The sequence below is a fragment of the Gopherus evgoodei genome, chromosome 7, assembly GCF_007399415.2.
Source record: "Gopherus evgoodei ecotype Sinaloan lineage chromosome 7, rGopEvg1_v1.p, whole genome shotgun sequence".
NCBI lineage: Eukaryota > Metazoa > Chordata > Testudines > Testudinidae > Gopherus > Gopherus evgoodei.
The window spans coordinates 11,052,521-11,196,699 of record NC_044328.1 but is presented as its reverse complement, the minus strand read 5'-3'; the positions used below and the strand labels follow the sequence as shown (position 1 = coordinate 11,196,699).

At 41.9% G+C, this 144,179-nt stretch overlaps 4 protein-coding genes across 9 annotated transcripts in view; 2 read left to right on the top strand and 2 right to left on the bottom strand.

The window, feature by feature from the left end:
* Window positions 1–28,274, bottom strand: part of VTI1A (vesicle transport through interaction with t-SNAREs 1A) — a 349,350-nt gene extending 321,076 nt beyond the window's left edge. For 3 of the 4 annotated variants that reach the window (XM_030568805.1, XM_030568806.1, XM_030568807.1), the window contains exons 1-3: window positions 28,080–28,273; window positions 15,903–15,961; window positions 5,020–5,130 (exon numbers count right to left, since the gene is read on the bottom strand). In XM_030568805.1, coding sequence (XP_030424665.1) covers window positions 5,020–5,130; window positions 15,903–15,961; window positions 28,080–28,173 — 264 coding nt within the window. In that variant the 5' untranslated portion in view covers window positions 28,174–28,273. Of the gene's footprint in view, window positions 1–5,019; window positions 5,131–15,902; window positions 15,962–28,079 lie in introns of all 4 variants that reach the window. The other variant, XM_030568804.1, reaches the window with a different exon arrangement.
* Window positions 28,275–28,550: 276 nt separating this feature from the next.
* On the top strand, window positions 28,551–46,622 carry ZDHHC6 (zinc finger DHHC-type containing 6). Of its 3 annotated transcripts, none has more exons than XM_030569690.1 (11): window positions 28,551–28,623; window positions 29,527–30,000; window positions 32,430–32,521; window positions 35,210–35,369; window positions 36,333–36,494; window positions 37,987–38,040; window positions 40,669–40,836; window positions 44,101–44,142; window positions 44,633–44,778; window positions 44,868–44,911; window positions 46,010–46,622. In XM_030569690.1, the coding sequence occupies exons 2-11, from the start codon at window positions 29,734–29,736 to the stop codon at window positions 46,111–46,113; spliced, it is 1,239 nt and encodes a 412-aa protein (XP_030425550.1). In that variant the 5' UTR covers window positions 28,551–28,623; window positions 29,527–29,733; the 3' UTR covers window positions 46,114–46,622. The 3 variants fall into 3 exon arrangements, with proteins under 3 accessions (XP_030425550.1, XP_030425553.1, XP_030425551.1); XM_030569691.1 differs by having other exon boundaries at window positions 28,559–28,618; XM_030569693.1 differs by lacking the exon at window positions 36,333–36,494.
* Window positions 46,623–52,402: 5,780 nt separating this feature from the next.
* Window positions 52,403–89,757, bottom strand: ACSL5 (acyl-CoA synthetase long chain family member 5). Its single transcript, XM_030570943.1, is given in 23 exon segments — window positions 52,403–52,993; window positions 53,214–53,285; window positions 53,792–53,893; window positions 55,150–55,293; window positions 56,120–56,236; window positions 56,324–56,412; window positions 58,388–58,460; window positions 59,374–59,469; window positions 60,868–61,002; window positions 61,615–61,749; window positions 65,322–65,399; window positions 66,159–66,232; window positions 67,087–67,138; window positions 68,250–68,278; window positions 70,112–70,294; window positions 71,747–71,846; window positions 72,269–72,282; window positions 72,285–72,356; window positions 72,359–72,367; window positions 72,465–72,527; window positions 74,579–74,687; window positions 75,395–75,582; window positions 89,624–89,757. Coding segments are annotated over 22 exon segments (2,043 nt in total). The 5' UTR covers window positions 75,551–75,582; window positions 89,624–89,757; the 3' UTR covers window positions 52,403–52,852.
* Window positions 89,758–103,696: 13,939 nt separating this feature from the next.
* Window positions 103,697–137,277, top strand: LOC115654504 (guanylate cyclase 2G-like). Its single transcript, XM_030568860.1, has 22 exons — window positions 103,697–103,730; window positions 104,816–105,087; window positions 109,176–109,524; window positions 111,226–111,328; window positions 111,596–111,788; window positions 112,344–112,488; window positions 113,640–113,775; window positions 114,622–114,725; window positions 115,547–115,710; window positions 117,659–117,808; window positions 118,743–118,826; window positions 120,098–120,202; window positions 121,256–121,324; window positions 124,594–124,762; window positions 127,226–127,381; window positions 128,979–129,156; window positions 130,307–130,447; window positions 131,228–131,420; window positions 131,794–131,968; window positions 134,727–134,825; window positions 135,782–135,873; window positions 137,194–137,277. Exons 1-22 carry the CDS (start codon window positions 103,697–103,699, stop codon window positions 137,275–137,277), a joined length of 3,195 nt encoding a protein of 1,064 aa, XP_030424720.1.
* The last annotated feature ends 6,902 nt before the right edge of the window (window positions 137,278–144,179 follow it).

Here is a 144,179-nt window from a genome sequence, read left to right as displayed (position 1 = left end):
CAGGGAAGAAAAAACATTTACAAATGCAACTGTAAAACAGACAGTGGTGGAGGGACTGCGAGGCAGGTATAGTAACTGAAGCCCCTTATAAGTGAGTGGATTTCAAATTGAGTGTTCCTTTAAGAGATGGCCCTAGGGCTTTAGTTAAGAGATTTTCTGCCAAGCAAAAACAAGCAGTATGCAACTCCACATTTAGCCACAAGATAGAGCCCTTACCATGGCATACATAAACTGCAAGCACATTCCGCAACATAAACAAGTAGTGACATTTTATATTACCTTTAGCATTACCAGATTCTGGATTCAACAGCAGTAAAGGCTCACTCCTAGCTGATACTCACTAGGGTGTATTTCATTTTTAAAAAGAGCTATTAAAACTTAAGTTTACCTACATTACTTGTACCCGCATAAAAGGGCTATGTAAGAGTTTACTGATGGTATTTTTAGTACAAAACTTTAATAGAGCTTGACCTTTTATGGGCCAGCTTCTCATGTCCTCGTTCATGATGAATAGTAACCTACTACACAAGTAAGGAACTTACTTGAAATTAAGGGGTTCCTTAGGAATAAGCTGCTGTACAACCCGAGTCATGGTATCGGAATCAGACCCTCAATGGCTGGAATTTCTTACACGGTGAGATGTGACTAATAAAAGACAGTACCATCTGCATCTGCCCTGTATCTAGTCAGAGTCCCATGGAATCTGCTTACTTTAATGACAAAAATAAGTTACTCTTTTTAAATTTCATTAGACCTGCAGAGCCAACGCAGCCAAGAGTGAGTGAGTTAGATGCTATTCCTTCTTGGGCACCATTTATTCCAATTACAGAGCTATCAGTTACACCTGTGCAATCCTACTGAAAACTATGAAGTTGCACAGGGATTGCTAGGGGCATAATCTGAACTTAAAACTGCACAGATGTGTATGGAAGATTAGTTCCAATTGCATGATCTTTACAGCAATGACGTGTGGGAAAGAACAGTCAGATTCTGAAAGCTCAGCTTGAGCTAGCAAGGCTGACACCAAGAAAAAACCCCACCTATATCTGGAAGTTAGCTTACGAGGCTGTAGACGAGAACTTCATCGCTCGCGGTACAAATCAGCCGGAGACCTCTTACTTTGCAAAACCCAGTGTCCTTTTATTTCCCTGTGTTCGTTCCCATCTATATGCAACTCTGTACAATTCAATAGGAGTTAGGTAGCCACCCAGGGGACAGCCAGTTCCTGTTGCTAGCTAGGAGCAGCAGTTCCTCACTCCTTACTCCTCCGTTCCCCCCCTTTCCACTTCCTTCCTGCGAGCTTTATAGGCCTTCTCCCCAGCAGGTTCACGGGGGATTATTCTTCAGCTCCTTTAATGAGCCGCACCTTGCCAGCTCCAATCAGTTCCCCTTGATGGGAGCTGCACTAGCAGGTTCTGGTTCATTGCCTCTTAGGCCAGCACCCTGTTACAGAGGGACAATTAACAAAACCCTGCAAGGCCGTTTTTAGAGTCATCTTTCAGAGTGTGACTGCACTGCAGATTCATATAATTTCAAAATATACTTCAAGACTTAGCAAGTGTAGAACATTTACGAATGTCTACAAGAAGTATCGTCCAATCATCAAGATGCCCAATGACTATATGACAATGTCATACAATGAGGTAAAGGAACCATTCACAGTCCAATGTCAACCCAGTCTCTCGCCACTTTGGCCAGCACAACCTAAATGCAAGTGGACTTCCCATCTGGAACCAGTCTGCCATCACTCAACCTAAACGCCCTCTCCTTTACAAATAAAGGATCTAACCATCTGCAGAATTAATCCATCCTGCTCTTAAGTTTTAAGAATATTGCCGAAACGTTGGTTTCAATAACTGCTTGAGCTGAGGTAAGTCTTCAGGACTCTGTCAGACATACAAAAAACTTGACAGAATAGATTTTTTTTTATTACAATGTGTATAAAATTAAACTTGCAGTCCCAGTTATGTCATTCATTTTAAAGTTTGAGAGAAGTGCTGATCCAGATGCTTTATGCAATTCACTTTGAAGAGACAGTATTAGTCTTAAATCAGCTTTCACATTCTTCTACTTAAATTACATAGGTAAGTGGCCAAGAGAGGGCCATCCACAGTTATAATCATTACGTTTCAAAACATAGAAGAGAACTGATTAAACCAAAGTCCTCTCAGGTAAAAAAAAAAAAAAAAAAAAAAAAAAAAAAAAAAAAAGACAAAATCTTCTAAGCCCCTGCGTTTAGTTCAGGGGTGGGCAAACTTTTTGGCATGAGGGCCACATCAGGGTTGCCAAACTGTATGGAGAGCCAGGTAGGGAAGGCTGTGCCTCGCGAAACAGCCTGGTCCCCACCCCAAATCCGACCTCTCCTACTTCCCACCCTCTGACTGCCCCCCTCAGAACCTCCAACCCATCCAACCTCCCCGCTCCTTGTCCCCTGACTGCCCCCTCCTGAGGCCCCCCCCAACCCTAACCACTCCCCTGGAACCCCACCCCACTATCCAACCCCCCCCACTTCCTGTTCCCTGACTGCCCCAACCTCTAGCCACATCCTCATCCCCTGAGAGGCCCCCTGAGACTTCCACACCTATCCAATCCCTCCTGTTCCCCGTCCCCTGACTGCCCCCCACCAGAACCTCTGCCCCATCCAACTGCCCTCTGCTCCCTTTCCCCTGACTCCCCCCAGAACCCCCTGCCCCTTATCTAACTCCCCAGCTCTTCACCCTCTTACCATGCCACTTAAAGCAGCATGTTTGGCAGCCACGCCACCCAGCCAGTGCCAGACACATTGCCGCGCTGCCCTGTAGGAGCGCGCAGTCCCACCACCCAGAGCGCTGCTGGTGAGCTGAGGCTCTAGGGGAGGAGGGACAGTGGGGGAGGGGCTGGGGCTAGCTGCCTCAATCTGGAGCTCAAGGGTCGGGCAGGATGGTCCCGCAGGCCGTAGTTGCCCACCTCTTGTTTAGTCCCAAAATGAAGTACTAGGCTCAAGCCCCAGTATTCTGCTGATTGATAAATGCTCACTTACAGCTTCACTTTCCTTCACACAGTAAAGAAGAGTAGGAGTAGCCAACGTAAATGGGATCCAGGTTGAGTTTCCAATTCCACTTATAAAGAACGATGTCTAAATCTGCCAGCTCACACGTGCATGCATCTTTTGGAAGAGCAGCAAACCTTGAGAAGTGAGACTAAGAAAATCCTGCTCATAAAATGCAGCATTCCCAATTAGAAACTTACCCTCAACTGCAGTAAAAGTGCATTTGTTTCAGAAGGCACGTACTTACCATCACATTTTCCAGCTGTCATCTAGTGCTCCTATTAGGCTGTAAACTCTTTGCTTACAACCAACAGATCACAACTCAGTCAAGATGATTTTCACAAGAGTATTCAAAAGGCTTTTACATTTCAATGAAAATTTTCAGCTGCTTTCCCCCACTCACTATACTATTAGAGCAGCTCAAAAAGCCAAGAGAGTTTATGCCATATTTTCCTCCCTTGTCTGCTTGAACGCACTGCTAAACCACCGTTACGTCAGCTTTCCCAGAAACTTCACCTTTGGGTAAAGAGCAAGCCTGAAAGAATCTCAGCCTGGTAAGCAAAAACTTGTGAAAATTATCAGTGTCTGAAAACAAGTATTAGAACGCAAACGCTTTTGTCACCTTAGCTACAGTGGCGTCAGTGAACTGAACCATTCGACTCTCATAACATACTACTAATCATAACTATTGCTTTTTTCATTCTCTTTTCCATCCTTTACTCTTTTCCTCCATTTTTCTGGTAAATATCTTGCTTGTTTTTTTCCATCACTTTGATCTATTCCCTCTTTTCTTCTCTCTCTGTGCTTTTTGCATTCCCTCATCCCCATCCAAGGCTCTTCCATCACTTATTTTCTATTGCTCAGTCATAGGCCCCTCTTATTCCTTCTCTTCCCGCAAGCAACCCTGTTTCATCACTATACAGATCCCAGTCTGTTCTCACTGGGCCCTCATCTCCTACCCAATTCCAGTTTCTCCCTGTGAAGGTGACATGGCTAATCTCCCTTCTCTTAGCTGTTTAGAGCATGGCAGGGGGTAAGAAAGGGGCCAGGAGTTTCCATGGAGACATAGGGGGTTCTGAACCTATATAGTAAAGTTCACTCCCCAACTACAGATAGCACTGTTTGTCAGCCTGGTGCCCAACCCTCAGGATGCAATGGAGCATTAAGCTGCTTACCCTATAGTGTCACATGTACTACTTACACCCAGAAAGAAATAGCTGATGGATTTGAAGTATTCAGCCAGCCCTTTTAGAAGCAATTTTGTGTGTACAACAAATCAATTCGCTATTTTAAAGTCAAAAGAAACAGGACCGGTGGCTTGCAGGCTATAATACAAGCACCCAGACAGGAGAACCATGCTAGTTTGCATTTGGTACCTGAAAGATCCACTGAGAATAACTGATTTGCAAAATAGCCAATGAGTAGCCAAACATAAAGGAAAAGAAATCATGGATATTGAGTAATGAAGTGAACTTGGGATTCATTTCATTTGAAAAGTGTAGTTTATAACTGGTAACTTATAAACGTGGTACTTCGTACTAGACTCATAAGTTTATAATACCCTGTAAAATTAAGTGACTTCTCATAGTATAAGTACAATGGTCTGCTACTGAGTTCTTGCCAAGAAACAGGGCTAGAAGAGTGTCGACAGAGAGAGATGGGGGGCGGAAGAAGGGGCGGGGGACACACAATGGTAGGTGCAAGTAGTCTGCAGAGTTTAACTGGGACTGCAGACTAGCAAACGATTAGGGAGGTTTTTCCCCACATAAGAACTCTGCGCAGATATGATTGCATTTGTGGACAGGAAGAGAAGAGCTCTTTCCACCCTTGCATGAATTAAGACTATTCTCTCCCCCAAAGTCTGCCCATGTGGAGTTGATTGGAGAAAGTTGGGGAAATGGAAGCAAGTGATTACTTCATTCTGAAACACAATTACACTAAAGTAAGTTTCTTCTTAAATGCCATTCTTTATCATATGTAAATATACTCACGAAATCTGCTTCAATTTTTCCCATTTCTTGTTTGTAGCTCCTCATTCTACTGCTATACATTCCTCGGCTTTGGGCGGGGATTTCACGAACTTCAAGTTCCATCTGTTCAAGCTAGTGAAAAACAGGAGAGAGACTTAAGTTTATTTTATGTCCATCTACATCCTTGTTTTGTTCACATTTATATATGAAATTTCAGTGAAAGCTTCTAGCTTTCAGTACGGTCTTCTGATTACCTTTTCCTCCCTCGTTAAGTGCGCTGCCACTCAAGGAAACTGTACAAAGTCAGAGTGAATCAGAAGTACACCGTTACCTCAATATACCACCACCCGATATAACATGAATTTGGATATAACGCAGTAAAGCAGTGCTCCGGGGGGGAGGAGGGGGCAGGGCTGCGCACTCCGGTGGATCAAAGCAAGTTCAGTATAACATGGTTTCACCTATAACACTAAGATTTTTTGGCTCCCAAGGACAGTGTTATATCGAGGCAGAAGTGTAATTAGAACCCAGGAATGGTGTAGCTGTTAATTATTTGCTCTACTCATTGGACTGCAGCCTCCTTAGTATGCTGCTGTCTGTTTAGAAATAGTATTTTGCCACAGTGAAGAATCCATTATCTACTTTTTAAAATACTGCTTTCAGTTCACTTTAAAAAAAAACAAAAACAAAAAACAGAAAAAAAAATAGTACCTTTCCACAATAGCGGTAGGCACGCTGGACAATATTTACTCATTTTCCACTGATCTCAGCCATGGCAGTACGGCACAGGAAAAGAAATGTCTTTCATTTAGGTAAAGTCCCAAGCTGATATTTGCAGAATTTTTTAAGAGCTAGATAAGCATTTATACAGAAAACACTATCTCCAGTTTGAAATTTCAGCCTCATGCCACAGGAAAGGCACTGGATTTAATCAATGGATTTACAAAATATTCACTTAAAAGTCATTCAGCCTGATCTATTCAGAATGCATATGTTACTTAATGGGAAATTGTACGGCATAGTTTCTCTAAATGATTTTCTGGTAATAAAGAGAAATAAATATATAAAGAAAGTTTTACTTCTATATTATTATTTGTCTTAGGCTCAACTTTCCAAAACTGAAAGTTAGTGGTTGTAATTTAAATGTCTTGCATAGCACCAGTTTCAGTGGATAGCTAAGAAAAATCTGTCATGTGAAACCTCTCCTTAATTATAGCGATATTGAGATTTAAAAGATCAAAGGGAAAAAGCCTATGAAATGCAGCTGGAAAGAATCTTTGTTCCTTTTAACAAACAAAAAAGAGTTACCAGGCCATCAAGCAAATCCTGTTGGACTATAACCTGTTACTTGGGTGAAACAAAACTGCCCAACCTCAGACCCATTTACTCAAGTTCTATGCACCATCCAGGAGAGTTGACGATCACTATCCTCGGACATTTAGGCCTAATCACAAAACCAGTGCTGCAGTTTTTCATAACAATTTTTCAACCGAGACCCTAGAAAGGGAAGGGGATTGACTAGATGGACCTGACAGGGATTCCACCAAAACATTTATCAAAGCTGTGTATGGAATACGGCTCACCTTAAAAGTAACTCCCAGGATTTGGATTTCAGTAACTATTTATCTCCATTTGATTTAGTGTTCCTCCAAGAAACTGGATTTCTAAATATGAGTCTGATTTACCAGGCTTTAATCTGTATTTGAATTCTGAAGAGGATGTTAAGCATGCAAAGATGGGTAAACCTGCAAATCGTCTTGCCCTGCTCATCTCTAAGTTAAATGTTACAACTAGTTAATAACACCAGGCAATCCCTATTTTCAAGTCTCTAGTATTATTTTCCCAAATAAATGTACTCCATTAGCCCTGAAGATACATATGCCCCTTCAAACTTCCCTTTCTATAGTGTGTCTTTCTGAGCAGGGCTTGAATCTCTCATTGACTTGCTTACGGAAAAGTTTTCATCATCAATCTTTGCTCTTCTGGGAAATTTTTATGACCAACCAAGTCCTGGGGATAAGGAATTGTTTAGTTTCCCGCTACCTCATTTAACAGGGTGTGATCTTCATTTCCCCTGGACATGCTAAGGACAAGGTAAGAAATACTCTAGGTTGTAAATCTTCTGTAATTTTAAATAGATTTTGGTTGGAGACTTTGAATGGTAGAGATGGCAAAGTTCTGGAGGGTCATTTTTTTACTCATCTTCTAGATGGGGCAATGTGTTTGACTATATTGCAGTTTCTATTTTAAGGTGATCTTGTTTCTCTAGCTTTATAGTGGCTTTTACAGACAATGATCATTAATACCTGGAGGTGGATTTCTGCCCTTAAACCACATTTTCCAAAGGGATTTTGATAGATTGTGTTTTACTCCTGATTTTCAAAGTGTAAACTCAAGTATATTAAGTGGAATCTGTTATTTGGTACAGTGATTAGGGCATAAGCCTACGACTTGGGAGACCCAAGTTCAGTTTCCTACTCCACCAAAAGACTTCTTATATCACCATTGGCAAGTCACTTAGGGAATTAATCTATCCGTAAAAATAGGGTTTCTAACATTTGCCAACTTTGCAGAGGTGCTGTGGATAAATATATTAAAGATTGGCAAGCGATTTGAGATCTAATGAAAAGCACTAGATAGTAGTAAAGCCTCAAGTCAGAGAGAAGCTCGTACCCAGTGATTTGTTAAGTTTTGAAGAATAAGCTTTTTGGACCTTAATTTTCGAGCACAAGCACACACAAACTGAGACTGTTAAATTATAGGATGACTCGACCATTTAAAAGATTTTTTGTATCCTTTAGAAGATAAGAGAATCCGTCGTGACTTGGATTGCTTCAGTTTATAAAAAACATTTTCAGATTATTGCAAGAGCTCTGAGAAATAATAGTTCCTCTTATTCTATCAAGATATTAGTTATCCCTAGAAACGACTATAAAAACGCTGAATAAGAAAAAGTTGGATTACCAAAAGGTCCTTTGGAAGAAATTTGAATGCACTGCCACAAACAAAAATCTCCTTTATTTTGGATGATGGTAGCAGTGGTCTACCACAGGGGTAGGCAACCTATGGCACAGGTGTCGAAGGCAGCACGCGAGCTGATTTTCAGTGGCACTCACACTGCCCAGATCCTGGCCACCAGTCTGGGGGGCTCTGCATTTTAAATTTAATTTTAAATGAAGCTTCTTAAACATTCTGAAACCTTATTTACTTACAACAATAGTTTAGTTATATATTATAGACTTATAGAAAGAGACCTTCTAAAAAGGTTTAAAATGTACTATTGGTACATGAAATCTTAAATTAAAGTGAATAAACGAAGACTCGGCACGCTACTTCTGAAAGGTTGCTGACCCCTGGTCTACCACAAGATTAACGTAACAATTGACGCTCTTACCCCAGACACGCTTTGGAGAGACTTTCTTTTGCCTTGTACAATGACAATCCATCTATTAACTCTTTGGTTTGGTCTACCTTAATGGACCTCACCTGCTATCCTTATCCAGGATGGCCTACAGTCTCCACCATGGAAGTCAGAATTTTGATAAAACCAATGTAATAAAGGGGAGGATTTTATCCCAGCAGAAGTCTACAAGGACTATACTGTTTGACTGGGCCCTGTGTTAGCAAAATTATTTACTAATAAAAATATGTAGGGATTGTCTCCCTCCCCCCCGGGTGACAAATGACCCTAGCAATTATTGACCTATTAGCCTTTTAGACATGGTTTTTAATATCCATACCAAGTATTTCCTGTTGGGATTAGAGGACTGGAAAGAGTTATAATTTATTTGTTTAGGAACAAGCTGATTTCAAGAAGGACGGCTCTACCAACAGTTTTTTGCCCTCTCTTCCCCAATTTATAAACTTTGTTCCTCCAAGAAGGGAAGTTTTATACAGCCTTTGTTGATCTGAAATCAGATTTTGATTCCATTAAGAGAGTGAGTCTCTGGGATAAATTTGTTAAGCTATACATAGTTTTTAAGTTACTCTCTCTTTTGAGAGCCCTCCATAGCCAAAAAGTGGCCAGAGTTAAAGATATGATCAGTTAAGGTGAAAAGTTGAGCTATGTCCATTATTATGGGAGTCGGTCTGGGCTGCTTATTGGCTCTCTTTCTTTCTTTAGTTTTCACATTAAATGAGCTTGCAGCAGTTTTAGAAGGGGAACAGTATAACCTGCCCAAAATTTTGGATTAATCTGTATGTGTCCTTCTTTATGCAAATAACATGGTTTTGCTGTCCCAAACAATATATAAGTATAGCAAAAGTTTACAAGCTTTGGTGAAAAAGAATAAAGTTTCTTCCTTGCTGTCATCATGAGGGTAGATCAGCAGATTTTTTTTGTTTTGTTTTTTGCGCTGCCTAGGCTGGTAACTTTTCATGAATATCATGCGAGGTAATGCAGTTTATATACTATAGCAGAAAAAACAGATTTCATTCTGCAACTATTAAATATAATCAAGTTTCATGCTTATTCATAGATTTCAGCATGCATGCTTACAAATATTATATTAGTCTTTCAAATACAATCAAGGTGAGTAGAGCTAGATTTAAAAAAAAATTTCCTGAAAAGCATGAAAAAAAGAAAATTGAAGGTAAACTTAAAAAGTATCTTTTGCCCTCCTATTACCGGTACTTGTTCAATCATAATGCAATGGAAGCTAAAGGAAAAGTATGTAACATGTAATCCTGGGAGATGTATTCTTTCAGTTTTTACAGTGCAATGGTGTGGACAGCTGTTCAGAATCAATCCCACAACAGCAGAATTACTGTCTACTCTTATTTCATAATAAGGAACAGATTATAAATTTAGACAATTGGAAAATATAGCTAGATCTCTTGATTCACATATGTTTCAACTTAACCTACCCACACCCCCATTGGCTAAGAACAAAGCTTAGAAACAGACCACAGCAAGCTTAGAAGACCACACAGCACAACACGCCTGCCCATTTCTGGTACAAATCTTAGCCTATCAAAAGTGATGTGTCCTTTAGTTATTAGTTTTTAGAATATCTTTATAGTCAACTGCAAAAGAACAAAGAATGGGTAAAAAATACTGATGTGTGCTATAGGGCCAGAATACACAGCCTCCTCTCACAAAGCTCTATGAAGACAGATTCTCTCAGAATTTACTATGCATAGATGAGTCCCCGCCCTCCCACCCCAAACAAAGTATCAGATTTACTGGGGAAGGAATTGGATGCCACAGGATGGATGCAATGAGCAAATAAATCTGTGATTCTCAACCCCTGGCCTGTGGGTCACATCACCTCACAGCTGCAGCCCATGTGACATCCTCATGGCCATACAGGTAGTATATATATTGTGTGGATGCAGCCCACATAACACACAGAGAGCTGCATATGAGCCCACAATGATAAATGGGTTGAGAACCCCTGAAACAGATTAAAAATACAACTGGTATCAAAATGTTTTATCTCAATCAGGAGCAAGAGTTACACATTTTACCCAATTTTCCTACTTTTAAAAAAAATAGATTTCTAATACAGTAATTCATGATAATCACATACATGCATATGATAGGTATCCAATAATATGCTCTATTTTGTGTCTGTCCTTGTACTGTGTACCAGCTGCCTTCTCCTGCAGGTAACAGCAGACCTGTTCCCCTCTAGTCAATGCAGCTTCAGAAAGGAAGCACACCAATATTCAAAGAATCATGAATGTTTCGCAGGTTGCTGCTACTAAGTACATGCACTTGATAAATACTGGTGCTACTAAAGCAAATTAAACTACTTGGTAGCATATGCCATGGAAAGTGCCTACTTATCCCTGATGAAAACTCAGTTGACAGACAGCACCCTATGCAAGTACAGATATGGTAGTATTAATACTTAATAAAACCAAGCTGGTGATATAATAACTAGCAGAATTAGTCCATACAAATGGAATATGGCATTTGACCATAATAAAAAAAGCTACAAATAAATACTCCCACAGCACATTCAAAAGGAGCATGTTTTTACATATCTACCTACCTCATTAGATCATGAGCCTTCCTCGTTAGATCATTTAGCTTCACCCACAGATCAAAAATATGCTCGACATTGGAAGTTAATCCAAAGTCTATCCAAAATGAGTGAGCCTTACTCCTAACATCATGTATAAACCATAGTGGTAAGTGACAAAGATGCGTAGATAAAACCAAGGCTTCTCAGTTACTTACTGTTCTTACAAAAAGCATTCCACATGTTGGTTAGTGCTGGAGTAGAGTTACATAAAGAGGATTTGGGATTCCTTACTGAACAGTTCAACAACTGCTTTTAGAATATTTATTGGAATAACAGATTACCAAATATTGTATTAGTGTCCTTCCAATTTTTTCCAGGCAAAGAGTAGGTGATGATTGCAGTTCCCTCAAATAGCCATTTAAAAAAAAATCCACTGTGCTAGTAATGTCAAATACCCAGATTTTTTTTGATGATGATGTCATAAAACATTCCTTTATGACATTTACTGTGCAACAGAAATTCTTATCCAATGTTAACCAATTTGTTCTCAGAGAAGATAACACCTTCTGCATAAAAGGTTAATTTCTTATCTGCGAACAATGATTTCTGAAAACTATCAGAGAGAGAGAGACTTCACAGAGGCCTGCAGTTCCATTAATGGCAGTCTCCCTCTTAGCTGCCAGAATTACGCAAACAAATTGTTTCGGCTTGCTTTTTTTCAGCATTTTATGTTAACTGTAATACTGTTTGGATTCTAAAGACCTGAGGTAAACAAAAAGTGTTTGGAGCAAACCAAAACTAAGCCTATCAGCCACACAAATACTATTTTCTAATAATAATAATGAGAAAATTACTTTAGCACATTCTGAAATGCAACTTTATTAAACATGAAATTTGTGTACTATACAGCCAGGTTATCCTCACAGAAAGAAGATGCATACACATAACTGGAGAGCTAACCTACATGCTATCTCTTGTGCTTCAGAAAGACAACCTCTTAATTCTCAAGCATTGTAGAATCATAGAAATGCAAGGCCGGAAGGGACCCAATAAGTCATCAAATCTAACCCCTTCCTCAGAGGCAGGATCAAGTAAACCTAGACCATCCCTGACAGGTGTTTGTCCAATCTGTTCTTAAACTTTCAGTAATGGAGTTACAGAGTGTGGGGGGAGACAAGGCCCTACACCCCTGGCTTTCTGCGATTCACCATGACTCTCAGCCAGCCAGCAAAACAGGTCTTGCAGGTACAGACAACAGGACCCCCCCTCAATTAGGTTCTATGGGGGGAGGGGGGAAAAAGAGGAGGCCAGAGCCCATTTGGGCTCCCCTCCATTTTCCCAGCCAGCTCCAAACTGAAACTCCCTCCAGTCGTCTCACTCAGCCTTCCCCCGGCCCCTCCCTCAGCCTTTTTCCAGTTTCCCAGGCAGAGATGTCACCTGGCCTCCAACCCCTTCCTGGGGTCTCATGTTACATGCTCAGGTATCCTCCCTCAAGGGAAGTCTCCCATCCCCTAATGCAGACAGTCCCAGCAAAATTCCCCTGCAACCATCCCAGGTCAATACTCCCCACCTAGTATTCAAAGAACACATTAAGAACATTCCCACTTTGTCACAGATGGTGATCCCACAACCTCCCTGGGAAGCCTATTCCAGAGCTTAACTACCATTATGAAGTTTTTCCTAATATCTAACCCTGTGGTCTGCAGTCCCCTGGAGCTCTGCAGATTACCTCTAAGATTTCCCGAAAGGGTCCACACCTGCATTCAAAATTAAAATCAAATAAAAAAGGTTGAAAACCACTGATCTAACCTAAATCTCCCTTGCTCCAGATTAAGTTTGTTACTTCTTGTCCTATTTTCAGGAGATACAGAACAAGTGATAACAATCCTCTTTAAAACAGCCTTTAATATATTTGAAGACTTATCAGGTTCCCCTTCTCAAGGCTCAACACGCCCAATATTTGTAACCTTTCCTCATAATAAAAGTTCTAGAAAACCTGACATTTCTGTTGCACTCCTCTGGACTCTAAGTTGCCCACGTCAGTTCTGAAGCATGGAATCAGAACTGGACTACCATATTTTTTTGAAAGCATAAATATCAAAATAGCATTCCTACAGATAGGAAGTCAAGATTATTACATTTTACTTGAGAGATCATTTATTTTAGATCTCACTCCTGTTAATGGAGTCTAGGAGCTGAAAGAAATTTACATATCCAAAGCCAACTTTGATCAGACAGTACAACTGAGCAAATCTATGTACCAAAACTACAAGTGGTAGCAATTTAGAGCAAAGGTTTGTTTTTCTATTGTAGCCCTTAATTTAAAAGGAAACTTTTTGAATCAATTCTGTAATTAGCAGTTTTTGTTCACATTGATTATTAAATCCAAACCTTGGCATTAACCACGGACATGTTACGTAATTGCTTAAAGCCAATAATTACATTAAGCACCTGTCTAGTAGCATTAGCAATGAGATCTAAAAACAAAACCATGAAAGAAAAATGCAGTAGATTAAATTAAGATCATCATTAGGATAAAAATGTTAAAGGAGAATTTTCTTTTTAATCTTCAGGGGAAAAAAATATCATCCAAATTTGTATGTATTATGACACAAGGAGAAAAATGAGCCATTAAGTCAATTTCTGCTCATTTCAATAAGCAATGATAGAGAATTACTTGGCACAGAAAACCAAATTTGAATGATCTGTCACCGAAACACTTATAGTATAATTGCCTTGTACTGATATTGTGAGGGAGAAGGAAGAGAGAAGATCTGTTATGTACTGGCATTGCTCCAATCGTCATAATATCAGAGCACCTAGCAAACATTTAATTTATCTTTGGAACACACCTGTGAGGTAGGGAAATAGTATTCCTCTTTCTGAACGAGGATACTGAAACAGAGATATTAGGTAACTTCCCCAAGGTTACACAGAAAGTCTGTAGCTGAGTCAGGTATTGACCCCAAATATCCCAAGCCCCTGCCCATGGTTCTATCCACAGGAGGGATCTGACTGTGAAACAAGGGCTCCAGCTGTGTAAGTGAACACCATGCTCAGGACTAAAAAAGCATTTCTACAATATCATAAAATGTATAACAAGAATATGACACGGTCCCAGCGCTGGAGTGCGTACAGTTTAAACGGAACTCATCATCAGTGCTCCTAACAAAGAGTAACAGGGTCACAGACATAATTACTTAGAAAGGCTAGAAATGGAATCACTAAATTCAGCTCCACAGCCTAATTCTCAGGCTATATTTTTGAAACCAGTAGATCAAACTCACAATCCAATTGCAACAGGGAGCCCAAATCCCCCACAAGCAAACTGCTATTCACCACATGGAGAATGCCAACCTCAGGTGCAACTGAATACAATATCTCATTGTCCCCTCAGCCACAACTTAAACTACACCTCAGACATTTAGGCAAAGAGGAACCACAAAGCTTGTTTTCTGACTCAGGACCGGCTCCAGCCACCAGCTTATCAAGCAGGTGCTTGAGGCGGCAACCCCAGAGTGGGGCGGCACTTTCAGGGATTCGGCAGCAATTCGATAGAGGGCCCCTCACTCCCACTCGGAGCGAAGGACCTCCCACTGAATTGCTGCAGATCGTGATCGCGGCTTTTTTTTTTGGCTGCTTGGGGCGGCAAAACCCCTGGAGTCGGCCCTGTCTGGACTTGCAAAAAACAAAATTTATTTCCATTTACTGGTGAAGAAGCTCCATCCTGAGTAATTACTAGGATTTGACAGGGAGCTTTATTAGTTATACTGGGGAAGATGAGGAAGGAGGAAAAAAGGTTCCGACAATTAGGAGCTTCCATGACTTTGCCTGGCTTGAGAATTCATGAGAATAAGGGACCATTTCAGCCACCAGAAGCAAATACAGGCCTTCCAGTGAGGTCAGTAGGAATCACATATGCACAATCAAAAGCAGAACCCAGCCCTTAGCCTGCATAACAAGAATACAAGCAATAAGACTTGTATACTTTAGTTGAAGTGCTTCAAACCTCCCATACAAGGGGCCCAGATGAAATTCTCATCATGCTACGTATTACAAGAAATTAATGCTTTGATGAAAGGCTAAGATTACATTCCTCATGTTGATATAAATTTAACAAACACTAGAAAAAGAATATTCACACTTATACTGCCTTCCATCCATGGATGTTATTACAAGCAGCATTTCCTCTCTCCCACACACATACTCGTCTTGCATAACTTGCTGCATGAATAAATACAATAAATAACTGCCCTGAAATTCTGGGCACACCCAAGCCACATATCGGGATATTTACCACCTGAAATTTAATGTTTCTGCACCTATATTTTTCCTTCTTATAATTTCTGCAATATTTTTTAAACAAAAGAAATATGACTGTTGATAGTGCGAATACTATAAAACCCCACAGCTGTTTATTGGAATGTGGTGTCTCTGTAGAACACTTTGAACAAAGTATATCCAATATCTAGACAATTTCTTCTAGGATCAATATCCAGTACTACCACCAAATCCCATTAAGATATAAGGCATCTCACTTAACAGCTCTGTGCCTCAATTTACCCAATATCTACTTCACAAGAGTATTAGGTAGGTCATATTATTTAGGGTTTCTATTGCACTTTAAGATCTTTTAGTGTTAAGGCATTACAGAAATACGAATGTTATTTTTAAAGTTACCACACACAGATTTCTAAACACATACCTCAAAGCCCCTAAAAGTCTACTACAAAGGTACAGAGAATATGTTACTTAACAGAAGATTGTAATGCTTGACACATTTCCTGCTTGTGTTTCATATTCTAATAACAGTCTCACATTACTATGGACAGGACATTATTTCTGAATATATGCTGAATATTACACTAATAGTACTTTCATTTATTTGTTCCACAGGAATTTTCATACAACATTTGAAATTCTGTGACGTACCAGTTCTCTTGCTTCTTCCAGCTGTTTCTCCACATTTGCAACCATCTGCTTCTTCTCATCTAAAATAGAATTATGAAGAGAGAAATAAAATTTTGCTCTTCCCAGCAAAGAAAAGTCACATATACAATTTTAGAAAAAGCTTATCTGTGCTAGTTCTTAGTATCTGACAAAGGATTATTTTTGGTGTAAAGTTAGTATATAATTGTGACACACTGAGGTGCAATTCAGTTCAGTGAGGGGCTGTGTCATTCCTGCCCTGCAACCTTGAGTGCCTTATAATACCTTGCTGGTAGTAGCTCCCACCACGATCACTCACAAACAGCCTTCCAGCATGCAGATCACACCTGGAGTGTCTGTGTATAGCTGCAGCCTGCCAACTACACTTGGGTTACACTCTGGCTCTCACCAGCCTCATCATACTGCCAGGTGACCCCAACAGACGCCCAATCTCAGATTCCCTCCCCCCGAAATGTATGTCATATACTGCCCAGCCCTCTACTGGACAGTCCAACTATACAAAGTCTGTTATTCCTTTAAGGTAATAATATACACACAATTTACCACCCTACATGGAGTTACCCAGACACTTCAATTTAAACACAGTGGATTAGATGAAACAATAAAACAAGTTTATTTATTACAAAAAGAGATAGATTTTAAGTGAGTACGAACAATGAGGCATAAAATTCAGAAATGATTACAAGAAAATAAAGATAAAATGCTTTTTAGTGCATAACTTAAAAATTACAGTATATTACATTCAAGCAAAGTTTTTCATCACATTTACAGCACCTACTGACCAAACTCCCCCAAAGTTTAACTAAATATTTATTAATAGAAGAAAAGAAGGGAATCATAAATGGTTAACAGATCATATACATACAAATGATTGCAAAGTCCTTATACCAGGTTTGAAGCAGTGATGGAATAGACGGCTGGCTTGTAAAGTCTCTGTGGTAACTTCCAAAAGATTGGAAGGTCTTTAGTTTATAGTTCAAAATGTTCCTTTTAGTTGTAAATCCATAGTCCAGACAATTAGGGCAGGAAAAAGAGGCAACATGGAGATGTCTCAGGTGTCTTTTTATATCCTCTGCCATGTGCATGGAACCGTACTGTCCCAAATGAAGCCCACAGCCCTTACGTGTGGAAAGTTACTGGCCAAAGATGGAGACCAGGATCACATGAGCATATCATCGTTTGCTGAATCACAGTGGGTGGTTATTGGCCCCTTGCTGTCTGAGGGTATGTCTACACTACAGGATTATTCCGATTTTACATAAACCGGTTTGGTAAAACAGATTGTATAAAGTCGTGTGCGTCCATGGTCCGAGGCTAGCGTCGATTTCTGGAGTGTTGCACTGTGGGTAGCTATCCCGTAGCCATCCCATAGTTCCCGCAGTCTCCCCCGCCCCTTGGAATTCTGGGTTGAGAGCCCAGTGCCTGATGGGGCAAAAATCATTGTCGCGGGTGGTTCTGGGTACAGCCTCACCCTTCCCTTCGTGAAAGCAGCAGATAACCATTTTGCGCCTGGCTGAACTGTGCAAACGCCATAGCACAGCAAGCATGGACCCTGCTCAGATCAATACCGCAATCGTGGACGTTGTAAACACCTCGCGCATTCTCGTGCAGTCTATGCTGAACTGGGACCTGCAAAGCCAGGTGAGGAGGCGGCGGCGGCTACGGCAGCGTGGCGACGAGAGTGATGAGGACATGGACATAGAATTATCTCAAACCGCAGGCCCCTGTGCTTTGGAGATCCTGCTGGTAATGGGGCAGGTTCTAGCCACTGAATGCCGATTTTGGGCCCGGGAAACAAGCACAGACTGGTGGGACTGTATAGTTTTGCAGGTGTGGGACGATTCGCAGTGGCTGCGAAACTTTCGCATGCGTAAGGGCACTTTCATGGAACTTTGTGACTTGCTTTCCCCTGCCCTGAAATACCATAATACCAAGCCCTCACAGTGGAAAAGCGAGCGGCAATAGACCTCTGGAAGCTTGCAACGCCAGACAGCTACCGGTCAGTCGGGAATCAATTTGGAGTGGGAAAATCTACTGTGGGGGCTGCTGTGATGCAAGTAGCCAAAGCAATCATTAAGCTGCTGCTATGAAAGGTTGTGACTCTGGGAAACCTGTAGGTCGTAGCGTATGGCTTTGCTGCAATGGGATTCCCTAACTGTGGGGCAGGGGGGGCGATAAATGGAACTCATATCCCTATCTTGGCACCAGAACACCAAGTACGTAAACCGCAAGGGGTACTTTTCAATGGTGCTGCAAGCACTGGTGGATCACAGGGGACGTTTCACCAGCATCCACGTAGGATGGCCAGGAAGGGTTCATGATGCTCGCATCTTCAGAAGCACTGCTCTGTTTAAACTGCTGCAGCAAGGGACTTACTTCCCAGACCAGAAAATAACAGTTGGGGATGTTGAAATGCTTATAGTTACCCTGGGTGACCCAGCCTACCCCTCGATGCCATGGCTCATGAAGCCATACACAGGCAGCCTGGACAGTGGTCAGGAGCTGTTCAACTACAGGCTGAGCAAGTGCAGGATGGTGGTAGAATGTGCATTTGGCCGTTTAAAGGCTCGCTGGTGCACATTACTCACTCGCTCAGACCTCAGCCAAACCAATGTCCCCATTGTTATTGCTGCTTGCTGTGTGCTCCACAATCTCTGTGAGAGTAAGGGGGAGACCTTTATGGCGGGGTGGGAGGCTGAGGCAAATCACCTGGCCACTGATTACGCGCAGCCAGACACCAGGGCGATTAGAAGAGCACACCAGGAAGTGGTGCGCATCAGAGAAGCTTTGAAAACGAGTTTCATCACAGGCCAGGGTACAGTGTGACTGCTGTGTTTGTTTCCCCTTCATGAACCCCCTCCCCCTTTATTGACTCCTTCTCTGTAAGCAACCCACTCTCCCCATTCAATTACAGCTTGCTTAAGGAAATAAAGTCACTATCGTTTAAAAATAATGTATTCATTATTAAAAAGTCATTATAAAAAGAGGCAGAGAACTGACAAGGTATCCCGGGTGTGGTTTGGAAGGAGGATAGGAGCGAAGGAAAAGGCCATTAAACACATTTCAATGTAATGACAGCCTTTTGGTTGGACTGTCCACGGGGGTGGAGTGGGTGGGTGCACGAAGCCTTCCCCCACGCATTCTTACACGTCTGGGTGAGGAAGACATGGAACATGGTGAGTGGTGAGGATGGTTACACAGGGGTTGCAGTGGCACTCTGTGACCCCGCTGCTCTTCCTGAAGATCCACCAGATGTCGGAGGATATCAGTTTGATCACGCAGCAGCTCCAGCGTTGCATCCTGCCACCGCTGATCTTCCTGCCTACACCTCTGATCTTCCTGCTGCCACCTCTCATCTCGAGTGTCTCCCCTATCCTCACATTCGTCCCTCCTATCCTCACATTCACTGGCATCTTTGCTACCACGTCCTTCCACTCATTCAGATGAGCTCTTTCATTGTGGGTTAGTTCCATGATTTCCAAGAACATTTCATCTCGCGTCTTCTTTTTCCTCCGCCTTATCTGAGCTAGCCTTCGGGATGGAGTAGGGAGGCTTGAAAAATTTGGAGCTGCAGGAGAGGGGGGAAAAAAGGGAGAGAAGTATTTAAAAAAAGATACATTTTACAGAACAATGGTTATACTCTTTCACAGTGAACAACACTATTCACCTTACATAGCACATGTGATTTCACTACAATGTCGCATTTTGCATCTTAATATTGAGTGCCTGCGGCTCTGGTGTTACAGATCTCACAGACGCAAGTCCGGGCATCAGAATTCAGCTTGCATGCGGCTATGGTAAGCCATTGTCTTTCGGCTTCTGCAGCCTTCATATACACAGTGCCCTCTGATGCTTCTTTCCTGTTAACATGCAGCAGCAGAAGCCAACCCCGCCCCCCCATCCAATTCTCTAGGATGACTGCTTTACCCCTCCCCGCACCGCATGGCTGGTATCATGGAAGATCACTGCTAATCACTCCCCTTCTCTCCCCCCCCCTCCGCGTGGCTGGTAGCTGGGACGATTCCTGCTAGCCAAATGCAAAAAAGCTCAGTGCTATCCTTTCTCCCCTTCCCGCGCTTGGCTATGTGCAAGGAAGGATTTCTTTTAAGCAACAGCCCAGTAGGAAAATGGCCATTTCTGTCCCCTTAATTAAATTCCCGAATTTCAACCAGGTTACCATGAACAATATCACTCTGCTGAGGATAACAGAGCGAGATAAAGAACGGATGTTTCCTGAATGCCAGCAATCACCGGGACCATACGCAGTTAGGCTTTGTCATGCAATGATACCCGATTACTTGCTACATGCATGGCGTAGTAAAGTGTCCTACCATGTTGGATGGAACAAGGCTGCCTTGCCCAGAAACCTTCTGCAAAGGCTTTTGGAGTACCTCCAGGAGCGCTTCATGGAGATGTCCCTGGAGGATTTCCACTCCATCCCCAGACATGTTAAACTTTTCCAGTAACTTTACTGGCTGCAAATGCATCCCAAGCCCTCATGGCAAATCAATCATTTAAAAACGCTTGCTTTTAAACCATGTTTTATATTTACAAAGGTACACTCACCAGAGGTCGCTTCCATGGCTTCACTGTCTGGGCTAGTGGCTTGGGAGGGCAATTCCGTCTGGGTCACAAAAAGCTCCTAGCTGTTTGGGCTAACGGAGTGCTGTGTGCTCTCTGCAAAGTCGTCCTCCTCTTCCTCCTCTGCAGAATCCTCAGCCATGGCTGAGATTACAACCCCCACCTCGGAATCCACGGACAAGTGTGGGGTAGTGGTGGCGCAGCCCCCTAAAATTGCATGCAGCTCAGTGTAGAAGCGGCATGTTTTCGGCCCTGCTCCGGACCTTCTGTTTGCTTCTTTGGTTTTCTGGTAGGCTTGTCTGAGCTCCTTAACTTTCACTCGGCACTGCACTGCGTCCCTGGTGTGGCCTTTTTCCATCATAGCCTTGGAAATTGTTTCAAATATTTTTTCATTTCGTTTTCTGGAACGGAGTTCTGTTAGCACAGAATCCTCTCCCTATACAGCGATCAGATCCAGTACCTCCCGTGTGGTCCATGCTGGAGCTCTTTTTCAATTCTCAGGAGACTGCATTGTTACATATGCTGATGAGCTCTACGTGGTCACCTGTGCTGGTGAGCTCTCCACGCTGGCCAAACAGGAAATGAAATTCAAAAGTTCGTGGGGCTTTTCCTGTCTACCTGGCCAGTGCATCCGAGTTCAGATGGCTTTCCAGAGCGGTCACAATGGTGCACTGTGGGATACTGCCCGGAGGCCAATACCATCGATTTGCGGCCACACTAACCCTAATTCGATATGGTAATACCGATTTTAGCGCTACTCCTCTCGTTGGGGAGGAGTACAGAAACCGATGTAAAGAGCCCTTTATATCGATATAAAAGGCCTTATAGTGTGAACGGGTGTGGCGTTAGATCGGTTTAACACTGCTAAAATCGGTTTAAACGCATAGTGTAGACCAGGCCTGAGGTATCCTCAGGAAGAGACATCTGGGCGGGATGAGTTTCTTCTATGGCCCATTGTCAGAGCTGAGTGTCCTTCATATGCCATCAATACACAGCTGTCTAGATGTGATGTAAATTTATCTAGAGGGTGTTATCCAGGAAAACAAACACAGGTTTAAAATATAAGGACATAGCCAATATTCATAAACTTCAGACACAAAGATGAAACATGCCTATAAACAGCATAATCATGCTTAGCAAAACCTAACTTTCCCATTGACACTTGACATGAATTACTTTGTATAAAATTTATGGAAATTATGTAACAGTGATATAAATTGTCAGCTTTCTTATACACAGCATCACAGTTCATAACTTTACACATGATGGTGCTACATGCATTTTATTGATTAGTAAGACTGAGTTTGTCACGGATTCTGTGACTTTCCAGGACCTCAGTCACTTCCGCAGTGGCTGGCTCAGGGGCCCCCTGAGCCCCTGGGTCAGCCGCATCAGTCGCTGCTGGAGCAGTCTTGGGCCACCGTGTTCCCCCTCCCACAACAGCAGCAGGAGGTTGGATGTGGGAGGGGGCTCAGCGCTGGGGCGCAGGAGAGAGGCTCTGAGCAGCATTCACCTCGGGTGGAACCGTATCAAATGCCTTACTGAAATCACGGTAAATTAGATCCACTGTTTCTTCTTTGTCTAAAAAAAAAAACCAAACACCTTTTACCTTCTCAAAGAAGGAGATCAGGTCGGTTTGGCACAATCTACCTTTTGTAAAACCATGTTGTATTTTGTCCCAATTACCATTGACCTCAATGTCCTTAACTACTTTATTTTTTCATCTGTTATGTTAATTAGTATAAAATAAAAGCATAACACTAGAGTAACTCCAACATTTCCTCTTTACAGTGATGTCTGAGACTTTTTGTTAATAAAAGTTTTTACCACATAGCTTTAGTTTTTTCAGCATGAATTGCCTTGCGTTCACAAATTATCTTTTCTCACTTCATCTTGATTTTTATCCCACTGCATATAATTAATCCAATTTGGAAGTGACAACTATTTCAGAATGAGTTATACTACTATAAGAGTCATGGGGAAGCATCCCCAGTTTGAGTGAACTATATCACTTCAGGTATCCCTTCCATTATTGGTTCACTCTGCATTACTTCACATCTGGATTGTTACTCTATCTGATTACCTGTGCACCTTCCACTGCTCCAGGTTCATCTTGACTGGAGACACCCCCCAACCCCCTTTGTTTGCAATTCTAACTCATGTCAAAGTCACAGACACCACTTCCTCATGGTCCCATCAGGGGAAAGCCAAAAAGCTTTGGAAGAATTGCAAAGTAACCAAAGACAAACACAAGACCTCCAGTAACATTCCTAGCACATGTGCATAATCTGAGATGCTATAACAGAATCCCAGTATATTTTGGACAGTTTGGCCATGTCCTGTGATGAGGTAGAAACTTTTCAAAAAAACCAAACAGCCAACTACAGGTCCTGACCAGGCACAAATGACCCTGGACAGCCAAGATCTCTTCAGTATGCCTCAAAACCAGCTGAAGAAGCCAGTGACGACCCAGTCAGAGACATGGATGGATAGGAGGAAGGCTGTCCCAGTGGTTAGGGTGCTAGCCTGCAACTGACAAGACCTGGATTCAGTTTCTGCTCCACTACAGACTCCTGCATGACTCTGGGAAAGTCAGTTAGGGTATCCTCTACACCCCAAAAAAAGACCTGGGCAGCAAGTCTCAAGAGCCCAGGTCAATGGACTTGGGTTGATGCTGTGGGGCTAAAAATAGCAGTGTAGATGTTTGAACTCAGGCTATAGCCTGGGCTCTGAAACTCAATAAAGGAAAGGGTATTGGAGCCCAGGCTTCAGTTCGAGCCCAAATATCTAGGCTGCTATTTGCAGCCCTGCAGCCCCATCCCAAGACTGCTGAGACGGGCTCTGAGACTCACTGGTCGTTTTTTGCTGTGTCAACGTTCCCTAAGTCACTTTGCACCTCAGTTCCCCATCTGTAAAATAAATAAATAAATCGCTTTCTTACTTCACAAGGGTGTTGTGAGGATACACACACTGAAGAGATTGTGAGGTGCTCAGATAGTAAGATAACTCAGGTATAAGATACCTCATGAGACCCAGACCAAAAAAAACCCTAGACACAACGCTGGGTAGGGAAAACGTAGTGGGCTACGCCACAATTATCTGTCCTCTGGGTTTCCATAGCCCTTCTAAAGCGACTTTTTCTTCCAGGGACTGGTTGCACACCACTGTGACTGGTGGATTTTACAACAGAGGGAAGTCACATTCCACCCCTAGGCAACACCTTCCATCCTCTCCTCACTCTGCTTTTCTTTAGCACCCACAACATGCTCAAAACAGTGCCAAGCTGGAGAATGAAAAGTAACCTTCTCCCCCTCATCCTGTCTGCCACCCAGATATATTTAATCCAGTGCTTACAGAAAAGGGTACTGTCACGTCTCTGCCCCGTGCACCTTGATGTTTCCTATCCCTACTCCTCAACCACCCGTGCCTATCCTTCTAGAGCTGAGCTAGATGGTAACCAAGTAAAGAACAAAAATAAACACATTACACCAGTGCAGTTTTATTGTAGCCAAAAATGTAGCAAGTAATATACCAGTAAAAAACGCACTTAAGTCCACAGTTTGATAATGACTTTGAACTACTTTAGATTTAAATACCTGTGAAGTTAACCGAGGTAGACTAGGCATTTGAGATTAGAGTCATTTCATATTGCATAGATTCTATACGGTATTGTGTTGCAAGTGTTCCAAAAGGCATCTCAAGCACTCACTAGTTGCAGGACATAACTTTATTAAATCCACTGTAGTACATACACTGAAGCTGAAAAATCCTATTTATTTCACAAAGCACTTTGCACTGATCAGCAGTATTAGAATGAGAAGTTTAGGTAAGGACAGTAGTCTAGTTTGGTGCACACATTACAAGATATTGCTGACTTCTGAGTGCAACACATATACATAGTATTTCCCTTCCATTCCAGCTGCTCATAATGTTCTGAATGTCTTGCCATTTCCTACCCCCTTTGGAGAGGCTTTCCCTTGCTCTCATAGCCGTTGTGCATTGTGCAAAAGGTAGATCTTTCTCTGAAGCATCCAGCCTTGTCATGAGTCGCTTCCACTTTCCTTTCAGTCTTCCAAATGCATACTCCAGTCATTCTGCAGCTACTCAGGCTATAGTTAAGCACCTCCTTTCTCTATGCAAGTGTCCAGTAAAAGCATTAACAAACCATGGAAGCAAAGGGTGAGTTGGGTCTCCCAGCATAACAGATGGAATTACAATACCATTAACATCCATAGTGGTTTTGGAAGAAAAAAAATTCATTTTATTACCAAAAATATGTAAGTTTTTGGTAATAAAGCACTGCAGCACTTTCTAGACCATGCCACATTACGGTTAACAAGCCTGCCATAATGACCAAGAAGGCCTTGTATAATCAAGGATAAATTCCTCTGTCGATTAATTCCAATGCCTGGCAGAGAGATCACAGACACAAACAGACATGTGACTCCCATCAGTGGCCCCTATGTAATAAGGAAACTACAAGTTTTCAAAGGCATAAATAATCCCCTACATCATAATAATAGTCTCCAAGGTTTATTATCCAGGATAGTGGCATCCTTTTAACAGCATACACTGAAGGTGATCCAGCATTGCAAACTGAAGATACGGTCTGTGTAGTTTTCCAGAAGAGCAGCCCTCTGCATCCTAAACCTCTGCAACCACTGCTGGTCAACACAAGTCTGCAACAGTGTCCTGTCCCACCAGTCAGTATAGGCTGGCTGAGTCCAGAAGTGGTGCTCTACTGACTAAAGCCAAATCAGGAAAAAGTCACATAGAAGTCATTGCTAGCTTTCATCCTCTTGCTTCTCTATCAACAGCCGCACAGCATCATGGTGGTTCCCATGGTGATATCTCCTCCAAAGTCATCAACCAGCCTGAATTCCAATATATCTGGAGCACCCTGTTTGTATTAATGATGGTCAGAATCATCATCTTCTGCAGTACTTTCTTCATGCTCCTTGACAGCAGTTTGAAAAAAAAAAAAAAAGATTTTTTTTTTTGAAACTCAGTTTGAAAATGATGCTGGCAAGATGTCTATTGCCTCCACTGCCAACCACATAGTGATAAAAATCAACTGTATCTCATTTCTGTGCACACAGAATCAGCACCATTATAAGGATCTCACAGTGCATACAAGACATATACATGGAAAATGAAAGTGAAGTCAAAAGAATTTAAATATACTAGATTAGGGACATTTCTCAATCAATATAATGGTCTCCATTTAACTTTTGTTAGCAATTGGCTTTCATCAATCAGCTTGCACAGTAACTTCTTCATTACTGTTTACTAATAAAAGTATAATACCTAATAAAAGTGTAGTAACTGCTAAAAGATTTTAAATACGTTTTCTAATAATATTAATCCTCTGTCATTAATTTTAGATTGTAAACAGTACTATTTCACCAAGAAAATCTTAATTTGAACCAGAACTTTCTTTGGTTTTTGTCATTTTATAATGTCATTGGTGAATGGCTGGAGAAATACATTAATCTTCCTGGTATAATGTCAGTTGTTCAAATAGAAAGAATACATAAATAACAGTCATTCTAAAATGCAGTTTTACCCTGACAGGTGACTAAAGAAGAAATCTGCTCTTTGAATGTATTCAGAATTGTATCTGCATAGTAAGACATGTTTTAATCACATTTTACTCCCATCTTATTCAGTTCTCTCAAATTCTTATGATGTACCTATCACCATCATAGCCCTGCAAAGGCATCAAATCTATAAGAAAGAGGGCTGTCTCTCTGCAGGCTCAGGAAAATAATGCAGAAACAGTTTACAGGTGCAAAAGTAGTCTTCACAAGCTTAAATACTACCATTTTTAAAAAGTTTTTAAATTAAAGTTTGAGTCCTGCCAAAAAAGACAGATTAGGCCCTCCCTTCCTCCCACAACTAGCAAATAGGTAAAAAGATTTTTCAAGTCCTGAAATAATTAATCCTTACAACACTTAAGTAAAGAAGGCAAGTAGGATTCCCTCTTTCATTTAATACAAAAGAAAAAAACACACCCAAAGAAAACTGAAGAAGAGGTTGAGAGACTATTTGCCTACAAATATTTAGCATGCCAGGGGAAAGTATTAGAATTCAGACAACAGACCGTGTTGAAAGCATGTAACAGTTTTAGCACCTAGATGTTAGAGTTCTAGAAAAGCATCACCAGTCGGGATAATCTCCTTTGGCTCAAGCAGTCAAACTGTTATTAATATACTTTTGATTCATACCCTAGGAGGGACAGAGTTCTCAGACACTAAGGAACATTAATAAAACTCGTGAAGCTATCAGCTTCATTTCCTTAAGACCTGCTGGAGCTTCACAGAAAATCTATTTAGAAATCACTCCCCTTATCCAATTTTTCTTGGCTTTTCTAATGCTATTTGCTTTCACAGAAGACATTTCTTCCTCAAGACGTCTTTTGTTCCTAACGGCTTGTTGGTTCTGTAATACTACACAGCCTTGGTTAAGTTCCCACTTATGTATTGTGACAATGAGGACTGTTCGTCGAATCATCCTTCTAAACGAATCAATAGTATCCCAACATCTGCTAAATTCTTGAATGCTGGGAAAAAAAATTAACCAGAATTTCTCCTGTTCAAATCAATTCAAACGGACGCTTCTAGCAGGTCCATCTTGTGCAGCAGAAGGAAACAAGGAGGTCAGCAGGATTCAGGAGCTCTGCCATATAAAGGAAATTAGTATTATGCAGAAGCAGCACTACTACTCCCCTCCCACCCTCTTGCTTTCAGAGTGGGGGAGAGGGCCATTAGCAATCTTTCCCAAAAGCCTTCTGAAGCACACCACCTCACATGTATCACTCCTAATCTTTTTGTATTCTTTTTAGTTGAACAACTGACATTATGCTAAAAAGATTAATGTATTTATCCAGCCATTCTCCAACGAGGTTATGAAATTACAAAAATCAAAGCAATTTCCTGTACTGTGGTAGCATCTACATAGCATCCAATCACAGACTAAGGCCTTATTGTGCTAGATACTGTACAACCACAGAGCAATATCTTTTTAAACAACATGCTGCATATCAGCCAGAAAGCTATGGCCCATTATGGAGAAGATCAAATGATCCTCTCAATGGTCCCTTCTGCTGGCTTTTAAAAATCTGTGCATCCATTGTTTCCACTTGTGACCAGAGTGCAAACTGAGGTACTTTCCCCTTCCTGAGCCTGCAGGCAGCGTTCCAGTGCATCTGCTGCTGCTGCTCAGACCTTCCCCCACCAAAGGAGAAAATGTGTCATGCGTATCAGACCCTTAGTAACTACGGTCTGACAGGGAACGGCGGACACTCCAATGCAGTATTGGGGCAGGTCCTGCTGCGAACCCCTCCGCGCGGTGGAAGGGGGCCGGTGCCTCACCCGGGCAAGAGCCCCAGACTCTTTCAGCAACCTACAGATAACGAGGTGCCCGGGATACGTGCCCAGCCCCTGCCGTAGGGGCTGAAAGTAGCACCCACGCTGGGTCGCTCTTCACCTACTCGCCACACGCACACGGCAGCCCACCCCCAGCACCGCGCCCCCCACCCAGGCACCCAGCCTCTCCGCCCCCCGCCCCCTCACTCACCGCCCAGCAGCTTGGGCACCTTCCCGATCCTGCCCGTGATCTCCGCTGTCAGCACCGCGAAGTCCTGCTCGTAGCCCTCGAAGTCGGAGGACATGGCAGCGGCAGGGTCCGGGCCGGGGACGGCGACGGTAAAGAGAAGCCGGCCTCAGCTGCTCTCGGCCAAGAGGCTTCCGCGTTGTGCCTCAGTCAAAAGCGTCCCCCCCGGAAACGTCAACCCCCGACAATGGTTCCTACCCTGACCCTGCGATGTCGCCTTCCCTGGAGGACTAAGAGCTGCCCATCCCCCTCTCGCTGCCCGCTGAGTCCTTGGACCCGGACCTGGGGAATAATCGTTCCCTCAGGAGCCACGAACTGCATCCGGAATCAACATCGACAGGAGAGTTTCCAAGGGGAACCACTTCTGAGAGTAACTGCCAGGGCCGGAAAATAAAGAGGTGAGGGCGAAAGCGAAGAGTCTTATTTCCGGGTCACGTGAGAGCGGCCCCGGAAGTGTTTGGAAGCGCTCAGCGGGGCATGGCATGGCAGGAGCTTTCGGAGGGGTGAGGTGCGCTGGGGGAGGCGGCTGGGGAAAGAGAGGCTACGAGGGGCTCTGGGGCTGGGGGGGAGGGGAAGGCTACTTGAGGGGGGGATCCAGGGGGGAGGGGAGGCCAAAGGCGTATCCAGGGCTGGGGGGAGAGAGGTGGCAACAGGGGGACTGTAAGAATGGGGGAGGGGTGGCCCCAGTAGGATCCTTGCTCTGGGCTGGGCTCATAGCGGTACGGGGGGCGGGGGATATATGTCTCCCCTGCAGGGCTTTTGGGCTGGCAAAGGGTAGGGTGTGAGGGGAACCCAGGGGCAGCCAGAAGGGCACCCATCCCCTGCAGTTGGTCTTACAGAGCGTAAAGCCCCTGCTATAAACCATTGAATGTGGGAGCCAGAGTTGGTGCTCAAATGTCTTCTCCCAATAGCCTGACCTTAGCACCTGGAGAAGGTAATCCAGATCTCTGGGCTCGGTGCAGGACAGGCTCTGCTGAAGGCCTGCTAAATGCTGCTGTATTGTTGTAGTTACTGCCTCTCTGGCTCGTAGGAGACAGCTTCCCTACAGTACAAATGCTGTCACTGGCTGAAGATCTCCTGCTGTACATGCACTGAATTGTTAATCCTGTGATGTGGGTCTCCTGTGAGTTATCCTAAATGACTAATGTGGTGTTTCATGATTTTAATGGATATTATTGCATTTTATTTAGATTTTAAAAGTATAAAAGAGGTACCTATTCAAGGATCTAGGTACACTCTCATTAATATCACAATAACTTTGAAGCAATGTGAAAGTAATCCTTTCATAGGAACTTGGCTTAAGTGACAACACAACTCCCCAGGCTGTGCATTGAATTCTTTCAATGCAGTCAACTTAGAGAACACATTTTTTTTCCTTTATTTTGAAATTGTCCTATTTCTGTGTTTCTAGGTCAGGTGTAGCACCAAGTCATCCTCTTGAGATGGATGTGAAGAGCTCCTACACCAAACATTAGAAATGTCTTGATCACAACTATCTATCTAGTATTTGGAGGCGTGACCATTACTGAAGATATGAAAACTTATGACAAATGGAAAACTGTAGTTAGAAATGGGAACATTGAATATTATTTGAAATAGAAAAATACTCTTCTTCAAAATGGGTGCACTGTGTTCAGTTATCAGGTTTGAGAATCTCCAGGAACTGAGGAGACTATGTCACTGGGGCCCCATCATAGCCCTTGGTGTGATAGCAATATGTTCTACTATGGCTATGATAGATGCTGTTATGTGGTATTGGCCTTTGGACACAACAGGAGGAAGTGTGAATTTTATCATGCTCATAAACTGGACTGTCATGATTCTTTACAATTACTTCAATGCCATGTTTATTGGCCCTGGGTATGTTCCTTTAGGATGGAAACCGGTAAGGAAATAAAATAAATTTTCACTAATAATTAATTTTCATGATGAAATCTTAATATTCATCTTTGCTAGTAGTCTGGCAATGCAGAAATCAAACTCAAACCTGGCTTGCCTTGTCAGCATAGATTAAGAAATTCTGTGAAAGTAGCATGTTGTAAGCCAGGAGTGTCAACTCATTGGAAGGAGAAGGTTGGATTCCTTTTCAATATGATAAATGGGTTGGTGTATAAATTCAGGATTGTATACTACCCAAAATATGTTATAGAAAATTCTCTGATGTCCGTAGGAGGTTTGCACAGAGATCAAGGAGGAGAATGTGATTTTATGTAGGAATTAAACATTTGGTTATTGTTTCTTATCTCTTTGGTAAGTGCTTTCTTGTCATATTGCTCAGTGAGAAAATCTCCTTTGGGCATCTGCTAGCTTGCCTTTTGATTCTCTTCCTTCACCATCAGCCTTTCAGTTTCTATCCTCTTCTTGTCTCTGAATTTCCTTCGCTCCAGCAACTCCCAGTCTCCAATCCAATGTGCTTCTGTCCCGCCTCTTATCCCCATTCCACCCACTAAAATGTTGAGTGGTTAATGTTGACTCTGCAGTGTTATTGTTGACTTTATTGTTGATACTTCAATCAGATTAATAGGAACAGTGGTGTTCTCTGAGTCATTATTTCAGGCTGCACACTCATGCAGACGTCAGTATTTATTACACTTGGTTCACATTTGGAAGATTATCTGCAGTCGTGAAGATTAGAAAACTAAGCTTTAATTTAATAAAAAAATAAGTTAGATTCTGGTGAATGTTTTATGTGAGCCATATAAATACATCATGTGGGCTAGATCCAGCTCCATGGCCATATATTCAACACACTTCTAAAAGCTAAGGTAGGAGGTTGCATTTCTTTTGTTCTCAGTTGACAATCTCCTGAAGCTAATTGAAAAAGTATTCACACACAGTCAAAGGGCAGAGGTACGACTAGGGTGGCCAGGGGCCTGTTTTCAGTCTAGTCGAAAAGGGGACCTAACAGTGTCCAGTCTGATCTGCTGACCAGGCACGTGAAGTCAAGTTACTGCAGGTGAGGGAGATGCCAAGTCATCACCCACGCCAGTCCCTACTTAGCCAGGGCTGCCTCCTACCTATGTCAGGTGGCTGCAGCTCCGAGCCTCCGCTCTGCAGGTGAGCTCCTCCCAACCAAGACGTAAGTGTGGGAGAAAAGGGAAGAGCAGTGAGCAATGTGGGGAGGAAAGAGGAGCAAACTAGGGTAGGGCGGAAGGGGCGGGGCAAGGCAAAGGCTGGGCCTCAGAGAAAGGGGAGGTTCCGGCACTCCTGCTGGAGTGTTCAGGTTTGAAATATTGGCAACCCTAGGTACCGGGTTTGAAGACAGTGGGCCAAAATCTTACTCACCAGTGTGCCAGTGGGATAGTCATGGTTCTGGCTTTACAGTGCTCTTCAACAGAAAGGCGAGGCAGGGGGACCCTAAAGCTGCCCTAATAGGCTAGCTGGGCATTCTACTTTATATAGGGAAATCACGGGCTTTATGCCATCCCACTTTTGGCCCCTCCTCTTGCTCTGGAGAGCATGTTGGATTGAGAAGGAGATTGGCTGGAACTCCTTGCACTCTATTGCAGTGGTTCTCAAACTAGGGCCGCCGCTTGTTCAGGGAAAGCCCTTGCGGGCAGGGCTGGTTTGTTTACCTGCCCCATCCACAGGTTCGGCCAATCACGGCTCCCGCTGGCCATGGTTCGCCGCTTCAGGCCAATGGGGGCTGCAGGAAGGACAGCCAGCACGTTCCTCGGCCCACGCTGCTTCCTGCAGCCCCCTGTTGGCCTCGAGTGGCGGCAGTGGGAGCAGCGATCGGCTGAACCTGCGGACGCTGCAGGTAAACAAACCAGCCCGGCCCGCCAGGAGCTTTCGCTGAACAAGTGGCAGCCCTAGTTTGAGAACCATTGCTCTATTGATCGCTGGTAGCATAAAATACCCTTACAGGCCATTACTAGTTGTCATATATTAGCGCAGCCCTAAGGCTACTTTAACCTCCTTCAGGGTCCGGATTGGTCCAGAACTGAGAGAGGAGAGAGAAAAACAGACACATAAACAGAAACAAATTTTTAAGGATTCAGCACTGCCGGTTATTCCACACAGGTTGATCTGCACAGAAGCCTGCTTGTGCAAAGTAACTTGCAGGGTGAGGACCTACATTTTTCAGGTGGAAATGTATTTCTTTTGTAAAGCATTACAAAAAACAGAGTTAATTGGAATGGTAGCCAAAAGTTTTGTTGTTTTCTCTCATACACTCTTCTACCAGGGTGGAGACCAACCACACCCAGACAAAGCAAAGCATAGAAGCATCATAGTCAGTATGAAATTGCTAAAGCATACTCTGCTAGTGGAATTACATATTTGTTTCTGATATGCCTCTTCTTATGCTTAAAGGAAAAATCTCAGGACTGCATGTATGTCCAGTACTGTAAAGTGTGCCAGTCTTACAAGGCACCACGTTCACACCACTGCCGAAAATGTAACAGGTACGGTCTTCCTTGTGTTCCTTTTTGTTCTTGGCATAAAGCAGTTTATGGTTTTAATGGTGAGTTATTAATATTTATTGTTTGGAGTATTGCACTGTGGGTTGTGCAGGGACTTCCATATTCAGAACAGTGTGCTGGTTTCCAAAGTCAAAATACACTGCTTGAAAATGGAAATGAATTTCTCTTACTGTTCTGACAGTAGAGAGCATATATGGTTAAAACAGCCATCTTTAGATATGCTCTTTTTTAAAAAATTGAATATTAGTTCCCATTAAGAATTTTTTTAATAGAAAAGTATTTAGATAGTGAGGTGGGTGGGCAAAAGCACCTGGGAAACTTTCATCTCCTGGTGACTCCTCCCACCCCACACTCCCCCCCCCCCCCGCAAAAAAAACATATATTTTAGTTACTTAAGGAATACTGATTTGAATGAGAGCCCAATTCTACCATTTTTGTACCTGGATAAAACTGACTTTAATGGGAATCTTGGGCTGGAAGTTTGTGAAATCTTTGTCAGGAAACAAGAGCTAATTTTTTTTAAGCATACCCAAAACCTGCTGGCTCAGCATAATAAACCCATAGTATAAATTTTCTAAGTCACAGTGAACGCCACTTCATAAATCTTTCAGTTGCTTTGTTATGAGTTTAAATAGTTTTGTCAGAGCATAAATAGCTGCACTGGAAGGGAATGTGGCTTGAAAAGACGCACAAATACTTCTAGCCATCTGCATTGCAGCATGTATTTACAATTCACTTATTTAGCTCAGCAGTGCCTGATCTGAAAGCCATTTGAGAACATTAGAAGAAGGAAGTTACAGCATACTCATAGATTTATTCCTGTCAACATTTGGTGCGTTAAATTGAGTCCATTTTATCAAGGCTGTGTTGAGCACTATCATTGTGTGCATTACAGGAAGTAAGGAGTCTGAAACTGAGGGACAGCACTATCATTTGTATGTACATCAGTGTATGATTCCTGTTTTTAAAAACTTAAAATTAGACTCCTGTCTACAAGTTACTGTTTTTTCCAAGAACGATTGATTGTGAAAGAGATGGCAGAAGTTTAGCAATATTTGCTTGAACTGTGAAGTTCTGTTAAATTAACCTTTCACAAAAGAACATATTTGAAGAATTTAGACTATCAGTAGAGCATACTTAACTTTTTCATAGCTTGTGAGTAAACTCTAAGCCTTTCTAAGGTAAGGGGACTAGCTGCAGAGAATTGACCATGTTCTCAAACTAGTTATCAGAATCTCTTTCTTTTACGCTGCTGAGGTATATTGGTCTGCTAGAGCCCAATCCATAACTCTGAACCTGGTTTACACACACAATTTCAATGATACATACAATTATAAATGTGATTTTTTTTATTTCCTTAAACTGATGCAACTTTATGTATGGATATTCTCATAGCAGTTTAATTTGTATCTGTAGGCACTAGCTAAACCAATGTAACCAGTTTTAAACTGATATGAGTGCCCACAAGGGTTTGTATTCATTTAGCTAAAGAGTTTTTTAAATTAATTTTAATTTAAATCTGTGCAACTTGTGTGTGTATGTTTTCCAGAAGCTTTTAAACTAAACTTAAAGAGATACTGTGATTTTGAAAATGACACTTCCATATGCAAATTTTATGTCTACTATTTTTACAGTTAACCTCTAGCTGAAAGAGATTAAAGAAAAATGTTTTTCCCTTCTGGGTTTTCAGATTGTTTACTTGGGGTGTTTGTATTAGTCCACTATTTTGTTGATGGTACTTGCGCTTCTATTAGCTCTGCAACGTTATATTTACCAGCAGCAGAGCTGAAAGCAAAGAAGTATCAGGTGGGATTGTGCACAGAGAGGAAGGGGAACTGGGGAGGGCAGTGCCTGGGGAGGTCCTGTGTGTCCTGGGGACGTCCTACGTGGCTCCTGTAAAGGGGAAAAAGACGCTTCTACACATCTGCAGAGGAGATGAAAAATCTTTTTTTTTTTTTTCTTTTAAGAGTTCTAAGCCATAAAGGTGCTCTGTTAGAAACTGAATATTGTGAAACTAGTTATCATTTAATAATTAAAGTTGTCCCTTTAAATGAAAACAAAAAAGAAATTAGCGGGGGGAACCTACGCATCCGTTAGCAGTTTACTGTCATATCCAAGTGTTTGGTGTAAATTCAAATGTGTTCAAAATTAGAGAAGTAGCAAGTACATATGAGGATGGAACCAAACTGAAGTGACCTGGACAGATTAGAAATGTGGGGACTGCAGGCAATACAGAGATCTAGTACACACCTAGGGAGGGGAATTAAAGATACAGAATAGTGGATCTAACCGAACAGCTACACCCATTGCTTTAAAATCGGTTTATTTTCATTTTATACTCTCCTAATAATACCTTTTACACATAATCAAACATTGTAGTAATCACATGGAAAGCAGAGAGTCAGGAGTGGGAGGAAAAATGGAGATTGTTTCATGAATTGTCTTTTTTAAAAAGTGAGAACCAGAGGGCTGGATGATCAAATAAATCTTCACCTTCTCTAATTTCTATGATTCTAGGCTGTTTTAGAGGAAACTCAAGTAGGCTTTAATGTATGGAGGGAGAATTGCCAGAAATTTAGTTTATACTTTTTATAAGTACTACTGATATACAGTCCAGTGAAATATCACTAAAGTTCTTGAATAATAACAATTATTTTTTTTTATTCTTAGATGTGTGATGAAAATGGACCATCATTGTCCGTGGATCAATAATTGTTGTGGGTATCAGAATCACGCATCCTTCACTCTGTTTCTCCTTTTAGCTCCACTTGGATGTATCCATGCTTCTTTCATTTTTGTTATGACCATGTACACTCAGCTTTATAACAGGGTAAGAAAACACATTTGAAAGTTCAAAACATTGTTTAAAGTAAACAATGGACGAAAAGGTGCCCCAACCCTCTGTAATCTGTTCTTTTTTTCTGTCATTCCTCACAGTCACTGTGTTTTCCTCCCACTTTGTTTCTTTATTGACTGGATACGGCTTCTGCGTAACACTTTTAGGGGTCAGGTAGTTTTTTGCTTTATGCTTTGGATGGCGACCAGGTCAGGTATCTTTTTGCTTTTTTTCTGCCTGTTGCCAGAAGTCAGGAGATTTTTCCCTTGTGTTCAAGAACAGACTAGATTGATTATCTCAATCTAAGACTGAAAATAACCTAAAGCAATTTCATTTAAATCAAGAGAAGTTCAAATAACAAAGAAGCAGAGTTATGTTTCCAGTTCTAAGCTTTCATTTTAAAACACAGTTGTTTCCAGCTTGTGTGGTTGTGAAGAAAAGCTTTAAAATACCATTTGAGTGTAACTGGAAAAATGACCTCTGCTGAGTTTGCAGACAACCCAAAGCAATAGCATGGAGAGATGTGACCTGCCCCTTTCATCGTTTTAGTTTTAAACCTGTGGATGCAAACTTGTGCCATATTGTAAACAGAAAATGTATGGACAGCATAATACTTATCTGAAGCTACCAAATAATTTCTACTAGTGTGCACAGAATTTAGATAATTTGTTGCAGAATTTAGGACCAACTTGGTATGGAGTCCACAGGATAGCGAGTGTAGTTCTCTATAGAGTATAAGCTTTTAATCTTATACTTTGGCAAAGGACAAAGACCTACTTCTGGCAAAGAACAAACTTGTGAAGAAAATTGAGAAACTCTACTAGTGTGTCTTTTAGGAATCACTGTTAATGCATTAAAAACATTGGCAGAGGCTTGAAGTCAGGTTTCTTGTTGGTAACTTGTTCTGTTTCAGGTATTGGAAAATAACAGCAATTTAATCATATTTTCCATTAATAGATATCTTTTGGGTGGAGTTCTGTAAAGATTGATATGAGTGCAGCCAAAAGAGACCCACTTCCTATTATTCCTTTTGGATTGTCTGCATTTGCTGCATCTTTATTTGCATTGGGACTGGCATTAGGAACAACCATAGCAGTTGGTATGTTGTTTATTATCCAGGTGAGTTGAAAAGCTTTTGTTGCAAACAGCTAAAGGCTGTAAGATTTACTGGGGTGGCTGCTGATGTAAATTGACGAACATAAGAATGACCATTCTGGGTCAGACCAATGGTCCATCTAGCCCAGTATCCTGCCTTATGGCAGTCGCCAATGCAACATGCTTCAAAAGGAATGAACAGAACGGGGCAATTATCAAGTGATCCATCCCCTGTCGTCCAGGCCCAGCATCTGGCAGTCAGAGGCTTAAGGACATCCAGAGCATGGGGTTGCACCCCTGACCATCTTGGCTAATAGCAGTTGATGGACTTATCCTCCATGAACTTATTTCATTCATTTTTGAACCAGTTATAGCTTTGGCCTTCACAACATCCCCTAGCAATGAGTTCCACAGGTTGACTGTGCATTGTGTGAAGAAGTACTGCCTTTGTTTTAACTTGCTGCCTATTAATTTCATTTGGTGAGTCTTGATTCTTGTGTTATGTGAAAGGGTTAATAACGCTTCCTTATTCACTTTCTCCACACCATTTTTATTTTATAGACCTCTCTCATATCCCCCCTTACTCTTCTCTTTTCTGAGAAGAGTGGTCCCAGTCTCTCTTTAATTTCATATGGAGAGAGATTTTGTTACCCTTGTCTCTAGCTTTTCCATTTCTGATGTATATATTTCTGAGATGGGGCAGCCAAACCTATATACAGTACTTAAAGTGTGGGTGTACCATGGCTTTATATAGTGGCATTATGATATTTAGTGTATTATTGTCTATCCCTTTTTAATGGTTCCTAATGGAAGAGGAGGAACAGAATTCAGCATTAAAATGAAACTATTTTTCCAACTTTTTGGTTGTGTGCGACTCTTCTTTTTGTGCTCTTTCATTTCCTTCATTTTCTCCCTCATTCCTTCTATCATTTTCTTTCTTTCACTGAAGAATTTAGGGAGTGTAATCTAACGGGTAGAGAGGATTTGGGAGTCAGAACCCAGGAATTCTGTTCTCCAAAAAGCAAATCATTTAGCCTCTCTCTGTCTGTGTCCCCATCCTTGAAATAAGGATAATAATGGGTATTGTGGTGATACATTCTTTGTTTTTCAAGTGCTTTGAAATCTTCTGAAAGGAATAGTACAAGTGCAAAGTATTACATTTTAGGCCTCCCCTATAATGCACAATGAACATTTTTAAGGGTATGTCTACATTGCAAGTGGATAATTAGAATAGTGAAGATGTGGTGGGAATATACTCAGGCAGCTAGCCAATGCCACTACGTCTTCACTAACATGCTACAATCACATATCCACCCTATAAGGATGGGATTAGAAAACTTTTTATTCATGCTGAGTTTTGATATTTTGTATTATTTTATAAATTGCCATGAACTTTTAACCTAAACTTTTCCCTACAGTGTTGGAATGACTGTTATGTCATGTATAGTTTGCCCAATTGATGTGCTTCCTAGATGTAGCCCATGCTAACTTCCTCTAATTCTTTTACTTTTTTTAGATGAAAGTCATTCTGAGGAATAAAACTTCAATCGAATCATGGATTGAAGATAAGGTAGGTTTTAATTCTGGTACACCCTGCAGTATATTCTATCACGACACTACTGCACACTATAGTCATCTCTTTTTTATTGTTTTGCCTCCCGAGCTTTAAACCCAAGATATTGTTGCACTTTAAAACATTGTTTCAGGTCACCACAGATTGGAGCTTGCCTACAAAATACAGTTGTACCCATGACTCACTGAAACATATCTAAATGGAAGACAAACCCTCTAAGGGTATCTTTTATTAGGGGCATAGGAGATGAACTTGGAAAATAAATTATTTCCCTTTGGACAGTTGTGCTACTTGAAGTGTGTGGCTCTGTATCTGGAACTAAAGACGACCTTCCTCAACTATCTCTTTATCCAGGCTTGCCACTTTCATTGTCACATGCTCTCACCCATTCTGGCAATGGTGCCACTTTTGACCTCATCTAGGAGATGAATTAAAACAAGTATTTTTGTGCTTTCTTCTATGACTACTTCATTCAGTATGGAAAGCCCTCCCTAAACTAATCCGTAAGGCCATTACCTTCACCGCCTTTAAATCCCTCCATGAGACCCACTTTTTCTATAATACCTAACAAGAAATCAGCCAGCTAACAGCTAAAATGTAAGAGTTATGGTGATACTTTTTTTAAAAAACAACCTAAGTACTCGGAACCACCAAGTTGGGCACCTAACTGACCTGTTATCATCATCCTCCGCCTCCTCTTGTTTGTCGCATTCACTTGTTATTTCTTGTTTTAAATTGGACTGTAAGCCCCTTAGGACAGGGACTGCATGTTACCACAGTACCTAGCATGATAAGGCCCCTACATGTTTGCACAGAAGCTAGCACAATTGAGCCTTAATCCTAATTTGAGTCTTTCAGCACAACCACAGTACAAATAAAAAATGAGGCTCCAAGTGTGGCAGCTTCCTATTAAAATGGAATAGAAAACTGCCTTTGTGCTTCTGTGTGCAAACACAGGGTCATAGTGGTAAGACTCTCTGCAAGTACAGATTGATTGTACAGTTTTCATAAAGTATGTTCATGTTGAAAACTAAACGCATACAGAAATTTGTTTAAATTTCAAACTGTGCAGTATTAAATATATTTTATCCTTCTGTGACTGTACCACTAGATGTCACTATTACTTAAAGAATAAAAAGTTGTTAGGCCAGGGGTAGGCAACCTATGACACAGGTGCCAAAGGCGGCACGTGAGCTGATTTTCAGTGGCACTCATGCTGCCCGGGTCCTGGCCACCAGTTCGGGGGGGCTCTGCATTTTAATTTAATTTTAAATGAAGCTTCTTAAACATTTTAAAAGCCTTATTTACTTTACATACAACAATAGTTTAGTTATATACTATAGACTTAGAGAGAGGGACCTTCTAAAAACATTAAAATGTATGACTGGCACATGAAACCTTAAATTAGAGTGAATAAATGAAGATTTGGCACACCACTTCTGAAAGGTTGCTAACCCCTGTGTTAGGCAATAAAAGAGAAAATTCAGAATGTACATGTATGTGAAATCATTTGAGAGGTGTGGACTTTATTTCAGATAATACCAAACTGTGCACATATCTTGAAAGTTATGATATAATCTGAAAAGTCCATGAATTCTAAATTATGCAACACATTGTACCAAGTTCTGAAAATTGGCCAGACATCAGCCTTTTTAAAACTAGCTCACACTATGGTCCAAATATTTGCTTATCAGTGATGTACCTACTGACCCTATTGCTAGATATCCTAGGGTAACTGGCCCCTTTAAGAGAGAGTGTAGGGTTCAGTGTATCTGTGACTGATTATCTGCTACTCAGTTGAATTTAAGGGAAGGTGCCTAGGCCTTATTAAAAGGAAAGTGGGTGCAACCAGGGGATAAGAGAACTGCTGCTGAAAAGGCTCAGCAGGAAAGCAGCTGGGGAACCTGTTGAAGGACTAGCCTGAGAGTCCAACAAGTATAGGCCCAAGAAGGAAGCCTGTGCAACCCCCTGATTGCATGCGGAGGGACTGAGTAGAGCCTAGGAGTGGGCTAATAACTGTACCTAGTGAAGAGGCTTGGAGCCAGACTCAGGCAGGAGGCGGCGCTGTGCCCTACTGCCAGAAGCTGGTCCTGGACAACAGGGGCTGGATCACTCAATAAACGCTCTGTTAGATTCATTCCCTCCAGGCTCTAGCCACTGTCAGAAGACAGAATATTGGGCTAGATGGATTATTTGTCTGATCCAGTACGGCCATTTTCATGTTCAGTGGGAGACTGGGGTGCAGGAGACTTTACTGTGGAAAGAAAACAGGTTTGTGACCAGACATATAATCCTGTGGCTTATTCCTGGGAATCTGTGAAGGGAATGAGGCAAGGGCGTCCTTGCACAGCTGCTATGGTGTGTGTGCGTGTGCATGCATGCACCCGGTGACACTACAGATGCTATAAATGAGTAAAACGCATTCCAAAATGCAACAATTGTTGTATGCGAGGCTATAAAATGTCACAAACTAGCAGGATTTCACTGTTTGTCTCGCATTCTTGGCCTTATGGCACTGTAGGGCCTGTACAAACCTACTCTTGGCACTCTTAGTATTTGCTGTTAAGTCATGTTGTGTGTTTGTTTTGTTTGTTTTTTAATGTTGTGTGTGTTTTCTGTGTGCAGGCCAAAGACAGAATCCAATATTACAAAACGGGAGAGATCTTTATTTTTCCTTATGACATGGGAAGTAAATGGAAGAACTTTAAACAAGTGTTTACGTGGTCAGGGATTCCTGAGGGAGATGGCCTCGAATGGCCAGTAAGAGACGGTTGTCATCAGTATACTTTGACAGTAAGTATTCTTCTCAGATCTCTCCACTATTTTCCATGTACACACACCCCCACACACACACAGATGTCTGCTTACCTTAACACATTATGAATCTGTTTTTAAATAACCCTGCACAAAATAAGATTAACTATATCACAGGTACAATGGAAATATAAGCTCTGTCAAATCATCCCCCATCTGTAATACAGTAGATTCAAAATGTTTAATTTTGCGTTCAAGAATTTTGAATGCCCATCACACTACTTCATGTTTGCCATTAAGTGTCGCTATACCTGACTTTATTTTGTATGGATTAAATCTGTTTCTATTTTTCATTTAAATTAAATTTCTACTGAAAAATGAATAAAAGATGCCTGTGTGTGTGTGTGTGTGTTTTTTTTTTCTTTTCTTCTTACCCTCAGGTTAAATGTAGCAGTTCCAGCTGTCTTAGTCACCCTTGCCCATCTAACTTGTGTGTGTAACTTTTCCTCACAATTCCAGTACATCCTATTCGGATTTCTGCGGCATCTCCAATTGTTTGGTCAGAGAGAATGAATATAGAAATAGGGTGTCTAGTGTAAAAATACATCAAAAGTTTTAGAAGATCTTTATTTTTCTTATAAGTGACTACTGTATTTGGTAAATAAATGTTTAACTTTTGGCTTGTCTACCTTTATCAAACTTTAAATATGCTGTAAGCAGTATAACAGATTTATCAGTGCAGAATAATATACCATTTATTTTCATTCTTCACACTTTATATAAGACTTTAGATTAACTCGGCCTCACTTAACAAAAGTGTCCTTTTTTTCTTATTTTATTTTATAATCTGATCAAGGAAGCATCTCTTCATTTATATCTTATTATCCTTATTTAAATTACTCTGTATTTTAAATTGCTCAGCCTTAGAAAGCAGTATCTGCTAACAGTGTAATTCACTCTTTCACTGCTGGCTTATCTTTATAGCTATAAATTATTCTTTTTGCTACTACTAGAACTATCATGCAGTATTTGTTTTGCAATGTTTTTAATATTGAAGTCTCATTTTAAGATAATGGAATCAATTGTAAATTTAGTCCTTGTGAACGGTAACGGATTGACAAGCATTGATAATATTTATTCATTAAAATAGTTATAGCATGGATATCAGCAGTGAAAACTGCCTATGCACTTCCTCTTTAAAGTGCCTCTACCCTCTTATGAAGGGACTTTTTGGAGGAAGTTCAAGTTCTTGGTGTCTGCTAAGACAGCCATCAAAATGACAATTACATGAGGATCTATTCTGGTTTTATTATTGGATATTAAACACTTTTATTGTCCGTGTAGAGGCAAAGAAAGCAAACCTCTCCAGTATTTACTTAGAACAGGTGTAGGTAAAGCAAGTGGTACTTATAATTCCAAAGTCGTATGTCCCACTCTGGATCAGTTTTTGAGATGGGAGGAGGCAAAGAGCGCTTAAAATGAGTCCATTAGATAAAGTAGGCATGCAATTCAAAGGATCCCTTTGGTAATCTAATTGTGAGAATCTGGAAATATTCATATGCTGTGGGGATGAGTGTGGTATCAGAACTTATATAAAATGGAAACTCCTTTTAAAAAGTGGAAGTAAATCCTAGCGAGGAAAATAGAAAGGAGCATAAACTGTGTCAAATGAAGTGTAAAAATATAATTAGGAAGGCTAAAAAAGAATTTGAAACATGTAACCAAAGACTCAAAAAGTAATAGCAATTTGTTTTTAAGTACATCCAAAGCAGGAACCCTGCTAAACAACCAGTGGGGCCAATGGACAATCAAGATGCTAAAGGGGTACTCAAGGGTGATAAGGCCATTGGAGAGAAACTAAATGAATTCTTTGCATCAGTCTTCATGGCTGAGGATGTGAGGGAGATTCTCAAACCTGAGTCATTCTTTTTAGATGACAAATGTGAGGAACTGTCTCAGATTGAGGTGTCATTGGAGAACATTTTGGAACAAATTGATAAACTAAACAGTAATAAGTCACCAGGACCAGATGGTATTCACTCAAGAGATGTGAAGGAACTCAGATGTGAAATTGCAGAACTACTCACTGTAATCTGTTACCTATCATTTAAATCAGCTTCCGTACCAAATGACTGGAGGATAGCTAATGTGATTCCAATTTTTAAAAAGGGCTCCAGAGGTGATCCCGGCAATTACAGGCCTGACTTCAGTACTGGACAAACTGATTGAAACTATAGTAAAGAACAGAATTTTCAGACACACAGATGAACATAAATTGTTGCTGAGGAGTCCACATGGTTTTTATAAGGGAAATTATGCCTCTTTGAGGGGGTCAACAAGCATGTGGACAAAGGGGATCCAGTGGATATAGTGTACTTAGATTTTCAGAAAGCCTTTGACAAGGTCGCTCACCAAAGGCTCTGAAGCAAAGTAAGCTGTCTTGGGATAGAAGGGAAGGTCCTCTCATGGATTGGTAACTGGTTAAAAGATAGGAAACAAAGGGTAGGAATAAATGATCAGTTTTTAGAATGGAGAAAGGTAAATAGTGTTGTCCCTCAGGGGTCCGTACTTCGACCAGTCCGATTTAACATATTTATAAAGAATCTGGAAAAGGGGGTAAACAGTGTAGTGGCAAAATTTGCAGATGATACATAACTACTCAAGACAGTTAAGTTTCAGGCAGACTGCGAAGAGCTACAAAATGATCTCTCAAAACTGGGTGACTGGGCAACAAAATGGCAGATGAAATTCAGTGTTGATAAATGTAAAGTAGTGCACATTGGGAAGCATAATCCCAACTATACGTACAAAATGATGGGGTCTAAATTAACTGTTACCACTCAAGAAAGAGATTGTGGAAAGTTCTCACTGAACATTCACTCACTGAAAACATTCACTCAATGTGCAGCAGCAGTCAAAAAAAGTGAACAGAATGTTGAGAGTCATTAAGAAAGGGATAGATAATAAGACACAAAATTATATGGCCTCTATATAAATTCATGGTGTGCCCACATCTTGAATGCTGTGTGCAGATGTGGTTGCCCCATCTCAAAAAAGATATATTGGCATTGGTAAAGGTTTGGGAAAGGACAACAAAAGCGATTAGGGATATGGAACGGCTTCCGTATGAGGAGAAATTAGTAAGATTGGGACTTTTCAGCTTGGAAAAAAGAAAAAGACGACTAAGGTGGGACTTTAAACGGGAGGAAATAGATTTCAGGGTGCTATTTAGTTTGTATTTAAAATTGGTAAGTGCTCTCATACTAAATGCTGCCTTAAACTCCTATTTATAATCTTTTGCAGATAGAGCAATTGAAACAAAAAGCAGACAAGCGAGTAAGAAGTGTAAGTATTTCTGTGCTGCTTGGAGTCTGACGTTTCCCATGTCAATAAATGTAAGTTATTACTGGTATAGTAGTTCTTGGTAAAATGGAGCTTTAATACTGTCCACCCAGTTTGACACTTTGGAAATAAAAATTTTGATTTCTCACAAACAGAGAGTTGCAATCCTATTTAATTCAAACATTGATCATATTTTACACTAAATTCTTACTCTCTAGATTATATTTGATAAGCAGGAGAGTCAAGCGCTATATACCCAAGGCACACAAATGCATCCATGACAATACAAGATAAGGATGACTCCAATCTTCCTTTTTTAAACAGTTAACATAGACTTTAGAGTGGCTGTGACAGTAGTTGTCTTTACACATCAGATTCTCAGTATGCTTGAATTGATTTTAGTATGAAATTACGGCTAATGGAAAAGTGAGACTGATAGCAAAGGAGTGACTTCTTGCACTACAACATGACTGAGATCTCTTTAAATTGGCAGGTGCGGTACCGAGCAGTAGAAGATTACAGTGGTGCCTGCTGCCCTGTGACTAAAGGTGTTAAAACATTCTTCACAACCCCATGCACTGAAGAACCGAGAATTGCACTGTGTAAAGGGGATCTGATTTTGGCCACTAGAGGTTTAAAGTTAGTGGCTTTATACATTTAAACTTGATTGAGAGAAGGTTGTGTGATTTAGCCCTACTGTCTAATGAATATATTTGCATCTTTTTCAGACACTGGATGTATGGAGACAAAGTTCTTGACTCAACTACTGACGGTACAAAGCAATTACTTTTAGTTCTTCTTCAAGAAGCAAATCCGTATTATAGTTTTAGCAGGATAGTCTAGGTTGGTGCACTGTGCAAATGTAAAACCATAAATTAGATAATTCCATTAACTAAAATATGGTAAATAGTAAATGTTAATCCTCAGAATATAGAATTGACATACATTCAGCTGCAAAACACACCCAGCAAACCGATCCAACTTTTCTGAATATTAACATTTGATGGATACTCCAGGTTTTATAAAGGAATAAAGGCGGTAGTTTCACTCAGTTTAATAAATTCTACAGAAACATATCCTGGATGGTACTAAGAGGCTCATTCTGTAATTTGGTGAAACCCTAATATATTACTACATGTTTCTCTGAACAAAAGAAAACCCCTCTCTGTTGTCATGATTATCATTTTATTTCGGGTATTCAGAGGGCAATGATTTGTAAACCTGTCTTACTAGTTTAGTTAAAAAAAATATACTGAATGCAAAATAGACTGAATGCTCCAACCTCTGGAGCTTGTTGGTGTCCCTGAGTCAAGACTGATTCTAAATCCATGTCTTATGAACCATCATAGCTATAAACAGTCTGTAAGTTCTCTGTCTAATTCTACAGAAAATTAATTTCTAACAAGTTGTATCAGATTTTAGAGTCAGGTAGTTCTGACTGTCATCTTGCTATACCTAATCCCATCTGTACTTAAATCCCAATGGCTTTTTTAGCAGCTTCTATCTCAGTTAGAAATTTCTATTCTGAAGCTGGTATTCCAAGCTGCTTTTCCACTATCAAGTATTAATTCCTAAGTTCCAAAAGTTAGCTGCTCCAAATCAGACTGGTAACAAGGAAAGATGAGGATAAGTTATGATGATGTGTGTGCCTTTCTTGGAAGGTCTGAGACTGCCTAAGGCTAGATATGCTTTGGCAGTTAACTCCAGTAAATTTTTCCAAACACTGATCCTGAGCCAGTCATCGGCACGAGTAATGTCAAGTCCTGCATTTTGAGGGTTATGTGATGTTTATCCATTAGAATGAATACACAGGAGGATCCCAGGTAAATGCTTTATTATAGCTAATTAATGTCTCTTTTCTTACCACCAGCTGGAATGAGAGTCAGAGGCTGGTTTCCAAGGAAATGTGTGGAAAAATGCCTGTATGACTCTGAAATGGATCAACCATTGGACGGAGAGAAGAAAAATAGATAACCATCTTGTCACCTTTATGAATAAATGGAAATGTTCCTTTCAGACCACAGTCCTTTACTTGAAACCTTCTGTATATTATTTTAGACTTATGCAGGAAATATGGTGTGAAAGTGACTTTTTTCTCACAATTAAAGGGTACCCTAGCGCCATGGTTTGCGTATATTTTTATTAATGTTTTTATAACTGAAGAAGCCATTCCACATAGATGCCTTTGAGGTACAAAGGTTTTTCCACCTTAGGACAGATTTAATTGAATTTTCTTTACTGTTTAAATGAAGGATTTTTTTAATTGCAGACTGAGGGACCTTTATTTCTAAATTTTTCCACAGTGGTTTCAATGGCTAATGCATGCTGCTTTTCCTTTGTATATTACTTGGCCATGTGTCCCAAGTGCCCCCTGAAAGCTATAGAGTAAACTTTGAATTCAAATGCAAGTATGATTTGCTACCTGTGACTTTTAATAACATGTAAACTTTTGTCAATTGCAAATAAACAATGTGTATTCTGTATATGTGTATTATGACTATGCATTTAAATGTTTAAAATGTCACACTGGTCAATTTACAGGTGCAGAAATGGATAAAGATCTGGATCTGAAAGGAGCTTACAGTGATGGAGCTTTTAGAAATAGGAAGATCAAAAATTGAAACATTCTCTACTACTAACTGCTCCCTTACCAGAGTATACTAGTTACAAAGTCCACCTAATTAATGGCACAGTTGCAGAATTAGCAGCACCTCTGTTCCCCCTTTGGTCAGAGCACCCACCACAGTGGGGCCTTGTGCGCTTACTTGTCACAGGGTGAAATTTCTTAATTCCTTCCCTCCTAGGCTGGGACTGGGTACTCTACCCTGTATAAACCAACTGTTTATCAGCCTGCAGGGCAACAGGTTTTGGGATCCTGTGATGGGTGTGAGTGATTAACATCCTTCTGACTCCAAACTGATTTTATTTACAGTTAGAAAAAAACCCCCAACCAATGATTTACACTAAGTAGGATGCATGTTTTAAAATGTTAACATTCCATAATGATAGCCAAGGGAAGCTTAGCTACTTAACACACACCTAAGTTCCACTGTCTGAGTTCTCCTTTGTACCCAGTGAGAATCCTTTTAAAGCCAGCAAGGGTTTTTTTGTTTGGGAGCTGTTGGTCAAAGCAGTTGCAGGGGAGATGAGTGTCATTAGAACCCCTTGACATTCCCTTAAGTAGAAGCAGTTAGGGCCAGTTGTTTGATCTTCTCCTTCCAGGATCATCCCTACTAGTCATCTATGAGGAAGCACTGAGTCAAAAATGTGCAGAGAGCCAGGTCCCTGCACAACAGAAACAAGTTTAAGAGCACTCCTATACTTGTCTACTGCTGTGACATACCCTCCCCACCCGTGACTCTGGCTAGGTTTTACTTTAATGATTTCAACCATTTGAGGGGTTCTAATGACACTATACACAAGGGGGTGTAGTGGGATTAGTCTGACTACTTAACAGGCCTTAATTCCTGCAATGTTGGCCAGGCACCCTAGCTTGGCAACTTTTCACATTTAGTAGTGAATTGACAGTTGTAGCAACTCACCTGCATGTCTCTTTTTCCAAGCAGACCATTCAGCCTGTCTGCATTCTTAGCTGCCTTAGTCTCTAGCTAGAAGCAGGATTCCATGGAATAATGTAAGTAGTATGCCTTTAACTTCCTCAATGGAGGCAGCAGCAAGTGTTGGCCAGAGTGTCTAGTTGCATCAAAAACATGGGGGTATATCTGTGGAGGCCGTTCAAATCTCTACCTATGGAGGTAATTCCTTAAGTTTGTCATATCAAAGTCTCTACAACTCTGAGGGCTAGGAATTTGTTTAAATGAAAACTGAGCAGGCACCAAGTTACAGCAAGAGAAACTGTGGCATGCATTCCACTTGTCTATTGATCATCTAAATCCTACTAAAAACCAAAAGCATAAAACATGCTGTGTCTTAAAGTATGAATTCCTTTACTAAGGGAAATTAAATGGTAACTACAGCTATGTACTGGAGTAGTTTTCTGATCCAGTTGATCTCCTCCTAGACTCTCTGTCATACCTTCACCTCACATTGTTACTTAAGCTTAGAGTAACTTAGGTCAAGTGTTTCAGTGAGGTGGGAGAGTTTGGCCTTACAGTGAGTAGAAACAAGCTATTTGGTTTTTTCCTGCTTAGTTTGTTTTAAGATGGGAGTTTAGTGTCCTACAGCAAGTTGCTCCAATACACTAAACTCCTATTAGCATTCCTGCAGAGTACATGATGGCTAAATAAGTTAGTTTTGGTACAGTGTTTGTCAAGCATCTTTGAAGAAGCCACATGTGAGTTAATACCCACCTTCCCCCCCTTACTATAAAGGAAAGGCAGTGTAGATCTTGAGAATTAGAATGGCAAAGAACAATCAGGAGATTGTGCGAACCCTCATGAAGTTCTGTTAACGTTACAAGTGCAATTGTGTTATGTTTTAGTATGAACTTATCCTGTTCTAGCAAAAATTAGTTTCTGCTGTACAGCATCTCTCCTCTTTCTTCACTAATGGGGTTAATGCCTCACAGGTGGAGGAGGACTAAGCTCCCCCATCCCATTCAGGGCACCAGATTGTCTGCAGAAGTTGGCACTTTAATTTCTGACCATTTATAACATTCTAACTGCTATGCTGTAGTTAGTGATTTGTTTTCCTCTTCTCCTTCCCTCCCTTCCACCCAAAAAGGAGGCTAGTAGCCTGATGGTTGGTGCTGTGCCACCCCACTCCCCCTTATGCCCACCTAAGATTTAGCTAGTTCTAAGTGCTCTGTAAGGTTAGAGTTACAGGGTGCCTGGCCACAGCCAACCAACCCTCACTGCTTCTGTGCCTGAGTGGGTTTCTCAAGCTGTTCTGTCTGAGAAGATGGAACCATGCACCTGATGGAATGTGAAGTTGGGTAATTCTCAGACCTCAATATCCCTTTGTGGGCAGGTAGTAGCAACACGCTGTAAGCCAAAGCCATTTTCACTTCAGCCCCTTGCATACTCATGCTTGAAGGGAGGCTTGCAGGGAAGGAAGTATATTTTGAAGACAAAACAGTTGCAAAAAATCTGATGTTTTTGTTAACTTCAACAGCTCTCAGTGGTGAGAGCAAAAAAGCCCACACTACAAACATAGCTCACTGGAATGGGACCAGTGGTCTATTGAGTCTAGTATCTGGTCTGACAGTGGCCAATACTGGCTACTTCAAAAAGGGACAGAAAGCAACATAACTGCTTGCTATGTTCTGGGAAAGTCTACCTCTAGGTAAATAAGGCTTGTGACTAAGGCATGAGTAGGGCCCTACCAGATTCACAGCCATGAAAAACATCCTGGACTGTGAAATCTGTACATGATAGATTTCATGGGGGTAGACCTGTTTCTCAAAATGGGGATCCTGAGCCAGAGGGTGGTTTTAGGGGCAGGTCACAAGGTTATTTTAAGGGAGTTGCATTATTGCCAGCAAGCAACAGTGCAACAATAAGGGTGGCAATACCATGCCACCCTAACTTCTCCACTGCTGCCTGCAGCACTGGACAGCCAGAGAGTGGTGGCAGCTGACAGAGATCCCACCTCTTTAGGCAGTAGGGCAGAAGTAAGGGTGGCAATACCATACCATCTTTCTACAGTGCTGGTGGCAGTGACTCTGCCTTCAGGCTGGGCTCCTGGCCATCACTTGCTGCTCTCCAGTTGCCCAGCTCTGAAGGCAGTGTCTCCAGAAGTAGCACCACAAAAGTACAGGTAGCAGTACTGCAATTCTTGCTATAGCCACCTTGCAAGCCCCCCCACCCACACACTCCCCTTTTTGGGTCAGCACCCCAACACCACTGAAATTTCAGATTTAAATGCTGAAATCATGAAGTTTGATTAAAATCTTGTGACCATGAAATAAACCAACTTTGGTAAGGACCTAGGTATGAGTGTCACTCCCTGCTTTGGGAAGGGAGAAGTAGAGATCAAATCTTCTCCATGGCAACAGAAATAGAATCCTGGGCAAAAGAAGTTAAACTCATTCTTATTCAATATAAAGTGTGGAAATCTCTTCTGGCCCTGAAGGCACTTGAGTCAACAGCACATGCAGAAGCCACCAGAACTCTCATCCAGACCTGGTTGCTAAAAGTTAAGTACAATTCATCATGGATTTTCTTATTAGCCTCTAATGCATTCTGGTATCCAGGTAGATCTCAGCTTGATCAGATCACCCCAGAAACCTACCTAGAAGTTCATTGGAGAAAAAACCACAAGTGTTGGAGGCAGGGACTACTTTGTTGTCTACTACAAAAAACACTAGTATGCCCATCTTTAGAGGCTACTGTAATACAACCCAGCACCACAAGGTTCTGTGGATCTCAGCTACACTAGAACTTCTCTGGGACAGTGAGAACCAAGGACTGTGGAAGAGGCAACCCTAGTGGTATCCTTTAAAACAGGCATATCAGACTCACCATCTGATCAGGGGTCTAGGTTAGAGTGATTGATAAAACTGGCTTGACTTCTAGGGTACATGGTAGTACAGCTGAGAGCTTGGATCAACTAACTGAAGATTATGCTATAGACTAAAAAGTAGCCATTTTGGCTTGGGGAAGGGTCTCAGAAGCAAGGCTCCAGCCCAAGACTGGATTGTCCACACTGCTACTTTTAGTCCTGTAACACAAGCCTGAGTAAGTTGACCTGGGTTCTGAGACTCAGGGCTGCAATAAAAAAAAAATCTGCAATGTAAACTATAGTCACTATTACCTTTGAAAGAACATTTAGAGAGGTGTCTCTTCTAATGGGAGAGGAGATTCCAGTTCCAGAAGTTGTTCTTCAGTTCCCAGGAATTAGTTCTCATCCTTTTGTTGGTTTAATCATTAGCACCCCCTTTGGAAGGTTGTGGCATGAACAGGTAGGCCTAGCACTAAAGGGGAGCTTAAATATGGATTACACATCCCAGTTGCACCCAGTTCATGTCAATACATCCAAAGAGCCAAGGCCTTGGTGTCAAGCTTGCTACAGGCAAAATTAATCCTCCAGGTTTGGTGTGCTAGGCATCTAGGAAGCTATTCACAGAAATCCCTTGGTGCATTGGGAAATTAGACAGGCGGGTCTACACACTTAAGCACTTCAACACAGCTGTACTACAGTGAAGATACTATGTGGACAGAAGCACTTTTCATAGGTGTAGTTACTACACCTCCACAAGAGGCAGTAGCTATGTTGACATGGCACTGTCTATACTGGGGCTTAGATTGGAGTAACTGTCAGAGGTGTGGACATTTCACACTCTTGAGCAAGGTAGTTATACCACTGTAGACCTGGCCTAAGCCTCATCTCAGGAAGATTTACAAATGAAGTTTCCATTCCTCTGCAGAAGGAGCTACTGGATTGGTTCCCCAATGATTCCTTGTTTTACAAAGCTTTTGCTTTATGTGGGGAGGGACTTCCATTCCTGTATATTATTCTATTTTAATTAAATCTTTGCTTAGCCTTCTCCCACCTCCCACCCCCAGTTTGCCACTTCACATTAATGATAGATAGTGGAAGAGATGTGCAACAGCATGAGGCACTTCTTACCTGATAGCTTTGGGGGGCAGGGGGAGAAAATGTTGCACACTTCTACCAGGATAGGTTAAATAGGAAGAGATTAGGAGACAATGTAACAGGGAGAGTTAGACATATGAACTAATATTAAGACAATTGTGATGAAGTATCAAATGGGTAGCTGTGTTAGTCTGGATCTGTAAAAAGCAGTATAGTCCTGTGGCACCTTAAAGGCTAACAGATGTATTGGAGCATAAGCTTTTGTCGGTGACTATGACATGCATCTGAACAAAGTGGGTATTCACTCACAAAAGCTTATGCTCCAATACATCTGTTAGCCTTTAAGGTGCCACAGGACTCTCTGTTGCTGTTATGATGAAGTTGTAAATTGCTGGAGAGCTTTGAAAGGACACTTTTGGTGGCCTTTGTGGAAGGCTAAGGCTTGCTGCTGGTACCTCCAGCACGTAACAATGGACTGATTTGGTATTCCATAGGCAAGGACAATGGACAGAAAACAGCTTCACTCAACTTACCAGATGGATTGACGTCTCAGTTTAGTCACCCCGTGTTTGCCCTGTAGCCCAGTGGTATGCATGCAGGAAGCCAGTAGATCAGCTATAATTTGAGCTCTGCTTAATAACGCATTCCGCAGAGACATTCTACCGCTATGGTCTGAGTGACTGACTTTTGCCAAGGACACTGCAGAAATGATCACTTGTACAGGATAGGTTTTTTTAATGTGCAATTAAAATTTATTGCGTTACATAGTAGTTACCAGAAGGCAGCTGAAGCACAATACAAATTTCAGGCTTAAGAAAGGTCAGTCTTGCAGCCACTGGCAATTTCACAGTTTAAGTGGAGGGCATGAGGGGGGACAACCACTTTTTGACAAAGGATGAAAGTTAGTAGAACCTGCCCATTTGCTTCCTAAGCACTTATTTTAGACAGTGTGCTTCAGTCTGAAAGCAAGTGCTTCCATGTTACTTGGAATCTTGTGCCTATTCCAGAGATGAGGAAACTGGAACACAATAGCTTACTGTCATCACTGTGATGAAGTCCAAGCCATGGCATAAAGTTGGCAAGTATAACGTATCATCTTCCTGTTAAGATTCCTCTTGCTCCTCTATTCAATCTTGTTCTCAGTAGATGACTTACTGTCCTGAGGAGTGCTTTGGTATTCCACAGAAATCTCAGTGTGTTTAGATATGCCACCCTATTATTCCTGCATATTTGCATAGAGGGCTTCAAGTTGGGTCTGAAAGTATTTAGAGAGTTCTGCTCTCTTTGCCTTCAGGGTTGGAGTCAGGAGTCCCTGTTCAATAGTGAACATCTCTGGATGAATGTAGATGTCTTTAACCTGAGTGTAGAAAGATAGACATTTACACTTTCTAGCACATCATGGACCACTAGTTTATCAGCACCATGTTAAACTGAAGAGCCACTGAATTTCCATATGGACAGGTTCTTTACTAATGCAGTTCAGGACTGGTTTAAGCTACAGCAGTGCATACTTCCTAGGCCTTTGGCAGCCACCGTTTGCCTGTGCTAATGTCTGTTACATAATCCTAAATACTCACTTGTTCAAAGGACTTAAGGCCAGCTTCTCTTCCGATTTTGACCATGTCTTCTAAAATAGCTTTTTTCAATACCTAGAATAGACCAAGTTAAAACCGATGTCATGTAACACAGCAAGCAGAAGTTGAAAGCTACCTCCCTTTCTAAATCCATGGTGGAGTAGTGGTCCTGGTGTGAAGTTATGCTTAAAGGTGTTGGATACTTACCACTCAGTACTGTGTTCAGAGCCCTATAAATATTAGCCACATGCCCATGAAGGCCAGTAGAGCATTATCCTCATTTGCCAGATTGGAAGTCATTACACTGCCTTAGTCTTCCTAAGCTCCTGTGGCAATGGCAGAGCTAAGACTGGAACTCAGGGCTCGCCACCTGAACCCAGTGCTTACTCCAGGACATAGTCACAGCTGTTTTGAGTAAGGGCTAGCAACTAGTATTTTAAATGGAAGCTTAAAATGTAAAACTCTAAAGACACTAAAATATCCTAAATCCACATTAAGGCAGTTTCTGCCAGACTATTGTTCTCTGCAGCACAAGTATAATACACCCAGAAGATACAATCTTAAGATAAAAAGCCACTTACTGAATTTTTGTAAGTTTCTTCAGACAAATCTTTTATTCCAAGTTTTGCTGCAAATTTTGGAAGTACCTCAGGGTCAGGAACCACTATACCCACTAGAGAGGACTGTGGAAAGAGTCACGTTTGGAACAAGATGTATGATATGAAAGTGTCAAAAGTTTAATGCAATCCTGTTCAACATTTAACTATTGGACTCAGTAAGGAGTCATACCCAGAATCTCAACCCGAAGCAGCTTTGCAGAACTGTAGGATTCTCACTTTGCCCATCACTGATGTGAACAGATGATATGGATCAGAGGAAGTGCCTAGTTAAGCTAAATTTTTTAACAGTGGCAATTATTGCAGAAAATTCTTTTCCAGGTGTCTGGCTAGCAAATCTTGCCCACATGCTCAAGGCATAACCACCCTGTTTGGTATCAGAAAGGATGTTTGAGGTCAGATTGGCAGAAACCCTCAGGGTTTTTTTTTTTTATTTCCTCTACAAGATGGGGCACTGGTCATGGGCTGGTTTTAACTACAGTAAATGGTATTCTCTGTAACTTGAAATCTTTAATCACAATTTGGAAACTTCTGCAATAAGGCTATAACCCAGGTTGACTGAAGTGGGCGAGATTGTGGCCTGTAACATGCAGGAGGTTAGACTAGATGACCATGATGGTCCCTTCTGGCCTTAAAGTCTAATACAATTGCTTGAGTCCTCTGGATAGGAGACTGTTATACAACAAAGTACTTACCATTTGAGTTAGAATTTTGCATAATTTAAATAAGCTCAGAGTGTGAGCTACAGTTTAATGTCTTCTTCAAATCCAAGTTTAACCACCCAGCCTATGCTCTGGGCACCCATTTCTTAAAATGGAAGAGTCTGTTTAAGAGGTTTCAGCATTGGTTTAAATGCTCCCATTAAAATTCCCATGTACTTCATCAATTGCAGTGATATCACTTAGGCAACTTCTGATCACTCAAAACCCACACAGATATTGAATTACCCCTAAGTTAGTTCTTATCACCTTCCAGCATACTTACAAATCCTAAAAATATTGGGGGGTACCATCCTGACAAAACACTGCTGAAAAGATTCCTGCCCTCTAATGGGAAGGCTAGTAAGAGACAGCCTTGTTTGCAGGCAGAGTTATTTTTTTTGCTTTAAAGAGTCCATGCATAGTCTGACCTCCTGTATATCACAAGCCAGCTATACCCACAGAGGCTGTGGAGGGGAAGCTGCAGCTTGTACACAGAGCAAGCTTCAGAGCCATTCATGGGTCTGAAGTACTCAAGGGAATGCTTCAGAAGGCCCAATTCTTCAAGGCTGAGCATTCATTTCCTATTTAGGAAGTAAAGCACTCAGGAAAGCAGCAATTTACCTTTAAACTCTCCCCATGTACAAAAACTTGGGCAACAGGAGTACTTCTGATGTAGACATTTTCAATCTTCTCTGGTGCAATGTACTCTCCTTGTGCTAGCTTAAAGATGTTCTTCTTTCTGTCAATGATCTTCAGAGTTCCATTCTACAGTAATGTTTTAATGTTAAGGTATTTCCTAATAGTCATTCCTCTCCCTCCCTCCCCCCCCAAATTAAAACTTGCTTATAAAAAGACCTACTCCCTTTTGCAATGGATTTAATTTTTGTTGCATGGAATCATGCAGCTTGTCTCAGACAGCTGCATCTTCACAACCCCACAGAGAAGTTGAGAGGTACTAATTGGTTCAGAGAAACTGATTAACTTAAGCCCCAACTCCTCAGTTATTCTTCTAATTATCTCAGGACATGATTAGGCAGCACCTTTATTTTCTCTCTTAATAAAGAGAAGATCTCACCTTGCCTGATCATTGTGAAAGCAATGGCATGTTCTTGAGTTAAATTACTGGCCTGACAGGTGTTATTTGAAGCCTCCTTTGTCTGAGCTAATTGGTCTTGGGCACTCCACCCTCATGCAAGAAATTAACAGTTACTGCCATCTTTGTTTCACCACATATTGTACCAATCATAGTGGTGAGAAGGGGTCCTTAGATGGGACTCTACACTCTGACATCTAAGTTTTGATCAACACCCCAATTTCAGACACCAGTTCTATGTCTATATTATCTTTGTAGTATGCCAAACAAAGCCCCCAAATTTAACTAATTAGTGTTATCTGGAGTATATACCCAAAAGATGTGTAGGCCTATCTTTAACAGTTTGGGAAGATACTAGTATTATGTACCTTACTACAATCCAATATTTTTTGCCATCACTACAAGTTTTAGTAGTGACTATCACTTTCCCCACAAGATTCCTCAACCAACTAGGGAAGTGTTCCTCCTGTAGCAGGTATTAAGCTAGTGAAAACTTACTGGCATCCATTTCCCTATGTCTCCAGTGTGAAGCCAGCCATCCTTGTCAATAGCTTCAGCTGTTCTCTCAGGATCCTTTAAGTAACCTTTGAAGACATTTGATCCTTTAATGCAGACCTACAGCATGCAGACAAGAGCCATTTGTCATTACATGTAGCATTGCACCAATCCTCACAGCATCACTCCAGAGACAGGTTTGCCTACCTCCCCTTCATTATTGGAAGAGAAGTAGTTCATATCAGCCACATCTTCTAGTTTTATGATATTGCAGGGTAGAGGGGCTCCAACATGACCTGCAGGAGAAATTTAGGCAGATTTTACTTGTAAGATCTAACCTTTTGCAGAATCTACGGGCGACTTCCTCACACCCTCACGGTATTTTGAGGGAGCCAATTTAAAGTCACTTCCTACTTTGAGACACACTGGAATTCAAATGCTTGAGATTCTTTCAGCCCCTTCCCCCCACCCATATGTTGGTTTGGAGTTTCTAAATGGTGTACTATTCAAGGTAGGAAAGTACTGGCTGGATCAGGGATGTTCACTGCTGCAGGAAAACAAGCCCAACAGATCTTGATTGGAGGTGAAGAGCATTTTAGCTGCCAGGTTATTCTTTATACTCAAACTATAGAATCTCCTACATTTCAAATTCCTCTCTATTGAGATGCAAGTCATTGGTCCTTACCACTGATTGTTTAAAATCCTAGGACATGTGTAAGTTAGTTTGCTCCCTTCATCTCATGTCCTGGCAGTTTTCTAATTTGGGTAATTTCTGCCTAAATTTCCCCCCTCCTGCTCATCTTTTTCAAATTGTATTTAAAATTTTACCGTCTTAAGTCTCAGCTACTGTGCGCTGGTAAATTGATTTCTGCCTAGTAGTTTCGATTCATAGTGATTGCTAGATCCAACTTGGATCACTTAGTTTCCTGAATAATGGTTGTATTGAGGATTAGGTACCCAATATTTAGGTTTTATTATGACCAATAGAACAGTTCTGCATTCCTCCAGGAAGATACTGAATCAACATCCACTTGTATTCCATATGTTGTGCAGAAACATAACAGTACCTCCCTGGATTTTTAGGTAAGGTCCCTACCAAATTCATGGTCATATGATTTTTAAAAAATTGTAAATTCCATGTCGGCTATTTAAATCTGAAATTTCAGTGTTGTAATTGTAGGGGTCCTGATCCAAAAAAGGAGTTGGAGGGGTTGCAAGATTGTAGGGGGTTGCAGCATTGCTACCCTTACTTCTCTGCTGCTGGTGGTAGCAGCATTTCTTTCAGAGTTAGACAGCTGGAGAATGGTGGCTGCTGGCTGAGAACCCAGCTCTGATGGCAGAGCCACTGCCAGCAGCAGTGCAGAAGTAAGGATGGCATAGTATTGCCACCATTACTTCTGTATTGCTGCTGGCAAGGGACTTACCCCTCATAGGTGGGCATCTGGCCAACGGCTGCAGCTCTGAAGGCAGCTGTCAGGGTGGCAATATTGTGACCCCTAAAATAACCTTGCAACCCCCACAGCTCCCTTTTGCATCAGGACCCCCAGTTTGGGAAACACTGGTCTCCCTTGTGAAGTCTTTATAGCATAGGGTAAAAGCACGAGACAAGATTTCACAGGGAGAGACTAGATTTCATGGCTGTGAATTTGGTAGGCCCTTATTGTGTTTCAGGAGAGAGATTGGAGATTCTGGATGAAGTGTGAGCAAGGAAGACATGCATGTGTGCTTTCGGCCTTTAGAGCGGTGATTCTCAAACTTTTGTACTGGTGACCCCTTTCACATGGAAGCCTGAGTGCAACTCCCTTATAAAACAAAACACTTTAAATATGTTTACTCTTATAAATGCTGAGGCAAAACAGGCTTGGGGTGGAGGCTGAGAGCTCATAACCCCCCCATGTAATACCCTGAGGGGTCCTGACCCCCAGTTTGAGAAGCCCTGCTTGAGAGCCCAAAGAACAGTTCTATCCTTCTGCCCCTAACAAAAAAAAACTCTATTAAGCCAGCTGGTCAGTAAGTTCATGTAATGAACAGAAGAGGTTATTCAGCTAGCCAGCCCTCAAAGAAAAGTGAAAGGAAGGTTAACTGATGCTAATGGGTGTTTGAGAAGTTGCGTAGACTACAGGGCAGCAATAAGCTGAAAAAGAGTATTTAAATTGTGTCTGCCAGGGTGATCTTTTCAAAGGCTCCTAGGACAATTTAGTTGCCCAACACCATGGAAGTGAGGCATCTGCCTTTGTCAGCTTCAGGGAAGACCTTCAATCTCAGCCATACCTGTTGTGCAATCTCCAGGCACTGTGAAGGTGCAGCCAGCTGCGCATTCTGTCTGACCATAAGCTTCAAAAATCTGGATAAGATGGAAACAAATACCCTTTTAGTGTCGAGTCCTTGTGCAGTCACTGCTATAACATAAGAGTTGTGCCCATCAGTAGAGTGTCAAGATGTACTTTACATGACAATATGAAGTCTTGCCACTTCTGGCATATTCAGCCTTTGTGTGCAATAGAAGCAGATAGCAAAGAATATGGTGTGCAGCTATTGTAAAAAAAATCCAGATCCAATAGCCTGCTGTTTTGTTATGGTCAGAATTTTACCACTGAAGGCTTAGCCTACATCCAGTCCCTTCATATAAACAATTCCTAGTGCAGGCCTGCCTGTTAAACATCAAGAGATCTCATCCAAACTCTTCCTATTGGAGGAAACTGATTTAGCTTTCTTGCCCTGAGCTGAGCTCTCCAAACTCCTTTCCTAGTCCCCTCCAGAGCCATTCCCACCACCCACACCCTGCATAGAGCTAGTGGTGCACTCCTGCCACAGAGGAGCCTACGTAAAGTTGCTGAAGTGCAAACACTTGCTAACAGGGCACCTCATTCAGGAAGAGGCCCTTATTCTACATAGCACAAAGTCTAAAGATTGTATGATGTTGGATCCAGCTAGAAAAGTGCAAGTATATAGATCGGGGAGAAGAGTTTTAGTGTGATCAAGAGTCAATGATGCAGAAAGAGTCTGTTCTAGAAGTGAGGTCTTTTAGTGCAAACTGTTCTCTGCAATGTGGAATGCTATGGCATTTGTCTTAACTGCATGCTGAGAAGTCCATACTTCATACAAAAATAATTCCCCCACTACACTCAATCTGGGCCAGTGTCACTTATCTATGAAAGTGCCATCTAAAAAAGTGTTCTGTCAAATCAAGTCTGACAAGTTGCCATAGTCTCAGAGAAGAGTCTGCACCATGGAATAGGATGGCAAAGATGGCTCACCTGACATCCCAGTGCTCCTCTGAGAAGTGTCAGGACAGAGGGAGATATGGGGGCAGCTGCTGTTACCATTATACGCACTTGCCCACCCATGGTCTCCTGCAAGAAATGATTAAAGTAGTCAAAAAAGGCAGAGCCTGATCCATCTATAGGAGTCAAGAGTTTGTGATTAGTCAGCATGTTTAACAGGATCTCATTTTAAAGTGGTGTACAGGAACCTATGACTTCATTCAAGGTATGCCTGTTTTCTTGGTTTCCTCCTCCCCCTCTCCTTAACAGCAAGCACTGCCACAAGCAGCTAGCAAGTCACTGTCTAAGCCACTCAGCAGGTGGCATACCACTTCTTGAACAGAATTGAACACTGCTCCAGCTAATGGAGGATTAAAGCTTAGTTGCCATTCACTGAAGGGAGGATCACAAGATATGCCAACAGGCATCAGTAGTGCAAGCACCAAGCGACTCAAAGGAAAAGAGTTGAGACATCACGGTATTCTGTCCCACTTGGCTCTAGAACATGGTAGCTACTTTTTGGAATTACTTCAAGGCAGTCATGTCTAGCTTAGAAATCAGATCAGCATTCTCCCCCCCCCCCCCGGCTAATTTGGCAAGGGTCTAGAAGTGCTTTTTTAAGTGCCAAGAATTACAATCTGTTAATTGAGGTAGCTACATGCAACATCTGAACTGGAGGTGGAATGCTTGTCCGTTATCCATTTTACATGGCCAGCCAGTGATCACTCAAGGCTTAGATTTCTACCTTCATCTTTAGCTTCCAGATCTCATTCCCTCTCCCTTCCATGCTGCTATTGCCCCAATTTGTTGATCCAGTGGCTGCTCACTCTGAAGAACTGGGCTATTCTCCTCTTAGATGCCAAACAACTATCTGGTGAACTACACCTTACACTAATATACCATAAGGAGCAATCACCAAGGATTGGACGCTTCTAGATTTTAAGGACAAGACATTCTATTTAATAAAAGCAGCAGTCTCATCTTTCAGAGAACAGTGTCAGCTCAACTCTGCCTTCAGACTCAACTCAGGGGAGGAGTATATTTTCCCCAGACACTTCTGTCCAACTGGAACACAGCAACTCAAAGTTGCATTCATGCATGTGTGTACAATGAAGTTAATCACTGCAAGTCTAGCAGTTTTACTGTGTTGGTTTGAACTATTGCTATAGAACAGCATAGTGTTTGTAGACGTCATTGTGTGCAATTCACCTCAGTGTTACAGGCCCAGAATGGGAAATGTAATCTACAGATGTGCCAAGTCTGCTACAATACAGCCTGGCTCTTCAGCTCATTTTAGACTCCTGCTTTCAGCTCTGATACAAGGTAAAACAGCATTACAGTGGCTATAGTATGGGAGTCTTATTTGGCTTACCATGCTGTTCTAGTCTCTGCTTATCTCCAGCAGCTCATCTATCACCTTATTTGGGCCTGGAGCGGTTACTGTGAATATATTCTGTTACTCAAGTTATATGTATCTTTGAGACATACCTGGACTTTCTTAAAGATCATTTTGTCCCAGATGCTGTCATTTCGGAGAATGCCCTTCTTCACTTCATCCAGTTTTCTGGCTAATGCAAAGTTTAACAGAACCCGTTTCAATGGATTCTGTGCACCACTTTGTATCTGCAGGTGAAAAGCAGTTTAAATGAGTTTATTCATGAGCTCACCAGCACATTTTCCCTCATGAGAAACAAATGTGATTTTTAAAAAGTTTGAAGAGTGCTAGATTCAGTGTCTAGTGCCATCTTCCTCCATTTAGAGACAGCATGGACATTGGGGAATATAATGGTGCCACTCGGTGTAGTGATCACACCTCAGCCATGACCTTGAGGGACTGCCTGTGTGGTAGATTGGGCCATGCAGACTCTGCAAAGAATGCCATGACAGTAAAGACTGCCAACAGGGTTTGTTTGCGCTTTAAATAAAAGCTGACATTCCTGCCATGAGTGTTAGCAGTTGAAGATCCACATTTAAATTTGATTTTCATGGGAAGTATGTGAGGTATTTGTATTACTGTAGCATTTAGGAGCTACAATCATGACACCAAGCCCCTGCATTGTTCTAGGCTCACTCCTCTAATCAGGACCTCTGCCCCCAACTTGTGGGTATTCAGTACATTTAAAGCCAAGTTTCCAGTAAGTGCTAAGTTGTGTGAATTTGCAACTGTTGGAAGCAGATTTAAGTGCACATCCCCCTGCACGTAAATTCATCTAGGAAAGCAGCAGCTTTCAGTACCTTGTCAGAGATCCTGTTGAGCAATCTTGGTACTGTTGGAAACACAGTTGGCTTCAAGGTTTTCATGTCATCTGTTAGTAATCTGATGTCTCCTTGGAAGAAACCCACTCTTGCACCACTGGAGTACATTATAGTCTAAAAGTAAATATAGAGAGTGAGCCTAGTTCGGCAAGTCCTTGCTTGGGGTAAGAATTCCCAGCCTCATGACTAGGAGTCTCAGAACAATTCATGAGTTTAAGGCTATGCAGGCTTGTCAGATCTGTAGCCTGCAGCTTCCTTGGAGAAGTGAAATGGTTCTTTGTGCTTATGCACCTCCTGGGAGCCAAGGATGAAATCTTCAACATATCCCCATTTTATGGATGGGCAAGTTACTTGTACCTGTTAACCAAATGACATCCCTCTTGTAGGTCTAGTTTTTATCATGACATCCTGGACTGTAGTGCAACAAGAGAAGAAACAGTGAATTGTGATATTAATGTCTTTAAGAACACTATTACACTCACTGCTATTTTCTGAGTGTTAAGTGCTTCCTGTATTCAGTGATCTTTGGTATTAAGATTCAGTACCCCCGAGATTTACAAGGCTTACAGTTTCTATTTTACAGATAGGGAAGTGGAAGCAAAGGGGCCAAGTGACTTGCTCAAGGCCATTGAAGTAGTTCAAGAACCAGGATTACACAGAAGGTGAGGTTGGGTAGTGAGTGTACTTTGTGAAAGGATATTACAATGTGGTCCATATGTAGTGTACATGTGGGCTTCTAGACCTATTCTGAATGTATTTATAGCCCTTCAGAAGCAATTAGAGGTAAGGGATGTTTAAGAAAACACCTAAAACTAAGGTGGGAAATACCCACCATCAATCCCTTCAGAGGTAGCAGATACCAAGCAGGGCTATGTTTGTCAGATAAACTGTCAGAATTCTATTTACTGCTTACTTCATTAACTGATTGAAATGTGAAAATTAATGAGATTGGATCCATTTCTCAATGGGATCAATAAGATCTTTGGCATCAAGTTCTGTGGGATCAGGACTGGCCTAAGATCAGTTGTAGTTCTCTATTTCCATCTGGTTAAGAGCTTTTCTATGCATTAGGAATAGAAGAACCCTCAGTTCCTCTGATGACCCCTTACTTTATTTTGCTCACATTCAACCCCTATTGGTTCAGGCTCTTGATATAAGGGGCTTTGGCTCAGAGCCTGTTAGTTTGGGGATATTAAAGTGTGAATGCTAGAGAGTCAGCATGATAGTGTAGACCCTAGTGTTCACACCTTACATACTGTTGCAATATATTTTGCACGAAGTACAACTGGTAAGGTAATCTGAGAACTCAGTTTGCTGATACATATAGCAAAGATTCCCCTGTATGATGTATTTCAACAAATTCCATGGTTCTGCCCAAACAGAAGTTGGCAAACAAGTCTGTTCTAAAACAAAGGAATGTGTGCTGTGCTTGATTTGCATTTAAGGACTAAAGAGTAAAGCAGGAAGGGAAACCAAGGAAGCTCAGACAGGTGAGCAAGTGTATGTGGAAGGATGTTCCCTGCTGGTTATCTCCTAGTGCCCAGCTGGAAATTTTCCAAGCAAGTGACAAACTTAAAAAGAAAAAAAGGAGACTAACATCAAGGGACCCCTTCTCTCCCTGCCCATCCCATACATTGATGTCATTCGACTCTGGGGGAGAGGGGTCCTGACCTACAGGGTTTTGTCAGTAAGATGGCTAAAAGCATGTGGTGAGATGCTTTGCTTGAATCTAGTAGTTTCAGCTAGCAAAAATGTAACCCAAGTGGGGCTAGCAGATTGTACTATGTAGACGCTTGCTTGCGGAAGCCTGAGCAATTTGTGTGGAAGCTACTTCAGCAAGGCATTTTAAGGCACCCAAGTTTGCAGGACAGAGGTGACATTAATCTGGATCATACCCTGGTAAGTCAGTCAGTCTCCTGATTTGTGCTGCAATGGTTTTGTTATTTGAGATTTACAGGTACATGCATTCACACATCCACAGAGGGTTTATAGTACATGTTTGTGTGATGCACCAGTTTGTCTACCCACATATGTATTTAGATTAGGGCTGTCAATTGCATTTAACTCATGTGATTAATATATGAGTTATTCTACTTAACAGTGCAATTAGAGTTAAATTTTTGAATTTTCTACATTTTCAAATATCGATTTCAATTACAGAATTGAGTGTACAGTGCTCACTTTAGATTTGATTACCATTTTTACAGTGCAAATGCTTGTAAGATGTATGAGCTGAATTGAAAAATATTAAGTACTGTAGTGCTTTTGAGGAGATTGCACAACTTACAAGTGTAGGTTTTGTTACATAACTGCACTCAAACAAAGCAATGTAAAACTTTAGAGCCTACAAGTCTATTCAGTCCTACTTATTCAGCCAATTGCAAAGAGAAGCAAGTTTGCTTACATTTACTGGAGATATTGTAAATAAGAAGCAGGCAGCATTGTCACCCGAAAGGGAGACCAGGCATTCACATGGCACTGTTGTAGCTGGCATTGCAAGATGTGTGCCAGATATGCTAAAGATTCACATGCCTCTATGTTTTGGCCATCCTTCTGGAGGACTTGCTTCTATGCTGAAGACACTTGTTAAAATAAACACATATTTGTGACTTAACTCCTTGGGGGAGAATTGTAGGTCTCCTGTGGTTTTACCTGCATTCTGCCATATATTGTGTTATAGCAGTCTGATGACCCAGCACATGTTGTTCATTTTAAGAATACTGTCACTGCACATTTGACAGAAGGCAAAGATACCAGAGAGATTTCTAAAGATGGGTCAAGTGCTGTAGCTAAGATTTGAGAATCTGAAGTGCTTTCCAAAATCTGAGAAGGATAAAGTGTGGAGCATGCTTTTAGAAGTCTTAACACTACTCTGATGCAGAAGCTACAGAACCACCAAAAAAAAAAAAAAAAGGGAAAAGATCCAAACTTTTGCTGGTGGCATCTGATTCAGATGATGAAAACGAACATGTGTTGGTCTGCACTGCTTTGGATTGTTATTGAGCAGAATGCATATCCTCTGGAATGGCGATTGAAGTATCAAGGGACATGTGAATCTATCACGCCTGGCATGGCATGTAAAGATTGTGACACTGGCTACAACTCTGCCATACAAATGGCTGTTCACTTCAGGTGACAATGTAAACTAACTTGTTTGACAGATTGCTTTCCAAAAATCATGCACTGTTCAGCCAGACAAGTTAGGACACAATAGACAAAAGATGTCGAGAAGGTGAATTGGGCAGGCGATTTAACTTTCTCAGAAGAGTGCAAGAAAAGCCACTGAAGTTGGCCAGATGCCTTTAGATATAAAGGCATGTTATCAGATGAAAGAAAAGTTTAGATACATTTTGCAGGCTACCTTACACTTGTTGCCAAAAGTATTTAGTCAAACTTTTATTGGCAAGAATGTATATGAATGTTTTGATTAGTCATAGTTACATTTGTTTAGTGGTTGGTATATGCCCTGGAGCATGACTATTAATATCACTAAATGGTTTTGAAGGTTGGCCTATGGACAATCTGGTATTGGCCACTCACAAGTCAGTAGCTGACTGCTATTGAGTGAAGGGTGTGCCATTGTAGGACTGGTTGCATGGACAGAACTTCTATACCAAGATCCTTCCTGTAATGGTCTGGTAGATCATTTATATAGGTGTTTCCTTAAGGGTTTGATTTATTCTTACCTGTACTACTCTCTCAAACATGTGAGCCAGAGGAAGATAGGACACTGAGATGTCTGAAGTCTTGCAGTCAAATGTAGTCTACAGTGAAACAGAACAGCATTGAGGTGGGAGATTATAGTTATGCCACAGCATATAAACTGATTCATCATATCTGTTTAACCACAATATTGAAGTGGCAGGTAATTTTACACCTGCTCCAGCCTACTCAGAGGTTTGATGAGTCAGAATTTTGGTATTTTCCCCCAGAGTGATCCTTTAGAGACCACTAAAGTTAACATGGGGGGGGGGGGGACCACAGAGGCAGGGTGGTGGCCATTTGCAATTCCTGAAGTCCGTGTCTAGTAATTTCCTCAGCCTGGTTTGGAGCCTAAGTCAGGCACTCTTTCCTCCAAATCCCACTCTTTCAAGAGAGAGAGTTGTGTCTTGTGTTCCTTCTAGGAGCATGTTTAACTTTCCAGAGAGTGTCCCTGTACAGACAAGCCCTAGGAAAGGCTCAGGATGGGAAGTTCAGATCCCAATCTGAGCAGCCAGGATTTAAATATTTCATATCCTGTGTTCTGGCTCAGTTCCATTCTGGGGACTAACTTCTCGTTTCTGTAAAAGATACATTCATGTTCTGGCTTTGGACAGAGTGAGATTAGTTACGTTGGCCTGATCTGCAGGGGAAAACTTGTCCATCTCAAAGTCCTGCACACAGTGTAGGCTGATTGTTAAGTTGACTGTGGCAACTCAGGAGGACTTGAATAGTTGTGTGATACTGGGTGGCTTAGACAGGATAACAAGCCTCCAAAGGAACCAACACCAAGTTGGTCTGCACACACGAAAGCAGCAACTTACCTCAGTACTTTTAAGGAAAGCAGCGGCGTTTGCAACAACGTTTTCATGTGTCAGCATGGCTCCTTTTGGGTCACCTGCCAAAGATCATGGGGAAGAATAACTCATGGCAGCTGGAACCACTGGGGATTAGCAAGTTTCACAGTTTACATTTGACTCAGTCACTTGTACATTTGCAAGCCCTCAGGGGATTCATTTGTGGTATTGGATTCAAGTCATGTTTCCATATGTAACTAGTAAGTCTTCACTAGCAATGTTAAAGCATTGCTGTGGCAGGGCTTAATGTAGCTGTGTAGTCAAAAACCCACCGCTCACAATGGGAGTAGCTCCCAGTGCTGGTGCTCTGTCTACATTACCACTTTACAGCATTAAACTTGCAGTGCTCAGGGAGGGTGTTTTTTTGTTATGTAGTCTTGAGACAGAACTTTTGGATCATAGATCGAAACCATCTCTACATAACATTACATCTAATGGCCTACAGAATCCTGAGGTGCAGTTTAGGAGTGTCTCCAGGTAGGCATGTTTTAAGTGGAAGTGAGAGCTTAGGTTTAAGGGATAACATGCCCAAGATGGAGGGCTAGATTTAGACTGGTGGAGCTATTCACTTATGGAGTTGCATGGATGTAACAAAAAGGAGATTGTCTCATGTCTGCTATCCCTCTACATTGGCTTCCATTTTAGTTTTAGTGTAGTGTAGTGTATGAAGTCTCCTGCAGTTATTCACTACAGGATGACAAAGCAGGAGAGGCTCTCATTTGATAGCAAGTACCATCAAGCAGCTTGTTTCTCACAGAAGGAAATTATGTCTTCTGCATTTCAGGTCTTGAGACATTTCCAGTATTCCCCTCTCATCACAATAGTCTCCCCTGATCCAAGGGAAGAAAGTTCAGATAAGACAGATTTTAGTGTCTGAACTCTACTTGTTACTTACCCGTTGTTCCACTGGTGAAACAGACAACGCCAAGATCTTCAGGTTTAGGAGGCTAAAGAGATGACAAAAGCAGCAGTGTTAATTTCACAATCCAAGGTTTTAAAATCCTTTGCTCCACTACTATAGTTTCAAGGGTTTCCCCCCCCACTTTGAACTTAAGTGTCCAAAAAGTGGGACCTGCACGATCACTTAAGCTTACTTACTAGCTTAAATCTGGTATGCTGCCACCAGCCAAAAAATATAGTGTTTGGCACACTTCTGTTCCCCTAAAACCTTCCCTGGGGAACCCAAGACCTAAACCCCTTGGGTCTTAAAACAAGGAGAAATAAACCATCCCTCCTCCCCCCCCCCCCCGGGTTGCCTTGGGAAGCTACACAGATCCAAACTCCTTGGATCTTAAAACAAAGAATTAACCATTCCCCTCCTTTCCCCCCCCCACACCAACCCCTGGTGAGTTTAGACTCAATCCCTTGGATTCCAAAACAAGGAACAATCAGGTTCTTTAAAAAAGCTCCCTTTAATTAAAGGGAGAAAAGGTAAAAATTCTCTGTAAAATCAGGATGGAAAATGCTTACAGGGTACTTAGATTCATATAGCCTAGAGGGACTCCCCCACCCCAACCTGAGATTCAGAGGTAAGAATCCCTTCCAGCAAAAGACACATTTACAAGGTAAGAAAAACAAACATAAAAGACTAATCCACCTTGCCTGGCTATACTTACAATTTTGAAACATGAAAGACTGATTTCAGGAAGATTGGGAACACCTGGGTGTACAATTGGTCTTAGCCCCAAGAGCGAACAACAACAACAAAAAAACCACATAGCACAAACAAAGACTTCCCTCCACCAAGATTTGAAAGTATCTTGTCCCCCCATTGGTCCTCTGGTCAGGTGTCAGCCAGGTCACTGAGCTTCTTAACCCTTTACAGGTAAGAGACATTAACCCTTAACCATCTGTTAATGACAAAGCACCAGGTAAGAAGCCGGTAGCCAAATCCCTGGTATTCCTCCCTTTTCCAGCAAGGACCCTGCTTGGGTTCAGTTTTATTTGTAAGGGTTGAGGTAGAAAAGAGGGAACATTGAAGAGGCCTCTCCACCAGAAGTCCACTGAAGAGCCAGGTTTTGCAGTGCTTTCTAAGAGTATTTAAGTTCAGTAACTTACAACAGGTTCTCTTAAGTTGTCCTGCCCAGCTCCTGTGTCAGATAGATAAAAGACAGCATTAACACTTATTGTAATATCAGAAAGTAAATGCAGTGCAAGAAGGTGAACAGGCAAGATGGGGGCCTGTGATTTTTTGACATACAGGCAAAAAGCATGCTGGCTAATGAGTTTACATCTTGACAGGTGCTGGGCTTTCCCTGCACTTCCACAGCAGTTACTGCTGAGCCCTCTTCAACATACTCAAGACAACTAAAAAGCTGGCTGGAGAGTTTCAATGAATCTCACTAAACTGGTGACAGCATGGCAGATGAAGTTTTATGTTAGTGCATAGCAGAACATAATCCCAACTGCACATACAAAAATGGGGTCAAATTTGCTGTTACCACTCAAAGATCTTGGAATCATTGTGGATTGTTCTCTGAAGACATCTGCTCAGATGTAGAACAGCAGTCAAAAAAAGCTAACAATGTTAGGAATCACTAGGAAAGGGAAAGTTAATACAATGGAAAATATGTCACTTTATACAAATCCGTGGATATACCCACATCTTGTGTGCGGTTCTGGTTTTCCCACTAAAAAAAAATTGGAAAAGTACAGAGAACAGCAACAAAATGTAAGGGTATGGAACAGCTTCTCTATGAAGAGAAATTAAGACTGGGACTATTCAGTTTGGAAGAGAGAGGGATAGGATAGAGGTCTATACAAATCATGAATGAGTGGAAGTGTTATTTATCCCTTCTCATAAGAACTGAGGTCACTCAATGAAGTTAGGCAGATTTTAAAAAAGTATTTCAAGATGCAGTCAGTCAATCTGTGGAACTTGTTGCCAGGGGATGTTGTGAAGGCAAAGAGCATAACTGGGTACATTAGATTTGATATGCTCATGGAGTATATAGGCAAGAGCTAGCTATTGCCAAGATGGTCAGGGATAACACCCCATGCTCTGTTTTCCTAAGCCTTTGACTGCCAGATGTGGGGGAACGGACCACTTGATAGTTATCCTGTCTATTTATTTCCTCTGAAGCATCTGACAATGGCCACTGTTGGAAGGGAGGCTACAGGGCTAGATGAATCATTGGTTTTACCAGATATGGCCATTTTTATGTTAACATTCTCTATCCACAGAGGCCCAGCAAGTCCGCCAGCTTGTGTTGGACCCAGGCACTGCAAGCTTTACACCCATGCATTTTACAAGTTGCTTCAGAATCTTGTGCTTGATATCTCTGGAGCTAGCTTTAATTGCATTGAGTTTCCCTCATGCTCTCCAGAAATTAAAGAGATGGTACAGACCATGTACCTTAGGGGGCTATTGATGAAGAGCTGCAGAAAGCCTATCCATTCAAACAGTTTCTGCAAGGCTTATCATTTGATTTGGATGGAATTTCTTATCACAGAAAAGAGTCTGTATGTTGTCATTTAAGGTGTGCACAGATTAACCCCCAACATTGCTATTGTATAAAACTAGACATCTGAATACCCAGTCAGTATGCCAGCTCAAATGCTTATAAAGAAGCCTTTGTATTAGATATTTTCTTTAGATACAACACTCCAAAGTTGCATCTCCTTTAATAGGTGGTACATGACTGAGCCACATGACTGAGCCACTCTAGGGAAACTCCCGTTACCAGTGTAGTAAATGTGTCCCCAGTGTCTGCATTCCAGTAGTCAATACATTGCAGTCTCTTCAGTGAGATGAACTAGTGACCTGAACGTTCAGTCTGAAGGTCTCAAGAAGCAGTGAAATGCGACTCTGGCTTCAAATCATTGACTGATCATAGTTAACAAAATCCTCCTCTTACCAAGGAGCTGTATTGACCTTTCCCTGAACAGTCACCAGAATAGGCTGTAAGTGAGGGGTTCACATACCTCAGCTTCCTGAAAAGATAAGATCTCAACTCCTTCTTTGGCACCTTTATCCTTGAGCTCATCTTCAAAGAGATCCATCAGAATGATGGTCTTCAGATCTGGGATCTTCCCTTGCTCACAGTTTTCAAGCAGGATTAGTGCCTTTTCAGGTTTGTCACAGATCACCATGGAGATGTCAGCTACAGAAAGGGAACAGCCCATACTTCAGCAGGAATTGGATCAGGCTTCTGAAGTTAGAGGAGCCTGATCTGACCCATATTGAGATATTAGCCATAATTGATTAGAGGTTAAGAGAAATTCAGGTTCTGTCCTTCAGATCTTTTCAGCATGTTGAATCATCATTTGAAAGGTTGCAGCCAAAACCAGTAGTTGAAGTTAACAAATGCTCTGCACTCAGGTTACTATGGTTACAAGTCTGGGCCTATACTAATAGAGTCATACCAGGGCTGGATTTGACTTAAAGTTGTCAACACCCCACCTCCAAAGAGGACTGTGCATTTTAGTTGTACATGCAGAGTGGGTCTTGGTAGCTAGAAAGAAAAAAGTCAGCAATAAGTATTTCAGTGGATTTTCAAAGTCACTTAAAATGGCCAATTCCAGCCTTGGACTTAAGGAAGTTGATGGGCATTAAGACTTTATCCTCGCTTAGAAGTTACATTTTAACCATCATCCTGATTATTGGCCTCTAATACTCAGAATTTAGAGAAGCCTTTTACATGTGGTTTTAGTAATTGCATGTTGTGGTAAGAAGGAATGGAACACTAATGAGCAAGCAACATGTTCAGACACAAATGAACTAATTAGATTACTGCTCTGCTGTCCCAGGAGACAGAACCTGTTGCTCAGGTTAGCTTGGCTTGTAATTTAATTTGTAGTGATTTTACAAGTTGACTGTTGGTCTAATTGCTTGGCAAATCCTGGCATTTGATTTATTTGAACAGAGAGAAAGTTCTGACAAGGAAATAGCAAGATAAAGACCAGTGGAAAATCAGTCACCTAAGAGTAAGACTTGAAATAGACAAGGAGGGCACTCACTCATTTTACTAACTTTGGCTGTAATCACGTTGACAGTTTTGTATTCAATTAGTCCCATAGGCTCTCAGGCAAACTAAATTATTAAAAGTGCATACTTAGTGTTGGCAGGATGGCCTTAGTTTGAGTTGAGACTCAAACTAAATTTAAACAGGATAGAACTATGAGGATACTGCACTAGTTTGCTTTTTCTAGTTGGATAGTTTTGTAGGGGTCTTATTAAGAAGTGAGATACAGATGACCTAGTTTCTCCCAATCTCTTCCCAGCTAGACTCAATATAATCCTTAGAATCTAGTGGACAGTCAAATCTTAGTCCAAGAATTCTCCCAAGAAATGTGGTGGCAGGCCTATTGCTTGGATCATGTCATCTTCCAGGATAGGCACTGAGAAAGTAGTGTTGCTACAGATTATGTGCTGAGAGTTTAGGGCTGAGTTGCAGAGCTAGAAAAAGAAGAGGTCTAGGTTTGTTAGCTAGTGTAGATCTAACAGTTCTGAAAAACCACAGCTACTATGAAACCTGAAGCAGAGGGAGCATTGTTAGGTCAGTGAAAGGGAAAAGGAAGAGTTATTTATTGTGAAGAGTACATAAGGTTTTTACCTTTGTTAATAATAAATACAATGGCATCTGGCCCCAGAGTGTCATACAGTGGAACAGCAACCATTGAGTAAGTGTAGCAGGCATATTCTGAAATGATCCACTGCACAAAAGAAGCAAGAAATAGCACTGTTAGAGAAGCAACTACCCTGAGTTTGTTACCCAGATAAGTACGGTAGTTCAAATGCTTTCGCCAGAGCAAGTTTAGTAGCCTGTAGAGTAGCCCCTCACACATACATCTAGTATTGATTTGCATATGAACTGCATGTTATGGCAGCCAGAACCAGATCTTCATGGTTAGTCCTAAGCAGTCACCTGGACACGGATCAGCAGATACAAAAAAGGTGATTGGAAGTGAAGGACAGATAATCAGCTCTATGGGCTCCGGCTTTAACTGTTCTCAGATTGTCACTTGGAGACTAATCCCAATCCCTATTTAAATAAATTGTGGGCCAGTTCTACTGAATTTAGACTCCCATGAGTGCTGCACAGTTGCCCATAGCCAGGGTTCTGATGGTCACTTACCTCTGGTCTATTTGAGCAAAGATGCCAATAACTTGGTCTTGTGATGGTTTACATCCTTTGAACAAGAGCCCTGATCCCAGGTATTCGCTCTGTCTGATACTGCAGGAACAGAAAGAGTAGTTTTGGCTCATTACCACTGAGACTGCTACAGTGTGCCGATCCATTCTTTGGACTATATAAACTCAGTGGAACTAACCTGTTTTGTAAGTCAGCCACTGATATGGCGGTTTTGTTTTTTACCCCAAACATGGTCCATTTTCTAAGAAAAGTTGGGAAAGTTTGTTATGAATATTTACATACCAGTTTTATATTAAAATTGATCTTCATTTATTGGGTGGTCTTCATAAAAGATGGCAAGTGCCTTGTTGGATCGATCTTATGTAATTGCTCATTAGTTAAGTATTTTGCTAGAATCTTTATTTAGACAGCTATCTTTAATCCCAAGAAGAGACTGCACAAGAGGTCAATCTTCCAAGCAATCAGGGAAAACCACAAGAATGTGTAACGTTAACAAGAGTAGAGTAGAGTAATGTGTGTGTCCCATGAGAGGGTTTCTTGGAAAGTCATTTTCTAGAGAGTGGGGTAGCAATTAGCCAGAATTGAGGTACTCAGACTCCAGAAAGAAAGTACTGGAGGAGACTTGAGAAAAAAAAAATGGAGTTTTAGGGGAAGTTTAACATCTCTGGCAAATTGATCTTCAGGACAGATCAAGAGTGTTAACTATTGATTAGAGGTTCTGAATGGCTTCTGGCTGCGATTGTCTTTTGTACCCTTTGATATTTGCAATTTAAAAAAAAAAAAAAAAAAAAAAAAGAGTTCTTGTAGTTAAACATCTGTTAACTACACCTGTATGCTGCCCCGCCATAATAAATGCATTAAGAATTTAGCATTTGCCACCTATTCACTATTTTTTAAGAACTATTTGCCAAGAAATTTCATTCGCCCAGTCAGGAAGCTGCAATACCATCCAATTCTGCTGGCCATTCGTATGACTATTTTAAATAGACTGACACTTACAGCCATTGCACATGTTGTCCAAAGTCAGGGGCAGTTCATTACTTTGCAGATAAAATTGGCTAAATCAAATAACTATCAACATGTAATTGGCCGTGCAGTCTCTAGCTCAGAGTCATTTTATCCGGAAAGCTAAGTGCTACCTAGCTACAGTGCACTCTTCCAATTGAGTTTCAATCAGATGTCTGGTCTCAGAGTAATGGCATCCTCTGTGTATTAAAGTTCAGGTTCTTTCCTTTATACTAGGATGTAGAGACATTTAAATTTAAGCTTATGATATCTTCAGTTAGCAAACCTGAATGTCACCTTCAAACAGAGGTCTTTTTGATTTTACACTTAGCTACCACACAGCTACTAGCAGTTCCCACCCAAGTGATGTTGGTTAATGTGAAACTGTAGGCTGTGCACAGAGCCTCAATGAGCACTCTTACCCACACTTTGCACTACACATTTCCCACTCAACTAGATGCACAAGATGCTAAAAAACAAAGTGACGAAGTGCTTTTCTTCCAGAATTCAGTTGCATATGAATAGTTTACACTGCTTTTGTACCTTTTGCAGTGGATTAGTTTGTTCAGCAATAAAAATAATTCTTTCCTAGCATAGTATTCTCCCAAGGCTTTTAATGCAGCCCAAGGCTCATGTATAAACACTAAAACAAAAAACCAATCACATCTCTTTTCCCCAGTAGTGGTCAAGTGTCCTGCAGACACAGACACCAAGTGGTGAGCTTAAAGAAATACAAAACCCAACTTCATTGAATCAGAAAACCCTTGATTCATCTCTTATGGCATAGCCAAATGTTTCCAACAGAAGTGATGGAAGCTTCATTGCTTTGGATCGTGGAATTAAACTGGACAAAAAGCTTTGTCCAGTCTATTGAAGGCATACTTAGATTGGCAGGATATTAAAAGATCTGAGACTGTCCGATCTAACAAGTTTACTGAGAGGTGTTGGCATCTTGAAAACAATTTGAAGGGATACGAAAGATGGCAGTGCTGTTTATTTGGATACTTGTGAATCCGAGAGGCTACTGATTATTCCTTTATGTAAGGAGTTACTATCTCAGGCTTTAGGTCTGGTTTACTGTATCTGAAGCATGGTCTTACTCTCATTGAGTTATGTGGCTTAGCCCCTTAGATTGAATTCAATCAATGTGCACAGTAAGAACCTTCTCCTAGAGAAGGTCCAAGAGAGATTACAATTTAGCTGGACCTAGACTAGACAATAACATCCTTTCTGGCTTAAAGTCTATGAAGTACTTAAAAGCAACTTCAGGAACAATATTCTACTTACCAGACACATGGAGTCCTCTTTGGAAGGCCTCGTACATAGTTTTGGCATCCTCATAGTAATAAGCAAGCAGCTCGTTCTCTGGCAAGAAAGTACTTCTTCTGGCACCTCCCTAGGGTCAGGGCACATGTTTTTAAGTGTTACAGAACAGTGAACTGAAGGTCAGGTGTGTGACAGGCAGCTACTTCCTCCTCCAATCCTCTCCCAAAACCCTTTGAGGGAGAGCTCTAACACAAGCCTACAATCAGGACGATTAAATTCCTCCTAGACTTCTGCTTGCTCATGGGGATGAATCCATCCACTGTAGTCTACAAGACTAGAAAGCCGCCTTAAGTTCAGGTAAATTTACTTCATCCTCCTTTATGATCAGACAGCCAGGGTGTTTACACAACTGGTAGATTCTGAAATATTGCACTTATTTTAGCCTCAGAGCTGACATGTTATCAGACAGGTCTTTCAATGGACTCAATAAATTGAGTAATTGCCACTAGTACCACTCAAGTGATCTAGATGTTGCTTGTTTTGTCACAGCAAACAGTCCACCCCTTATTATGGGCATAATGTTAAGGTAACAGTGAATTAAGAGTTTTGAGATTTACCCAAGGTATTTCATGCTCCTACTCCCCATAAGTTGAGGCCAGATTCAGACTGGAGGACTGAAAGAAATTCCCCTAGTTTGTCACTTTTTTGTAATAGCTCCCATAACACAAAGCACAAGGCAGTTTAACCTCATTTACCTAAAGTTTTCAGTTGTGCCTAGATCCCATTGAAAGTCAAAAAGAATCAAGTATTTTACTAATCAATCAATGTAAGCATTACCTGAATTCCTATTGACTGGTTGTTCAAGTCAATAGGAGGTGAAATGGTCTTTGGTCTGGTTGTCACCCAGAAAAAAATTGCAGCTCCAAGAACAACAAGGCCAATCAATGCTGGTGTTGGGAGTGGTGAAAACAAGAAATCAAGTAGCCAAATCATTGTGCTGGATCAGCACCACCAGGGTGTTGGACCTGAGCAGGGAAACGGAAGGTTTAGCAGAGTGTTCTGGCTGCCATGATTAATGTGAATAGCTAATTTTAAGAACAAAATAAGATGCAAGATGTTTAGACAGGTGCTATGGGTGCCAAGTAGCATGAATCAGTTGAGTTGAAGACACCCTCTTTCAGTATGTAATTGACACCATGCTGATGCAATGCTGTAGGTCCACAAGTTCTCAAGTCACCCATCCAGTAAGCCTACTCCATCCACTGAACACCAACAGACTCCTTACCCAGGAATTAAGATAAAGAATGTTAAATGGGGGAAAAGCTAGAGGCTGAGAGGAAGAAGTGGTTTCATTAGGACTGGGGGATTACCACTATTGAAAGAAATGGAAAGATTTGGAGGGGCTAGAGGCCATGAAGTTTAGCCAGATCTTGCCCCAAACTGTTTCAGTACTGCAGTGAGCCAGTAGATGCTCCAGACAGAACAATGAGAGGGGAAGACAGACAAGAGCTGGAAGCTGCTTGTCAAAGGAGTTCAGTGGTAAAAAGGACTAAGGATAGATGGGAGTCACAAGAGTGGAAGGAGAAGTCAAGGGTAAGTTTTTCTTTGATGCTGGTTGCTAGAGCATGCTTGCATGTTAATTAACTAGAAGAAAAGGCAGCTGCTAAGAAAGTAGCAGCTAGAAGTGGGGGAAGGTTGAGGCAGAGAACAGATGAAGTCTCCTTTCCCCAGTCACTGAGAGTCTTTTGGATTAGAAGGGCAGATTCTCAGATAAGTCTTGAGCAGAACAGCTACATGGATTTAGAAGTTATCCCTAAATGTCACAACAAGCTAGATCTGAATACCTCAAGTTCAGAGTTTGGGTGCATGAGATCCACATTAGACTTGCTGATACTGCCTCTTTATGATGGGCCAGTCCATAACCATGGAATTTAGTGTAACTGATCACTGGGATGTTAGTGCCAGAGCAGAATGCTGCTTTCCTGGTAGCATCAAATAGTGGTGATACCATGCTTTTTGCTGACAAGTAGATATTAATTCTTATCCTGTGTGGCTAATTTTTTGATTGTGGGCAGGATTGTTCCCTTTCGCCAGATGTATTTTCTTCACTCTATGTTAAGTCGGAAACTGAACTAGTATCTTTTAGCCAAGTTGCATGTGGGACTAATAAAGGATGAGCAGGGCTATGTGCTACAATTGTTTAATTCAGTTTTTGGATTTGCTGAACAATGCTTCAGAACCAGCAACCCCCCCCCAACATGTTGAAAATAAATGTGCTTGTACTCTTTGCAAAGAATGCAATGTCCACACTGCACAAGTTTGCACCAAGTCCATTTTTCCAATGCTGTTTTGCCGACCTGCTTTCAAAACGTCTCTAGCGGAGGAGGAAGGGCAGGCTTCTGAAAGAAAACAGGGTGGACAAGGCCACAAAATAGCACCCTTCTCCCACTTTGTGTGGGGTGGGGGGTCAGATTCTACATGGACTATTGGAGATTAATGGCATGAAAGTTAGGACAGAACATGTCATTCATACTTAACAGTTAGGCTACAGGGATGCTCAGACCACAGCTGATGCAGAGTAATATTAGCCCATTGTTGCTTTGTGCTCTCAAGGCAGTGAGCCTAGATCCACATATACCATCTTATACTCTGATTGTAAGCTTTTGGGGGCAGGAATCACCTTTTCGTTCTGCATTTCTATAGTCCTGGTCCAGGATTAGGGCTACTAGTCACTATGATATTTATCATAGAGCTGGTAAAAAAATTGACAGACTAGTTGTTAGAAAAATGCAGTTTTGTCTAATTTGTTATTTCAATAAAATTTGACAGGAGCACATCAACCTTATTGGAGTAATTTGATATTGTCAGGATAAGGTGTTTGATTTGGTTTTGCAAGGTGTTTTGACTTTGTTCCATTTGGGAGTTTCCTCACCAGACAGAAGTTTGTTTTTGGACCAGTTCTACTTAGGAGTTAACTCTTCAAAAGCATACTTTTTGCAAACAAGCAACTGTCATCTGAACAGCACAGTAGAACCTCAGCGTTATGAAAACTGAGTAACAAGTTGGCCAGTCAACCACACCTCATTTGGCAGCAGTGGAGACAAAACAAAAATCAGTCCTGTGTTAAACTATTAAATAAAAGGAAAACAGAATTTTCCTTCTGCATAGTAATTTCAAAGCTGTATTAAGTTAATGTTCAGCTATAAACTTTTGAAAGAACCACCAGTGTTTTGTTCAGAGTTACAAACACCTCAGGAATGGAGGTTGTTTGTAACTGAGGTTTTACTGTAGTTGAAACTCATCCTGGGCATTAAACCAAGAATGTTAAATGGATCACACCAGGCATAAATTTGACCCAATGTTCGTATTTCTACAGCCTGGAAAACCTGGTGTCCTTTTCCACATCTAATTGATGTGTTAATTCTCCTGCATGTACAGACTTATTCAGCAGTGAACAAAGGCCAATTAGAAGGAGCCTACAGACCCTGTCTTTCTTTAACTAAATGGTTGTTAGTGAAGTTCTGTTGATTGTTAAAGCTTTTCTGAAACAAGCACATGGCAGATAACAGGAATCAATGCTTTATTTTTGTCATAAACAAACCTGAAGTATGACAGCTTATATCTGCTATCCCTAGCCATTTACACATTTCATAGGCCAAAATACATATTTAGTTCATCTCTGTTGCACTGGTTTTCTAGACAGGAAGTAGGGGATTCCCTTGGCATATTTGAAACAGAACACTCCCAGTCCTAAGTCTGGCCTAGGACAAATAGTTCATATTAACTAGTCCTTTGAACCATGTATTTAAGATACAGTTCTGAGATATCATGAAGCTGGCTTCTCTTCATTTAGACCTGGTTGTTTTACTAGTCACTCAAGATATGCCACAGAAGTGCCATTTTAGATCCCTTGAGACACCATGCATCTGATTTTCCCACACGTGCCAAAAACCTGTGCTGCTACTGTTTCAGTTAGTGGTCAGTGCTCAGCACCTTGAGGAGCCAGGTTTAATGCCTCTTAAGCAGATTACTCTGCACCTCTGGTCACCTTTGAAAGTTTCACTTTACAATAGTAAATTGTGCTCATTTTCAGGAGTGGTGTCCCCTGCACGATTTGTAAACTAGAGCAAAATTTGGCCTAGAGGAACTAATTTTGGTTCCCTATTTAGGGAAAGGGGGTTTAGGGAACGACATACTTGTTAAGAGCTTCAACTGTACATTCAAAGCAGGCAAATTTCATCATTGTGTATGGAATCTGTCTCATCCATAAAGGAACAACACCTTTGTAGAACGCTCATACACCTTCTGCAAACATTTTTGGAGCAGCTTGTCTCAAGGTGTTAGCATATCCAGGCTGTGTCTGAATGTGAACCTTTGCAGCTTCCATTGGAGCCAGAGCAATATCAGCAAAAAACTCCGCACTGGCAGAAGCAGTCAAGTATAGTGATGTATGCCACAAATATGCATTCTCCTCTCCTAGTAGGTTGCCATATAGGACTTTGAACACTTCATAGAAACCAAATTTGCAGAGCCCTTGCATAGAATATCCAAAGAAAGTTGGAGCCCATCCCTTAGCCAGACCACGAAAGCCATCTTCTTTAACTGTAACTGAGAATCCATTGAAGATGCTTTTGTATGTTTATGGGTCCACAAAATTGGCAATTCATTCTCAGACACCGTCACTTCAGCTAGGGCACTTTGGGTTTTATGCTTCTTGTAGCACAACTTCTGTTCTTGATTATGCCCATGTAACCTACTGAAGCCAGTGGATTTACATGGGTTTTAACAGAGCAAGATTTAATCCAGTTGCCTTAGTGGTTAGAGGCAGGAGACTGCAGGATTGTAAAGAGCACAAAGGTGAAGTGGCAAGTGATTGAGATAAGACCAGTGGACTCCCCCGTTAGTATTTATTCAGGGACAAGTCCTGAGGCCATCAATGATTGACCCAAGGAAGGAAGTACATGCATTTTCAAGTCTCACCATCTTAGCCATCTCACTAATCACCATCTCACTAATGCTTAGCCTTCACTCCTATTAATGTGCATCATAGCTTCAAGTACACATCAAAGGGAGATGTACCTACATCATGCTCCCAAGGTTGTTTCTCTATACCACACTGCTCCTCTAGTTCTGTGTCCCATTAGTCCAATTCACTCCTGTCTTTCAGGAGACAGCTTGGTCATGCCAACTGCAGATTTAGCAAGGTGGAGTAAGCAGTGTTCTACAGTAGTTCTAGATACAAAGATTACCATTTCAATCCAAGAGATGGACTATTTACAAGGAAGCATTGAAGTAGAAAGGAAGATTAGAATACCACCCCTCCCCCTCAAGAAGTGGTCAATATGATGGTTCAGGTAAATCTGTCCCATTCCTAATCCAAGAAGAGGAAGTTGGAGGATTGGCTGGTATTGATGCCAAGACACTTGTATTTGAGAGCAGTAAGAAATCAACTAACAAACATGTTCTTCATACCATGTAAGAAAGTCAGATGACTGGCTCACCACAACTGGCATCCATCTTCTCTGGTCACAGCCAGAGAAAATTAAAAATCCCTGCCCAGAATGCACTTTGCCAATAAGCTTTTTATATGATGGTCGCTGGCATTGAGAATGCTCTTATACTATTGCTCACCTAGATTGAGAGAATTGAGTAAAGTCTAGAATTAAACCTTAATTCAGTGCCTTTGTGCTTATGCTACAGTCTTTAGTTGTATCACTGTACATTATGGACAACTTTAATTCTGGCATTTTAGCCTTCAGATTTGACTTTGCAACTTTAGTAGTGGTCTTATAAAATAGCACTAAGTCAAACTCCATTGTGACATCATATTGACACCCATATGGGCCATCAGCAGGGTTAGAAGCTTTCGTGTCACTGCACAGACCTCTGAGCTAATGAAATACTGCATAGCAGCACTCGTAGTGAGTCATCCTCTAGACTAGCACTAGATAGGGATGAGACACAGCCAATGGGTTTTACAGACATTTGCTGAAATCAGAGGAATGGTGAACAGAAAAACCACACACACTAGTTTCATTCCAGGCTGTGGGGAGTGTCTAGTGGGACCAGATGCCTGTCCATTCCCCTAAACTTGACCCCTCTGCCCTGTCTTTTCCAGCCATAGCTCCTTGCCCCTGCCTTATTCTCATCCAAGGATCCCCATTTTCTAAAACAAGCTTCTCACCACTATTCCTTAGCCCCCACTAGTCCAAGTTCCCACTCACAGCTCCATCTCTTGCACCCCCACCCAAGTATTCTCATACTCACATCCCAGTCCCCTTTGTCCCAGTCCCCCCCACCCCCAACAGTGCCACTTCCCATTCTTCCCCCTCCAGCCTAGTTCTTGTCAGATCTCTCTGCCCCACCTCCGCCTAGTTCTTTGCAGTCCCAGGATCCTTTCCCAGCCTCTAGTCAGAGTCTTCCCCTTCCCACATGCTCCTTTCCCCAAGTTAGTCCCATGCTTTTGCTTCTGAGTTCAGTTCTTGTCCCTCTGCTTTCAAATGAGGCAGCTTCTTCCTCCTTGCTGCCTAAAGCCACACAGAGAGGGGGAGGAAGAGGCAATAAATGAAAACAGAGACAGGCCCCCTGCTATGACGTTTGTCTACACCTACCTGAGGATTGTGTGGAAAACAGCTACACCCCTAACATTACAATGTACCTGCCCCAGCATAGTTATGTCAACAGCTGTTGTCACTTAGGGAGATGGTATGTGTACACTGGCAGAAAACCCCTTTGTTGGTTTAGGTTGTGTCTACACTATAGGGTTATACTGACATAGCTATGTTGGTATAGCCTCTATAATGCAGACAGACAATCTCAATTCCAGTGCCCAGAGCCAACATGACCTGAAGCAGCCTGCAAGTGCAATAGCAAGGAAATTTCTGCACAACCCCCAAGCTGGAGCATGCTTTGTACAGACTGTTCGGAGCCTAAACTGTGGCATCTGAGCATGTTTGATCACTTTTATAGTGATAGGCCTCTTCCTGTCCCTACTATTAATGCCACCCTTCTGCTAAATGAGCAGTTCCAGCTCCAGAGCATGTAGGAAGTTCTCATTTCCCACAGGAGAGTTCAGAGTTTCATATAGACAAACTTTCCTCTAGCCTGTTTCCTCTAGAACTGTTTTAGCCAATAGTTCTTTTGGAAACTATCAGCTTCAGGCAGACATCTGGTATGGAAGATTTCAGCCCAAGTAGTTTTTTTCTTCAGTTCCTTAAAAACTGCCAAACTTAGTCTTATAAAAGGAAGTATCAGGAAATGTCACAAGTTAATACTTTAGCACACATAGCTATTAATAGTAGCTAGTTGTTGCAGCCCAGTCATTTTAGATATGCAATCCACATTCTGAGCCTAGTTTTCAGACACAGGGGCCTTCCAGAGGCAACTGGAGCCCGATTAGCACCTTCTTGCTTCCCAGCTTGCTCCAGACCAATTGAGAGCCCAGAAACAAGGGCTTATCTAGCTAGTACAGGGGACTAAACCAGTCCCAGCAGCCCCTGGATAGGGAAGGGGCAAGCCAATTCTTCAGGCCCTGTTGTGGAGTTCTGCCCTCTAGTACCTACTGACCAATTTGGTCTGTTAGAGCTTTTATCTGGCTGGGAAGCTAGCAAGACCGTCTGCTCCCTGCCTTCATGATCCTCCTCCCAACAATCAGCGCATCAGCATGCTGAAAAGTGTGCCAAAGTTCACCTGAAAACTGACCTTTGAGAGATTTTTTGGTGATAAACCTGCTAGTCTCAGCACTGTCTTGAGATTGCCAAGCACATGCAGTTTCATTATTTAGAGTCTAAATCACTTAGAGAGCTAATACCAAGGTTAGTCAGTGCATTCTAACCTATTTCAGCTGTCATGCAAACAGAAAACTCAAATTGACTCACTGAGCAACTGGTTACTCACCTTCATTAACAGTGCAAGGCAGAGCCAGGTTCATCTCTGGTCTTTGCCCAGCATAGTTAGAGAAGGAGTGAAATTGTGCCCTGTCTGACCTCTCCCCAGATAATCTTGATTTTTGAAGAGACATGAATTAGATGTATTATACAGAAGCAAAAAGCTGTAAATCCCTTGCAGCACACCTAATGAGTCACTAGTTGATTGATTGAGCCACAGGATGATTGGGAGGAAAGAATCTTCAAGCCAACTGACCAGTCTCCCCAGGAATCACAATTGAGGGGTATGTGGCCTCCTTAGCATACCCTCCCATCTGCTGGTCACTCTTAACACTGCTCATGTTCAGAGACTCAGATATCATCCCAGTGCCCAAACAAGGCATCTGTCCCAGGGGCACAACAGGGTTCTGTGGCTGCCCAGCCACCTTACAGTGAGCAAGGGAATCGGATCTCCTTACAGATTCACTTAATCATCTGCAGATATGAAGCATAGAGGAGCTGCCCAGCTCCGGCCAGGATCTGGACCACGGAGTATCAAGGGTCAAGTCTGGGCCATAAAACACCAAGACAGCCAGGAATATGTAGCATTGAAATCAAATCTTTACTTGGCAGTGAGCCTAGAGTCAAGCAGAGGCAGTTCTCCCATGAGGCCATGTGAGTAGATACATCACACATATCAACAGAAGGTCATGAATGCAGGGTCACAGCCTGAGACATTCTTGAGCACCTGCAACTCATTGGCCTCAGCTGCTCAAATTCCACTTCAGTTGGTATTGCCAGAAACCCCCTCCCCCAATTTTGTTCACAGGTAGTTGTCTTGTGTAAGAGTGATAGACCACTAAAGTACACTCTTGACTGTTGAGCCTGATCAATGGTCAGGGATAATGCACCAGATTCAGAGTGCAAAGGCTCACCACTGTGATAAAACTGTTCTGATAAAAGGTATCAGTTGCACTCCCATACTCAAGGCTGTAGGTTGCTGTTTTTATTACACCTTACTCTTTTTAAAAGGGATTTCCACAAAGGCTGAAAATTAGAGGAAATAAAGCTGTATGTTTCCACTCGAACTGTGGATTTGAAAGTCTGACTTAGTGTTGATTTATCCTATTAGGAGAAAAACACTGAGGGGTAGGGAGAAAAAAATTTAATGAAGAGGATAATGCAGGTGGTCAGAATCATCTTTAGCCACATAGAGATAAGGTTTTAATCTGTGAAACCTATGGCCTACAAGATCAGAGGAGTGGACTACAGATGTGTCGATTCCTGTGGTGTAGGCACCACATAAGGGAATGGTGATGAAATACAGTATAGAAAACAACCTCTTATTATGGGCTCTTCACTTGGAAGTCAGAGACTAGGACTGAATTCATAGGCACCTTTAAGATGCCATTGGGTACATAATATCAGTGAGATGTTGCTGATCATTTGCAAACATCTAGACAATAAGGTGACAAGTAACAGTCAGCATGGATTTGTCAAAAAAGCATCAAACCAACTTGATAGCTTTCTTTGACAGGGTAACAAGCCTTGTTGATATAGGAGGGGAAGCAGTAGATATAGTACATCTTGATTTTAATAAAGCTTTTGATACTGTCCCACATGATCTCGTAAATAAACTAGGGAAATACAACCTAGATGGAGCTACTATAAGGTGGGTATAAAACTGGTTAGAAAACTGTTCCCGGAGGAGTGATTATTAGTGGTTCAGAGTCATGCTGGAAGAACACAATGAGTGGAGTCTCACAGGGATCAGTTTTGGGTCTGTTTCTGTTCAATATCTTCATCAATGAGTTAGATAATAGCAGAGAGAATACACAAAGTTTGCAGGTGATAAAAATTCAAAATGATCTGGCCAAACTGGAGAAATGGTCTGATGCAAACAGGATGAAATTAAATAAGGACAAATGCAAAGTACTCCATTTAGGAAGGCACAATCAATTGCACACCTACAAAATAGGAAATGACTGTTGAGGAAGGAGTACTGCAAAAAGGAATTGGGGGGGGGGTCATAGTGGACCACAAGCTAAATAGGAGGCAACAATGCAATGCTGTTGAAAAAAAAAACAAAAGCCAACACCACACACAACCACAAAGATTCTGGGATGTATTAGCAGGAGTGTTGTAAGCAAGACATGAGAAGTAATTCTTCTGCTCTACTCAGGCCCCAACTGGAGTATTGTGTCCAGTTCTGGATACCACACTGGAGAGGTTCTGTGAAGAGCAACAAAAATGATTAAATGTGACCTATGAGGGAAGATTGAAAAAAATTGGGTTTGTTTAATCTGGAAATGAGAAGACAGAGGGAATCTGATAACAGTTTTCAGGCATGTAAAAAGTTGTTACAAGGAGAAGAAAAGTTGTTCTTAACCTCTGAAGACAGGAAGAGACGCAATGGACTTAAATTGCAGCAAGGGAGGTTTAGCTTGGACATTAGGAAAATCTTAACTGTCAGGGTGCTTAAGCACTGGAATAAATTGCCTAGGGAGGTTGTGGAATCTCCATCATTGGAGACCTAAGAGCTGGTTAGATAAACACTTGTCAGGAATGGTCTAGATAATTAGTCCTGCCATGAGTGCAGGGGACTGGACTAGATGACCTCTCAAGGTCCCTTCCAGTTCTAGGATTCTATCACCATACAGTTTTACTCACAGTGGCCATTTGACACTGCTGTCGTTCTCCTGAGATAAGGGTGAAGAGAAGGAATGTGGCCCTATTAGCACCTACATGGCTGCCCATCACTGTTATTTGCTCCCACAAGTGAGGCAGTAGAACTCATTCCAAAGTAAATTCACTTGCAAGTTACCTTAGATTTCCTTAATCCCTGTTAGGGCTCGGTCCTGCTCCTGCTGCAGGAAAATTAGACTCTTTCCTTCAGCTGCTGAATGGCTGGGCCTATTAGTTTTTCAACGTCCAGCCAGCCAGACACATAGAAGAGAGGAAGTCTACAAGCTGGAAGCTGAGTGGCTTGGTTGGAGGAATACAAGGCTGTGGTTAAACAATTGCTGTATCTGCTATCACAGGCACATCATTTTGCCTACTGGCTTAGTTTTCCCCAACTGTGAAATAGGGCAAATACAGTCATCCTCCTAGAGGGCATATGAAGATTAGATCTTTTGGACACATGAAATAAAACATAAGCATTAAATATTTTCTAATGATAAGAGGGGCCCAATTCTCCTCATAGATGAAAGTCAGGAAAAATACAGCTGACATTTTTGGAGTTGCACTAGCATAAGAGTAGTAGGGTGGAAGGGGGATGCAGGGGAAGGAATCCTCATAATTGAACAAGAATTGCTTTCCTCAGGATCCTGTCTAGCAGTTTAGTAAGTTCACTTCCAAAACAGGAAAAGAAACCTTTAAGGCATTCAGAAATCCATGAGTTATTCTCAGATATGGCATTTTACTCTCAAAATGGAGAGTTTGGTACAACATCCCCTCCTTCTAGCTAGCTCTTGGCTATAACTCATGTGTTCTTTGAGGCTCATTCATTTGTCTCCTCTGCTGCAGGGATCAAAGCCTCAGGAAAGCATTCCCTGTTCAGAAGTTGGTGAACAATGCTATTCTATTTAGATAGCAATGATTTCTGGACCTTGGCTAATTGAGACAACACCAAGCAATGTTGCTCACCGAATATAGGCCAAGTTTTAATCTGATATGCTAAAACTTTTTGGGTCAGTGTTATACCAATGCAAAGTGCTTTACTAACATGATTATAATATAGAAAGAGAAACCCAAGGAACAAGACAGATATGTTTTGAAGTTATATAAACAAGTCAGAAACAAAACCTAGGTCTTCTGATCACCAGTCCTGTAGTCACTAAGTTGTCTCCTTTAAGGTTCCTAGACAGAAGGAACTTACTAGCTTGCCTGCTTGACACCTATGTACTAGTTAGTTAATATTTAGTACTCTATCTAAAACAGGCCTAATAGATTAAAAGGGTCTTTTATGCACTAGTCACTTATTCTTTTATCTGAGGTCCTTAAATAGAAGGCAGCTGAAAGCAAGGAAGTGTTATTAGTAGAGAAACAAAATTAGAGTGGTTAGAGATCCTACTTATAGTTACACAAAAAATGCAGAGCAGTAGTAACTATTAATTATTCAGACTCATAAGTTACTAAGGTCTTTTTACCTATCCTGTACATTTGCTAGGATACAGTATTTATTGATTTTTTTTTGCACCTTTAAGCTTATCAGTGGGTGTATTAGCTCTTTAGAAGCCAGTTTGCCCTTTAATGCATAGAAGTAGATCTTTACAGTTACACATATCCACAAGTTAACATTAGCCCTCTGATAGTAAAGTTATATTATCTTTACTTATAAATGAAATCCTTTAATATAGATACAAATATACTGCTAATGAAAATACTAATATCTCAATAACTGAAAATACAAATGTTTTCTTTTTAAAACTTACCTCTAGAAGAAAAGCACTGCTTCTTATTACACTCACCTATAGAACACTACAACATACACCTCAAGATTAGCTACTGTTTGTCTCTGCCAGGTTTAAATAACCAGTAATCAGACAAGCATGCTGGGAAAAGATCTTATAAAAGAGTGAACCTAGGCTGTTGAACATAATGGTTCCTAGGTAATTATAGGGGAGAGATTGAGCTTGTACATTTCTGAAGGGCTGATGGAAAGATAAGAAAGCCTTTAAAGCTCAAATCTTGAGTTTGATATAGTTGTGACTTTTTGAGATTGTTTTTTGCTACTAAAAACCCTGTTGTATTTTCAGTATTAATAGTTTTTTGTATTTAAAGAATTTCTACTGTTCTATGCTGACATGATAGTGTTGCTATACTGTTTGTGAGGTTAAAAAACAAAATCTTTTCTGTTGGAATATCCTTTGCCCAGTGCTATTATTTTTTCTTATTGCCATAGAGGATTTTTATAGTTGCTTATACCTGTGTAGGGTTCTAATACTCTGATGTGGGGAACAGGTCAAAACTCTCATCACAACTATAAATAACTTTGCAGGGTATAATGTAGCAGTTAATCAGACCCTACATTTCTAAATAGTGAAGTTGAGTTTCTTCTCATCAGAGTGACTTTCTGCATGTGAGAAACCCTTGGGCTTATGTCCCTTTTCTTAAAGGCCTGTAGACACTCCTTCCCCTCCCAAAGGCAAAGGAACAGATTACCTGTTCTATGCTGTAGGTTTGCTGATTATACTTCATCCAGTGTTCCTTCTTTAAACTCAGAGATTAGATCGTGGACTCAGTGCTATGCTATTGATTTTCACCAGCTGTGGATTTAGCTCAAGGTACTTAAAAAAATCACTATTATAAGTACTGTCTTAATACACAAGCTTTGTATATGTTCCGTCCCCAAATGTATCTCCTACAAACACATTAGCTTCAATGGGGCTACCCTAGATATAAATCAGTGCAGATGTGGGCCCTTATTAATCTTTTCTGTTCCTGGGGGGTGGTGAGGGAAGTTGAGGTTTTGTGATTAAAGCACATAAAAGGGAATTGGTTGTCTTGTGGACTTGCTGTGTGACTGGGCAAGTAATTTAACCTCTGTTTCCCCATTTCTAGTATAAAAATAGTTGCATATCTCAGAAATGTAGTTTGTTTTGTGTACGAAATTTGGCTGTATTCAGCTTTTCCTAGCACTTGCTGCTCCCCCCAGATTCAGTTAGTGCACAGGTATGTATGCTCAAATGGGAAAAGCAGGTCTAAGTTGGAAGTTTCCTGGATGCCACTTCAGGTGTATTTATATTCAGAAAATGGTGTGTTTACTAAAAGCAACTGGGTAAGAAAGTGACATGAATGTTGTGGGACTTCATATTATTTTTCACATGATGACCTTCCAGCTTAAAAACAACATGGTTTGAGCCAATCCAGCTCTCAGAAAAAAGGAACAAGTTTTACTGACTCTGTCCCTTTGAAAAAAAATGTTAACTAAAGTGGACCAGAAGCACAAGCCCACAAATCTCAGTCTCTTGCCTTCTTAATGGGCTTAAAATGAAAAAATACCATCTGTACTTACACCCACCTGTAAGTACTTCAAATCAGTGGCACAGACTGTATATGTTCTGAGAACAGCTGTGTAATTGACTGCATTCCCTCAATGGAAGTGTTTATGTGATAAAGGAGGGTTAGGATGAGCTTTACGCAAGGAAACAGGGCAGTTATCCAAAGATGACAAAGTTACCTGCTTACCTAAAGCAAATAGCAAAGTGTGCAAATAAACCAAGAAGAAATACTCGCTTAGTCCACAGTTCACTTTGTACTGTTGCTGGCACCAGCGTTTGGAGGTGATTCCAGATCTGGAGTTGGATTTTCGTAAGTTTAGTGAGTGTGCTGATGTTCTGAGGTGTGTGAGAGAAGAGGTTGATTTAGCCCTATCTCATCTCTCAGAAATAAAAAGTTTAAAATAATTCCCCTGTCAATCATTTGCATTCCCAATGGGGTGGAAAAACCACATGTGTAAATCCATTCTTATGTGTCACTGCACTATATGTATACAAACAGATAGGCACAAGGTCTTTGTTTGTTATTGAAATCAATAGTTCTATTGCTCAAAACTGACAATGTGATGCAGTGGACAAGGAGTCAGGAGACCCAAGTTCACTTTCCACCCTGCCTCTCATTTGCTAGTTGATTTTTGGCAAAAACATTGCATTTTTGTCCCTCGGTTTCCCCCTCTGCTCACTGGGTATGATGATACTTTGAATATGAAGATCTCAAAGAGTTTGACACAGTGCTCTACAAAAGCTAAGTAGTTATTGCAGGAAGCTGTGTTCTGTTCCAGCATGATGCAGAAACCACAGCTTCCTGTCAGTTGGGAAAGGGCACCCTACAGTCTATCATAGTCTCTCAACATTTTTTATGAGGAGGGATTATTATTTATTTCTATTATAGCCAAGGAACCAGGAAGGGGAAGCTTATTGGTAGCTCTCCCTTGGGCATGTATAGTATTACTGTATTGGCTTTGCATGCTTCTTTTGACCTCAGCACTACTCATCTCATAAACCCTCGGAAATCTAAACACCCCAGTAATCACTCAGCTCTGCCTTTAACAACATATATTGTGTGTTGTTCTGGGAGCTTTGCGTTTGCACAGGAGAATGGGGGACTGTTACTACTTTAATATCCCTTTAAAATTTATCCATAAAGGAATTTAAAAGCACCATTTTCCAACCAGGAGAAAGAATGTTACAGAGCCTACCTTTTTTCCTGACACGATACTTTGTGCAAGGTTTATGTCCTATTCAGGTTGCAGTACAGCTCCAAGTGGATGCACAAAGCTTGTTATTTTCACAGACTGTTCCTGTGGCAGGACTGTATCTGAAATCATCAACAATGCTGCTTTAATACACAGGTGACAGTGCTTCTCGGTAACCTTTGAACAGGCATGCAACAGGTTCAAAGGCAGTAATTGTCCCTGATTAAATATAAGCAGTAATTTCAGCCAATTAGAAATGTCAATTTAAACAAAAGGTTAAACATACAATGCTTGTCCAATGGCTTTACAAAGGAACAACACACCTTGAAAAACTAACACCAGCCCAGAGAAAGCTATGCTCTTCGCACTTTAATAGGGCTTTCATTTGTTTTGAGTGCTTGGGATATGTAGTAAGAGTGGCTTGATTCAGAATGGGAGCCTCTTACGTGCTTGTGATAGGCAACCAGATAATAACACCCTACCCATTTAAAACCTCATTAGAGAAAGCCTCTCTAAGACATTACGGGGAGAGGCAAATCCTGCCCCACTGAGCAGAGGTGTAGATTCCCTTGCAGTGGAACCTGTGCAGTTTGCTAATCAATGGTGTAGTGCAGTTCTTTGGCAGGGAGTTCGGTCCCTAGGGACTCCTAATGCAGCAATGCGCCAGGAATAGAGGTGAGGTCCAAGGACTTACTGATTTGTTGAGTTCCTTATCTCTCCCCACCAGCATGGGATGCTATGTAAGTTGGTCATGTCAGTCACTGGATTGTAGATAGGAAGCACAGTTCAATTGTTTGGGTGCTAGCCTGGTTCAGTGACACCTGAGTTCAAGTCCCTGGTTTACCACAGATTCCCTGTAAAATGGGATAATAGCACTGCCCTATCTCCCAGGGGTGCTGTGAGGATACATTTATTAAAGATGGGAAGGTGCTCAGATATTATGGTGTTAGGTGGTCATTACGTACTTTAGATAGGTAGATCCTCAGTGTAATTGCTTCAGAGCCTGGGAAAGGGGCCTACCCCCATGTCCGTGTATTTTTCAGAGCCCGGTTTGGTTACTTGAGCCAAGAACTGAGTTCAAGATTTACCTCTAATAGTCCGAAACACTAAGGGCCAAATCCCAAGTCTTTACTCAAGCAGAGGTCCCACTCAGTCAGTGATTTTGGGGCTGGCTCCAGAAACAACAGTGTTGTGTGTAAGGTGTTAAGCTATTACTGTAGCAGAGTGTTTTGAAGGATTACAAATTACAATGATACAGTTTGCATGTGGATTCAGGCCTGGCTGCAGTCTTTTGCATCTGTCTGCGTCTTTTTTTTTTTTTTTTTAAACTGTGACTCAGTGAACCAATATTGACCCTTTTCATTAAGGCCTTGGGTAGTCTTAATCCAAAATAGACCTTAATCCACCTTAGAGAGGCTTCTCCTAAAAGTTGAGTGACTGTTGCCTAACATAGGTAGTTGTCTCATGTAATTGCACTCACTGTAGTATGTTAATCTATTGAGAAAATGATATATAGGAGTTTTTGAGATGAAAGGAAATAAATATGGGTCAAATTCAAACCTGGTGTAAGTAGGTACAACTCTCATGGCAGTCTAGGGCCAGATTCAGTGGTGGCATAATAGAGTAACTTAACACTACTTTGCTCTCATCACCATGTGCAACTAACAGAGTTATATGATATTTCATGAGTGTGCACAGCAATTAGCTGGCTGATCTTCAGCCACTGTAAATTGGTGTAGCGCATCAACTTCATTAGAGTTGCTGTATACTGACTACACCAGCTGAGGACCTGGACTTGAGAGTATCTTACTTGGAGGTAAGATGAACAGGAGTCCTTATGGCACCTTAGAGACTAATAAATTTATCTGAGCATAAGCTTTTGTGGGTTAGAACCCACTTCCTCAGAGTGCATGACTGGAAAAAATATATAAATACACAGAGAACATGAAAAAATGGGTGCTGCCATACCAGCTGTAAAAAGAGTAATTAATTAAGGTGAGCTACTAGGTGAGCTATTATCAGCAGGAGAAAAAAGCTTTGTAGTGATAACCAGGATGGTCCATTTCCAACAGTTGACAAGAAGGCATGAGTAACAATAGGGGGAAAAAATTAGCATGGGGAAATAGTTTTTACTTGTGCAATGACCATCCACTCTCAATCTTTATTCAAGCCTAATTTAATAGTGTCCAGTTTGCAGATTAATTTCAATTCTGCAGTTTCATGCTGGAGTCTGTTTTGGAAGGGTTTGTTTTGAAGACTTGCCACTTTTAAGTTGTTACTGAGTATCCAGGGAGATTGAAATGTTCTCCTACTGGTTTTGAATGTTATAATTCTTGATGTCAAGTATCAGAGGGTAGCTGGTTAGTCTGGATCTGTAAAAGCAGCAAAGAATCCTGTGGCACCTTATAGACTAACAGACGTTTTGGAGAAGGGGTATTCACCCACGAAAGCTCATGCTCCAAAACGTCTGTTAGTCTATAAGGTGCCACAGGATTCTTTGCTGATAATTCTTGATGTCTGATTTGTGTCCATTTATTCTTTACATAGAGACTGTCCCGGTTTGGCCACTGTACATGGCAGAGGGGCATTGCTGGCAAATGATGGCATATATCACATTGGTAGACGTGCAGGTGAATGAGCCTCTGATAGTGTAGCTGATGTGAATAGGTGCTATAATGGTGTCCCCTGAACAGATATGAGGTGTGAGGTGTACAGGAAGAGCATAGAAGAAAATTACTAACAAAAGATGTAAGATAAAGTAGTCTGCCCATGCCCCCCCTCATACATACATACACACACTTGATCTTACACTTTTTTAATAGTTACTTTTCCTTCAGCACCCTTTTTCCTTTGGCCGTTGCACCTCCATTGAAAGCCAAATCAATGCAAGTTATATTCCTTTCCTATGACCTTACACCCACTCAGACTTGTTTTATGATCAACCTACATCATTGATAAGTTCACTACTAACATGGCCCAGGAAGTCTAAGCATTTCTGAACTGTGGATTTGTCATCCCTTAATCACACAAGTTGGGCCTTGAGTGGAGCAAGTGTTTTGTTGAGTTACTAACTGAACAGTTATCAATTATCCAGCTGGTTTCTGTTTTGAAAGCAGCATTAAACAGACATATTTGCAAACACTGAAATGCGTCTACGTTGAGACTCTGCAGTGCAGAGTTATTAAGTGTATTGTACGTAGCCTTCATTGCTCCTGATTGAATGTTGCCTTACAGCTCGTGTCTGTGTCCTCAGGTCAACAGCTGACCTCTAAAGCGCTCAAAAAGTGACCTAAGACACGCTAATCTAACATTTTCAGAAGTGCCTCAGGTTTCTAAGTCCCACTTTTAAATGTGACTTAAGCACTTAGGCCCAGATCCTCAAAGGTATTTAGGCATTATTCCAGTCAGCACTGCAAAGCCTATCCGCTAGGGGAATCCTCAGCCCCAAGTTAAGTACCCTGGCTCCCCATACAATGCACTGGGACAGACAGATACCTAAGGAAGGGACCCTCAAAAACCTGCAAGCTGAGAGGAAAGCCAGGCAGGCCTGGATTAACCAATGTGCACTTGCACAGGGCCCCTATCTCAGGGGGACCAGCAATTACTGGGATAGGGGAAAGCCAGAGTCCAGGAAGTGGGGGTGAGAATGTCACAGGGCTAGGGCCCCATCTGCATGCTGCAGTGAGAACCAAAGGGCCAGAACAGGGAAATGGATCAGCCACGCAGGACAGGAGTGGTGTTGGTTATGACATAACCTTATTCCCAGATTTGGACCTTAGCGTCCAAAATATGGGGGTTAGCATGAAAACCTCCAAGCTTAGTTACCAGCTTGGACCTGGTACTTGCTGCCACCACCCCAAAAAATTAGAGTGTTTTGGGGCACTCTGGTCCCCCCGAAAAACCTTTCCTGGGGACCCCAAGACCCAAATCCCTTGAGTCTCACAACAAAGGGAAATAATCCTTTTTCCCTTCCCCCTCCAGGTGCTCCTGGAGAGATACACAGACACAAGCTCTGTGAATCCAAACAGAGTAACTTGCCCTCTCACGTTCCAATCCTGGAAACAAAAAGTACTTTCCTATTTCCCCAGAGGGAATGCCAAGTCAGGCTAGCAAATCCAACACACAGATCTCCCCTGGATTTCTTCCTCCCACCAATTCCCTGGTGAGTACAGACTTAATTTCCCTGAAGTAAAGAAACACTCCAACAGGTCTTAAAAGAAAGCTTTATATAAAAAGAAAAAGAAAATACAAATGATCTCTCTGTATTAAGATAACACAATACAGGGCAATTTCTTAAAAGAATATTGAAATAAACAGCCTTATTCAACAAGAATACAATCAAAGCACTCCAGCACTTATAGTCATGTAAATACCAAAGAAAGAAACCATATAACTTACTATCTGATCTCTTTGTCCTTACACTTAGAAACAGAAGATTAGAAACAGAACTACTTCTCCAAAGCTCAGAGACAGCAGGCAGACAGACAAAAGACTCAGACACACAATTCCCTCCACCCAAAGTTGAAAATCCGGTTTCCTGATTGGTTCTCTGGTCAGGTGTTTCAGGTGAAAGAGACATTAACCCTTAGCTATCTGTTTATGACAGGTTATGTGTGGGATGGGCTCACTCTCCAACACGCCCCCCCCCCCACAGACCTCCCTATGTTACAGGCAGGATCAGACCATCCCAGTGCCTCCCACTCCCCCAAGGTAATCATAGAATCATAGAATATCAGGGTTGGAAGGGACCTCAGGAGGTCATCTAGTCCAACCCCCTGCTCAAAGCAGGACCAATCCCCAACTAAATCATCCCAGCCAGGGATTTGTCAAGCCTGACCTGTCATAACATTTCTTCCCAGATCTGGACCTTAGCGTCCAAAATATGGGTGTTAGCATGAAAACCTCCAAGCTTAGTTACCAGCTTGGATCTGGTAATTGCTGCCACCAGCTAGGAATTATACAGTGCCTAGCTCACTGTGGTCTCCCCAAAACCTTCCCTGGGGGACCCCCAGACTCAGATGCCTTGAGTCTTACAACAAAGGGAAATAACCCCCTCCCCTTGTTTCCTTGTTACTTCCTCCCAGGCTCCCCTCCCTGGACGACCCTAGGAGATTCCCTGCTTCCAGTCCTGGAAACACAAGTACCGAGAGGTCTAATCTCTCTTCCCCCTCACCCAGAGGGTATGCAAAGTCAGGCTTAGTAACTCTAACACAAAGAGATTTTCCCCCTGACTTCTTCCTCCCACCAATTCCCTGGTAAACTGCTGACTCAATTCCCTGGAGCCCCCACTAAAGAAAAACTCCAACAGGTCTTAAAAAGAAAGCTTTATATAAAAAGAATGAAAAAAGGACATAAAAGGATCTCTGTATTAAGGTGACAATATACAGGGTCAATTGCTTAAAGGAAAGAAATGAATAAACAGCCTTATCCAAAAAGAATACATTCCAGCAACTACACACATGTAAATACAAAAAAAAATATAAACCTATTGTCTTACTATCCTTGTACTTACAACTTGGAAACAGAAGATTAGAAAACCTGGAGATAGAAAAATCACTCTCATAGCCGAGAGGGTCACCGAACCAAAACAAAGAACTCACACCCAAAACTTCCCTCCATCCAGATTTGAAAAGTCTTGTTTCCTGATTGGTCCTCTGGTCAGGTGTTTGGTTCCCTGTGTTAACCCTTTACAGGTAAAAGAACATTAACCTTAGCTATCGGTTTATGACATGACCCTTATGCACCTCAAAAGAAGGAGATTCTACCACCTCCCTAGGTAAGCCATTCCAGTGCTTCACACATCCTCCTACTGAATAGTTTTTCCTAATATCTGACCTAACCTCCCCTACTGCAACTTGAGACCATTACTCCTTGTTTTGTCATCTGCTACCACTGAGAATATTCTAGATCCATCCTCTTTGGAACCCCCTTTCAGATAGTTGAAATCAGCTGTCACATCCCCCTCACTCTTCTCTTCTGCAGACTAAATAATCCCAGTTCCCTCAGTTTCTCCTCATAAATCATGTGCTCCAGACCCCTAATCATTTTTGTTGCCCTCCGCTGGACTCTTTCCAGTTTTTCCACATCCTTCTTGTAGTGTGGGGCCAAAAACTGGACTCGGTACTCCAGATGAGGCCTCACCAATGCCGAATAGAGGTGAATGATCACATCCCTTGATCTGCTGGCAATGCTCTTATTTATACAGTCCAAAATGCCATTAGCCTTCTTGGCAACAAGAGCACACTGTTGACTCATATCCAGCTTCTCATCCACTGTAACCCTAGATCCTTTTCTTCAGAACTGCTGCCTAGCTGCTCGGTCCCTAGTCTGTAGCAGTGCATGGGATTCTTCCGTCCTAAGTGCAGGACTCTGCACTTGTCCTTTTTGAACCTCATCAAACTGCTTTTGGCCCAATCATCTAATTTGTCTAAATCCATCTGTATCCTATCCCTGCCCTCCAGTGTATCTACCACTCCTCCAGTTTAGTATCATCAGCAAACTGATGAGGGTGCAGTCCACGCTATTCTCTAGATCATTAATGAAGATATTGAACAAACTGGCCCCAGGACTGACCCTTGGGGCACGCCGCTTGATACCAGCTGCCAACGAGACATGGAGCCATTGATCACTATCTATTGAGCCCGACAATCTAGCCAGTTTTCTATCTATCTTATAGTCCATTCATCCAGCCCATACTTCTTTAACTTGCTAGCAAGAATACTGTGGAAGACAGTATCAAAAGCTTTGCTAACATATCCACTGCTTTCCTCTCATGCACAGAGCCAGTTATCTCATCATCGAAGGCAATTAGGTTAGTCAGGCATGACTTGCCCTCGGTGAATCCGTGCTGACTGTTCCTAATTCACTTTCCTTTCCTCTAAGTGCATCAGAATTGATTCCTTGAGGACCTGCTTCATGATCCAATCTTCCTGGGGTCTCCCAGCCCCATGGAGCAGGATCTGATCCCAACCCCGAAGGCAGGAGGGCTCCTAGTTGCCATAGTATGGAGGGCCCCAAAATTCTTTAATTCAACCCAAGAGTGAAATGGCAGGGAAAGGAGAAGGGCATGGGAGCCTCCCTCTGCTCTGGATTCTCAGATGCAAACCCTCTCCTGGAGTTAGGTACCTAAGCCAGGTCAGTGCTTAGCTAGCCTGTGCCCTAGCAGCTGAAACCATCTCTCTGTCTCCTGCTCGCACCTCATGCCTCTCTTACACCTATTCTATGTTTCCCTCAACTGCCTTCTGTGCTGGTGTTGGGCAGCCACCACATCTATCAATGGCCTCTTGTTGCATGGTCTGACCCATGCAAGGTCTTAGGTGCACTCAGAGCATATTTACAGGATCAGGTCCTGCTGTGTTCCCTTGCCTAGTTTGTGAATCTCTCATGGCCTCTGGGGCATTAGGCTCAGCTAGGGCTCTGAGCTGCATTTAGCTGGGAGTAGGGGTGAGAGTTTAGGCAGCTTTGTGAATGCTGACTAGTGGTAATGATGTTGCCTAGGGGACTTAGCCTATGGCAGCTGAGCACTGGACTTTGATTAACAGAGGAGCATGAATCTAGGGGCCAGAGCACTACTGAGGAAACAGCATCTAAAAAGTCAATGAATGTCCTCCAGCATTCATCAGCTGTACTACAGATGATGGGCTATGTACGCATCTTGCAGAGCTCTCACTGTAAATGTGTATTATGAAGAAGAAAGCACTTCCAGACCCAGTCCCATCCTTGTTGAGTAGGACTGTCTGCCAGACAACTCCCCTGGTTTTGACTTTTGAAATGTTGACTTTTACTGCCACATTGGAATGAAAACAAAATCTTTCAAAATATTTTGCAAAACAGAATTGTGTGGAATGACTATTGTCGGATCAGAAAAGACAGGCTTGTGTCGAAGTTACGGAAGAGTCTACCCTGGACCACAGAAACCTTCTTGTTGCAAATGGTGTTGCAATCAGTTGGTCTCGTAAATGTTTTGGCTTCGATGAAACAGCACATATTTTGACGAAAAAAACATGTTTGTCAAAAATTTCCTGACTGGCTGTATTGATGAGCTTGTGCTATCAGCCCAAGATGGTAGGATGTAATGACCTTTAGCTCTCTCCTTGGTGCTTAGGGCTGAAGTTTAATCCCTCACTCCTCTATATGTTTAATAGGCAAGAAAGCACATTGCTTTAGACTTTTCTTTTACTCTTGTGAAATCTGTTAAAATGCAATTGGCTATTAAACAATAAAAGACTAATCCCTAATTAACTTAAATAAGTGATAATTGCCTGATTGATAGTAACATTAACTCAGTGCCAATAGTTTACAACCAGTAATATTGTTGCTACATCAGAGCTGTCTCATAAAAGATAGACATATCATTAAAGTGCCAGGTCATTTAGACTGCACATGTTGAATATTTACAGTCACTTTGTATGCTTCCTGGATGTGCTACTCTGATCTGGCTGTCGACTAGCAATGCTAGTGTATACGATTGGAGATGCCATGTCTGAATTCACTGGATTGACCCCGTGCCATTGAGAATCTTCCATTCTCTCCCTCTGCTATGCTCCAGTGGAGTTCTACTGAGGGTTTTCTATCAGAAGTGTCAGTGAGGTACAGTTAATGGCTTAAACAACAGCAAATAGCTCTACAGGGCAGCACAAGAGTCTAGTGAAGGCTGCAGAACAGGGCATAGGACTGAGTCGTTATGCAAGAGCAGAAAAGTCTTTAATGTAAATCTTGCCAGGAAGAGTCTGATGTTAGGCTACTACTCCATTGCAAGCTAGGGGTGTCATTCCTACACACAGTCATGCTAGCTTAAGGAGAGCCAGTGCAAGTATCATCCAGGCCAGCGTGGTGTGGCTCTCTGTCCTCTTCTAGTGGCAGCTAGGCCAGCTAGAGATTAACATTAGAACATAAAAATGGCCATACTGGGTCAGACCAAAGGTCCATCTAGCCCAGTATCCTGTCTACCGTCAGTGGCCAATGCCAGGTGCACCAGAGGGAGTGAACCTAATAGAGAATGATCAAGTGATCTCTCTCCTGCCATCCATATCCATCCCCTGACAAACGGAGGCTAGGGACACCATTCCTTACCCATCCTGGATAATAGCCATTTATGGACTTAACCACCATGAATTTATCCAGTTCTCTTTTAAACACTGTTATAGTCCAAGCCTTCACAACCTCCTCAGGTAAGGAGTTCCACAAGTTGACTGTGTGCTGCATGAAGAAGAGCTTCCTTTATTTGTTTTAAACCTGCTGCCTATTAATTTCATTTGGTGAGCCTGTTTTTAGCTCAGGCAGTGGAGGCTCATGCATTATATGTATGGCTCTGATTCTGTCACAGAGGTCTCAGAAGTCACAGATTTCCTGACTTTCCGCAACCTCAGTGACTTCGGCAGCTGCAGCGGCTGGTACGGCTGACTCCAGGGCCTTCAGAGCAGCAGCCCCTGGGGCCTCGAAGCAGTGGGTGGCTGGGGGTGGTCAGCCCCTGCCACCAGTGCAAAGGCTAGCTGTCGGCACCTGGGGCCCCCACAACAGCTAAGTTTTTGTCAAGGGTATTTATAGTAAAAGTCACGGACAGGTCGCTGGGCCGTGAATTTTTGTTTATTGCCCATGACCTATCCATGACTTTTGCTAAAAATACTCTTGACTAAATCTTAGCCTTAATTATGCTCCAGAGGTCACAGGTTTGATCAGACACCACTGCTGCCTGTGGTCTATCAGCATAACATAAGCATAAATAGTAGGATAGCCACGGTAGCAAGTGGAGGCACATATTAGCAGAGCTGAGTATGTACTCAGGGCAGGGGTTCAGGTAGGATTGTACTTGCTGCTGTGACTGCTGCCTGTACTACTGCAGCTGCATGACTATTTATCGTTGTGCGAGGTCTCCTCAAGATAGCACAAGTACGCTAGTATCTGAGAGCTGGCAATCACACTGTCGGCTTGTAGCGTAGACGTAGCATTAGTTACACCACGGTGATAGAGTAACTCCATTGATTTCAGTCAGGAAATAGATGGTGTTTCCTTGGACTTGTCCTGGTAAAACTGAGATCAGAATTTGGTCTAGTTTTTTTTCCCAAGGAAAAACATTGTGTTGTCTCTGTGGCCCTGATGGGACTCCCAGTAGAGAAAGGTTTTGGTGACTCTGCTTAATCTCCATCAAATGAATGTAGTCCACATCACAACACTAGCCAATGTAACATGGGTTCCAGTGTTCCATGTGACCTGTGAAAACAGCAATGCTACCATGCAGAATGTACACTCTGAAGTCCAGTGAACCTGATGCTGTTTGATCCATGGATGTTCATTGCAAAGAAACACTGTGCGGGCATCTCCTCCTGGAGAGCTTAATGCTGCAGTGGAGATTGGTGAAGTGAATAGGCAAAGCTGCCCCCAAAAGCTGTGCTCAGGTCCCTGTTTTACAGCAGTTAGTAAAGATTACAGTGTGCCCCAGCTTCCAAATGAGAATGAACACTGCTTACCTTGAGAAGTCTCAGCCATCCCTCTGAAGCTAACTGACCTCTACTTTTTGTTGAGTGTTCACATGTGGCTTGATTGTGTTGCCTTGATCCTTTTGACTCTCACTGATCAGGTACCAAATCCTAAAAGGTGCTGAGCGCCTAAAGTGTTAGGTGCCACTTACAATTTGGCCCCATACTGACTGTTCTGGATATTTTAGCATATTTAACTTTCCCCACTGTAAGCATAAAGCATGTGAAAGAAATCTGACATGGCCAGCATGGGCAGGCACAACAATTTTTGAAAGGGACTTTGGTTATTGACCACTCAACTGAAAATTAAAGTAGAAGCAAGGGGTGGCTTTGGACTTTGGGATTATTCACTGATAAAAAAAAAAAGCTGGCATTCAAAGAGAGCAATATCTGACATGTAATATTTCGATGAGGCGAGATTAAAGACCATTTGGAATGTTTCTAAGCCTTAGCACTGTAAATTGTGTAGGACATTAACTTTCGCACAAATGTCTAAGTAACCTGCGACAAACTCGATTGTAATACACATCCACATCAAGATTTGGCCCATCTAAAGCAAGCCTAGTCTTGAAGTTAAGATTCAGATCTGGATCCAAACTTCTGGGATGTTTAGATCTGAGACTTTGGTTTGGGTCCATCTCTGATTTAAGGACTGGATAAATAGCTCCACTGATGTCAGTAAAATCACAACATGGTAAAACTGATTGATTGAGCAGAGAAACCTGTGATAACTACCCAAAATTGTATACATTATAAACACAAAGGGTATTTACAGTATTCGCCAGAATCCAAAACCTGAGATTTGCTTATAACTGCCACCTAAGCAATCTTTTCTCAGTCCTTATGTAGGCTAAACTCTTGAAATTGAATCATTTGGGATTTTGCCTGAGAAAGGACTGGGTAGAATCTGTGAAGTTCAAGACATGGCCTAACGAGAGTTGCAGGTGCCAAGCACTTCTTGGGATTTAGTTCCAGGGACCTTATTCAAAGCCCACTGATTTCAGAGAGCCTTGGAACAGTCCCTGTATCCTTACAAAACTGTCTGCATTCTGTCACCACTGGGGACTGCTTTCAAAAGATTTGTTGAGGTTACTTTGGCATGCAATCATGAAATGAAGAAATTAATTCCTTAGGCCTAAAATCAGGCTTTTAAATCCATCCTTAAGTGCCGAAATAAAACTGACCCTCCTTTCAGGGGTGCTGGCAGCAAATCTCCCTTGTATTTAGGTGCCTAAATGTGGATTTAGAAGCTTATCTTTAGGTACATAGGGAGGGATTTACAAAGGTACTTAAGGGATCTAAGCCTCAGACTTAGATGCCTTAAAATTATTTCATAAGAGTCATGAATTATTCAGGATTTGTTCACGTTCACTGGTTGTGAAGCAAAGGAGCAGTCAAATAAGGCTTCCTGGGCTGAAATTACCTGGTTTTCTTTAAAGAAACAATTTACTTGGATAGAAAAATCTGTATTCAGCTATGCTAGGCATATGCTGCAGTCTAGGGAAACATATGACAAGAAAAAGGAGATGATTGATTTCTAACTCAAGGAATTAATGTTTCCCATGGCTGGTAACCTGTAAGTCATGGTTATTAGGAGTTGATTTTATAAAGTATTTGAAATGACAGTTATTTCGGTGAACATGATTTAACAATTCCCACCTGCCTGATTCATCAGAAGAACAATCTATGAGATTTCTGAACTTATTATGTGCAATATGATACTCTGTAGTGATGCAATTGTTGCTGCCATAATAGCTTTCAAAGACTTTCCAGTACCCTGGAAGTTCTGCAATTTCTGTTTCTTCAAGCTGGGTTCCCATTAATCTAGTTACCACCAACTGAAGAATAGACTTTGGGCCCAAATACATGGCTGGTGTAACTCCATTGATTGCATGGATGAAACTGGCCCCTTTTTGGAGTTTGACCAAAGGAGAATGTGTTGTTCTTACAAGCGCAATGATTTTTGAGAAGCCAGATAGATTTTATTAGCAAAGGAATAAAAAGACAGAAACACATTGCTTTACTCTTGCTGATACACCTGTTAAAACAATCCTTGGTGTGTTGTACCTTTTAGTTTTGAATGGAACTCATCTGCTTATCTTTTTCTAACAGCAGTGGGTAAAGCCCATAATTGCAAACTGCATGGCTGACAAATTTGTGCAATGCAAGGGACAATGTTCAAAACAATAGAGTGGGAGGGGGAAAAGGGTAGTGCATAAATGGAGTGGTTTTAAATGGAATTAGCAAGGTTCAAAACCAACCGTGTCAATTTCCTCAGAAGTTTTGTGGCCACAACTAGAAGTTCTAGACTAGAACAGATATCTGTAGTTTGTTATTGTAATGAGGTAGGTATTTTTGTCCTGCTTATTGCCATCTGGTGGCCAATGTGAGAATAGTGATTTACTGTTAGGAGCCCCAAAGCTGTACTGCAGGGCATTGGGGATTATATGAGGAAGTTTTCCCAAGACTGAGCCTACTTAGTTTTCTGTGTGAACCTGTAATGGAATAAGAGATTTCCTTTTTCAGTTCTAATCTGTTTTGGGGCTCCATATAGTATCAGTTGCTCAACCAAGCAAAGGAGAGCCTTAGTATGTGTAAGCATATATGACCACTTGAGTTGCGACACAAGGATCTGCTGCTTCGGGAAAAGTGTGTCTCATGCACTGAAGCAAGTAAAGCTCTAACGTGACTCCAGTCCAGTGACCTACATATCCATTCCAGAGTTTGTGACTGCAGTGGAGAGAACTCCAAGTTAAAAGCCAAGGAAATGCAGAATGTGAGAGCAGGGAAGGCAGAATGCACTTATGAAAACAAGGAAACAACTCATTCTGTCTAGGTATTTGTGTGACCCCAGACAGCATAATGTCTGAGTATCCATGGGCTCTTGATCACTTCAAGTTTTCATGGTCCAATTGCAGAGACAATGAATTGCAAAATTGCCACTGGGCCTTGGGGATGTTAATTTTGCATCTCCTCCTAAAAATGTAACCTCCAGCAGCACAATGCCCCCTCACACTGTGTTGGGCATAGAGAAGAAAAGATGCTGTTTACAGCTTCATCTGGCATAGCCTTTCATGCTTGGAAATAAGCCCTCTAGTTCACTGCTGGGGCAGGTGGGGAAGCTTGCACTTTCCAACCACCTAAGCTCTTCCAGGTCAAGAACTTTACTCTTCAGACGTATCATATTGGTTGCCATCCTCTCTTAGCACATAATACACACACAGAAAGTGTTTTCTTGTTAGCAAACGAGGGTGCCCAAATTACACGGGTGTTTCACCTGTGTTGTATGGAAACTTTTCCATTTTAGGTATAAATGGTTTCTCCAATGGTGCATGTTCATTCATTCCTAAAGCAGCTTCAAAAGTCCATATATGTTGAAATTTTGACCATAAAATGAAGGCAGAGAGTGAAATTTGTGAGAATTTCCCCTCCTCCCCCATTTTTGCCCCAACCAATTCAATTTGCTTGTAAAATTCTTCATTACTTATTGAGTGCCCAAAGATGTGGTAGGAGTTCCACAAATCAAAGAGAGAGTTCCTGCTCAAAGAAGGTACAATTTGCCTTTGACATGACACAACAGCTGTCACAACAAACTCGGGTGATGAAGAACAAGGGTAACGATGCACAGTTACTCAGTAAGTGGGTATACACCTTGATGATAATGTTACGTACTGTCCCACTCTCTTTCACATACAGTATTATATTATGTGAGGCATACACATTTTTTTTCTTTCTAACTAGGCCAGAGTGCGAAATAAAGCAGTAAGTGTTTTTACTGTGGTATTGTGGATAGGAATCAAATTCAGAATGAGCCTGAGTATATAACGAGGATTGAGTCTGAGATCCATGCCGTCCCTTTTAAAACATGCATGGAATGCATCTGAAGAAGTGGTGTTTTACCCATGAAAGTTTATGCCCAAATAAATCTGTTAGTCTTTAAGGTGTCACCAGACTCCTGGTTGTTTTTGTGGATACAGACTAACAGAGCTACCCGCTGATACTTGACCTAAGGAGGTACTTCACACAATGCACAGTCAACCTGTGGAACTCATTGTTAGGGGATATTGTGAAAGCCAAAACTATAACAGATTCAAAAAAGAACTAGATAAGTTCACGGAGGATAGGACCATCACTGGCTACTTGCCAGGCTGGTCAGGGATGCAATCCCATGCTCTGAATGTCCTTAGCCTCTGTTTGCCATAAGCTTGGAAAGTAAGATGGGATGGATCACTCAATGATTGCCTATTCTGTTCATTCCCTCTGAAGCACCTGGCTCTGGAAGACAGGTTACTGGGCTAGATGGACCATTGGTCTGACCCAGGATGGCCGTTTTTATGTTATGTTCTTAAATGCAATGAACGGAAAGCTGTCAAATATTTGAACAGACTTGACTTGTATCACCAAGTCCAAAGTAAGGATCCTACTGAAGGATAGATTGCACAATGCTCTGGAGAGTAAGGGTTCAGTTAATGAGCATTGTTTAATTAAAATCATGTCACAGGCAAAGGAGCTGGTGCTGTCATTAGAGCCACTAGTATAAGTAGCACTAAGAGCAGGAGGAAAGTGAAATCTTCCAAATTGCTGATGTGCTGCTAGTTAAGGGACAGCATGGATCTCGGAATGGGTCCTTGTTACATACTGAGGGTCATTCTTAATTTGATTCCTATCCACTACGCTACCATAATAACACTTATTGCTGTGATCTTTGCTAATGCTTTAGATCGTGGACTGGAAACGTCTAAGCTTATTGTGGCATTTCAAGCTCCTTGGAATGCTTCCCACCCACTTAGTGCCCAAAAGCTGGGCTCAGCTATCCAGATTGCCATTGATAAAGTCAATTCAGACCCATCTTACCTGGATAACTACACCTTGGATTTTGTTTATGCTGATTGCGGCTGTGATGCCAAGAAGTCTGTCAATGCTTTCATCAATCAGGTTCAGAAGCAGAACATTTCGGCCCTGTTTGGACCTGTCTGCTCAGAAGCAGCTGAGGTAGAGTATGACTTCCCTCCACTTTCTCTCTCCTGGCCCTGCTGCTCTGTGTACTGTATGTATTTTTGCTTTCATTGTGAGCCGACTAATTCGGGGAGTTGTGTTTGACCTATAAATCTCTTAATGGGCTATCTTAAAGATATAAATTCAGTGCTGGTGCTTGAGTTAACAGCTGCTTGTGGAAAGTGGCAGCTGGGAAGATATTTCCCCTGAATTCTTCTCAACTCTGGAACTTGCTTTCTTCATCCTTGGTCTGATACAGCCTGAGATTGTTGGCTTTCAGAGCATTCTGCAAGGCTGATCTCCTTTCACAGGCTTTTGTGGAGGGATGTGTTGAGGGGGAGAATGTTATTGGTTCTGATGGGCAGGGAGCATTTTAGTTGTGCTGTCAGTTTAAAAGTCTCAGATGTATTTTGGTTTGCATGTGTGCTTAGATCTTAGGGCACAGAGTACAAATCAAAGGAACAGATAAGATATTTGCTCCTTGTTTCAATATTTTATTATGTTTAGAAATTAGATCTAATGACACTATCATTGCTAGGATCACCCTTCTTACTTTGGCTGAATGCTGGTATGTTGTTTTGCTTTCCCCCAATCTTCTGGTGTCTCCAGAGTGTTTCAAAATTAAATACCAATGTAAATTCATTCACTGTTTCCTTTTGCACTCTAAAAGCCAATTCACCTGGGCCAGCTGATTCATACACGTTCCCTCTTTTCAGGAGTTCCTTTACCTGATGTTCACCTCTGCAGCCCTCAGCACATAAATTTCCATTTGTAAAAAACAGCTGCCTTGAAACACAGCTTACCACAAAAATTCTTATCTTCAGTCACTGCCCACTTTCAAGAGAGTATCTGTAGCTGATTGTTTGTGTAATCTTCCTGAAACTCTGTTAGCCTCACTCTTCCACTTCACTACTCAGTGTGTTTACTCACACACCTGTTATACTTGTGATAATAAGAATAGTTCACTCTTATATACTGCCTTCCCCTTAGCTGTTTACCCAGCCTACACACAGAGCTTTCTAACACAGAAATACAGCCCTAATGGGGGACAGCCCGCTAGGGTGACCAAACAGCAAGTGAGAAAAATCAGGATGGGGATGGGAGGTAATAGGAGCCTATATAAGAAAAAGACCCCAAAATTGGAATAAAATCAGGACATCTGGTCACCCTACAACCTGCCAACCAGTTCTGTACCTTCAGGCACTTGCTACTTTGAGTAATATGTGTGTAGTTATGTTTGCAACCTTATTTCCATGATAAGTTTTCAAGCCTCCTTGTAAACACCACAGAAAAAGTTATATTGGCATTGAAACTGGTGGATTAGATTTTGGGTCCAAGATGGAATTTTCCTACAAAACTCAAAATGATGTAAACAAGAGATTTTTTTGAATGACGGCACCCTAAAATTAAAGACCCACACCAGTCCAGATCTAAAATGTTGTTTAAAGCCCAAGTATGTAAATAGTTGATAACCTTTTAATTGGCAATCTCACTGGGGACTATCAGCCACAGCAATCTTTGTATAGTGCATCAGGTGGTGGGCTTCCATTTAAAATCTCCTCCTCATCCCTCCCCTACAGCTCTATCTCTTTTCCTTGCAGAGAGAGACTTCAAAGGCCATGTCTTGATTAGGAAAATAGTTTGAGTTTTCAGACGTGTTAATTAATATAATTTTAAACAGGACTTTGCACCCAAGGTAGACAGGGCAAGTTGTGTTAATTGCTGTGTGTGTTGGATGTGGTAAACCCTAGAGGGGAGCCTTTGTATTAGCTAAAAAGTTTTTTTAAATAGGCTGTTTTCCGGACCTTGTCTAGATGTGGCCAAAATGTAACCTGATTTCTAGGGAGGATTGTGAGTGGGAGAAGAAAATGTTAGCCATGAAAAGCGGATGCACAGCTGTCTCTCCCCTTTGCCTCATATCACAGAGTGCATGGTGTCAGGGCAATCATCCTCATAGATGCCCATAAAGCATGCTTAGAGGTGATTTTGCAACTGCGTTTAACAATTGTATTTGCTTAATCACTTATAATTGTTCTTTATTTTTAATTTCTCCATGACTAACCATTCCCCAACCTAAGACAAATTCCTTGTCGAAGACTAGCTGCTTTCTAAGCATGGAGTATTTTTGTTCAGCCATTTCTGAGTTATTGGAACATACATCTCCTGCTAAGAGAAAGTATGAAATGCTGGTCCATCTGGGGCCTATGGAACCATCTGCTCCAATTTTGTTACTTTTGTCTTTCCTTCTCCCCTATTTCCTCCTGTTTGTCACACTCGTTGCATCTTGTATCCAATTACAGAGTGAACTCTTCAGGGTAGGAACTGTCTCTTACTGTGTGTATGTACAGTGCCTAGCACAATGAGGTCCTGATCTTTACTGGGGTCACTCGGGTGCTGTACTAATACAAATCATAAATAAATGTGTCAGTAGTAAAAGTGGATTTCAGAACCAATTAGGATTGTATGAAAGTGGATTACAAAGAAATTCTGGCAGAAACTCTGTCATTGCTTTAACCAAAGCTACAATAGTGATATTTACATCTAGTCTGCATAGATGCAAAGTGAATATCCTTTCAGGAGCACTGGGAGAAAAAAACCTCTCCCTTTTATTGTGCTCAGCCTTATGTGATGCCCAGCTCTTTCAAATATTTAAATTCCTTTTGTCACCGGGGAAAATATTTGAAGAGATACATGGCCATGAATTCATGGGATAAGATATGGGAAATAAGCACTGCTCAGTAAAGGTACAGCATATGACTCAATATAAACTACTGAATAAGGTTGTGCTTTTTTGCAGAGGGCCAATGGAAAGCCTGTGCTGTGGGACTTACATGGCACAGTGGTCTTTTTCTTTTCCTCTGTTCACGGGTGAATTTCATCCCGTGTAACCAATTCAAATATAAAAGCAGTGAAAAGCCAGAGCGTATGTGCAATTTCAGTTGCCCAATAATTTTAATCACGGACCCACAGTAGCAGCTCAGCAATGAGGTGATACTGGAACGCTGTTTGAGATGTCTCATAAAACCTACAAGGAGGCTACACTTGAAGATGTGTGTTTGTGTTATTTGTTGTTAGTTGCATTTGACTTTGTGGGCAGAGAGAAGAGCAGAAAAACTTTCAGACTGACTTCTGCTGGCAGCCAGAATCACATGGGATGCTCACAAGAGAAAGTATTATCTCCCATTATCCCTGATTATCAATGGTATAGGTTTCCTTAGCAATAGAGAAACCTACCTAGACTTTTACAGTGATTCCTATATCATCAGGACCCCTTTAATAGACTTCATTAATAAAATGTCACATTGGCACCGCTGAACTTTCTCTTTCCACAGAATAGAGCCTGCAGCATGAAATATTTCTGTCCTCATTTGAATTTGAAAGTGAACTGTGATTTTACCATGTTTTTGTTTTCATTCTAAGAACTTCCTCGTACTCCAGGTTTAGTACTATGAATTCTCAAGAAAAGTGAATTTCAATCCTGACTATGCACTAATTTCAAATAGCCTGTGTTGAACAGAAATAATGCAACATGATTTATGTAAGTAACCAGCACACTGTGAATTTGTGTAACTTGCATTGTCATTACTGATCTTTCATTCTGAATTTTGAAAATGATTCCTACCTTTGTAATGGACCAAACTAAATCTCCATATTGAACAACCACAGACATGGGGATGTCCAAAATCTTGATTTGAATCCTCATTTTGTGGCATGAGTCGAGCTCTTAGAATTTAATTTGAAGGGTGAGAGAAGAATTTGGAATGTTGAAGTCAATGGAGTTAACCAGAGATTAATTTGGTTCGTACAATATTAACCCCCAATTCTTGGGCTTTACACAGGATAAGCTAGTTCTTCAGCTATATAGCATCATTGTTCTATAACAATATGGGAGCTTTTTCTGGTTTCACACTGGTGTAAATTGAAATTAATGGAGTGACTGCGTAAAACTGGTCTGAGAGGAGAAGCAGATGCCAATAAACCTTATTAATCCAAACAATTCACTGCTACTTATCAGTCCAACCTTTGCATTTTAAATACTGACATTAAATAATATGTCTGAAAAAACACTTTTTGTTGCCACCTAGGTTACTGGTTTGCTGGCTTCTCATTGGAATATTCCCTGGTTTGGATTTGTTGGCCAGGGTGCAAAGCTGGACAATGCAGATCTATATGACACCTATGTCAAACTTGTCTCCCCTCTGCAAAGGATAGGGGAAGTTCTGCATAAAAGTCTACAGTATTTTGGCTGGAAATATGTTGGATTATTTGGAGGTTCATCTGATGCTTCCACCGGGGAGAAAATTGATGAACTCTGGACGTCAGTCGAAAACCAACTCCAAGTCAATATCACTATCACTGCTAAAGTCAGATACAACACAGAAGATCCAAGTCTCCACCAGGAAAACCTCAAGTACATATCGTCTGTTGCCAGAAGTAAGTTCCGTTTAAAAGTGTTTTATACTGGCTGGCTTTAAAGGGACTACATGTCAAACTTTGCCAAATACAGATGAATGAAAAATTACTACAACACATTACTTGTATCAATCTGGAAGCTTATCTGGTATAATTAGTGTATATTCTGCATTATTATTTTAGAATTATTTCTCTCTCTCTCTCTCTGTGTATATATATATATTTTTTTTTTTTCAAAAGCTTAGCTGTGAGTGAGTTTAGAGGATGATTGATATGTTCTCACTAGCTGTGGAGTAAGGCATGCAAGGCACTATAAATAGGAAACATTCCTCTCTGGGTGAGATGGCAGCAGCAAGATTGTGTTAGTGTGTGGAACCTGGAAACCAGCTACACTGACTTAACTGGATTCATTGTGATTTGCACAGGGCATTGTGATTTGCACAGAGCATTGTGCTAGGCACCACACAGTGTACGAACAGGAGACACTCTCTGCCCTGAAGAGTGATCCAGATAAAAACAAATGGCAAAATTTCAGAATTTCCTGAATTCCAGCCTACTTAGCCCACCTCTTAGCTCATTGTCTGGGGTCTCTCTCCTCCCCTCCCCTTTGCTTCACCAGGGGTCGTATGACAAAGTGGGAATTTTTTGAAATATTTTTGTGAGTCCTGTTTGTGCCTCAGCGTCCCCTATATGTTGCATTGTTACCTGGTGGGTGGAAAGAGACTGTTTGCTCTTGGGGCAGGCTAAGACACAGGTGTGGATTGCGCCTATTTGTCTAGGGCTTAGGTTCCATACCAGTAGAGCTCTTGAGAAAACAATGGCAAAGCCAGTTGCCTGGTCATTGACATCTAGCAAGCAATGCCCCAGAGGGATATGAACTTCCCTGCCTCTCAGCTGGGCAGCTGAGTGGCATTTCCCCATCTCGAGAACAAAGGACTGGGTAGGGTTTAAGTGTGGGTTGTGAGAGGCAATCAGGGGCTCACTTGGGGTTCTGGAGAAACGGAGCTTAAACAATGGATTTCTCTATGGCTTAGCTGGGCTCTAGGCTAAACAGAATGGACTATGCTTTAACCTTCATTCCTCTAGGCTAACCTAGGGACTTCCTATGCTGTGTTCCAGATGACTAATAAACCCCTACTGTTTTGACAATGCTGTGTGAGGGTTACGGCACGTGTTTGGAGAGGCGCATTGGTCCCCGAAGAATATACAGGTCTCCATGGGGGTCTGTTTCAGTTGGACTCACTGAACAGAGCTCATGGTGTGAAGCAGGAGTGCTGCAGGCCCAGAGCTCCAGTTTAAGGGGCAGTTAAGCCATGTAGCTTACCCTGGAGGATGTGTGAGATCCCTTGGGGGCTGGCTTACTGAAAGAGTTCCTTCTAGAGATTGTCCCAAATCTGGGGCCTTAGCAGTGACCTTGTGGATCCGTGACAGATCGCAACCCCATTCACCTTGTTCCTTACTTTCCAGCTACCACTGAAAGCCCCAGTGAGCCATGCGTGTTTCATTTACACAAGTCCATGACAAAGAGCTTTTGACTGACATCGGTCCATGCTGGCTAAAGCAATAAATATGTTCAATGTGTAATCATGAGCCATGTAATTTAACTCAGCTTTTTAAAAATCATCCTAGTGTTGATTGGCAGCTCTGATTGTCTTGTCCATTTTTTTTAATTTGGTAAATGGATGGGGAGCAAATGACTAAACACATCCTCTTCTCTTGCAGTTATTGTTTTAATCTGCAGCTCTTCGGATGTCAGGTCTATTATGCTAGAGGCCAAACTTCTAGGGCTGGTGAATGGGAAATTTGTGTTCTTCGTTTTGCAGCAGGTCAGTGGCAACCTGGCGAGTATTGCTCCAAGTTGGTTTATTAGCACTTGTTTTTATCAATCTGGAACCTGTCACCAGCAGAGAATTGACATTAAAAATATTGTAGCAAGAAATCTTTATCAACCAACGAACAGTAAAGATGGCCCTAACTCTGCACCCCAGTTTGTGCTAGCAGCTCACAGTTCAAGCCCAAGCTCAATAACTGCACTTTGAACTAAGAGCACCATCACTTTAAGTCACTTGCTGTACCCTCAATTCATCTTTCTCTTTCAGGACGATTTTTTGAAAGAGGCACTAAGCAGAGAGAAGAACAGCAGTGTGCTTGAAGCCTACCAACCAGTGTTTCTGATTTCCCTCAACCCTTATGGAGGATACACTATGTATTCAGATTTTCTGAAGCAGGTCTATGAAAAACTGAAGGGACAGCCATTTTACAGCTCACTTTCTTCAGAAGAAGAGGTTTGATATGGTCCTCTCTAATTGCTGCACGTGTGGCCACTGGGTTAATTCAGACCAAGGGCCATCTTCCTCTTGTGCAACTTGTGTAGTTCTGTTGATTCCACCAGGAGTACTTACTTGAATGAAGTGGCCTGAGATCAGAAACACATGTGGGTCACCCATTTATTGATTTTCAGTGGGTGGTGATGATATTGCCAGTTAAGTAGAAGGGTGACTTGAACCATTTCTATAGAGATTTTCCTTCACTTTCATGCCGTCCTATCTGGACAGTGATCCTGGTTGCTTTTCTATACAGAGGATCAAATTCGTATGTAGACACAGCTCCAACTGCAGTCAATGGAAAATTGCACCTGCTTATTCCAGGCCTGAATTTGGCTCAGAAAGTCACTGGTGACTTTGTCCCAGGGTTTAGTATCAGTCCTATAAGGTTTATATGAAAATGATCCTGCAAATTTTGTAAGCAAACCCTATATTCATTCTCTAGGGAGAAGGCCCTTCTGTCTAAGTCTTTTATCTCTGGAGCTGAAACATTGCTTTTCCATTTTGGCTTTTCAGGTGAGTTCTTACTCTGCTTACCTGCACGATGCAGTCCTGCTTTATGCCTTGTCCGTAAGGGAAATATTAAAAGAAGGGAAAGATATCAGTGATGGACAGGCACTTGTCAACACTTTGAAAGGCTACAACAAAACCCGTTTGTACGGTAAGCTGCCGATGGGCTTGGGAAGATTTTCTTGATTTGCTCTGGGCAGTGTGCAAAGTAACATCTTAGTTCAAATTAATCATTTTTTCTAACCCCCCCCCCACATTTTTAAATACCGATGAATTGTAGAAGGTTTGCAAAGGTGTGTAAGGTTGGATTCTGCTCTCAGTTATCTGAGTGTAAATCCAGAGGAACTCAATCCAGAGAACTAGAGCTATTATCCAATTTATTTATTTTTTGCAAAAATGGTGGCTTGCTTGGAACCATTCATTTTTCTTTTCTTTTTATACCTTAGCAAAACACCAGCTCTTAGCAACTCCCATGTCTGTCATTTAAAAACAAACCAACAAACAAAGAGTTTTAGTGCTGGCCAAGGTGTGCTTCCCATGTTCTCCTTTTTGCAGAAATGGCAACAAAGCATTATTGTGCTGGGGTTTATCAAAACAAATACCAAGAAAGTAAGGAAGGGGTGTAGGTGGGCACTACATACCCAGAGCTGCTTTAGTTGGAACTGTTTCTTGTCTATATAAACTATTTGTTTCCAAAATTGCTTTGACATTTTTTAACTTTGAAAAGTGTTGACCAGCTCCATAGTTAGCAGGGTGTCGTCTTCTATTGAAAATCGGTCCCTGAAGCTTACTTGGGCACCAGACAACTTCAGCTCCAGTTTGCTCTTGTTGCAAATCAGGTTCCTGGTTCCCCTCCAGTTCCTTTTGAAGTGGGCAGCTCTACCAGTCCCACTGCAGCCCCCTAGATTCTCTGGAAAGGCTTTAGCTTTCCAGAGAAAAGTCCTGCCCCGCTCCTGAATTGACAACTCCTTCCCCCTTGGTTGAAAGGGTTCCAAAGCCCTCTTTCATGGGCCAGTGCTGCAATTCAAGCAGGCTTCTCTGGTCCACCAGTCCTCAGGTTCTTGAACTCCTACACTTCCTTCCTTTGGTTCCAGGCTCCACAACCCTTCTTCTTAGGTCTATGCTATGGTTCAGGCAGGCTCACTTCGAGGGTGCCTGGCTTGTGCTTAGCTGGGTGTCAGCTCCCTACTATCACCAGCCTGTTAGCTACTAATGCTAAAGAAGGAACATGGAATTAACCTTGATCCAAAAAAAGCCCAGCAGTGTTGAATGAGTATGCTATGTACTCTTTTATCTTTCCAGGGGTTACTGGCCTGGTGTATATCGATGAATCAGGTGAGAGGTGGATGGAGTACTCTGTATATTGTCTGCAGAAAGCTGGGAATTCATCACAGTTTGTTCCTATTCTTAATTATGATGTCAAGAGAAAAACAATCAGGTACTGTGGGTAGTATTTTTCAATGAAAATACAAAAGCTTTAGAAAACCTGACCTATAAGGAAAGGTAAAAAACAGGGCATGTTTTGTATTGAGAAAAGAAAACTGAAAGGAGCCTGTGATCAATTGTTTTCCATGTCCACTGCAGGTAGGACAAGAAGTAAAGGGCTTAATCTACAGCAAGGGAGCTTTAGGTTAGATCAGGGTTTCTCAAACTGGGGTCGCCGCTTGTGTAGGAAAGCTCCTGGTGGGCCGGGCCGGTTTGTTTACCTGCCCCTTCCGCAGGTCCGGCCAATCACAGCTCCCACTGGCCGCAGTTCGCCGCTGCAGGCCAATGGCAGGTGCTGGAAGTGGCGGCCAGTAAGTTCCTCAGGCCACGCTGCTTCCAGCAGCTCCCATTGGCCTGGAGCAATGAACCGCGGCCACTGGGAGCTGTGATCGGCCGGACCTGTGGATGGGGCAGGTAAACAAATTGGCCCGACCTGCCAGGGGCTTTCCCTACACAAGCGGCAATCCCAGTTTGAGAAACACTGGGTTAGATATTAGGCAAAACTTTCTAACTACTATATATGGATAGTTAAACTCTGGAATAGGCTTCCAAGGGAGTTTAAAAAACTCTTGCAGAAAATCAGAAATTTTTGATCAAAACATTTCAAAAGGATTTTTTTTCTGATAGAAATTTGTGTGTGTGGGGGGGAGGTGGAGGGGAATCACATTTTCCGATCAGTTCTAGAATTTATGAGCTTTAGAAATGATGCCAATTTTGAGCTCCCCATTGGAAAATAACTTTAGTAAAGGAGAACAGGTAATGGAAATGGGCACTTACATTTATCTGTCTCCATCTATAGCCCAACCACGGAAATTGCCTACATCAGCTGGCTGGCTGGCTTTCCTCCCAAAGACAGACCGTACTGTGGGTTTTATAATGAACAGTGTAAAACTTCAGTTATAAGTGAGTATGGTCATACTTAATGAGATCAGCACTCTTGGGCACATGAGAAGGGGAAAGAGACAAAGGAAATACTTTGTTGCTCTTTAGCATCTTTCATTCAAAGATCAAAGAAGCTTTTTATAAACATTAATTAATGAAATCTCACAGTACCTCAGAAAAGGATAAACTTTGTGAGTGTGTCTACAGTATACCATCTTCATTTTATAGGGAAACTGAGGCAAAGAGAGGCTGAGACTTAGGACCAAGATTTAAAAAATGGATACTTAAATGTACATACCTAAATCCATATTTATGCACTTAAATATGTAGAGCTATTGTGTGCTCAGACTTCTGAAAATTAGGCTATTATTTAAGTGTCAGTACTACATCCATATTTAGGCTTTTTTTTAAATATAGGCTAATATTTGAAAAGGTGTCTGCTAATCTTTGGTGATTTCCATTTTTTGGGTTCATAACTAGTGACACTTAGGGCTGATTTTCTCAAGTGGTGAGCACCGACATCTCCAGTTGAAGCCAGTAAGAGCAGTGAGTAATCCACGTCTCTGAAAGTCAGGAGGAGGGTGGCTATGTAGGAAATGTTAGAAGGGCATTATTCCACTGGATTCTCCACAAGGAGCCAATTAAACTGGTGTTCCAACTGTTTTATGCTGCCTGCGTGGTGAAAAGCCCCTGGACTGGAACCAGAGATCAACCAAGCATGTGATACCAATATGAAGCAAGGTGACAACTTACTCCTGAAAAAATCACCAGTTTGATTGTGCCATCAAGATTTTTCTCCACCTCCATATGGCTGGGGATAATCTGTATCATGTCCTTAACAGGTACGCCAATGACCGTTCTGATTGTTGTCCTGTTGGTAACAGTCTCAGGAGCTGCCAGCATAATGATGTTTTTAAAGATCCAGGAAAGGAAGCTGCAAAAGCAAATGGATGACATCTGGTGGAAAATAAACTACAATGATATTATTATGCTTAAAGATCATAAGGTAAAGCAAGACCTTGAAATACCAGGAATCACACTAGTTATAAATGATACTCTGAGAGAAGGGATCCATAAGTTTGTCATCATTTTAGCAATTAACCATGCTTTTGTCATGAAGTTGGAGAAATTTACTTACAGCAAAGTACATAAGCATGTCCTTACTTTAAGCGCTTAAGTAGTCTTATTTAAATCAATAGGCCTATTCTTATGCTTGAAGTTAGTGCAGTATCAGGGCCTAAGGAGTTAATGGGTCAAACCGTCTATGCCCTGGGTTACACTGATGGAATCTGGAGTGATTACTTTGCAGCAGTAGATGCTCAGTACAGGACTGGGTCCTTATACTGTGTTGAGGGGGGATATGCTTGCTCTTTATAAATATATCAGAGGGATTAATATTAGGGAGGGAGAGGAATTATTTAAGCTTAGTACCAATGTAGACACAAGAACAAATGGGTATAAACTGGACACTAGGAAGTTTAGACTTGAAATTAGACGAAGGTTTCTAACCATTAGAGGAGTGAAGTTCTGGAACAACCTTCCAAGGGGAGTAGTGGGGGCAAAAGACATATCTGGCTTCAAGACTAAGCTTGATAAGTTTATGGAAGGGATGGTATGATGGGATAGCTTAATCTTGGCAATTGATCTTTGATTATCAGCAGATAAGTATGCCCAGTGGTCTGTGATGGGATGTTGGATGGGATGGCATCTGAGTTACTGCAGAGAATTCTTTCCTGAGTGCTGGCTGGTGAGTCTTGCCCACATGCTCAGGGTTTAGCTGATCGCCATATTTGGGGTCGGGAAGGAATTTTCCTCCGGGGCAGATTGGCAGAGGCCCTGGAGGTTTTTCGCCTTCCTCTGCAGCGTGGGGCATGGGTCACTTGCTGGTGGATTCTCTGCAGCTTGAGGTCTTCAAACCACAATTTGAAGATTTAAATAACTCAGACAGGTTAGGGCTTTGTTATAGAAGTGGATGGGTAGGGTTCTGTGGCCTGCTTTGTGCAGGAGGTCAGACTAGATGATCATATTGGTCCCTTCTGACCCTAAAGTCTATGAGTCTATGATCTGATCTGTGTTGCCTGGCAGTGTTAGGTCAGTTACACTTTTTCCCAATGATTTCTAAAACATTTTCTTAGCATATTACTCACTAAGGGGTGAAATTCACTGCTGTCCAGAGAAGCAACACAAGGCATATTCAGCACAACCATTCTACTTACACCTTAGTTGAAAATTGTTTGGAGAGGGCTAATATTCGCCGTATGTCAACCCTGGACATAACCCTCAGGGCTTAAATATAGAGCTTTGTGAATACCGATTTTTTCAGTTCACTGGTTGAAGAGAAAAATTAAAAAAAATATTTCAGGTTAGTCAGAAGTGATTGTTCTCAAACTTTTTCGGAGAACTGAAAAAGTAAAAAAAAATTCATTTTAAAAAATGTTTCTATGGTTTTATTAAAAGTAAAATTGAGGGAAATGCCAAAATGAAATATTTTTTCAAAACGAAAAGTCAAAACATTTTGTTTCAGAAATTCCAAAATCGAACTGTTTTGACGTTTCTGAATTATTTTTTTTGACTGGAACAATTAGCCAAAATTGATCTGAATTTGTGAATTGTTTTGGTCAACCCAAATCTGCATTTTTTTTGGGGGGGGAAACAACTGTTTCTCATGAAATGTTTTTGCCCATTTCTATTTATGTTTGTGCTGGTCCTCTATATAAGAGTGAAGCCCAAGCGTATGTGATTTCCTTCTATATAAGTTTGGAAGGCATCTTGCTTGTTATTGCCAGTGTTTTGTCTTTATCATTTATGGTAAGCACTGCAGGCAAACCCATAACTGGGTTTCTTCCTCATCAGTTTGTCTTTGTCAATATGGGCAAGTCTTAGGTTTGTCAAAATTTAACTAGGTCATTTATGAAGTTTTAACAGTATCACATCTCTTGTGTTTTCTCCTAAAGGATCATTTTGAGTTATCGCAAACAAGCACACCAGTGTCTAACGGACAAGAAAGCGTTGGGTCCAGTTTGATATTTTCAAACAATTGGCGGTCTGGGTTGAAGGACAAGCAGGGGAAAGTTGTATTTTATACCACAATAGGTCTTTACCAGGTACGACTACGAAGGGAGATTAGATGAGCTTCAGTAGGTGTACTTTCTGCTCTCTTATGTTAACTGTGTCCTTTTTGGTTTCCTTTGTGATGCTTTGGGTGCTCTGTATAGATGAATAGGGCACAAGACGGCCAAAAGAATAAAAGTCACAGTAGTTCTCAGGATTCACAGGTAGCACTGTGAAACTGATGGTACTAATTTACTAAGGTTACTGATAAATGTCCAACTCTTCTTTGTCAAAAAGGGCAGATTGCAGAAATGTCCTATATGAAATTTTGACAGAGATGGAGTCAGAGTTTTTGGGTAGCATAATTGGCCTTCCAAAAGCAAGACATATCTTATGAGTCTTAACTTACTGGCTATATAATAAAGTATATATACTATGACAGCATTACAGTTCTTGGTAATTCCTCCATGAGTACATTATTTCATCTGCATAAAGTTGTTCTGAAAATATATGCTATATCGATTAACATCATTGGGCAGCATGTAATATAAAAGAACCTAAATTAAAACCACTTCTGGACTGTATCGTCTGTGACAACCATTGGTAATTTTACTGTTAGCACAGGATCATCATTGGGCAACCATGCTTTGTTACAGTCAGCTGGTTTCCCAATATAAATTTGGCATCTTTCCCTCAGAGCCCTTAAAAATTGATTTAAAAGGCAATTTCAACTTTGTCTGTCACTGGGCAAGTTAGTAATCCAATACCTTGTACAGTGAAGCTCATATTGGTCATCTCTTATGGCTGCATGTCTGTACAGGGAAAGATACTTTTAGCTATTTTAACATATGGGAGTTCTAAACTTCTGAGCACACGCTATGTTTTTTCATAGGTGCCTTCATAAACTTTTTGTGCAGATCTGTTCCAAACAGTTTCTGTGTTAAAGTACTGTATGTTGGATTCAACCTTTCTGAATATTTGTTTCAGGGAACTCTTGTTGCAATCAGGTACATTGATAACCAAACAGATGCCTGGATTCGGAAACAGTCAGTCCTTCATGAAGTTCAGATGGTAAGGTTCAACCTCAACATGATCCTCCTATGCCCGACTGAAATGAAAAGCAAAGTATGTCACAAACATACTGTAGGTACTGCTGAATCGGGCAACTGGTCCATCTATCTTTAGCAAGCTGAAATTCACATCCAGAGCCTGCAATATTTTATTGGTTTTGAATTTGGGAGAAGATTGGATTCTACTTAGGCTTCATCAGTGTCATGCCTTTTGGTTTTGGGCACCTCTATATTAAAAAGGTATTGACAAGCTGGAGGAGAAGACCAATATCAAATAGGATTTAATAGGGCCAGCGCTTCCACTAGGCGACTCTAGGTGGTCCCCTAGGGCGGCAGGATTTGCGGGTTGCATTTTGCCACCTTCAGCAGAAATTCGGCGGCAGGGGGTCCTTCTACTCCAGGTCTTTGGCGGAAATTCAGCAACGGATCCTTCACTCGCTCTGGGACCCGCCACTGAAGTGCACAGAAGAAGTGGAGTGGAAGGACCCCCGCTGCCGAAAGCTCAGAGGAGGAGCACTGGTGCCTAGGGCGGCAAAAACCCTGGTGCCGCTCCTGGGAGGGACTGACATTTTAAGAGAGCTCCTGGGCCAGATTGTGACACCTTTTCTCATGTTGAGTGTTAATCTTACTCCTGAAGTAATCCTAATCATGGTTCACGGTTCTATTCAGCATGAGTAAGAGTGTCAGAATCTGGTCCCAAAGGACTAAATATTTATATTGTGAAGATAAACCAGAGAAATAACTGCCTTCTCCATCTTCAAAGTAGAAGCATTAAGAAGGGAGAGGAATTGTCCAGGGTGGTCCAGTGGGGTATTTTCAGGGGCTGTGAAGAAGATATGAAGCTGAAATAATGGGGATTGTCCTAATAGTGGTGATCTATCAGGCTAGAATGGACTCCTGGGAGCTGGAATAGACTCCTGGAAATGGTGGAAGCTCAAATACTTGAGTCATCTGAAGCAAGACTCGTCTCAGGAATAGAAAATATATTGTAGAGGCATTCCTGAACAAGCCAGCTTTGGACAAGATGAGCTAATGACCTTTTCATTTCTACTTTGTAGGATTCTTCTAGTAAACGATGACTAAGAAACAACTCAGGGGTGGTGCTGTAATGTAGACAAATGTCAGGTTTCAGAGTAGCAGCTGTGTTAGTCTGTATCCGCAAAAAGAACAGGAGTACTTGTGGCACCTTAAAGACTAACAAATTTATTTGAGCATAAGCTTTCGTGGGCTAAAACCAAACAAATGTGCTTAACAAGGCCTCTTTGCTTTCAGATGCGCGAGTTGAGGCATGAGAATCTGGTGGCCTTCTTTGGTATATGCACTGAAATTCCAAATATCTGTATTATTACAGAGTACTGCAAGAAAGGAAGCCTAAAGGTGAGAACACCAGCATCATTTACATCAATAGCCATAGGGTTGACTTGTAAGAGAGCTTGCAAAAGAGCTGTTCTGAGCTCTAGCCAGGTCAGCCAGGACTGATATTTCCCCCCCCTTTTTTTTTGTTAGCTGTTTTTGCTGCCTACTCTTGGCTCTGTTGATATCAGGTCTTTCCTGGCTTCTAATAGCTAGGACTTCTAGTGCACATGTCCCTTCCTACTCCTATGTGTCTTCATTGCTTTAGTGTTCAGTTCTCTCTGATGTGCAACCATTTTGTGAATACTATATATGAGAAGCGGAATAGCACCCTGAAGAACAATTAAAAAAATAGAGACATTACACCACAGAGGCAGTGAGTATTAAGACATCTTATTTACCAAGAAACATCTTATTTCCTCAGCTTATTACATAAAACATAAGAATGGCCCTATTGGGTCAGACCAAGGGTCCATCTAGCCCAGTATCTTGTCTTCCAACCAGGGCCGGCTCCAGGCACCAGCTTAGCAAGCAGGTGCTTGGGGCGGCTTCTCCGGAGAGGGGCAGCATGTCCAGCTATTTGGTGGCAATTCAGTGGAGGGTCTCTCACTCCTGATCGGAGCAAAGGACCTCCCGCTGAATTACCGCAGATCACAATCACGGCTTTTTCTTTTTTTTGGCTTCTTGGGGCGGCAAAGCCCCTGGAGCCTGCCCTGCTTCCAACGGTAGCCAGTGCCAGGTGCCCCAGAGAGAATGAACAGAACAGGTAATCATCAAGTGATCCATCCCCTGTCACTCCTTCCCAGCTTCTGTAATTTAGTGTGTAATAAAGCTCTACAGAATTTGTATGTAAATATTGCATCAAGTTTGTAATTGCCACTTGCCCAAAAGTGATACATGCAGACTATTCTCAGCAACTGCTGATTTGGAGACCCATACACATGTATTAGGAAATAACTTTTCCATTTCCAATAAACTTTCACAGAGCAAATAGGCTGAGTTCAGTTCCATGTGCCCACTGCATCTCAGTCTGATGAGATTCAGTCCAATGTCATTCTGAACGTTTTTGTTTTTCAGGACATTTTGAACTCTGATATTGAATTGGATTGGGTATTCAAACTCTCTCTCGCCTATGATATAGTCAATGTGAGTATGACATTGAATTGTTTTTTGATAGAAAACCTTATTTAAAAAGTTATGGAGACTAGAAACACTTATTGCTCTGGACTTTGAATATGTCAGAGACAAAAATGAGAATAACATACTATCCCATTGGAGCCAGATGGAAGTGTTGGGTTTACATTTGATAGGGGGTTGAGGAAGTTGTTATTGCAAATTATCCTTATTTTATTGCTTGTATTTATTTCATTAATTTGGGAGTTCTGTTGCAGTGACCTATGCTTACACCATTAAACAAACCCCAAATTAAACATTTGTTACACATAGGAAAAAAGGGGGGTGGACAGTTAAAAATAAAATGTAAAAAGTTCTAAAGTTTTGTGAAAATTGTTTGACATTGTAAGCTCTTCAGGACCGGACTGGCCATTCAAAAAAGAACTAGATACTTTCATGGAGGACAGGTTCATCAATGACTATTAGCTAGGATGGACAGGGATGGTGTCCCCAGCCTCTGTTTGCCAGAAGCTGGAATGGGCAACAGGGGATGGATCACTTGATGATTACCTGTTCTGTTCATTCCCTCTGGGGCACCTGGCATTAGGGTGACCAGATGGCCTGATATTTAACCCTTTGTCCCATATTCCAATCAATGTACAATTGGGATGCCATTTGTCCCAATATTCAAGTAAGGAGGCAAGCTGGGGGGGAGGCACTGACTCCATGGGTGCTCCAGGGTTGGAGTATGGCTGTTATTATGTATTTACTACATACAGCTTTGCTTGAAAATTTATAGATGCTACTAAATAGGGGGGAGGGAAGGAATTCAATGTTGAGTGGCAGCTCTTACCATTCCGATTTTGTTGTTAAAGTCCTATTCTGGTTTGTGTGTGTTATTAAGACACAAGATGGGAGTGAGGAGAAAGGGAGAAAGATTAGCAAATGATACAGCTTCCCTTTCTGATACTTGTCGGTCATTTACTTGAAGACCCGTAGTGCATGTCCCGTGACTCACGTAGCCACTTTTGTAACCTGGCTTTATTCGCCTGGACCTGGCAAATATTTCCTTACATGCCTTTGTCTGGTTTGTGGAAGTGAAGGGACTGTCCCCCTGTTGAGGTGCTCATGCTCCCAAGGCAGGCAGGAAGGAGTATGGCCACATCCAAAGGAACAGGCCACACCATTCTAATTCATTCCTCATTAATTTTCTTCTTCAGTAAGGAATGAATGAAAAATGCTAGTAAAATGATTTGTTTGTGTGACAGCAGTGTAAAAAGGCCTCTCTGAATTGGGGCTCCCTTGTGTTAGGTGCTGTACAAACACACAGTAGAAATAAGTGCCTGCCCTGAGGAGTTTGTAATCTAAAGTTTTGGTCCAATGATTAGGGCATAAGTCTAGGATGTAGGAGAGAGAGGTTCATTTCCGATCTCTGCTACAGACTCTCCAATATGATCTTGGGCAAGTCACCTAGGCTAGATTTTTAAAGGCATTGTGGTGCTCAGTGTCACAATATCTAACTGATTAGGAGTCTGTCTTGTTTTCAACAGTGATTTAGGCACTTAAGAGTCTTACAATGGTATTTAGGCTCTAAGCACCTAAATCCCTTTTGCAAACAAGACAGGCTCCTAAATCAGCTGGGCATTACAATGTTGAGTGCCACAATGCCTAAATACCTGTAAAATTTTGGGCCTAAGTCTCTGTTTCTCAGTGCTCCGTCCATATAGGGATAATAGTACTTCCTTACCTCACAAGGGTGTTGTCAGGATAAATACAATAAAGACTGTGAGGGGCTCACATACTATTGTGATGGAGAGTGTCACATTTCAGAGCAACCGCACCTGTATTTCTCTGCAGTGGTCCAGCAAGGGTACGCACTGTCAGGTTTCCAGCTCCCCTCTCCTTCACCTGTCACTCTCGGCTGACTGGGGTACTTCCAGGCTGCACAGTCCCATGACTATATTGTGTTATTCCCAGCAGAGACAAACGGCCCAAGCAGGCCTGCTTGCTTTGTCTTCAGAGACGGTTAGCAGTACGACTGCCTACAGTTATACGTTACTGCACAGCTCTTTCTAAGCAAGTCTGTTTGAGTCTCAAGGTAAAAGCATTACAGAGAAAACATATTAAAATCAATACAAGAACCTACACGCATGCCAACAAGCTTACCAGAGATCACCCCTACCCCAACATGGGCTCTGGTAGGAACAATCCTTCACTACTCTGTCCAAGCAGGGGGCTGGAACAATTTGTATAATGGGAGTGCTGAGAGCCATTGAACCAAACTGTAAACCCTGTATGTGTTGGAAACCACTTCAAGCTGGGGGGTGCGGCAGCACTCCTAGTTCCAGCATCTATGCGCCCAACGGGTTTCCTTGTGGTACCAAGTTCATCATAGCTTTAGCTCAGAACAAGCATGCAGTCTTTTGGGGCTGGGCCCTCAGCATGCCAAGTTTCTCCAAACCTTCCCTAAGAATTGGGGTCTTCTTAGAGCGGGGGTCCCGTCTGTTTGCTGGATCAGAAATAGTGCCCTGAGCCTATCTGAAAACAGGCTATTTTACCAAAAATCTTTTCTTTGCCTGATGGTCCCAGGAGGATCCAGTTTGAACTCATATATGTGGACCCCACCAGACGGTTTCAGTAACCAGAGGAAATATATTACCATCCCCGTATTCCAAGAAGAGTTATATACAATTCCACAATAACACAGTTGCATTTTTAATAAAACGGGCCCCCAAAATATCAAACCAAACTCCATAAGGTTTAACTTAATTCAGGAAAGTTTATCTTCATTCCATCCGGTTTGTCCAGGGTATTGCATGATATTGTCAGTCTGTCACAGGGACCATATTAAATACCCAAGACATCTAGGTAGAGAGGGCAGTGATTCCATGTGGGCAAAGGGATTTGTCCATATGGAAACAATGTCCAGGATCAGGGCCTAACATAAGGCCTGAGTGAGTGGAAGGAATGAAGACAACAGTAGCAGTGATAGAGAATGTGGCTATCCAGACAAAGTGTGGGCATGACTAGTAGGTTTCTCGAAGTCTTTGACCAAAGCAGACCTTTGCTACAAATAGCCTGGACAATGTCATGGAAAAAAAGACTAGCATAGATACAATGAGTTTTAGGGACAAATGCCCTGGCGTTTCTGACCAGAACCAACTGAGCCAAGAGCTGGTTACACTTGCTGTTTCTTGCACTGACAGCCAAAATTTGATCCCGTCATTCCGTTGGGGGTATTTTACTCTACTTGGTGCTTCTATAGCCACCACTCTATAGTCACACTGTCCCTGTTTTTGTAGGGGATGTTGTTTCTTCACAGAAGCTCATTGAACTCCCATGGAAATCTGAAACCTACTAACTGTTTGGTGGATAGTCGCATGCAAGTGAAACTGTGTGGATTTGGGCTATGGGAGTTTAAGTACGGAAAGAAATACCGAGTAATTACTGAGAAAAATACCAGCTATGCAGGTAAGAGGGTTATACAAGAATTACAAGCACAAGGGATGCACCAAAACAATGATTGATGGATTCCTCGAGCGGATGCTTTCCTTCATACTGGTCTTCACACACATTTTATCTACAACACCTCTTTGAATATTGATGATTGGAACACAGCTTTTGGAAATTACAGAGGGTTGATTTTTTTTTTATTCCAGTAACGCTGCATATAGATGAGCAAATAGCAGCAAATAATGCATATGATCAGTTTTGGTCTCTATTTTGCTCAATAATTGTCTTTGAGCAACTTATGATTTTCTACAATTTATTTGTTGTTTGAAAATGTTTGTTGAATAATTTTGTTGAATAGTTTTTGGTCAGTAGCGGTGGATGAAATAAGACATAAATGCTGTAGACATTTATCAATGTTGGTAAATGCCAAGTAATACACATTGGAAACCATAATCCCAACTATACATATAAAATTATGGGGTCTAAATTAGCTGTTACCGTTCAAGAAAGAGATCTTGGAGTCATTGTGGATTGTTCTCTGAAAACATCCACTCAGTGTGCAATGGCAGTCAAAAAAGCAAACAGAATGTTGGGAATCATTAAGAAAGGGATAGATAATAAGACAGAAAATATCATATGGCCTCTATATAAATTCATGGCACGCTCACATCTTGAATACTGTGTGCAGGTGTAGTCACCTCATCTCAAAAAAAGATATATTGGAATTGGAAAACGTTCCAAAAAGGGCAACAAAAATTATTAGGGGTATGGAACGGCTTCCGTATGAGGAGAGATTAATAAAACAGGGACTTCTAAGCTTGGGAGGAAAAAGATGACTATGGTGGGATATGATTGAGGTCGACATAGTCATGACTGGTGTGGAGAAAGTAGATAAGGAAGTGTTATTTACTCTTTCTCATAACACAAGAACTAGGGGTCACCAAATGAAATTAATAGGCAGCAGGTTTAAAACAAACAAAAGGAAGTATTTCTTCACACAATGCACAGCCAACCTGTGGAACTATTTGCCCGAGGAAGTTGTGAAGGCCAAGACTATAATAGGGTTCACAAAAGAACTAGATAAATTCATGGAGGATAGGTCCATCAATGGCTATTAGCCAGGATGGGCAGGAATGGTGTCCTTAGCCTCTGTTTGCCAGAAGCTGGTAATGGGCACCAGGGGCTGGATCACTTGATGATTACCTGTTCTGTTCATTTCCTCTGGGGCACCTGGCACTGGCCACTGACAAACGACAGGATACTGGGATAGATAGATCTTTGGTCTGACCCACTATGGCCATTCTTATGTTCTTATAGACCTGTGCCTAGAGCCCCAGGTTCTGGAATCATTTCATTACAGGAGAATTGCTGCCTTTATTCTTTAAAAAAAAAGAAAAGAAAAGAAAGAGAACCCCCCCTCCATTCTAGCCTTTATAGTTGCAAAGAAAAGCTTGAAAATGTGACTCATGTGCAACTGATGTAGTGAAGTCTGCCTGAGTCTGCAGGTGGCTGAAACAATAGCTCTGAGATGTGTTAACCACCTCATGCATCTGAACAGGGTGCTTACTCCAAAGGCCACAGCTTTGAGGAGTCATGCTGTGAAATTCTCCATCCCAGGCTACAGAATGATTGTGGAACCCTGAGGCTTCAGTAGATTCCATGATTCGTCTGCCTGCATTCTCTGAGATACAATGTGTTGGCTTCTTCCCAACCCACAAAGGCCTTGCTACCACACTCAGAGTATCTTTCCAGGCACAGTTTTATTTCTCAAATGTAGGCAAACAAATCCCACAACAGTTCCTCAGTCCATTCTGGGCTACAGCTGCCAGGGGATTTCCACCTTTGCCTTACTCAGACCCCCCACCCCCTTTTAACAGAGCACCACCTCCCAGCGCTTTCTCCCTGGAGGCCCTACCTCCCTTCCCCCACCCCCCTGTGGGTTCCCACTGCCCTGCCTCCTGGGGGGCTCTGGCAGCCTTTCACAGGGAACTGCCTGCTGCTCCTGACACCCGCTTCCAGACAGCCTGGCTCTTTATGGCTGCAGGTGCTGCTCTCCCCTCCTAGTTGGTTGAACTGGGAGATCCTGTTCTAGCACAGGGGAGCTGGGTATGCTTCATTTATGCCACTCTGTGACCCTGACAGAGGACTCCACATGTGGGCCTTCCCCTCCCAGCTGCTGGGAGCTCATTCTCTGCTTTTACCCCTATTCTCCCAAAGGGGGTCTTGCTGCCACTGGGGAGGAAGGAGTGCCCTTGCTTCTGCCTGCATCTCTCTAGCTAGCTACCAGGCCGTGGTGTTGTGTGGATGAATGAGTGCCTGCAAATGGCAGAGAAATCCTCAGTTGGACGATGCTATAAAAGCACAAACCATTTCATATTGTGTTCAGAATTTTAAAAGGCTGTCTAGCCTGTTCTTTGCCGATGATGAGTTTATCCCAGCTGGAGCACAGGTTTCCTTGCTGTTTCCTATTTTGCCTTGTAGATCTCTATTGGACAGCCCCAGAACTGCTCAGGATGGGGGAATTTCCATTCCATGGGACCCAAAAGGGGGATGTCTACAGCTTTGCTATAATTATGAGGGAGCTGATTTATAACAATGAGGATGGGCCGTTCCAAGACCTGAACAAGGAAGCAGAAGGTAGAACTTTGTTCTTCTCTTTGTACTACATTTCCAGACGGTTTGTGAAGCACATTTTTGTATCCTAGAGTTACCCTAAATGTAGTAGGTCTTCACTGCAAATAAAATGTGTTTTAAAATTCAGATTAGCTGTGACCCAGGTTAGGTAACTGTAGTTTAAATAGCAGTGAAGATTCCGTTAATTCAGGTTAATAGGTTGTGTTCAACCCCAGATTCCCGTAGAAGCTTTAACCTCTGCTGCCATCTCTTTAATGTTATTTTAACCCAGATTAGCCAGAGCCAGTTAGCTACTCCGAGTTAGGAACACACCTTTAATTTGCAGACTAGATGCACCCTTGAGATGCAAGAGAATTTTTGTACTCTGAACATTATGAACGAGTATAGGCAGATCATTGTATCGCTTAACTATCTGCCTGATAAGTCTTTGGAACGTCACGCAAGCTTAACTGTATATATGTTTTAAGTGATTTGGCAATTTTGCCTAATAAATCATAAGAATTTAGAACTTAATCTGAGCAAGTGTTCCAAACTGGTTGCCTAACCCTGTCTTGATTTCCTGTCACTAATTCTCTTTGCTTCCTGCTTTATAAGAAAAAACAAACAGTTGCTTTATGTTTAGCTTTGTTTCAAATACAGCAGCAGCTGTCATCTCCCACAAACTCCTATAGCCCACATATAGTATCTCCTTGAAGTGCATTACTCACAGGAAAACTTCTCTTGTTTGACCTTCTATTATAAATTCCATGTTGTCTATTCTGTTCAGATAATAGGGCTCTAGGCACCTTTTAATCTGACTTTATGTGCAAATTAAATTAATCACAGCGAACTGAAGTGTAGTAATTGTTCAGCTGAACATAGTACCAATGAAAACACCACACCAGTCGCATGTTGGAGCTACTCAGCAGCCTGCAGTATTATGGCATGTGCCAAGTTACTACAACTACACCCTGAAATCCCTGTATCTGAGGCCTCCTCTACACTTGGTGGGGGGGATCGATCTAAGTTACACAACTTCAGCTACGTGAATAATGTAGCTGAAGTTGATGTACTTAGACCTACTCACCATCGGCCCCCCACCCTGTCGACTCCACCTGTGCCTCTTGCGGTGGTGGAGTACTGGAGTCAATGGGAGAGAGCTCAGGGGTCAATATATCATGTCTAGACTAGACGTGATAAATCGACCTCCGCTGGATTGATTGCTGCCCGCCGATCTGGTGGGTAGTGTAGACGTACCCTAAGAGGAGAAAGCATTCATCTATAGAGACAGATTTAGCCTGTAGCTTTGGAGGCACAATTTCCCCAGCGCTCCAGGACGTGTGAACACTGTACCTGTAGGATGGTCCGAATGGCTTCCTCCTTTGAAACTGGCCAGCTGCATGGATTGCATAGAAGAAGCAGACCCTAAGGTCATCCAGGTGAAAGACTGATTTGCTCTGACCCTTATGTGAGGTGCATAAGAGAAAAGGAAGCTCCATGCACTCTGTTTTTCCTCCTCTCAGACTCCCGCATTAAGGACCAGGACAATTTGCTCCAAAGTTAGGGACACTAAAATAATTAATAGACTCAAATCCTGATTGATCACATTTGCTAAATACAGAGATAATAAACCGACTCATGGACCCAACTGGGCTCGTCCCACTGCGGCCATCCCTGTCAACAGAGAAATGCAGTGAAAGGATCATTTCAATGCTTAGAACTTGCTGGGATGAAGATCCAGCGAGAAGGCCAACATTCTCCTCTGTGAAGAGAGGGTTAAGAGATGCAAGCCCCGAAGGGTGAGTTTCTCTTACCTGTCTGAGAATGATACCAGATATACATTGTGCTTTTCATCCAGGAGGCTCCCAAAGTGTTTTATAGGTAGCATCCATTACATAGGGATTACTCATACATGGCTGAAATGCAGCTGCATCAGAGATGGAGTTTAACAGCCCACAGCACCACTGCAGTTTAGAACAGGAAGATAAAGACTTAGATTTTCCCAATATCTCACCTTTCAGACTATAAGGATAGTAAAATTCTGGACTAGACTTCCAAGAGAAATTGTGGAATCCCATCACTGGAGGTTGGACAAACACCTGTCAGGGATGGTCTAGATTACTTTGTCATGGTTCATCACAAAGGGATGGACTAGATGACTTCCATTTCCAGCCCTTCATTTCTGTGATTGTATGAATAATGTCCAGCTGAAACCACAGCTGAGGGATGGGATGGGAGGTTAAATAGATGTAGTTAACTTGAAATCTAGTCAGTTTTTAGAAAAGAGTTTAAAGTTGTTTCCAAGTACTGTAGCTCCTCCTTGTCAACATTTGCATTTTTGCAATCACGTATTTCCTAGTGGTGAAATGTTTTTCTTTCCTCTCTTGAGTGAAAGACCCACATGGGGGAAACTGTGGGCTATACAAAATAGACTGAACAAAACGGGCAGTTTATGCTCTAATCTTTTCCACTTACAGTATCTTAAGTGTTACCAGTAATAAGTATGTAAAAAAAATCAGATAAAAATATATTTAAGTTGATGATATCTTTAAGTAGTTAGCATATAATTATCCACAGCGGAATTTGGCTGGGATGCCAGGATAGCACTTTGAGTCTTGTAAGAGACTTTGATTTGATGTTTCATCTGAAAATTGTTCCTTCTGGTGGCACAATGCTCCCAAAGACTATGTGGGGGCCTTGGGTCAGTACTAACACTATGTGCAGCATGTATAGTCTCCATGGATATTTCTTATCCAAGTTAAATTATGAGATCTGATGAAAGGCCCATAATGGGGAGTAGCCAAGTATCAGAAGTCATTTCTCCCCCATGAACTCTAGATGCTAGAGGGGATCTTTGATGGAAGTGGAATACAATTCCCATCAATATTTTGTATTACTTCGTGCTATTATGTAAATTAAAAACAATATTTGTTTGAACAATTCCATTAGCCACATCAGCATCTTGGATAACATGGTAAACAAACTGGAAAAGTATGCCAATCACTTGGAGGATGTGGTGGAAGAAAGGACAGCCCAGTTGGTGGCAGAGAAGAAAAAGACAGATAAACTTTTGTCAGCAATGTTGCCCAGGTAATCAAACAACTTTGATTTGTCGACAATAGAATTTGGTGCAAGACATGCAGAGTATGAAAGGCTCTATCTCAGAATGCGTTGCAAAGTACTATAGTCCCTTAAACATTGGTAGTACAGCCTCAAGCTCTAACTAATGAATGGTAATTAAGCAATGAATTATTATTCGTTATATTGTGATAGTGCCTAGAAGCTCCAGTCAGGGACCAGGGGCCCATTGTTCTAGATGTTGTAGAAACCTAGAACAAAAAGACTGTTCCCCGAATTGCTGACAGTCTAAGACAAAGGACTATAGCCGGGTACACCAGACACGAGAAGCAGTAGGAAACAATCAGACTGAACTGTTCAACATATGCTGTGGTCTTAGCGTGCCAGCTCCCTTACTCCTTGTCAAATATTTTGTAGGTCTAGGCTGAATCCAGGCCAACCAGCATTATTTTAAAATGCATTTCATGCCATCAACTTCTTGTGCTCCACTGACCTTCACCCTCACACACCTCTCTGGCAAGTGGCCACTTTTCTCTGTTGCACCCTCTTTCCCTCCAGTAGATGCTTTAATCTGGGGACCTTTTGCCAAAGTGGATGCTGGTGTAAATCCACATTGAATCTGGCTTGGGGATTTTTAAGGCAGGCTTAAAAGTACTTTAAACAGGTACTTCCCTGGTGTGTTTCCCAAACATGCAGGACGTTAAGGCCAAATGGATCTATTCTGAGGGGGAGGGAGAGAGAGAGCAAGTAAACAAACATAAAGGAAATAATCACTTTCTCCTCTTGTCTCAGCTTTATCAGAGAGCAGCTTATTGCTGGGAAATCTGTGGAGCCTGAGAGTTTTGATTCCGTGACCGTCTTCTTCTCAGATATTGTTGGATTCACCAATTTGTGTTCTCTCAGCAACCCCCTGCAAGTGGTTAATCTCCTGAATGACCTGTATAGCCTGTTCGATAACATCATTAAAACGTATGATGTATACAAGGTGAGACACGCTGCTCCCCTGGTTCTCAGGCAGCACAGTTGCTGGGCCCATTCCTGCAAGCAGTGTGTTTGCAGAACTTCTATCAAAGTCAAGGGAAGTTTCCTGGAGAGAGAGAGTGAGTACTCACACAGTCAGACTCCCCTCTCTGTCGTCACTTGCATCCAAAGCCCAGTAATATCACTGACTTGATACTGTTCCAATTGCTGATGGTTGAGTACAATCAGTGGCAGAACCATGACTAGAATGTAGAAGATCTTAACTGCCGGTTTAAGCTTAGTCCGCTAGTTTGCACTGTCTCTAATATTGGCTATTATTTGCCCTGTGCCCCAGACACGTAATGTGCTGCCTAAGTGCTTTGTTTTCCATGCTACAGGTTGAAACAATTGGAGATGCCTACATGGTTGCCAGTGGCCTTCCCATCCGCAATGGAATGAAGCATGTTGAGGAAATTGCTACAATGTCTTTGCACTTCCTCAGTGCAATGATCCCTTTCAAGATAGGGCACATGCCCGAAGAGAAGCTGAAGCTGCGGATTGGCATTAACACAGGTAAGTAGCGTGAGTCTCACCTGCTTCCGATACTGAGATTTGTTCTCGGTCCATATAAATTGAGCCACAAATACATAATTCACGTTTGCCTCAATTCGTAATTCACCTCAGGATGAGTCAAGCACCAGGTTAAGATGACCCAGGAGAATGTTTTTTAAGGGGGCTTATCTTTCAGTCCTAATTCAGCCAAAATTCCCCTCAACCTTAATTTGGATTTTTGCCTGAGTAAAGAACGGGTGGCCAAATGTTTGTTTTAACCTCGGGTATGGGGTTCATCCTTAATTCACTGTAGCACGTATTGAGCAGTTACAGCATGAGACAGGGAGTTAGGAATTTCGGATTCTCTTCATACCTCAGCTGTGACTTGCTGTCTGACGCTGGCTACTTACATAACAGCTCTGTATCTCAGTTTTCCCATCAGCAAGCTGGCAATATTAACATGCAGTATCCTCACGGATTGCTGGAGAGATTTATTAGTTTCTATTTTTAAACTCTGAGATCCGTAGTTGAAAGGTTCTATCAAGATGTAGAACATTAATATAAGACATTCAGAAGCTCTAACAATGCTTTTTCCTGTCTTTGTAAATCACTGTGTAAATAAATGTACAATGCTATGCAAACATTTTACAATGATTATAGTAATGTTGGGCTTCTGCTTTAGTTCTCATCTAAAGTATGACATCTCCATTCTTAATTGGTGCTTTTCATTTCCTATCCAAGCAATACTGGCACAGCTTGGAGTCTATGCTGACAGAAGAGTTTGTGGGGAAGCTCAATGCAGCATATACCAGCAAGATGATTTAGAAGTACATTTCAGTGGTGGGACTCTTCCTGAAAAGATAATGCATGTATTCCAGGTCATCTCACAAATACTGGCCTAGATTTGTAACATTACCTACCATTGGAGCTGTAATTTCTACAGCTGGGCAAAATTTTTCAGATGAATAGTTTATTTGTTAAAACATGCAGTTTCAGACAACATGAAACTTATTAAAAAATTTGACAAAAATTTGCAAAATAGTTTCATCTGCAAAAATGGAAGAGAAGGCCATGTGCCCTATAACTTTTTGGCCCAGTGTATGTAGGGCAGTCACCTGGGATATGGGAGGCCTAGGTTCTCAAATTGACAGAGATCAGGAAGAAATCTCCCTTATGAGCAGGTTATTACACAACTGCCTGCTGCTATAGAACATTTTGAAGCTTACTCTGAAGCATCTGATACTGTTGGAGTCAGGATGTTGTTGTAAATGGACCACTTGTCTCCTTTAGCATGACAGGAAAGCATAATCCCAATTATACTTATAAAATGATGGGGTCTAAATTAGCTGTTAACACTCAAGAAAGAGAACTTGAAGTCATTGTGGATAGTTCTCTGAAAACATCCACTCAATGTGCAGCAGCAGTCAAAAAAGCGAACAGAATGCTGGGAATAATTAAGAAAGGGATAGATAATAGGACAGAAAATATCATGTTGCCTCTATATAAATCCATGGTGTGCCCACATCTTGAATACTGCATGCAGATGTGGTTGCCCCATCTCGAAAAAGACATATTGGAATTAGAAAAGGTTCAGAAAAGGGCAACAAAAATGATTAGGGATATGGAACGGCTTCTGTATGAGGAGATATTTATAAAACTGGGACTTTTCATCTTGGAAAAGAGATAGGTAAGGGGAGATATGATAGAGGTCTATAAAATCATGACTGGTGTAGATTTTATACATTTGTACAATGTACTTCTAAATGATCTTGCTGGTATATGCTGCATTGAGCTTCCCCAGTAGAAAAGGAAGTGTCATTTACTCCTTCTCATAACACAAGAACTAGGGGTCACCAAATGAAATTAATAGGCAGCAGGTTTAAAACAAACAAAAGGAAGTATTTCAACCTGTGGAACTCCTTGCTAGAGGATGTTATGAAGGCCAAGACCATAACAGGGTTCACAGAAGAACTAGATAAATTCATGCATGATAGATCCATCAATGGCTATTAGCCAGGATGGGCTGGAATGGTGTCCCTAGCCTCTGTTTGCCAGAAGCTGGGAATGAGCAACGGAGGATGGATCACTTGATGATGACCTGTTCTGTTCATTTCCTCTGGGGCACCTGGCACTGGCCACTGACAGAAGGCAGGATACTGGGCTAAATGGACCTTTGGTCTTACCCAGTAGGGCCATTCTTATGACAATTTCAGTGTTCCTTTCTCAGGGTGTTTCAGTGACAACTGCAAAGGTTGGGGAAATAATTGTCTAAATATTTTGATCTTCATACATGTCTCAGTTCTAATAACACAACTAAGCATTTCTATGCTGTTTTAATAATCCCTAGCTCTTTTTCCTCCATTGATCATAAAGAGCCTTACAAAAGAGGTCAGTATTATTATGCCCATTATAGATGAGTAATGAGACTAAGTGATTTGTCCAAGGTTACCCAGCAGGCCCCTGGCAGAGCTAGAAATTGTATGCATGTTAGTTTTTATAGCAACAGTCAGATTAGCTAGGGATTGTTGCCATGTTCGCAGTTGCGGGAACTGAGACAATAAGCCATCAGTTGAGCAAGTCAAAAATGGAAGTTGGCATCAAAGCTGGGATTAGAATTTAGGAGTTGCACATACCTATACTTGGGCTCCAGATAGGAGACTATGACACTCTTTCATTTAAAGTGCTTCTCCAGTGCCTAATCAGGAGTCCCAGTGCGGGGCAGAATTGCTTTGCATAACACTTTCTGTCTTGATAACTTGTGCTTTGTTTTGTACTTTAGGACCTGTTGTTGCAGGAGTGGTGGGAATCACAATGCCACGGTACTGCCTGTTTGGAGACACTGTTAATACAGCATCAAGGATGGAAAGTACCAGTTTGCGTAGGTACCATTTACGATGGGTTTGCAATCATCCTTCATGGAATTGTTTTTAACCACAAATAGAGGCAGTGTTACACTTAACCCATTGTTAATTGACATTTTTTGTGTCAAACCTTTGCTATACAATGCTCTGATAACCCAGTTTGATGAACCCTGAGGGTGTCTTACATCTGAGATCATTGTTGTCAGATAACAACCACCAGTTCTTATATGGTGCTTTTCATCAGCAGATCTCAGAGCGCTTTACAAAGGAGGTCAGGATCATTATCCTTATTTTACTGTGGGGGGAAGTGAGAGTTGGAGAGGTGAAGTGACTTGCCCAAGCTCACCCAACTGGCCTGTGCCAGAGCCAGGAATAGAACCCAGGTGTCCTGAGTCCCAGTTCATTGCTCTGTCCACTGCTATCCACAGTGACAGTGTTTCATGTTTCACAACCAGCTGGGATGTTCAACCTTTGAAGAATTTAAAATGAACATGGTGTTTTGTGGGTTTGTAACTGCCCTCAGACACACATGACTGTGCATCATAGACCCCTATACTGCTACATGGAGAGGTCTTTGCTTGCTCATTTCTTTCCCGCTGATGCCATGAAGCTCTGAATGACCATACTGTGCAGTGTAGTGACAACTGCGAGGACCTAGATAGCCATGGATGTTACAATACCCAAAATGAAAAGAGAAAGTTTGAGGTTTATATAATAAACACTGTGCTTTTGCCCAGGAGACCATTTCTATCAAGTGACTTCATTTTAAATGGAGTCAGACTAAAGCCTAAATCTTAATTACAAACCCTTCTGAACAGGAGGAAAGATTCAGGCCAAAAATGAAACACAGCCTTTAGGAAGCTAAACGTTAGGTTCTAAAGAGATTGAGCCTGCCTCTTTAACTAGTTTATACTCTCCAGCCAGCCAGTCATATACATTTATAAAATAAGTAAATAGATTTATTTTGCTGTAGCTCTTCGAATCCACGTCTCCACAACTACGGCTAATGCCTTGCAATCCATCGGCGGGTATGACTTGCAAGAAAGAGGGACCATAACAGTAAAGGTATGAACATTGAGAGTGCAGAATGGGAGCCTATCATGCCAAATAGGTAGATCTATTGTATTAGACAGCATATGAAGGAATTTTCAAGGTCGTACAATGTATGCAGAACATATGCTTTCCTGGATATGAACTGATGTTAATGCATCAGTGTAAAAACAAAACAACAAACATGTGGAGGTGTTCAGTACTATGGTGTGACTTAAATCAGACACCGCCATTGTTTTGTATAGGATACCCATCTGCCTAATATAGGACAGTGCTTAGCAAACTAGAATTAAGCATTCCAGAAAAACAGGACTCGATGTGAATTCTTTGTGCTTTCACAGCCCTTTCCATGTCTCACATCCTTGGATCCTGTGTATGGTTTCTACCTTGTCATGCTCTATGTTGATATTACTGTTCTTTATTGCTTATGTTGCTGGAGTGCCTTGAGGCCCCAGTAAGGGACCGTGGCCTCATCATGCTAGCCACTGTACCAAGGTATAACCAAGAGATGCTTCCGGCTCCAAAGACCTTACAGTTAGAGCTTGTCAGAAGTTTTCCAATGGAACAGTTTCATTGGAAAATACCCATTTCTCAAATCTGAAATGTTTGACAAAAATGGTTTGAGTTCCAGGGTTCGTGGCTGGGGCCAGGGACCCTGGGCTTCCAAGTGGGCAACTCTCGGACCCAGGTAGTCAGGGAGAATGGAAGCCCTGGCGTCTCCTGCCCCAAAGCAGTTCCTGTGGTGGGCTTGCCTGGGAGCTACAGAACCTGGGAGTCCAGGCAGCTACTGACTGAAATCAACATTCATGTCAATTTCACAAGCACAGTAGGAATTTCAGTAAGTAGCAGCCATGGTTTCAGGCAGGGCTGGTCTTAGAGGTGGGAGGTCAGGATGTCTGCCCTGAGCACTGACACTGAGGGGCACCGGATCATTGCACTTGGAGGTGCCAAATCCGTGGAGGCAGGGAGGGAATTGGTTTGATTTTTGTTTTGGTCTTTTGGTGTTTTTTTTATTGCATCTTTTGAGTATGGGGGACACTGAAAATGTTTTCTGTCCTGGGTGACAGAATGCCTAGGGGTGGCCATGGTTCAAGGGAGCCTATTTCATTTTGAAAACGCCACATGTGGAGATCGCCAAAACAATTTTTTCCCCAAGATTTCCAGTTTGGGGGAACCTTTGAAAAATTTGGAACAAAATCAAATTCTGAAATACCAAATTATTCCACAATCCAGACATTCCTAGTTTGGGCCAACTCTACTTACAGTCAATGTGAATTCACCCACCCTGCCCAGATTTCTTTGTACAACTCTACCGTCACTTCTTTCTGTTGTCAGGGAAAGGGAGAACAAAGAACATTTTGGTTAAAAGGAAAAGCTGACCTTCACTTGGCTCTCCCAGAGTTCAATGACGAATTGTGAGGCTGTTTGAAGGAAATGTTGCAGGTAAGATAGTGATAAGGTTTTCGTAGGGAAGGGTGTTAAATCCATATGCTGATAATGCAGATATACAGTTCAAGGACTGGAGAAGTGAGCTAATGTGGGTCGATTCAGGGCCGGCACAACCCATTAGTTGACCTAGGCAGTCGTGTAGGGCACTAACATTTGGGGGATGGTGACCTCAACAGCCGGATCTTCGGCTGCCCCAGTTGTGGGTGGTATTTTGGGGGTGGGACCTTCCGCTGCCTCTGTTGGGGGTGACATTTCAGGGGCGGGACCTTCCGCCACCTCTGTCGGGGTTGGACCTTCCGCTGCCTAGAGCGCAAAAAAAACTGGCAGCGCTCCTGGGTCTATTGAAACTACTAGGCGTGGCATTGCCTCTTAGTAGCTATGTTTGTGCTGCAGCTGGGAGCACGCCTCCCAGTCCAGGTAGACAGGCATGCACTAGTTCTGTTTGAGCTAGCAAGCTAAGAATACCAGCACATCACGGGCTAGACACCAGAGTACAAGCCCACCTGACCCCCTCGGTCCCTACTCGCGTGGCTAGCCCGTGCTCTCGTGTCCACACGTGATAGTTTTAGCATGCTACCTAGAGCAAAGCAAGTGTTTGTCTGTCTGCTTGTGCTGGGAGACATGCAGTGTAGACTTATCCTTATAGAAATATAGGAGATTATGGAGTCATTAACTTGACTCCTTGGGTAGTTTATACCAGTGTTGCTCCATTGACTGCAGTGGAATTACGCTGTTCAGGATCTGACCCTAATGTGTGCTATCCAAATATTCTAGTTCCAGCACGACAGTCTGAGTTCAACAGAGGCACAGCGGTGTAATGGCATCATGGTTCATGAGGACTGTGAATAACAGTTCCTGGGCTCTGAGCTGGGATTATCACTTACAATAACATTTTCAAGCCACACTGTTTTTTGGTTGTTCAGTCTGAAAACAGCAGGTTATTCCTTGCCCATTAACTCCTAGACTCACTTGAAACTCAATCCAGCTGGCATAGAAGAGTAACCAAGTGTTTAGTGTGTGTTACGCACCCCACCACCACGTGGCCAATCTGCACAGCATCTGGGTCTCTTAAAGCTCCCAGTTATAAGCCAGTACTTAAACTCAAATTGTAAAAGTTTTGGTGCTCTCTGGCGCAATCCCTGGTCATGACCAAAATGGCAGTTGTCACAGATGCACATGAAGAAATTTCCATTAAAGCCAATGGGAAGTTTTCCTTAAAAATCAATGGTAGGATATGACCTTCGGTACATAAGAAATATAGGGAATTAAACTGGTCTTTGCACCACATTATGGCGTATTCACTGGGTGAAATTCAATTCTGTCATAAACGGATGAGATAAGTAAGATCTGTATGAGCAATTCATTTGGCCTACAATCTTTCCCCTATGAGGATTATTTGGCTTGTTGCATTAAAACTTTGGCAAATCCTATACCTACCCATAGGAGATGCCCTTTCAAGGCAGATGCAGTTCCGTATCTTCCTATCTATGTTCCCTTACTAGTTGATTAGAAGACAAGACAGAGAGTATGTTGCAATTCTATGCAGTGTAGTCTTTAAGAGGTGAGAGAAACATCTTCACCACCATAGCCGACCAAAAACATCCTGGAAACAGAAAGCATATTATGCATTTCGAAAGCTTCATATAATTAGGAAGGAAAAAGATCAGGAAACATTTGCACCGCTCTGCTGTGGCACATCAAGAATTTGGAGACTGGCATTTTTCTTTTCAAGATATTTTTACCTTTTGGTTGAGATGTAAAACCCAAAAGGCCAGATTTTCTGGTCTGCAAAGGCCTTTTTGTGCAGAACCGATGGCTGCAAGTGACCATAAAACTATAGAATGACAGTGGAGAATCTACCCTGTTCAGGATAATTCTCTACTGGTGTACACCAGCCTTCCCCTCCCACCCAGAGTAAGGGGAATGAGAGAATATGGGTGAGATGGGGCGAGGAAGAGGCAAAGCAAAGCAGAGCTCTGCTACACCCAATCCTCTTCTGGTGTAAGGCCCATTATACCAAGCACAGGAAGCCTAGAAATGAGGGAGTCATTGCAGCTGTTAATCTCCATGATGGCTGAGTACAGCTCAGGGAATGAAGAATTAGGGCCACCCTAAATTGCTAGGCTAGGTGGCTATGCACTGTTACGCCACATTCCAACCAAGAGTTGACTGAGGTGAAATAATTCTTACAAGTTAAGAGCCGGTCCTGAAGTGCTGATGTGGCCAAACCTTTCTTAACTTCAGTGAGCAAAACTCCCACAGCTGGACTGCAGAATTGGAGCTACAGTTTTTTAATTCATTTGTAAAACATTTTGGATCCTTCTGGAAGAAAGTCACTGTCACAAGATGCGCTGGCCCTTTAAGGGATTTGGACTCAGCCCTACCTGTGCCTTGTCATCAGGACCCTGGTGATGAGTTTAGGCTTCAGCTGATGGTTGGGTCAGTTGACTAGGCTTCATGTGATGGTAGCCCGTTGGCAGGTCTTCCTATGAGAGAGAGCCTGTTCCTTCAGAGAGAGAGAGAGGGAGGCCAGGAGCTAGGACAGACCTGGGAGAGGGCTCTCCAGACAAACCCAGAGGGGACTTGGCAGAGGTGCCCTGCTCAAAGGGGTGCAGGGAGCTGAGCGAGAGAGAGCTGAGGTATATCCTCTGATATAAGAGGATCTGGGGAGAGAGGCCTGCAGGGATCTGGGGAGAGAGAACAAGGAAAAGGGCTTCCCTTATCAGTGAAGGAAAAGGCCTGGCTGGAACAACTTACAGTTAGTGGCAGGAGCAGAAACCTTAAGAGATGTAACAGCTGTCAAAGGAAGAGGCTTGAGAAACACTAGGCAGGAGGAGCTGGGTTTTTGGAAAGAAGCCCAGCAAGGGGGCTTAAGAAACTGGAGTGGGGAGACAGGAGAAAGACATGTTTTAGCTGCTGTTATACATCTTGTTTTTTTATAATTGTGGTGATGTGTTAATAAACCCAGACCCCAAGAGGGGGTATTATTATACTCACTGGGCGCAGTTTTTGAGAAACCCAAGAAGGGGAAACTGAGTCAGAAGCAGGGTTCCACGCCGGATGAGGCCTGACTGTTACAGTCACCCATATAAAAGAAGTCCTCATCTCCTCTGCACTGAAAATTGAATTGTACTGTGCTATTTCTCCCTAATATACTTGATACTTTGGATGACCATCACCTTCTCGTTGCAATAAGAGGACCTCGTTGCTGGGGATATTGAACACAATATAAACTGAGGCCATTTGATTGCAACATGGAATGAATGGAAGACTAATATCGTAGTTCAAACATTGCACTGATGTATGCAGGGACCTTCAGAACTAGAGTTCAAGACAAATGTCTTCCTGCCCCACCAACCACAGCAGACCCCAGTCTTCTCTTGTCTTGGAAGGTGATCTCTCATAAAAGTGAAATAGATTGTTGTGAACAACATGGGCTAAAATCTCTCGCCACCAGTCACATTCCAGAATGAGCTCTCAGATATGAGTAAAGTAAACAGCAATTAAAGGGGGGAAATTAACAACCATGTGCAGTATGGAGATGAGCAAAATGAAGGTGAAGTGCACTTTCACTTCTCTGCATCACATTAAATAATGTTACAGGTCTTTCCCTTGTAGGTCAGAACATCCCTGGATTCCCTGGGAATAGCAGCTGGGTTGCTGCTGCAGCCTGTACACACTGTTCCAGACTGTTGAGTTGCCCCCTTTGGGGTAGGGACTGCCTTGGCAGAAACCTTCTAAGGATCTGTGTACTCAGTCACAAGCCCAAAGCCCAATCACTTCTGAACTATGGGGAACAACAGATTCAAATTTGGATCAGGATCCAAAGTTGGTAGCTTGTGTTATGACCACATGCAGCTGGTTGCGTGGGCTAAATTGGAAGCGGTGTAATATCAGCTGGGTGGTAGGGCACTCAGATACTTGATTCCATGACTGGCAGGGACTGTGGGAATTCTGTGTCGCACTCAGCTCCTGGGAACACATGGGTGTGAGACACACCTTGGTGCAAAATAATAGCTGCTGTATAGTCAGTAGCAGCATTAATGAATCAATCAAAGGAGCTCAGTTCAGACATCCTACACAAGAGTTGTGATACCAGACCTCTGATACAGGGATAGATAACCAACGTAGACGAAAGAATCTGCCTTTGGTGAAGGTGTAGGGTAGACCCAGAACCAGTACTGTCTAACCTTCACATTTCATGACATGAGCACGTTAATCCCTTCTGGCATGGACAGGCAGAAAGCTTTAGGCAAGAAAGAAGCTGGGAGGAGTTGCTGAAACCTAGTGTTAGGGGACGTGAGCAAAAAAAGAACGAAAAAATCCGTGTGAAACTTTTTTTGAGTCAAGGTGCTCTGTAAATCTCTGAAACATTCAACAGGATCTGCTATGGTCTAGGAAATATCTCAAAGCAGGAACATCTCATTGAAATGTCTTCCCATGGACAGCTTTAATGATATGAACAGGCTTAAGTGAGGAAATCTATCCACCGAATGTAAACCCAATCTAGCTAGAACAATTTGTCTGGAGAGTGTGCATTATAGGCTCAAAAGGCTAAATACAGTCTGATCTGATACTGTTATATCAGAGGTCATCATTTGGTGGATTCTGTTTGTCACTTATTTCAGTTAATAGGAATCCTTGCTTTAAGCTACTTATACATTAAACTACTTATATTAGATGCCTTACATACCTGTTTAGGCAAATGGTGCCCAAAGTATCAGAGGGTAGCCGTGTTAGTCTGGATCTGTAAAAGCAGCAAAGAATCCTGTGGCAGGTGCCACAGGATTCTTTGGTGCCCAAAGTGAGAGAGAACCTATGCAGAATTTGAGAATAGTGGACATACAGTATCATCTCTAAATACTTTAGCAAGGAATAAGAAGGACAATAAGTTTGAAACATATTTTACTAGAATTACTTCAGGGTTTTCCTCTTATATTAGCATTAGTGGTGTTGACTTTCATGTGCTGCCATAGTTTATGTAATAGATTAACACTGAAATTGTATGTTAAGTACAATATGTGCAATGTCAAATGAATTATTAACTATTGTTATTATTAATTATATAATTCTGGTAGCACCTGGAGGCCTCAGTCAGGGCCTGGGCCTCATTGTGGTAGTGCTGTGTATGATTACATAGTTCATGACCGCCCCTGCCCCACGGAGCCTAGAGTCAGACAAGGTGTATCAAACAGGTGCAGCTGCGAGGGAGTGGGAAGGAAGAATGGAGAAACTATAATAGGATATTATAGCATCAGTAGCAATGAACCCAGTCAATGAAATGGAGAAAAGGAAGCGCATTAAAAGGGTAGCTTGAAAAGGATGCAGCTCTTACAGGAATTTAGCAGGGTTCAAAGGGGGACAACATTGTTACATAGCTAACAAAGAACAAACAGAGTTAATGCAAACAAAGTGCATTGGAAAGGAGCTAGAACTTGATACCTCAGGCTTTAAACCGAACTTGATTAGGATAAAACTGGCATGTGAGGCAGATTACCCCATCTCTCTGCCACAGGACTTTTTGCACTGTTGTGTGAAACATCTGGTGCTAGCCACTGCTGGAGACAGGATACTGGACTAGGTGGATCTCAGGTTTTATCCAGTCTGGTAATATCTATGTTTTTACTTTAGTTATGTATGTTCTGTACTGTATGTATAGATATGTGTACTGCTGGCACTGGGATTAATGGGGGCAAATAAAAACTGACTGTACCTACTGTATTTATTTTAGTCTCTTTTATCATAGATACATAAAAGTTTGATGGAAAGACCTATCCGTCCATCTCCTGGCCCACTGGAAGAATGTTCCTTTCTGGACATTTTCAAGTGTTTTGTCCAATTTGGTTTCAAATGTGTCAACCAATGAACCTTCCATCACTTCCCATAAGACACTATTCTACAGCCCAACATGTCACTCCTGGGAAATGGTCATATCTCCCTCTAGTGGGAGGCCCCAGAGGTGATAAATACCTGCCACCTACTGACAGCTAAGAATTGTTGCTACTCTTATAATTTGTACTGTGATAGTATCGTGGGGCCCCAATGGAGATCAAGGTCCCATTGTATGAGGTGCTGTTTGAACACTTCAGTCAGGAGGCGCTTTTGTGGCAGTTGTAAAACAAACTGGAGCTAGATTTGCTTGTGCTAGCTCGCTCAACAAAAGCAACGTAGCTGCATAGCCCCCCAGTTACAAGTCTGCCTGGAACCCTCCATATGTAGGAGTGGCTAGCCCTCTGCTGTCCCCAGGCTGCCACTCCACTGCTATTTTTAGTGAGCTAGCTTGATCACGTCTCTTGGGTATGCCTACATGTGCTGCCATCACACCTTCTGATTGGCTATCCACAGTGAGAGAGTATCCCTGCCCCAAGGAGCTTGCACTTTAAATACTTCTCTAGTTCAAGGGGTGAGGATTTGTGCCTTTTGTGCCACTGATCATGCATGTGACCCTTGCTGACAACAGTGGTGTCAGTACATATGGAGCCATGCTAGATTATATTGATCTCCTTCTCCACAGAGTCAGTTTTTTTTTATTGCAAGTTAATGCAATATTTCCCGTTGTGTGGTGCTCAGATCCCTGGTGGACACAAAGGGGTAGGTAGAGGAGGGGAGGTGCATGAGATGTGTGAGGGCTCAGTTCTGTATGGTGAGGAGCATTTGGGCCTGATCTTGATACTTATGCACATGAATAATCCTATTGACTTCAGTGGGACAGCTCATGTGCTTAAAGTGCTTCACTGGATCACGGCTGAGCGCTCAGCACCTTGCAGGATCGAGTCCTAAACTGAGCTGGGGAAATCTTTAACAAGACCCAGTGGAAAGGGGCTACAACTAGTGGGCTTTTTGTTTGTTCGTTTGTTTCTGAAGGGGGCTCA

Excerpts from the sequence above, each read along its gene's own strand:
- LOC115654504 (XM_030568860.1), top strand. The coding sequence starts at position 103,697 with ATGAAGAACAAGGGTAACGATGCACAGTTACTCA. Across the intron at positions 105,088-109,175 it reads TCTGCTCAGAAGCAGCTGAG|GTTACTGGTTTGCTGGCTTC; the intron begins GTAGAGTATGAC and ends GTTGCCACCTAG. Across the intron at positions 113,776-114,621 it reads GTCAAGAGAAAAACAATCAG|CCCAACCACGGAAATTGCCT; the intron begins GTACTGTGGGTA and ends CTCCATCTATAG.
- ZDHHC6 (XM_030569690.1), top strand. The coding sequence starts at position 29,734 with ATGGGTGCACTGTGTTCAGTTATCAGGTTTGAGAATCTCCAGGAACTG. Across the intron at positions 38,041-40,668 it reads AATCATGGATTGAAGATAAG|GCCAAAGACAGAATCCAATA; the intron begins GTAGGTTTTAAT and ends TTCTGTGTGCAG. Across the intron at positions 44,779-44,867 it reads TTGGCCACTAGAGGTTTAAA|ACACTGGATGTATGGAGACA; the intron begins GTTAGTGGCTTT and ends CATCTTTTTCAG.